This window comes from Durio zibethinus, chromosome 17 (assembly GCF_047325235.1).
Source record: "Durio zibethinus cultivar Kanyao isolate XHJ-2024 chromosome 17, ASM4732523v1, whole genome shotgun sequence".
NCBI classification, from domain to species: Eukaryota; Viridiplantae; Streptophyta; class Magnoliopsida; order Malvales; family Malvaceae; genus Durio; species Durio zibethinus.
Window position 1 is genome coordinate 8,481,746 of NC_143178.1, and position 144,179 is coordinate 8,625,924.

General features: G+C 30.8%; 1 protein-coding gene and 2 pseudogenes across 1 annotated transcript; 2 read left to right on the plus strand and 1 right to left on the minus strand.

Annotated features, from left to right (window-relative positions):
* Positions 1 to 9,448: 9,448 nt before the first annotated feature.
* On the minus strand, positions 9,449 to 10,834 carry LOC111288281 (ethylene-responsive transcription factor ERF027 pseudogene; annotated as a pseudogene).
* A 4,939-nt stretch (positions 10,835 to 15,773) lies between these two features.
* Positions 15,774 to 110,510, plus strand: LOC111274422 (uncharacterized; annotated as a pseudogene).
* A 2,574-nt stretch (positions 110,511 to 113,084) lies between these two features.
* LOC111274429 (uncharacterized) lies at positions 113,085 to 118,956 on the plus strand. Its single transcript, XM_089745738.1, has 9 exons — positions 113,085 to 113,184; positions 114,694 to 114,843; positions 115,095 to 115,502; positions 115,714 to 115,790; positions 116,848 to 117,885; positions 118,024 to 118,176; positions 118,285 to 118,386; positions 118,580 to 118,678; positions 118,900 to 118,956. The coding sequence occupies exons 1-9, from the start codon at positions 113,085 to 113,087 to the stop codon at positions 118,954 to 118,956; spliced, it is 2,184 nt and encodes a 727-aa protein (XP_089601864.1).
* The last annotated feature ends 25,223 nt before the right edge of the window (positions 118,957 to 144,179 follow it).

Below are 144,179 nucleotides of genomic sequence, written 5' to 3' on the forward strand. Positions count from 1 at the left end.
TTGATATTGAGATTTGTGATCGAAAGTGAATAATCCCATAGTTTTCTTTGTCTGTCTTAAACGACAGGTGGAAGTTTTATTGATTATATGAAATCAAGTAGAGTTGTAGACTCAGGTTTGATACTATGAATATTTGAACTATCAACTGTACAATATTGATATATAAATGATGAAAGACATATGCTCCTCAGGAAAAAGAGAGTAATACCATAGAATGTGTTTCATACTACATATGTATTGTTCAACCAACTAAGGTAACAGAAGAATAGATCTATGCTTTTTGTTGTGTGAGACCCTTGAGATTAAAAGATCTCATATTTAGTACCCTTAAATACTTTTAACTATTTCTTCAAGTTTTAGTTCAATGTTAGCTATTTTGGGTTGTTGTCAATGATCATGAATGATTCGATCTAATAGGATATATTTTGATAACAATTGAATTGAAATGGAGAGATTCTAGAAAAAGAAAATATCATTTTGGTGTCATTTTTGGTTGTATTCACAAGTGGACCAATTATGTTTGAAATATCAAATATAATTGTGAATACACAAGTATATCATGCAATATGATAAAAGAGAGATCGTGAGAAATTTGAAATGTGGCTAAATGGGTTTAGGGTACTGCATACTTACTCTACTTGTATTTGAAAGTTAATATATATACCTAATAGTTATATAAGTAACTAGATATGATTATGAGCTGCTATATGCACCTAATAGTTGTATAGCAATTGAGCTCTTGAAGTATGCTGGTTGCATTGCTTATTTATTTGTATGAACCTAATACAAAGAATAAAAAAAACATTCTGAAGATCATGAAAGTTTGACACCCATTATATGTGAGTGGAAGATGAAGGAAATTAGAGATACACCCATAATGGGTAACTGTCATTAGGTAGTTTATTTCTCTGAATGAAAAATTGCCCTAGGCTTAAATATTAAAGTTTAACTATTAAAAGCTTAAATGTAAAAGAATTTACAAAGGTTTAAATGTAAAAGAAATTGTTGGCCATATCTCCCATATAAAAAGGCATTTGGCCATTTAACAAAAAAAAAAAAAAAAGAAAAATGTTTCTCAAAAGAAATAAAAATAAAAGGAGAGAGAACAATTAGATAGGTATTGTATAACTCTTAAGATGAATTCTTGTTTTAGTGTTGAAGGACTTATGCTGTGAATACGAACAATTACTATATTGTGATTTTATTCAATGACCAGTAATTCAATTTAGGCTTTCATTTCTACTTTTACTTAATAAGTAAGTATATATGATTATGTTCGTATATATATCTTGCATGTACTTGTTCTTACAGTACCCTTATTACGGAATAAAATTTTTAAGAAAAAACTCATTTGAGACTGTTATTTTATTTATTTTTTTAATGTTACAGTGTATGGACCACATGGCCTAAATCCCCTTTCCCCCACTCCACCTCTAACTCTTCTATGCTAAGGAGAAAAAGTCTCACATAAAGTTTTATAAATGAAGTTGGTGAAGTTTTTTATTAAAAATGAGTAAATAAATATTAAAATTAAAAATTAAAAATGATAAATTAAAAGATTTTATTATATAGATCAACTATACAAAATTTTTAAAAATATGAAAAGTTTTTAATATATTTATTAAATAGATATTTTCTAGAGAAAAAAACTTACATGAAGTTTTATAAATGAAATTAGTGAATTTTTTTTATTAAAAATGAGTAAATAAAAATTAAAATTAAAAATCAAAACTAATAAATTAAAAGATTTCATCACATAAATTAAGTGTATAAAATTTTATTAAATAGACATTATTATTAAAAATATTAATAGAATTTTTATTGTTAAATAAGTTTCAATAAAATTTGAATTATAAATAATATTTTTAATAATTTTTTTATATATTATTGATCTTTATATTAAATTTTATCAATTTATCAATTTAAAATTTTTATTAAAATTTTATTTACTCATTTTAATAAGAAACTCTGGGGTGCTTCTCATAATATGACGCTTTTTCTTCCAATTGGGTCCGTTTCCCACTTGCTTTACTTGTAATTGCTGGATAATTAGGGAAGTTCAAGAATAAGCTCCTTTTTCCCATAAGCTTATGACCGGCTACAGAGTTAACCAATTTTTATTTTATATAAATTATTTGTATAAATAAAGTTTTAATAATAATCAAAATATATAAAATCATTTAATTAAATCAAACAAATAAATTAATATATAATTAGATAAATTTATCAAAAAATTGGATAAATCAACATATTATAAATGAATATAAGAATAATAAATAATATTGCTACTTTTTATTACAAAAAATAATAAATAAAATAATTTTGAAATAGATAAATATATAAGGTAACAAAATAATAGTATTTTTATATTACACAAACTAACAAGTTAAATAATTTGATCATATACAATTGTAAATGTAACTAAATAATAATACTATTATTAGATAACAAAATTGTGCCTTCCTTAAGAAGACTGGTACATGAATAACAGAAAAGGATAAAAAAAATTTCTCCCAACCGTTTATCCGGTTTTATCAAAACCGTATGGAAAGTGTTCCCCTTGGATAATCCATGGAATTATCAAGTCGTGAAATTCCGTACGTCGAGAGGGAGTGGTGAATTCTTTTTCTTAGTTTTTCTAAGTCACTCGTTTGTTGCCTTTCCTTAGCAGGTTTTTTTTCGTGCCAATGAAACGTACCCCCCCCCCCCCCCCCCCACCAAGTGGCTGGCTGGCTGGCTTTCCGCTGGAGACCAACTGAGGTTGAGTCAAGTAGGAACACCAGCCTGGATTTTGTTTTTATAATATTTATAAAATTAGAAACAAGAGCTTTGAACCTGGAAATGACATTTACCTTATTTGAGAGTAGAGATGCTTTTTTCGGATAGGTGGGGTCTTGCTTGATGGTGAAAAGGGAAAGGTCCTGGATGATGACCTGGGACAGATTGGGCTTCCTTATTAATTCCAGACTTGGTCAAAGTTTTTGTCTGATTCAATAAATTCATTGAAATCTTCATTCTGTTTATGCAATTTTTTAGTTTGAAAAAATGAGTTGAACTACAAGTGTTCTGTCAGTCGAGCCTTGAAGAAATTGCATAGACTTTTTTTTTTGAAATAAGAAATTGCATAGACTTATTTACAAACAGGACGGTTTACTCTTAAATGATTAAAATTCATGCGTTCCCAAAAACTTCTAATTTAATTTAAACCAGACCCAAACTCTGAAAGATCCTTTCCAGTCGGTGGTTCAGAAAGGACTGGGCTTATGGTCTTTCTATGTGCCACTGCCCACTGGGTCCATAAGTGTTTCTCTGCTTAAGTAAGGTTATCCAATAGCAGATAAGCCCACATAGTATGCGGGCAAATTATGAACAACTATCAAGCCTGATAAATTTTATTTTATTATAGCATTTGTAAACTATAATATTTTAATATAAAAATCATAGTAATGCATAAATATCGGGACTAGTGGGTAGGGGTGATGTGGTTCCTGTGCATCTTTTCTTCTTTCATTAGTTTTTTTTTTCAATTGCTATATATATATATATTGTTATAGTTTAGTAATCACATCAATACAATTATGACTATCACATCTTCAATGTTCATATATTGTTTTAAGACAGACAACCATTTATTCAATTAATCACGTCATCATTTATAAGGATAAAACCAAACAATGATTAAAAAAAAAAATCAAATAGTAAATTGAATTAGGAAAGGGAGGTCGAATATATTTTAAGGGTTCATGATCCTTGCCTACCTCTCATAGCTTCACCTCTAATAATCTATGAGGTATAAAAGGGAGAATTACATTAGATATAAAATATTCTGAACTCTCAACATTGCCCCTATTCAATCTACTCTCTCTTCTGCTTTCTTTTATCTCTTAAAAAATTTGATTAACTTAAATAGTGAACATGTTTCGAAATATTATCTCTAGCATTCTCTAATCTTTTCTTTGTGATAGGTTTGACACGTTCTTCAACTTAAATTTAACATGCTCCAATCTCATCAGACAAAAATTACATCAATATATATAGGTAAGACAAAAGCAAGCTTTGAATTTAAAGATATTGACTTGTTGGGTTGATTAGGTTGATTTACAATTTATTGAAAAAGTGACATAATTTGTTACCCTAATCAACTATTAATTATATGTACTTAGCAGAGAATTACTACTAACTCCATCGTAATAATCATATGGAACATATGTTAATTAAGTAGCTTGGTTTAACCTTGTGGATAGTTACATTTATTCTCTTAAATACATATAGCAAGGAAGATGAGAAAATCTTAGCTTTTGCGGGGGCCGTGGAAAAAAGCCTGAGAAAAGTGAGAAGGGAATGGGTGGGCATAAGAGGGGTCAGAGATAGACCATGTTTCATTCCCACAAGACAAATTATTTCTACTTCTAGTAAAAAAAAAGGGTAAAACCAATGATTTCCATCCTCTAGAAAGGAAACCACATTTCCTAATATGTGGCATTATCATTTCTATATTTGCTTTCTTCCAACTCCAATTTCTATTTGTAGGCCGGTTTTTGTATAGGCATCCCTCCCCCATCAAGTTGATCATGGCCTGATATCTACACCACATCAATTAAATAATTACATCTTTTAAAAATGTTTTTATTTTGGTTGAGGACCGACATTATTATTATTGTAATCTTTTATGACTATCATTCATCCACTTTTACAAAGACTTGAATTCATCTTTTCTTCCTAAAAAGAATGTATAAACAAATTGAAAAAGAGGGTTAAAATTTTTGAGGTTCACCCATTCCATTATGAAGGCTCCACCATTTTGATCTCTTGATGAAAAGCGACAAATTGAAGATACAAATTTAAAACATGGGGAGCAAAAGAACTTAAAAGTGAGTGGCCGAATCTTAGATGATTTTGTATTTTGACTTGAATTCTTGGCTTGGCTTGTTTTTTTGAAAATTTCAACCCAGAGCTCACTTTCTTTAAGTAAACCCTATGGTGCTGCTTCTCGTTAATTTTCTCATTTGCTCAGATAATTTCATTCTTAGTAGGGCCTGCATTGACTTGGTCTATGAGACTACTTGGCACTAGCTTGCACCAAAGAAAAATTATGAAATCTTAACAATCGTATTATTATGAGATTAAAAAAATAAAATTATTATACTATCTATCAATATTAAATTTTATTATTTTATTTTGATTTTCATTAAATTTTGTTATTACACCTTTTCGACATAAAAATAATAAAATTGATGAAAATTTATCATTTATGCTAATACAATATACCATGAAATTTTTAATATCAATTTTTTGTCCAAAAATTAACAAAATCGACAGTGACAAAATATGTCATTTTCATTAATATAATATCCTATTATATATTTCAATTTTATTATTTTTATTCATAAAATCAATAAAATCAAAGCGTAGTGATGAAATTCAATATTAAATCATAATATATGTAGCAAATTTCATCTTATATAATCCCTATTATTATCATTATTATTATTAGAATTGTTTTTATATAACTATTCTAATAAGAATATATATCCTTAATGTGCTTGCATGTCTTTAATCTAGTCTTTATCAAATTGACAATAAGAATTGGTGGGTCTAGAATCCTTAACTTCCTTTCAGCTAGCTTGCCGACATTGCAACGTAGACTTTGATATTAAGCAAAAATATTGGTCCTGTGTACTTTGAAAGCTCCTTTTCACACGGACGCCGTAGAAGAGGAAAGAAAATCAGAAAGATTGATCTGCCATGCCATATTTTTCTAAATTTATGTTGACTTTTCTAAGATATTTTCCTTCAAATAACACTTCTTAAAAGAGCCCAAAAGGTGTAAAAACTCTGAGCTGTTTGTGGTTTTTTTTTTGGGCTAGTTGGCCAACAAGACCGGACCTGCAATTTGAGCTATAATTTGGACTCTTCCCTTTATTTTATTGCATGGTGGTATGTCTGTGGCTGGATAATCAGAGATTACTACTCTTGGTTCATTAGATTTTTAGGGCAACACTGTTGAAAGCTTTAGAAACACACGAGAGCTAGAAACAGTCGATAAACAACAGGCAACGAAGAAAAACAAAATAAAACAGTACTAGTCCTAGTACAATGTTGTTCAGTCACTTTTCGACCTAAATTTACCTGAACTCGAAAATGTGAAAAATTCATGCCATCAATGATAGATTGGCCCATCTATCAGTTTGTTTAATGTTACAGGATTGCATGTCCCACCCGATTAGTAAAACAACATCAAAGAGGCAAAATCTTTCGACATATAACTAAATGGTATGATTAGGTTTAACGCGACAACTTCATCGGAAAACTTGCTGATTAAGTTAAGATTCTTTTTTCTGATTGAGATATATTTTAATTGATAATCACATCTTTCAATAATAAAGGATTTTTAGTATATTTATTACTTTTTGTTAATTACAATAATCGTTGACTGGCTGCTTTATACCAATTTCTATAACCGTGGTTTTTGAATGAAAGTTGCAAAAAGATTTCTTTTTTTTTTTTTCCTTTAAATTCATGAGGTAATCGATTCTCAAAATTTAGTGATTCTTTGTTCAGTTGATGTTGAAGAACCAAATCTAACTTTTGGGACATTGTAGTCTTGTAGAGTCATTGTCTTATGAAATCTGATATTACCAGGCCGGGATAATGTTGTCGGTTGTTTTTCTCCTATCATATGTCTTAATTATTTCAACCTTTTACGTGATGAAGAGACATTCCTACAGCTTGTACGATCTGCAGTACTAAATCGATTTGGATCAAACTTTGTATATAAAATTTTGAATCAGATTCAATTGGGATTGAAATATTAAATTATTAACAAAAGATATTTTTTAAATATTAAAACGTTAATATATATTTTTAAAAATTTTGTATCCAATGGAACAAGCCTTGAATAGAACATTTTAAAAAAAAAGTCAAGTTCATGAACATCTCAATCGACGAGTCTTTTTCTGCTATAAGTTTACCTTTTTTTGTTCGACTTTCTAGCTTTTTTCACATTTAGGAGGCAAGCGCAGTTTGACCTACGCAGCAAATTTCATTGCCGACTTACGTTCAAACAAAATCTATATTTCTTTTTAACTTCATGAGTTGTAGAAAAATCCTCTTCCCTTTAATTTGTTATAATAGTGTTAGCTGAAGAAAATAAATGGGATGAGGTTGGGCTAAACGAAAATGGCATAAGATCAATGGAAGCTTTTTTTTGTTGATGGATAGATCGGTTGAAGCTATTGATTATATTATTTATATATTGATTAATGCAAGTTTTCTTTTTTTTTTTTTTTGTACAAAGTGAACCTTAGCTTAGGTTAAAGAAAAATGCTGTAAATGTTGAAATTTCAATATCAAATTTATTAAATATCATTTTTAAAAAATATTTATATGAATCAGTTAAATTAAAATTTGAATTTATGTTTTCTTATATGTAAAAAGAGTTAATTACTATTTCCTCATGCTTATAAAATGTTTTAATTACTAATGCATTATTTTTATGAGACTTGCAAAATTGGGACCCAAGGATGAAGTAATTTATATATATCTTGATTAGTGATAGTCTCCTCTATAAGCAATAAGTTCATTCAAACGGCAAACGACCCATGTGATCCCATGGAAGGAAATACCTCCAAAAGCATTACAAATTTATCTCTTTCGGGGTTAAACATTTGTGATCGAGACTTCTTTCCATGACTTTCGCCACAAATTTTGCCTTTTTCTCTAGGTAAAGAATGGTTATGATTGGTCATATTACTCACAAAATGTAATAGACAGAGGTTTTAGTGATACCGCTAGCAGTATGATGATGACTAATGAGCGGGTTAAGATTAATTAATTATGAGAATTTTATCAAATAAATTCAGTGATCAAAATGTCTTAAAAACATGAAACTTTTTTTTTTCTCCCACTTTATTTACATTATCATAACATTCGTTAGCTACTTATGACAGTCATATAAATCGGAAGATATATACTGTAATAAGCAAACATCGTCAGGTATGCAAGCCTGGTTGGATTTCAAAAGTGTAACTGGCGTCGATAGCAAAAATGCCCGCACCGTATATATACTCCCACGACTTTTTTTTTTTTTTTGTTCTAAGCCAAAATGCATTAAAGCAACCATGAGGGAGGGTACAAAACTAGTCAAGACTACCAAAGATAAAATTCAAAGCAATAGTATCAATACAAATCCATTTGAGTATAAAAAATCACCTAAATGTAAATAAAAAAATAAAGCACTCTACCAACTAGCAAGAATACTCCCACGACTCGTTAATGGTGTATAAGATTGCTTTGTGTAAGCAAATCACTACTTACCTAGTATCCATGGATTGAATTAGAATTGGATCTAGACATGCATTGTATCAAGATTTTACATGTTTGCTGAAGTTTGATTCGATGTAATAATTTAAATCTCAAATTTTGTTTAAAACCATCTAGATTAATCAATGGTGCTGTTAAATTAGGCCAAATTAAAAAAAAAATGATTTTTTTATTTAAAATTTAGTATTTTACTTATTAAATTTTTAAACATAGATAACTTAAAATAATTTTTAATATATACACTATAATATTATATATTTATCTTTTATATAATATAAATTATAATATATATATAAATAATATATTTTAAATAATTTAAAACCAAATCAGCCTTAAATATGGTTGGAGTCAAAACTTGACCTATTTTTAAACATGTCTCGTAAATAAAGAGTATATATTGTTGATCTATCTATCTATCTATCTATATATATATATATATATATATATTAGTTAGTAATTAGGCCTCACCCGTAATTAACAAACATTTTACCAACTGTACTAACGCTGCATTATACCAACAAAACAAGAAGCCTGGGTTGAAGTTGCAAAATAACGGAGCTTGCTTATCTTACATCTACCATATCATTATGAAAACATTCAGAAGAAAAAAAAATGTGTGTTTGTAAAACAGTTTATACCGTTAACAGGATAAAGCATCTTATTTCCAACCTTGGGTCCTTTTTCTTACCGAAAGTTGTAGGGCTTCCAGCTTCAAAATCCGTGTCTCATGACAAGTTTTCAGCAGTAGCTTAAGTATTAAGAAATACTAGTATATATCAAGTTTAGATCGCTGATATTAAGTATGTATATCCTAGTTTAGTTTCTTCATGCAAAGCACTAAGGTGATCGAAATTAATACTTAAAAATTTGCCAAATTAATAGGTCTGTAAAAGGAGCAATAGGTGAAAGAAAATCAGAGAAAAGGTGAAACTCTAATTCTGAGGATGAGAAGCTGTCGTACGAGAAAATTGATTCCACCTGGGGAGCGAGCTGATCAGAACACTTGCATTATTGGAAACTACTGGGGAAAAACAAAAGAATAACAAGGACTGTTGGTTTAATTACCCCAAGCAGGCTTAAGAGCAGCGACAGCTCTGAAATATATAACCCACAAGATAGCAACAGATAAAAGCACTAAACTCTTTTATGGCTAGATTTAAAACAGATAAAAGCACTTAACACTTTTATGGCTAGTTTTAAACGTTCTCACAGCAAATTGATTCCAAGCCAAACTAATCAGCTGCAAAACACCTGCAGCCATGGGGCATCTAACCCCTCAAAGAGATCAAAAACAGAAGGGTAGGAGAAAAGAGAAGGAGAAGAAAGAAAAAAGACTGTCTCCTGTCTTCATATTACTGATCATAATCTAGTTTTCAATCGCATGCTTATACATTTCTTTGTACCTTGTAATATCACTTTAATAGTAAAATTTGAGTCTCATTTGTAAGTCCATAGGCTTTCTACATCTGAATTCTCGGGTGAATCATCAGAGGGTGGTGAGTTTATCCAGCTGGGAGGGCTTACAAGCATTCCTCCTGCCATATCCACCATCAAATTGGGAAAGTTTAGAAGCTCTTCCTCATCTATAAATTCCTGACCGGAACCAGACTCCATGCAAGTACTTGACGGGGTACCCTCATTTTCAGGCTTCGCCTGGTCCTCTTTTGAGTTTTTTGAAGATCCTGTATCAGGCTTGGGTAGCCTGGAAGCGGCCGCACTAGCAGCTGCAGCCCGAATATCGCTTGCGGAGGTAGAAGCCACTTTTGGATACGAAAGAATCATATCCGGAAAGTTTAGATCCGTGTCGGGACCTTTTAGGGCAATAGCGGCCACATCATACGCGGTAGCTGCCATTTCAGGGGTCGGATACGTTCCAAGCCATATACGCGTCGTTTTACGCGGCTCGCGTATTTCAGATACCCATTTGCCGCTCCTGCTTCGTATTCCCCGATAAGGCGGATGCCTTCCGGAGCCAGGGAGAACCGACGATGAATACTTTCCAGGAGATTGAACATGCCTTGGTTTTGGCGTCGGCGTCGGGATGCCTGGCACGCTGCTAGGTTTTGGAGATTTTGGCGATTGGTCTTGTGGCTGATGGCTCAAAGTCATCCTGGCTGGAGATTGAACAGGTTTCGCTAATGGGTCTTGTGGGTTGGCAGAGGCAGATGAAGGTTTTGGCGACAGGTCTTGCTGTTGCTGCACGAGAGAGACTGAAGGGTCAGGGATTTGGACAGTTGGGGTGGGTGATGGCTGATCCTTTGGGGGAAAATTCGTTGAATGATTGGCCATATTTGTCTATATATATGAAAGCAATCACGCATATGCGCTAGAAGGGTTTAAGACTAAATTGTTTTGGATGCTATTGGGTTCGATTTATAAGGAGAAATAAACCAATACTGAAAGGCGTGGGGAATTCGCGGAACCCTTTTGACAAAACCAAACACTTTTCTATGACAATACCATTGGTGATGTGGTGGTAAGATACAGGCTACACAGCGCACACGTATTGGACTCAAAAACTTAAAACTGGATTAGCTGTAACTTACCTGTTTCTGCACGCCCTCTCTTTCTATATCTAATATCCATTATCCAATATGCTCCTACTCCTATACCATCTATCTTTCTATGTCTTTCAATTCTTTCAATTAGAACTTTCTTTTCACAACTCTCATGGTTGGTGATCATAAATTTAGGTCATGCTTACCACTCACTGAATTGTATGCCTTTTCCCCCTTCATTTATTTTTTAAAGGTTAGGTTGTGCCTTTCAGTAAAAGATCCCAGCGAGTGCGACTTATATGATCATCATATATATACACATACATCTCTCATGATATTAATTAACAATCATTGCTTTTCTTTTGTCTAATGTCCACATCATTATTTCTCTTTCATTTCGCTACTCATCTACAGAAGCTCTATTTACCCTTTCTTAAGAAATATAAGTAGAGATAAAACTTCTAATTTGTTTTTATCAATTGGCTTTCTCAACTTCCCCTTGTCAGTCTATCTCATGACTTAAAAAATTTTAACTATCTATTTTGGGCCATATTTATTGTCCAGCAAAATATATAAATTTAAGATTTAAATTCAATATATGTAATTTTTTTTCATTATTTTTAAATTACAATCTTTTTTATATAAAAAAAAATACAATCTAAATATGAAGTTTGCATTGAAAATGGATATTCCGAATAAAAATTGCTTAAATATTTTAATTAATAACCCATTTAAGTAATTAATAATATTATTTACTAATCACGTTGTCAAAAGAGGTAGTCATACCTACATGTGCCTTCCATTTTGAGCATGTACTTGATGAGTCTGGTATGATAGCATTGCTTGACTTAATTATTATTGTCGCCCATATTTTTTATGCTTTAATTTTTGAAAGTTGGGTACTATTATTATCGACATACCAAAACTCAGACGAGGGATATATAGCTCCTTTTTCACCACTTTAAACACAGAAAGGCCGGATCAAATAGAGTTAGTTTTATTTTCCCTCTCCCATGTTCTTTGCTGCGACAAAATCATATGCCACTACCTCTATCATTTCTGGTTGAATTTAAAATTTTGAACTACTCCTTTGTGCCTTTGACCCCAAGGTTTACTCATCCCTCTCCTCCCCCAATTTTTCTAGACATGCTAATAACCTTACAGTTGTGGGTTTTCAGGGTTGATTGGTCCCTGCCTCTCAGTCTTTTTTCTTTTATTATTATTGAAAAAAGACATCCATCAAACTTTTGCTAGAATTAAAGGCAAAGATAGTCCATCTCCCACGAAAAACTGCAGCTATCAATAAATCTCAGTGCAATTATAGCTTTAGGTTAAAGCTCTGCAATCTGGAGACGATTATATCGATAAGATTGTCCCATTTTTATGTATTATTATATATACTATCAAAGTTGGCCCATCAGTAGTTATTAACCATTGCTTCTTCCATTGTCCATTAAAATCTAAGGTCTCATTATTCAACCCATTGGTAAAGGCAATATCACCAGGTTTTATGCATGCAAAACTTCCGCTTGGTCTATGTAATGATAGTTACTTAAATTTCATAATAAATTTTAATTGAGATTTTTTTAAAAATTAATTAGATATTATTTGATAAAAAAATTTGCAAAATAAAAATTTTAAGAGAAATTTTTTTTTGGATAGATAAGCTATATGTTCATAAGTATTAGAGGTTTTTATGGAATATGGTATGAAAGAAAGATGTAAATGTAGACACCCACTTTTGGATTTGTTTTCCGTGGGTTTTAGATAAAGTTAATGTAATTAAAAATAAATAAATAAATAAAAGTGAAATTTTAGTCTTGGTAAAACTCTAGGATTAAGAGTTTAAAATTTGAAAACAGGATCAGAAAAAGGATTTGATTTTTTTGAACAGGGATAAATAGATTAGAAAATAGGGATTTTGATTTTTAAAATCCTTGTTCCTCGGCCCTATATATACCCTCTAGCAATCAGAGAAGAGGGGGGAGAGAAAATGAGAGTAATTAGAATCAAATTTTTTAGTTGAAGGTTCTTGGGGAAATTCGTAATTTTAAGTGAATTTTTGAAAAATTTTCTAAGTTTTTTGAAAACTTTTTAGAAATTTTCAAAATCCGATGAATTTTTTCATGAAAATTCAAATTTTTCGATGACTTTTTAGTGAAAAATTCAGTTTTCGACGATAAAACCCAAAAAACCAATGATTTTTTTGACGATACTCAACGAAAAATGATGATCGAAAATTGCCTAGAGTGTGAAACAAAAGAGAAGAGAGAGAGAGAGAGAGAGAGAGAGAGGGAGGGAGTAGCATCTGAAGGAAAAAGGTTAAAAGCAAGGTAGGATCTGCATGTTTTCTTTGGTTCGACTCGACCCGCAACACCTTTACCTGTTAACCCGATTCACTTAGCCCTATTTGAGCTGTTGAGCCAGGCCACACACCAAGCCGCTCTAGCCGCACCTATCTCTTGAGTCACATTCCATTTCAGTCGAGTCGAGCCGTGTTAAGGTTGATTTTTTTTCTTTTTTTTATCTATTTATTTATTATTACTATTATTTTTTTGAGCTTATTTATTTATTGATTAAATTGGAATTATTTATTTATTTAAGTAAGCATTCTTTAATTTTTCAGTGATTCTCTTAAAATAAAAATTTAAAAAAATATATTTTTGAGAAAAAGTTGAAAGCATTAATTTTTTTAAAAATAAAGATTCCAAAAAATGTATTTTCGAGAAAAAGTTGAAAGTATTAATTTTTTTTTAAAATAAAAAATTTAGAAAAAGTATTTTTGAGGAAAAATAAAAAGTATCAATTTTTCTTGAAAATAAAATTTTTTTAAAAAAGAAGATTTCAAAAAAGTATTTTTTAGGAAAAGTTGAAAGTATCAATTATCTTTGAAAATAAAATTAAAAAGAAAACATTTTTAAGGAAAAGTTAAAAATATCAATTTTTCTTGAAATAAAATTTTCAAAAAAATATTTTTGAAAAAATGTTGAAAGTATCAATTTTTCTTGAAAATAAAAATTTCAAAATGGTTTTAAAGAAAGGTTGAAAGCATCAATTTTCCTTGTATAAAAGTATGAATTTTTTTAAATAAAATAAAACAAAATAATGAAAGAGATCTCTATCAAAGGTTGAAGCATTATTTTTTTTTGTTTTTCTCTTTTCCTTTCTTGAAATTTTTTTAATATTAAATAATTTGATGACAGAGACTCTGCAAGAAAAATAGTAGTTTTCTTGTATACTCTTAAGGTGAAATTTTTTTTTAATTTTTTACCAAAAGTATTAGAGTCAATTAAGAGTAATTTTTAATAATTAATCATTTAGTAAAATTTTTGAGGTAAATGGATAACACTAAATCGAGCTGGTACCATCTTTTGATAGGCGTTGTGGGGGTGCTATAACCTTCTTTACACGTAATCGTACTCTCGAACCTAGTTTTAATTTTACAAATATTAAATCTACTTTTTAAAAATACCTAAAACAAGCTTAAGGTTTCTCTTAAAAAGAGACAGATTAAGTTAAGTGGCCAATTGTACCTAAATAAAAAAGATTAGTGGTTACTCTTCAAGTCAATATCTAGTGATAGATCTACAGATCTAAATGTTATGATAGTTTGGCGACTCCACTGGGGATATGCCGAGAGTCAAGCCAGCAAATAAATTTGTATTATCCAAAAGCCTAATAAAATTAATTTTTTTTTAAAAAAAATTTTGTTTAGTTATTTATTTATTATGTCATTCATATGCATGTGCATAACATAAGCTTTATACCTGAGCTCTATAGCTTTAGGAGAGAGTGAAATACCTATACTTTCGTGAGGTTTTAATGCCTCCGTAGTAGCTAGCAAAATATTTTCACTCAAATTGAATCTTTTCTGCTTGTAGCCTGTAATGGGCGAGGATTGGGATGCCTTACTAGTCTGTGATGGATAATGATGTAAGGAGCAATTTGAAAACCTTTAGATTATCAACCTTGAACTACATATAGTGAGTATAAGGAACCTAACATGTAGTTAGGGCCTTACCTTCCCTTTTCGTAGAAAAATCCAATAGCTAAGTTACATTTTTACAATGATTGATTTTTCTTGAGGGGAAATTAACTGTTGTTGTCATGTTGTATAAATTGTAATGATAAGATGCATGTTAGTTGAATTTTTTTTCTTAAAATAGGATAACATTAGGCTGTATATATTTTTGGCATTCATTTCACATGTGTTAACTTGAAATCATATTAAGATTATTTGTTTTTCATGACATGAGCATGTAGTAATGTAAATATCTTAATTTGTGGTAATCAAAGGTTCAAGAATAGCTCGACCGTCGACAGATTCAAGCCAACGTGCACGTCACTCGTATAATACTCGATCGTAAACAAGGTAAATGGAATAGAAACAAAGTACCCATATGATAGGATTGAAAAAGCTCAAAGAGGAGTTAAAATGGAAGTTAGCAAAAATGATGAAGATGCTAGAGAAATTAGATAAAGGTAAAATAGTAAAAAAAACCCTAAATTCAAATAAGAAATAAGATATTATGGATCCTCTACACTCTTCGGGGTTTGGCCCAAATAAGGCCAATCTCTTCAAAATACGCAAGCCCTATGGATGTTATTTTTTGGGGCATATCCTGAAATGCCATTTCATAACTACACTAATCTTACCTTTAGGGCAAAGGCATGTGATCTAATTAAGGTCCCTGATTTTGATGATCTTAAAAAGAAACAGAGATTGAAGATGAAAACTTTTAAGGTGATGGAAAACCAAGCATTCAATAAATGAACATTTTAGAAGAGAAGGTGTGAGCTATCAAAGGAATGGATTATTTTGGCTCTATAGATACAACTGAACTATGCTTAGTTTCAAATGTGGTCATCTTACCAAAATTTGAAGTCTTTGAATTTAAAAAATATAATGGGACAAAATGCCCGGTAACTCATGTTATCATGTATTGTTATAAAATGGCTGCTTATGTTTATGATGAGAAACTACTGATACATGTGTTTCAAGATAGTCTCACCGGCTCAGCCGCGAGGTGGTATGTCCAGCTAGACTAAACCTGTATCTAGTCTTGAAATAATTTGGCAAAGGCATTCATCGTCCAATATCGACACATTATATACTTAACTCCAGATTGTCTATCTCTATAAAGTATGAAAAAGAAACCTTCTGAAAGTTTTAAAAAGTATGCACAGAGGTGGAGAGATGTAATTGCTTAAGTTTAACCACCTCTTACTGAAAAAAATGACTATTTTATTTATGAGTACTTTGAAGCCTTCATATTATGAAAAAATGATTGAGAATGCCACCAAGAATTTTACCGATATGGTAATCTCTGGGAAAATGATAAAGAATGCCATTAAAAGTGGCAAGCTTGAAGAAAGAGAGACCTCTAGTACAAAGAAAGGTGGGATGTCTAAAAGAAAAGAAGATGAAGCTTAAGTTGTGAGTTTTAAAAGACAGCAATTCAAAAGTTATACCCCATACCTATAGCCAATTTATCCTATTTATTATCTAGCTATTAATCATGTTGCACTAGTCTTTTACCATCCTATTCCACACCCAGTCTTTTGACCAATTTTTTAAACACCCACGTATAGGTCTAGTCCTATTACTACCCTAGATTTAACGCCTAATAACCAAGTAGGTGGTCTAAGGAGATTCTAAAATAATAAAGAAAAGGCACACATTAACCTTATCCCCATGACTTACATTAAGTTATTCCCTGAATTGGTTAAAAAAAACTTAGTATTTTCTGTTATTCTAGAATTATTAAAGCCATCCTATCCCCAATGGTATGATGCTAATGCCATGTGTGATTACCATAATAGGAATGTGGGTCATTCTATCAAAACTTACCCTGCTTTTCAAGCACAAGGTGTAAAGTTTGATCCGAAAGGGCTTGGTAAGGTTCGATGAATCAGAAAAATCAAATGATAGCAAAAACCCTTCACTTGATCACACAAAGGCATAGTCTTGGGGAAGGATAAGGATGTTGATACTGGCTGAAAGTTGCTTGGATTTCTTTTAGAGTAATGCCAAGATTTTTTTTATGTAATAAGATTTCATTCTTTATTATTTTAATGAAAGACAGGTTGATGCATTTCATTATAGTTTTTTTTCATTATTTTTTATTACTTTCCATATTCATTTTATTCCCATTCCCAAATTCTAAATGGTGTCTGTTTGGATAATTATAAACAATAATTCTAAGATTTAATTTTGAAAACTCATTCATATTGATCTGTGAAGATTATTTGAGCAAAGAAGGTAATCTATGAGCATATATAATTCATGAAAAATATACATGTCTTAAAGACATCTAATCAGTTTGTCTTTATTCAAAATATGATCTTCAAAAAAGGCATTCACATTTGAGATGAAAAAAATGATCGTCTTTCATTTATCGTTTATAAAAATGAAATCATCTATTGTTACCTCTTTTGAATCTGTTATGATTTTTTTTCAAAAAAATCCTAACCAAGGATCACCATCTACATCAGGGGGTAAATTTTAGAAAAAAAACTTGGAAAAGAAAAAACAAAAGATCGCAAAATGTCTCAAAGATAGGGAGTGAAAAGAAAAAGGACCCCTTATACAAAAAAAATAAAAAATGAATGCCATAAATGATTTGGGGTAAAATAGTGAGAACCCTATTATGAGAAATAAGATGAACGAAAAAGGAAAAGGTAGTGAAATGATGTAGAATGGGGCAAATGCCAAGTTGCATCACATGATGAGAAATTATCCTTTGGTTTGAACCCTTTAAACATTTGTTTTGAGCCTATTTTGTCCATTACTTTCATGACCCTTCACCATAGCCTACATTATAACCTTTAAAAGTCCATTTTGATCAAATGTGAATGCTTAAATTGAATGATCATATATTAGGCTAAGACATGCTTATGATAAAACAATGGAATCATGTTATGTATTTTAGAGATTAATGTGTGAGAAATATCAACAATGGATGAAAAAATGAAAAAAAAAATGAAAATGAAAAGAAAAAGGAAAAAAAAAAGACAAGGAAAAGGAAAAAAAAGTGAAAAAAATTTGAGCTGAAAACTAAAAGGAGGGTTCAATATATGGAAGGTCAATGTCTTCTAAAGATCCTCTAAAACTGGGGCAAAGTGTGAAAGCTCAAAATAATTTTGAAAGTCAATGGAATAAGTTTTTGAAAAAAATCTTAGATTAATGTTAAAATTGTGTGAATATTCATTGTTTAGATATTGTTATACCATTCAAACACTTACCCTAGTGACATGCTTTGAATTTGTTCCTTGATCCATTTATTTTTGTACCAAACCTATTCTTATACTGATTCCCTTTTCTTTCAATTCACCTTACCCTCATTTTTGCATCCCTATAATAAATAAAAATATATATAATTGCATTGTACTTGTCATAAATTGAAATGATAATCAATGAATGATAATATTCATAAAAGATTCATGCATTCTTTTGAAAAGAAATCCAAGATGACAGGGGTAAAAAAATGAAAAAAATGAAAAAAGATCAAGAAGTTGATTTGAAAAGGTAAATGCAGTACCCAAGTGGTGAATATGGTACTGGATTAACTAATATAATATGTGAGTTGTGACCAAATGCTGAAAATAACATGGATTAGTTAACGAAATTGGTGAATTGATTCTGAACATGTTAATGCTGAGAAGTTAAAAAGAAAATGTGAGATTATAAAGTCTTGAGAACCTTATTACCACAATCAATTAGAATGTCATGATGTTGATTTTGGTGACATTTGCATTACATTTGCATCATGGTTTAGTCACGCATTTGCATCATGTAATGAATATGTGAATCATGGTTTAGAGTATGACATCTGCATTATTGTGAGAATCTAGGTTGTTGCATTTGCATCATTGAAAAAGCATTCGCATCATTATCATACAAAATTTCGACTTTGGTAGGAAAAGGAAAATTTTTGATGATGAGATTTTTGACAAGGAAAACATTCCAAATTTTAAAATTGTGAAAACCTTTTGAAGAAATATTTTCGATGATGAGGATGATTTGTAAAACCTCCAAGAATAATCTGTAATAATTCAAATGAGAATCTTTGAATTTTAAAATTTTTTTGATGTGAATATCCAGAGTTTTTGAATTAGAATCTTGAAAATTTTGGATAAAATTCTAAAATTTTTGAATGAGAACCTTTGAAACTCTAGCTATGAATCTCTATAAGCTTTTTTTAAATGTGAATCTGAAAATTTTGTGAATCTCTAATATAAAAATCTCACGAATCTCTAATTCTTACAAATTTGAATGTCTTGCGAATCTTCAATTCTTACGAATCTGAAAATCTTACGAATCTTCGATTCTTGCGAATCTAAAAATCTTATGAATTTTTAATTCTAGCGAATCTAAAAATCTCATGAATCTTTAATTCTTGTGAATTTTTGAATTTTGCGAATCTTTGAATTGCAAACCTTTGAATTCCAAATTTGTGATTTTTTTTAACTCAAATGTGAATATTTGAGTTTCAACTTGCATTGAAAATTTTTTATTATGGAATTTTTGAATGCTTCAAATCATGAACCTTTGAAGTTTTGAAATTTCGTAATTGTTGTAAAGTCAAACTTTGGTTCAATCCAGGTCATCTTGTTTTCGGATTTCGGCTTGTGTCAGATCCTTTTTTGGCTCAATCCAGGTTATTCATTTTAGACTTAAGTTCAATCCAGGTCATTTTATTTTCAAATTTTAACTTATGTTAAATCCTTCTTTGGCTCAATCCAAGGTATTAATTTTAGGCTTTGGTTCAATCTAAGCATTTTGTTTTTGGATTTTGACTTATGTCAAATCCTTCTTTGGCTTAGTCTAGGTTATTCATTTTAGACTTTGGTTCAATCCAGGTCATTTTGTCTTCGGATTTGACTTATGTCAAATATTTCTTCAACTCAGTCTAAGTTATTCATTTTAGATTATAGTTCAGTCTAAGTTATTTTATGTTGAATTTTGACTTATGTCAGATCCATTTTCAGGTCATTTCATTTCGGACTCGATCTAATCTATGTTAAAGTGTTGTCTTTCTTAAATAAGGTCATAATAGGTGTCTACATCCTTGCATAATCTTTGTTTCACAAAAAATATGCAAAGAGGGGTAACTGTAGACACCCACTTTTGGATTTGTTTTCCCAGTGGGTTTAGATAAGGTTAGTATAATTTAAAAAAAAAATAAAAGTGAAATTTTAGTCCTGGTAAAACTTTAGGATTGAAAGTTTAAATTTTGAAAACAGATAAAAAAAAATTAGGTTTTTTAAACGGGGATAAACAGATTGAAAGATAGGGATTTTGATTTTCAAAACCCTTGCTCCCTAACTCTATATATACCCTTTAGCAATCAGAGAAGATGAGGGAGAAAAAATGAGAGTAATCAAAATCATATTTTTTAGTAGAAGGTTCTTGGAGAAATTTATAGTTTTAAGTGGATTTTTGGAAAATTTTCTAAGTTTTCTGAAAATTTTTTAGAAATTTCCAGAATCCAATGAAATTTTTAGTGAAAATTTAAATTTTTCGATGATTTTTTGACAAAAAATCTAGTTTTCGACGATAAAACCCAGAGACTAATGATTTTTTTGACGATACTCAACGAAAAACGATGATCGAAAATCACCTAGAGTGAGAAACAGAAGAGAAGAGAGAGAAAAATTGAGCATCTGAGGGAAAAGGGAAATCAATGCCTTTTATAGTGCCTAGAAACGATACCATTTTGGGTTACAAGCAAGGTAGGATCTATGTGTTTTCTTTGGTCCAACTTGACCCACAACATCTTTACCTGTTAACTCATTTCACTTAGCCCCATTTAAGCTGCTGAGCTGAGTCGCACACCAAGCTGCTATAGTCGTACCTATTTTTGGAGCCGCATTCCATTTTAGCCGAGCCGAGCCTTGTCAAGGTTGATTTTTTTTTCTTTTTTTATCTATTTATTTATTATTATTTTTTGAGCTTATTTGTTTATTGATTAAATTTGAATTATTTATTTATTTAAGTAAACATTCTTTAATTTTTCGATGATTTTCTTAAAATAAAAATTTCAAAAAAAAAATATTTTTGAGGAAAAGTTGAAATTATCAATTTTTCTTAAAAATAAAGATTCTAAAAAAGGTATTTTCGAGGAAAAGTTGAAAGTATCAATTTTTGTTGAAAATAAAAAATTTTGAAAATGTATTTTTGAGAAAAAGTTGAAAGTATCAATTTTTCTTGAAAATAAAATTTAAAGAAAAGAATATTTCAAAAAACTATTTTTGACGAAAATTTGAAAGTATCAATTATCTTTGAAAGTAAAATTTTCAAAAAAAAATATTTTTAAGGAAAAGTTAAAAGTGTCAATTTTTCTTGAAAATAAAAATTTCAAAAACATTTTTAAGGAAAAGTTGAAAGTATCAATTTTTTTTGTATAAATGTATGAATTTTTTTAAATAAAATAAAACAAAATAATGGAAGAGATCCCTATCAAAGGTTGAAGCATTATTCTTTTTTTTTTGTTTTTCTCTTTTCCTTTCTTGAAAGATTTTTAATATTAAATAATCCGATGACGAAGCCTCTATAAGGAAAACAATAGTTTTCTTGTATACTCTTGAGGTGAGAAAATTTTTTTAATTTTTTGTCAAAAGTATTGGAGTTAATTAAGAGTAATTTTCAATAATGAATTATTTGGTAAAATTTTTAAGGCTAAATGGATAACACGAAATTAAGCTAGTACTATCTTTCGATGAGCGTTGTTGGGGTGCTATAACTTTCTTCATACATAATCGTACTTTCAAACCTAGTTCTGGTTTTGCAGACATTGAATCAACCTTTTAAGAATACCTAAGTCAAGCTTAAGATTTCTCTTAAAAAGACACAAATTCAGTCAGGTGGCTAATCACATCTAAATAAAAAAGATTTGTGGTGACTCCTCAAGTCAATGTCAGCGATAGGTCTGCGGATTTAGACATTATGACAGTAAAAAAATTATAAAGTTTTATTGGGTAGATATTCCATAAGATTAGAACAGATTGAAAGGATATTTATAAGTGTATATGTTCAACTGGATTAAAATAGAATGAAAAGGTCTACATATATATGGTGAATCACATAGGTATATGTTTATTTAGGTTGAGAATGCTTCATAAAACTAAAAGATAATAAAAAGATTTATAGGTATTAATATGTTTGTGATTGATTGTTGATAATCTGATATTTTGTAGTTCATTATAATAGTGGATCTTTTTTTTTTCCATCTATGGACTAAATTGATTGGGCTAAATCATGTTACATTATTGTTTTTAATGTGGTTGATTAATTATTTGATTATACTTCCACTGACTTGATTGTTGAATTGGATTGAGGTTTTTTAACTTAACAACTAAAATCATAGCTGTCGTGATATTAATAATTGGTATTAAAGCCATATTCAAAATTTTATGGATGATATTCCTAATAATTTATATCAAAGCAAAGGTTCTAGATACGAGAAGAGACAAATTTAAAAGAGCTCAATTTAATAAAGGAGTTCGAGTTTGTGATTGAGAGATTGGCTTACATAAAACATGAAGACACACAAAAAAGATTATTACGAGACTTCGATTAAAAGTAGAGTCAAATATGTCTAGTATAAAAATGATTTGATAAAATTTGAGTTAATATAGATATTTTTGAAATAATGACTCAAACCTCATAAAAGATTTAATTAAGATTTTTTTAAAAAATTTAACTAGATATTACTTGAGAAAGAAGAAAATTTGTAAAAGAAAATTTTTTAAAAAAAAGAGATATTATTAATAGACAAGTTAATAGGTTTATAAATATTGAGAGTTTTTACAAGGTTAAGTATGAAAGAAAAATATAAAAAAATTATAAGATTTTATTAGATAGACATGAGATTGAGAAAATTCTTATGGCTATTTATATTTAAATGAACTAAAAGAATATGAGAAGGTTCACATATGTAGGGTGAGCCACATGGGTATATGATTATTTGAGTTTAGCATATTCAATAAGATTAAAAGAGAATAAAATGATTCATAATTATTGATTTGTTTGGAATTGATTGTTGATAATTTAATTTATTTGTAATTTTTTATAATTAATGAATTTCTTTCATTTGTGAATATGGTCAATTAAATTGAATTATATTAAATTATTAAATTTTATATAATTAATTGATTGTTTAATTATAATTTCACTGATTTAATTATTTAATTGAATTAATACTTTTTAATTTAACAACTAAAATTAAATTTGTCTTAATCCTAACATTCAGTGCCAACCCTCGTAATAATTTGATTAATTGTTCATTCATGCAAACGATGCCTTTTTATCTTCCTAAAGAGAAGGAAAAAAAAAAATGTTTGCAGTACATTCGAGCTACTTTTCTGTTTTTAAGATTTTAGGGAAAGATAATCATCATCCATACACGTGGAAAGGTAAATTCGTTTCCAAATGGGATAGGAGGTGGTAAGTGACATGGCATTGAAATTGTGTTGCTACAATTGTCTTCCGGTCTGGTCAGAGTTGGACCCAAGGTTTAAAATTGGGTGTTTATTAATATTTTAAAGATTAAAAAATTAACAGCATTAATGAATTCATTAACAGTTTTTATTCAATAATTATTAGGTTATATATATTTAACAATATTAACATTGATAAAATTATATTTTTATATATAAAAATTTATCACAAATAATTTTAATAATATAAAAATATATTACTTCAAGTTTTTTAATTTTTCTATATATTATAAATGTAAATAAAAATTTCTAGATCCGACGGTTGCTAGTTATTTATGAGTGGGGACAATTCCCTCTCAATCTCCAATCTGCAGCAGTTTACAGAATCTTCTAACATAGATAGATATATCAGGACTTTTTCTCTGCGTCTCCTGGAAAAGGACCCACATTGCCATATTATTATGAATATGAAAATAAAATTCATTCAAATTTCCAACCATTAAAAAGGAACAAAAAAAGAAAGCAGACTAATACATGTGAAAACCTGAAGTCGTAAGATAATTATCGATTTTCTGAAGTTTTGCATGGAGGAGAGGAGAAACGTTGGAAATACCCTGTTTATTTTAGGATTTCTTTTTTCCGGGCCCCCGCAATATTTACATCAATCATTACAAAATTATACTACTACTAGTGGGTATGTGGTTACTATAAAAGAAAAGAAAAGAACTAATCCTAAAACTAGAATAGGGGTTAGGGCAAATTAAGAATGTTGGGCTGTCCTCAATATAATATTGTGGGAAGCAATCTTTGCAAGATTCTATTCAAGGTACATTTAAATTCTTGTAAGAAAATGTTTCAAGAACCAAAACAATTGGATCTTTCAACAGCATACTTGACTTATAAATCAACTTGTTCTTTCGGGTTTTGGAAGAGGGGAAGTGGGCTTTAATGCCTTCTAATATTATAGTCATAATAGAAGCTAGCTAACTATATATAGTGTTAGAAAATACTAAGCTAGCTAGCTATATATAGTGTTAGAAAATGCTAACTCTTATATTTAATATATTAATATTGATTAGCTCAGCTGTAATTTTCTTAAAGATTTTAATTATAAAAAGGAAAATATTCTCATTTTTCTCCAAAGAAAAATAAAATTTCTGATTAAAAATATTATTTATTGATAAAAGAAGTATTATCTGTAAAATAAAATTGATATATGAGATCCATACTTATTAACTCAATTCAATTTAAACACATAGATGGTATAGCATTAATATAAAAAGATAAATATAATATAAAAAGCTATACGAAAAATTTTGAATATAATTAACAGTATTTATTTATATTATTTACAAAGTCTTATGTTAAATTTAAAATTACGAATAAAATAACATCAATTTTGTTTAAAAAATAAAAAATAAATAAAATCACAATATCAAATAATAAAATAATGATGTTCATGCCTTTATATATATATATATATTAAATTACTAATTTCATCTTTAAAAACCATCTATTTTCTTCTCTTCCAAAACATTTTTCACATTTTTTTTTCACCCACAAAATGAGTGTACATATTTATTTTTTTATTTGTTATTTTCTTTATGTGTAACTAAGTAACCTTTAAGTCCAACCCTCAATAATTAATTAATTATCAAAAGACTCTTTTCTTTTTTTTTTTTTTAAAAAAAAAGAAATAATCCTCTTTCTTCTACTAAATGAAAGACTCTGTCCAAAGAAAAAGTAAAGTAAGAAACATGTAGCCGTTAAAGGTGTGAATCTTGTTCTTATCCAAACCAGGAACACAAACACCAACAACCAAGTTTTTGAGCTTTTAACTAACAAACTCACTTTGCTGCTTTCATTCTTTTTAGTTATTTTTCTCCCGTCCGAGGATTCAGTTCTCAAATCAAGCTTTCCAATCTTCTATGCAAACCCAAAATTCCTTACTAGAAAACCTGTTAAAGCCTTCAAGGTCTCCATCAAACCGCCACCACCAGACTTCGACTTCAGGGCAGATATTTTAACAGAAACAACTGCCAGAATCGGACAAACTCACCCTCAGTTATTGGACTTGGCAGAGAATGGGACATTAGTGTTGGTTGAGAAGCGGTAGTTCGGTCCTGTTCCTGCCTGGAGGACCGAGTTTGTGGAACCAGAGGCGATATGCAGGTGGGTGCTGCTCATATTTTCCCGGAATCAGCTGCTGACGTGGAGCGTGTTGTGAGGGCTGTCAGGCCTGACAATATGGTGGTCGAACTCTGCAGAAGCAGTCAAGTCATTTAAAGTTGGTTTTTTTTTTTTTTTGTAGGATTACTTTTCTGTGGGATTCGGTTGAATGCCTTTAGGAGGACGTAGAAGATTGAAAGCAACAAGAATTGATTTCATGAAATCCTCATTTTGATCTTATTTGTCTGCGAATTTATTAATTCATGACTAATTATACCTAGTGGAGTTATTATAAACAGGTAATTGGATAAACCTGTATGAATCTTTCCTAAAATTGTCAAACATTTGAAATTCTACTTCCGGAAACTTGATGATTTTTGTGAATTTTGGGAATGAGTCAGCCACTGCCTGAGTCCTGATGGATTACTGAATAAAGAAATAGGGTGTCAGCAAATTTTCATTCCACATCTTAACTTTAATTATTGCAGAGATCATTTTCAGAGCTGGGATCATGTACACATCCAATGATGTTGACAATGGCCAGCAATTACGGTCAAATATGTTTTCTTTGAGTGGGACTGGGTTTTATGGTGCCGTTGGTCGTAGCAAAAACTTGGGTAAGCCTTAATGTCTTGTGCACATTTTTGTTGTGTGCTAGTGAAAGGGCTTAGTTTTTTTGTTGCTCATGTAAATGGCAGGGGGGTCAAACTGCTCTAGCATATTGCGTCTACTTTTGGCACATTTCTCTTCGAAAGTATCCTCTGATTGCAAACGTCCTTTTGGAGACGAGGTAGTCAAATTCACATAAACTAATCATTAGATTTGCTTCTTGTTCCAAAAAATTAGAAATGCGAACCCCAACTTTTGAGAAATTTCATTGATTTGCAGTTTCGAGATGCTTGAAAATCATCTGACGAAGTTGGTGCTTAAATAGTTTTGGGGGATCGTCCAATTGAAATAACTGTATGTGTATTTTAGTTCCCCCACATATGATCCAGGGATACTGATTTTTATTTTAATAAGCTTTATTTCGAAAACCTGGACCTGATTTTGTAACGGTACTATTGTACCAATTGTCCTTTCTCATGATTCATGATTGATAAGGCTACGTTGTTTTCTTTTGTGATGCAAAAATTAAAAGAAATTATCACTTCCGGATCTGTTTTTACAGCTTGAAAGGGCTCGGAATTCTCTGAAATGGAGTGAGAAATTTAGTCTAGGACTCTCAATCATTCGTCGGTGTTGTAACCTATTGATTCGAAAATTTGGTTGTTAGATATAAAAATATTTTATAAATTATGAAACATATGAAAAGTCGTAATTAATTTTTTGTGGGATGTGATTGATCACATAAAAATTTTATTTTTTTAATAAAATAATAAAATGAATTTAAAATTTTATTAAAAAAATGATTTTGGTTTGCGTAAATAAGATTGTGTTCAAAAGTCGATCACGTATGAAAAGGATTAGCATCCCATAACGCCCATAAAATTAGTATAAATTAATTATGCGTTATTTTTTATATTGGATAAAATAGTTTCGATTTGAAATTTAATAATAATTCTTTTTAATATTTTTTTTGAAAAAAAAAAAGAAAGTAATTTTAGTAAAGTTCTTTGTTTAAGAATATCAAAGAAATCTTTAAATTAAAGAATTACTTTCAAATTCTTCAACATCTATACAGAATTTGAAATAACTTTTTTCGCTTAAGATTTATCACAACATTTTTTCAAAATAATAAAATAACATTTTTTTGTAAATGTTAATCATTGATGACTCTCTAATATTTATATAGAGTACCAATCAATCATATTTCTCATAATGTTATTTTAATTTTATTTGCTCAAAAATTAAAAAAAAAGATTTTAAGAAAATTTTTTATGTAGTAAAAAAATGAAAAATAATATAATTAATATTAAAAATAAACAAACATATATATATATATATATGCATTATAAATAAGTACATTAATTTAAAAAAATGAAATATATGTAAATGATGATCAAATGTGAATTTAAAAATCATGTCTTCAAATATAAAGAAATCACTTGAACTTTTCAACATTTAGATAGAGTTTAGATGTGATTTTTTATATTTAAAAATCTCGTTCGATTATTTTTATTATTTTATATTTTTATATTTGTTATTTTAATAAAATGAATTTATTTTGAGTTTGTAGAAATGTATGAAAATTCTTAATGAAATAAAATTTCTTAAATACCCCAACATCTAGACAGCATTTAGAAACAGATTACTTCAAAAAAGGTTTTCATGCAACTTCTTAAAAATTTAAAACAAATTTGGGGTTTTGGGTAAGTTTAAAAACTTATGAACTTCTTTAAAAATCTCCAATATTTAGACAAATTTTTGAAGCAAGCTCGTTTTTATAATTCTTTAAAAAAAAAAATTTATTATTACAATATAAGCTCATTTTTCACAATCTCTAAAAATTAATTTTCCTTTATCTTCTTTTTTCATGAAAATTTTTATTACTATTATTATTTATTATTATTATTATTTATCTTATTATTTAATAATTCCTCAACAGCTAGGTGAAATTTTTTTTTTACCCAAAAAATTCTCTTTTATTCCCTCAATACTTAGGCAGGGATTTTAAAATTTTTTATTTATACTTTTTAACTTTTCATAGACATTTATATTATCTTACTTATTTCAATGATTATTATTATTTTTAAGCCTAGTAATCAAGCTTATTATAACAATCACATGCCCATAAATATGTAAGGCCAAACCCAACCTCACCATTTCCAAAAGACTTTTTTATATTTATCATATCCCTATCCTATCTAACACTAGAAACATAAAAGGACAATTGGACCTAAAAGATACATATGCCTAATCCAAAACAAGACATAAATAGAAAGGTATTAAACATTTATATTTCTTCCAAACCATGGCATGCAAAGGAAGAATAAAAAATAGTAAATAAATAAAACATGAAGCAAAATATACTAAACCATAAAGTGGGAATAATGAACAGTAACACATGAGTCCCAACTATTCCTTGTTTCATTCTTTTGTTCTTATGAAAATGGCATATGATAGAATATAGAAAACATGATTTTGAATCAAAAGTATTAAACCAAAAAACTGACCCATATCCCAATGGATGTGAGAACAAAGTTAAAAAAACTCTTCTTTTGTTTTTGTAAGAGGCATTTTATAAGTTGGCCTTCATTTTAGGTTTTCCTAAATAAGGCTATCATGTTATTTTTATGCAAATCACTGAGGAAGAGTTGTGAACTTTTTTGTTTTTTTATAAGCTTTAATTATTGCATAGAAAAGAAAACTATGCGCAAGTAAAAAAAACTATAGAGTAAAAGGAAGTAAACTTTACACTTCTATGGAAAGGAAAAAAAATGACAAAAAGTTGCAAAATGGTACCTTTATTTTTCTTCAAATTTGTTGCCAAATGCTTCACGTTCCAACTTCTTTTTTTTTTCCTTTTTTTCTAATATTTCGTTTGCTCTTTTACTATTTTCTTGCTACTTTTGGTTTTATAGTTCTACTCATTTCTACTTACTATCTCCCATTTTATTTGCTACGCTGAATGCCTCCATTCACTTCACCCTTCACCTTTCATCTTCTCTTATCTTTTTTGGTTTAGCTTTTCCATCTTCTACTACATGTCTATGTCCTTTCTATTTGCTACATAATTTTTTTTTTTTTTTGCATTTTGTTTTGCTTTAGTTTGATGCTGGTTTTAGGATTTTCTTTCCTTTTAACCCTTAACGCATATAAGCATTTTTTGGCTACCTTCATCCTTCCCTTTTTTAGCTTTCGACTTCTCTTCTTAAACTCCAAAAAAACTCTTTTCTGTTTTCATTAGCCCTTTTTTTATCCTCTTTAAACCTGTCCTCCCCAAGTCTCAATACTCTTTTATCTCCTTCCTATTTTTTTGTTACACTTGCATCTCTTTTTTTTTTTTGGCCACAACCCCTAGTCTATCTTTATTATAGAAAGCAACAACCTAGCCTTTTTCTCACTGGATGTTCCCCTCATATGTTTATGTCCATACACTTACATGAAGGACATAAGATGGTCCCCTCTCCTCTTATTGTTTCTTTTTTTTTCTCTCTTTTTTTTTCATTATTTTACTTTCAACCTTTCCTTTCTTTTTTTATTTTTTTGTTTAGGTGTAACTTTTAGCCATTGGATCAAGATTCCATAGGAGATCTGATGGTCCACATTATTCACTACAAATGTTAGATTATCTAAACCCATGGAAAGACCATTTTACCTTTAGTACAAAGTTTTCGGTATTTAGGTTATTTTCTTATAAATCAATGTTCTCATGCTCATTTTTGGGATTTTAAAGTTCCAAAAATCATGAAAATATTATGAAATTGAGATTTGAAAAGTTTCGTGAAAATTCGAGCTCAGAAAAGCCAAATTACAAAAATACCCTTATAGGGGTATTTTAGTAATTTGACACATCGTAGGGTACTGCTGTAATTTCAAATACACCAAAAATCATGAAATATTATGAAATTGAGATCTGAAAAGTTTTGTAAAAATTTGAGCTCTAGAAGGCCAAATTATGAAAATACCTCTATAAGGGTATTTTGGTAATTTTACACTTTTCGGGGTACTGTTGTGATTTCAAATGCATCAAAAATCATGAAATATTATAAAATTGAGATCTAAAAAGTTTTATGAAAATCTAAACTCGAGAAAGTCAAATTATGAAAATATCCCTTAAAGGGTATTTTAGTAATTTTATACTTTCCCAACTGCAATAAAAATTTTTAGTGTTTTAAAAATCTTAAATTTAATTTTCAACCACATTGATTCTAATTAGGTAGTGAATTTTAAGAATTAAACTGAGCTTTATCCATTTTGACCAAGTTTTATGTAATTTTGACTTTGTTTGATCGGATTTGATCTGAGTTGATTTTGGGTCCCTAAATAGGCTAATTTGTGGGCTTGTTATGGGTAGTAAATGGTCTTTCTAAATGGTTCCATCCCATGTTTACAAATGAGCCCTAGGTCAATCATGTTGAAAAATATTCTGGATAAAATTTGGTGTCTATAGCTGTCCTTCTTTGTATATTTCTGTGAATCAGAAATAATGCAAAGACATAGACGGTAAATTTGTTTGGATGATGCTTTCGAGTGAGAGAGAGAACCTTTGTTCCCTTCATTCCCTCATTTTTTTTTATCTTTTGTCTTTTTTTTTCATTCTTGTTTTGTTTTGTTGCTTTTTTGTTCGGACAACATCATAGGTTAGAAGAAAATAAAGAAGACCGAGATTGGGACTATATCACAAGTCAAAAAATAAAGAACGACTAGGACGATACTGCAAGTCAAAAAATAAAAAATGACTAGGATGATATTGCAAGTTGAAAAATAAGAAAATGACAAGGACAACACCACAAGTCAAAAAATAAAGAACAACTAAGACAACACCGTAAGTCAAAAAATAAAGAATGACCATGACGACACTACAAGTTGAAAAATAAAGAACAACTAAGACAACATCACAACTTGAAAAATAAGAAAATGATTGGGACAACACCACAAGTCAAAAAATAACAAATGACTGGGATGATATCTCAAGTCAAAAAATAAAGAATGACTGAGATGATACTGCAAGTCAAAAAATAAGAAAATGACCATGGCAACATCATAAGTTAGAAAATAAGAAAACAATTGGGCTAACACCACAAGTCAAAAAATAAAAAACAACTACGATGACACTATAAGTTGAAAAATAAAGAACAATTGCGACAACACCGCAAGTGAAAAAATAAAGCGTGACCAAGATGACACCGTAAGTTGAAAAACAAAAAATGATCAAGATAACAATGCAAGTCGAATAAAGTGATCACTAATCTAAGTTTCGTGCTATCTGATCTTAGGCTTATGTACCAACTAAATTAGGTTTAAAATTTCATTAGAGGCAAGCTAAATTGGGCTTAAAATTAGGTGCTAGACAAACTAGGCTTAAAATCTTTCTTTTGTCCCAAATAAACTGGGTTTAAAATCTCATTAAGGGGCTTGATAAACTAGGCTTAAAAATTTCCTTGGGGGTTAGATAAACTGGGCTTAAAAATAGGTACCAAGTAAATTAGGCTTAAAATTTTACTAGGGACCTACTAAACTGGGCTTAAATTTGCACTAAATGCCAGATAAATTAGATTTAAATTTTTATGGTACCTGTTAAATTGGGCTTAAACTTTCCCTAGTGCCAGATAAACTGAGCTTAAAAAGGGTGTCAACTAAATTGGGCTTAAAATTTTACTTAGAGTCTGCTAAATTGGGTTTAAAATTTCCTTGGGAGCTAGATAAACTGGGCTTAAAATTAGATGCTAGCTAAACTGGCCTCAAAATTTTATTGAGGGCTAGCTAAATTAGGCTTAAATTAGCACTAAATGCTAGATAAATTAGGCTTAAAATTTTATCAAGAACTAGATAAACCTGGCTTAAAAATAGGTGCCAACTAAACTGGACTCAAAATTTTCATCAGGTGCTAGATAAACTGTGCTTAAACTTTCATTACGGGCCAAATAAACTAGGCTTAAAATATTTCTTTGGTGTTAAATAAACTAGGCTTAAAAATGGGTGCCAGCTAAATTATGATTAAAATTGGGTGTCAGATAAATTGGATTTAAAATTGGGTGCTAGCTAATCTAGGTTTAAAAATTCTTTTCATTGCGTGCTAGATCAACTGGGCTTAAATTTTCATTGGGAGCTAGCTAAGCTGGGCTTTAAAATCTTCATTGGGTGTTAGGTAAATTGGGCTTAAAATCTTTCTTTGATGCCAAATAAGCTGAGCTTAAAATTTTATTAGGTGCCAATTGAGTTGGGCTTAAAACTTCATTAGTGCCAGATAAAATCGAGCTTAACTTTTTGTGTATACTTAAATTTTTTTGAGAAACTGACAATTCCTATTAGAAATGAAAGAAGTGAACAATCTCTTTCTCAATCGATTGGATGATTGTGCACCCAAAGATACCTGTTGATTCGAAAAGACTTTACCACTTAAAGGAGATAAAAGGGGTGTATACATTTTAGCTAATCTGGGCTTATGTGCCAACTAATCTAGGCTTATGTGCTAGCTAAACTAGGCTTATATTTCAGCTAATCTGGGCTTAAGACTTATTTAGTGCCAGATAATATGGGCTTACAATTTGACACTAGCTAAACTGGGCTTGAGACTTCTTTAGTGCCAGATAATTTGGGCTTGTGTGCCAGCTATAATGGGCTTATGACTTTATTAGTGCCAAATAATATAGGTTTAAGACTTGGGGGCCAACTAAACTGGGCTTGAATTTTTTAGAATTTGGCAATCCTTATCAGAAATAAAAGAGTTGAGAATTTTTTTTTCAAATAGTTTGAATGGTTCTGTAAACAAAGATTTTTGTTTATTCAAAAGGGTTTCAACAATTGAAGGGAATAAAAGAGGCATATAATTTTTCATGCAAACTCATAGATGAAACATAAGCTTTTCTAAAAACATGAATTCCTTAAAAACCAAACATATTTAACATTTTCCTTAGTTTCCAAATGCTACGTTTTGATATATATTAAGATTAGTTGGGTTTGAGATCTTGAAAGGTTATTTGGAAATAGACAAAATTTGAGATTTTCAAAATCAACTTATCTTAGACTTCTGTGATGTTGATATTTTAGATCTTTAAATAAGGTTTGGCTTATCTTTGTTCAGCATTTACCACATTTAGAAATAGGAATGGCCTTCAAGATTTGTTATAGACTACCTTTTTGAAGGTTTTCACCCTAGAGCCATTTTTATTTCTATTTTTTTATTTTTTTTACACATCATGCACTTAAAAAACTTAAACATAATCTGAAAGAGAAAAAGAATTTGTCTGAAAGGGGTTAATGGTTCAAACAAAAAATTTAATAAAGGGGGACCCAAATGATTCATGGTCATTTTTTCAATAGAAACTCTTTAATTTTAAGCCTTCATGCATGATTCAATATAGACTTTTCAAAGATTGTAACATAGGTTAAGGTTTGGGGTTGTAAAAAAAAAAGGATAGAAAGACCCAAAACAAGTATTTAAGGGTATTTAAAACCAATGATCATTTTTTCGTTCAAAGGATACACTCTGAGGTCCATTCTTTTTTGCTTTCCACCTATTCATTTCTTTTTTTTTCCTTATTTTATTCTTTTTTTTCCTTTCATTTTTTTTTTTTTTTGCATTATTTCATTGAGTGGATTTAAAACTTATTGTGAACTTTTATATTGAGCCTTTGCCTCAACATATAAGATTTCATTCAGACATCCACATTCTTAACCCTTAAATGTGTTCTTTTTTGCCCCTCAGTGTAAAGGGTGATCCTTAGGTTTATTTTGAAAAGAATTCAATCAGGCTCAAAAGGGTAACAATGGATAAATTTTTACATTTGTGAAAGGATAATAAGAGATGGCCATTTGTCATTTCAAGTATAAACACTTAAATTGAAGAGTAATTCCTTTTAGAAAATGATCTTGAAGAAAGATTTTCATTTCAATAGTTTTTTTTTTGCATTTTCCATTTTGGACTTTTTTCCTTGTCCTTTTTCCAAAACTTTGAATTTGTTAGGACTTTATTGAAATTTGTTCAAATTTCCTAGGTGCATAATGTCATAACCATTTTTCTTTTCTTTTCATTTCTCTCTTTTTCTCTTTTTTTTTTTTGACATGCCTCTTATAACTCATACCTAGATTCATTTTACCAATAATGCATTTCATAAAAGATACCACATTTTAACAAACCACCTTTAATGAAAGTTGTTAGAAGAAAAGGGTCACGTGAATGAATGAGAAAGAACATGAGCCAGGCCAATTTTGGGATAAAAAGCTAAAAAGATTGATAAATCTGAGGTCTTTTTATAGGACTTAGGTTGGTTTTGATTTCAAAAATTTTGGAACTATAGCGTAATATTGACACATCAAATTACCACATATGAATTCTTAAAAAAAATGTCATATTTACCTGATCTTCTAGGAATCCAAAATTTTTTCTTCCTTTTTTAATTAGGTGTTTCATTGTTCATTGCCTTGGAAAAGAATATTATCTTTTGATATCATAACGTTATCAGGTGAAAGAAAGGTTCACGAATTCAACTTTATAGCTTTTAAGAGATCATGGTTGTTGAATGAAATCAATTGAAAGGCTTAAGAGAGAAAGTTTAGGTAAGTGACAAATCCCTAATAGTGATCGCCAACTCATACGAGACTCAAAATTTTTTTTTCTTCATTTTTTTATCTTTTGTCTTTTTTTTTTTCACTTTTTTCAAAGTACTTTGTTTTATAACTTTGAAATATAACTATGTAACGCTTTATTCAAATCTAACATTTTCTCCTTTTTTACCAATTACAAGTTCAAAATTTAACAAAAATTGAAAATATTAAATGATGATATAAATTCATGGAACACTCCTGATGCACAAGATCTATTCATGCAATGCAAATGTGCAAACGCTCAAACATGACCCCAAAATTCACATTCCCAATAATATTCTCGAAATGACACTTAAACTTACAAATAAAGGTTTCCCATTTAATGATTCAAATTTAGCATTATTGACCCGCAACTTTCCCACTATCAAAAATCACTAATCAATTTTTTAAATTTTATGAGATCTGCATCAACTAAAGCTTGAACTGTATCCTTAAAGGCAGTACAGTCTTCTATGGAATATTTTTAACCCTATCGTTAAACTCACATTTAACATTTAGATTATACCACTTCAGGTACGGGGGCTTTCTAGGTCTTACAGGAATAACATAGATCATATGATTCTTGACCGATAAGGTGAATAGCTCATCGTAAGATATTGGAAGTGAATGATACATCTTGACTTTCTTTCTTTTACGACTTTGTGAATGGCTTGGGTTGATCTTTTGTTCTGTAAATATTTGTGGTGAAAGAATTGGAGAACACAGATAAAGTGGTTGAGAAAAATTTTTGACCTAAAATGTTAGTTGGGAACAATATGGTGGCCATTGAATATGAGCGTTTACCTGGTCTTTTTGTATCATGTGAAGGCTTCCTTGGCTTTGCCCTTCAATAATTGTTTCTTATGCTTGTTCAGCAAAAACTTCTCCCCTCCTTTCATCACTAGCATTTATAATTCTTTCCCTTTTTATCCCATTCTCAATTATGTCCATAGCAAACAACAAATTTGCAAACTCTGATAAAGTATTACTATAGACACCCATCTGTGTTGAGGGCCAACTAGGGTTGATTTTTGTTCTTGTATTATTATTATTATTATTATTATTATTATTATTATTATTATTTATTATTATTATTATTATTATTATTACTAGTATTATTATAGTGTAGTGTAGCATATTATAGTATAGTATTATTATTATAGTTGTTTTTATTTTTATTACTCTATAATATAATATATTATTATATCATTACTATTATTACTATTATTACTATTATTATTATTGTTGTTGTTTTAGTTGTTATTTTATTATGTTATTATTTTATTATTTTATGTTCTTTCTTTTTGTTTATAATTGACGATTGATTAGGGAAATAGAAATCTGGACTTGATTCAATTTGTCCAATCAAAGGGTCTTAATTTAGAACAAAATCAAAGGATTCTGTAATCAACCCAAACAAATTAGTAAGGGTTTAGGCTTAAAATCAGGATTGGGTAGAATCTAATCTCAAGATTCAAGCCTGGATTAGTTCTGTCCGCTCCGTAAGATTTTTATTGATGAGGCCTATAAATTGGACACAAATTGACAAAATGAAACATGAAAAAATCTAGAAAAAAATTTGGGGTTCAAGTTACTGAAAGATTAGGTTTCTGAAATTTTGGAGTTAGGTTTCTAGGTTTGTTTTGGGGGTTCTGGGTTAGATTTGAATTGCTGAGAAAGGTGGTTTTTGAGGTTTCTTGATTAGGTTTTGAATCGTTGAGAGAGGTTGAAGTTCTAGGATTTGATTGAATTTTTGGAGATTTCTGAGGAATTTTTGGAAATTTGGGTTTTTGCTTGAATATTTGAATTTTTCGATGAATTTTTTGGTAGATTTTGAATTTTTTTGGTAGGATTCCAGTGACTTTTCCAAAAATTGGTGATATTTTTCAATTTTGATCGAATTTTAGGGTTTTTCTAGAGAAAAGTCAGAGGATTTATTTGGCTAAAAAGAGAGAAAGAGCAAAGGGATATTAAGGAAAGTGCAAGGAACTTGGCTTTTATACTGACTTAACACAACGTTGTTTTTGCATACTTAGGATTCGCTTGAACCCAAATAAGATTCGCTTGCCGATCCGTGCTTCAACCTAACTTGATTGCAAGTTTTTTTTTTATTTTTTATTTTTTGATTTTGTTTTTATTTATTTATATTTTATATTTATTTTACTAACTTTTATTATTTATTTATTTTTAGTAAGTGATTTATTATCTATTAAATATTTTTATTTAAAAAATATTAAAAAAATCTTTTCAAATAAATTCATGAATCCTACCAAATTATTGGAGAATTTTAATGGATTTAATTTTAAATAGAATCCACAAAACTATTGGAAAATTTCATAAATAAATTTTAAAAAATAAAAAATAATTTTTATCATCTAAACTATTAGAGGGTTGCTTCCTAAATTAAGTCTTACCAAACTATTGGAAGACTCAATGAACTTTTTTCGAAAGAATATATTTTTATAAATATTTTCAAATAAAATCTTACTAAATTATTGGGAGATCTGTCTTAAAGTAAATCCTACCAAACTATTGGAAGACCTTACAAATTTTTTAAAATAAAATATATTAATAAATTCGATAATGTAGCTTTTTTAGAGTGGGACACTAGTCTCTATGAATACTCCTGAGATGAGAGAATTATCTTAAATAGCTACCAAACTATTGAGGCAATGTTAAGGTTAATTCTCAATATTAGATATTTTGGTAAAAATGTAAATAGTTTTAAGGCTTGGATAATTTGAAATCAAATTGGTACTATCTTTTAATGGGTGTTGTGAGGGTGCTATAACCTTCCTCACACATAACCATACTCCTATACCTAAAATCTGATTTCGTAAATTAAAATCTACTATTTAAAGATACATAAGTCAACTTTGGGACTTATCTTTAAATGGGACATATTTGATTAGATGGCCAATCACACCTGAACAAAAAAAGATTGGTCATGACTCCTTTAATCCACATCTAGCAGTAGGTCCACGGATCTATACATTTTGACAGTTTGGCAACTTTTCTAGGGACATGAAGAGTCAAACCAACAAATGATTCCTTATTATCTAAGCCTTGCTTAATAAATTTGAGATTATTTTCTCACTTTCTTATTTACTTCTTCTCATTGCTTATAATTGCTTAGTTATTAATTTATTATTTGTATATATCTATCACTCATTTACATATGAATAACATAAAACTCTCCACTCGAGCTCCACCCTTAGAAGGGAGTGACGTAACTATGCCCTTGTGAGATGTCATGTCTCCACATGGACCTGCGAAACACTCCTACTCAAATTGAACCCTTTTCACTTGTAACCTCTAATGGGCGAGGATCAGGGTGCATTACTAATTTGTAATGGACAATGATGTAAGGAATAATTTAGGGACCTTTAAAAAGTAATCCAAACTATATATAATTAACTTTGAGAACCTAACCATAGGTAGAGCCATGTCATTCCACCCTTTATAGTTAACCTAAAATTTAGGGTCATATTGTTATTTTACTTGCTTTATAGTGTTTATTCTGTATTTTCTATTGGGATGACTAACTGATGTCTTGTCTTCTTTTATTTCTTTTCTTTTTGTGTATATTCATGAACATACATGTAGACCACATAATATTTTTACCCTAATAATACTTTCAACAAAAGCTTTCATGGACCCCAAAGAATGTCAAGTTTACGCTTCATCTATACTTTTCAAATGTGCTCACCCATAGATGTGAAGATAGAGTCAAAAAATAGGCAACAAAAAAAAAGAGATTGTTTACCGCCTGGTTATATCTCTATATTATCAAAAAAAGTTCATTTGTTCCTTAAATAAAATGATTTGAAAGCCTATCAGATACATGGAATGGCATGCCTCCTTTGAAATAGTTGGCTTTTTGTTAGAAGTTTGGGCATATTGCATATATTCTGTCAATAAAAGTTGATAACTCATTCATTAAGGCAATGATATAGTTTTAGGATCCATCCTATTGTTGTTTCATCTTCAATAAGGTTGACTTGGTGCCAACAATAGAAGAATATTTGACTTTAGTGGGTATGTATCTTTGGTCTCTAGATAGAATGTATGTGAAGAAGCATAAATCAGGGAATCATAAAAAGCTGGTTCATATTTTAGGAGTAGGAAAAGAGTTTATAGATTCATACATTCGAGAAAAAGAAGAGCATAAGGGTATTCCACGAGAGATTTTTTGAGATTTCATTATCAAACATCCAAATGATGATCAGAGAATTAGGGTATTTGCTCTAGCCATATATGGGATGGTTATTTTCCTTAAGGTCTTAGGCTACATCGAGGTAGAAATGATGGATTTATTTGAGCAAATTGAAAAAAAGCTATAATCTATCATCAGCTATATTGGCAAAAATCATTAGATCTTTAAAATTTTTAGACAAAATGGCAAAACACATTTTATGGGTTGCATACCACTATTGCATTTGTGGATAAAAAGCCATTTAAAATGCAAGAAGAGTGCTTTCTCCTAGCTTTATTTTAATAGTCAAATTCCAGTTAAGGAATTCTATCAGAGTAATTGGCCAGAAGCAAATACCCAGAAAGAATGGAAGTGTCTACTACAAAAGCTCACAGCTTGTCAAGTGAAATGGTTAGCTTTATGGATAAACCAAGAACCTATGTTGTATCAATGTGGAGATGAGATAGCGGTTCCACTTTTAGGTTTATGGGGATCAACAAGCTATGCACCGTTGATAGTAAGGAGATAGCATGGAGTTGAACAATTTATTCCTATGACATACAAGCTTAGCCAGTTTGACTGTTCATATGGGGAACTTGAAACTTTTCAAAGGATTGATAGCATAATTAAGGCCTGAAAGAAGCCTAAAAAGGTGAGCTCTGGACCATTTACTGATGAAGCCACTGAGGGATATTTGACTTGGAAAGCTAGAAGGAGCCAAGAGATTGCATCTATGATCGAAGACCATTGCTAGAAAGTGAACTGAGAGATAGGTAAAACACCTTTAAAGTCAGAACTTACAAAGAAAGAACATGAAGTAAAGAAAGAGAAATTGAAGCAAGAAATTCTAAAACTTCAAGAAAAAAAGGAACAATGGAAAGACAAAGTGAAAAAATATTAAAAGTTTGAGTCCACAAGATTTCCAAGGAATGTAACAAAACTCAAAAAGTTTTAGAGAACAGGATGATGCCCTTAAGGAGTTGATGGAGTTGCAGCAAGAATATAAGAGGTTACATATACAGGAGTAAGCTCAAGAAATAAAAAACATAAATTTGGCTTGTAAGAATGAAAAGCTGAAAAAAAGTGTTCCCAAATGGAGGATGATTGTGTTAAAACTCAGCATAAACATAAAGTATTCAGATAATACATCCAAACACTAAAATAAAAGTCGAATGAGTAAAAACATCACATCATGACACTTATAAAAAAATACAAGAAACTATCTTATCAGGTGTGGTTCGATAAAAGAGAGGGGCTGGGAAGACAAAGGTACATAAAATATCTTACAGCTTGGATAGGCAAGGTAATGGATAAGTCAGGAGAAATGGCGAAGGAGGCTAAGACATTGAGAGCTTTGATCATACTAGCAGGGGAGTATGGATAGCGACTGTTAAACTTCATTAAAGAAGCTAAGGATCGATATGAGCAAGTTCGGTGCTTTTATAAAAAGAAAGTATTAGATTTGATGTAAAATAGACTTTTATGGAATAAATGAGAATTTACTTTTGTTGAAATCTTTAAAGGGCAAATATTTTCTTATTCTTTCTTTTTTGTCCATGAATTGCATTGCATTGCATTCATTATCATATCATGATCACTGATTTTAAATTGTGGTACTAAGGTACAAAAATAGCTACACATTCGTATAACACCCAAGCTAAAACTAAAAAGATGGACTAGGATAATGCAAACCATTTTGAAAAGTTAGAAAAGGTCCAAGAGATAATTGAAGGAAAATTGAGTAAGATTTTGAAAGCCTTAAAAAAGTACATAAACGGAAAGTAGTTAAGGAGGATGAAGTTATTGAGTCTTTATATCTTCCAAGTTTTGGTCCACATCAGACCCAGACTACTCCAAATTTTCAACCACAACAGGCCATGTTCTTGAATTACAATTACCTAGGGATGCTTTATGCGTCCAATCAAGGGAATGTACAGAGTTGTAATAAACTTATCTTTGTCGAAAAGGCAGTTGAACCCATCCAAATCCCTAATCTAGATGAGACAAAGGAAAAAGAGAAGTTACAGATAGTTATGTCCTTTAAAGACTCTAAGACTGGTCAAACTATGAGATGATTGAGGAAAAGCTGCGAGTTACGAAAGGTATAGATTTTTATAGATCCATGGATGCTGTAACGCTTTGTTTGGTACCAAATGTGATGATCCCACCTAAGTTTAAAGTGTTGGAATTTGAGAAATGCGATGGTACAAAGTGCCCTATTACACATGTCATAATGTGCTATTGTAAGATGGTAGCACATGCTAGCAATAAGAAGCTGCTCATACATGTTTTTCAGGATAGCTTAACCTAATCTACTACAAGGTGGTATGTTCAGTTGGATAGGACTTGCATAAGGTCATGGAAGGATCTAACTTGATCTTTTATTAATCAGTATTGCCACATTATGGATATGGCTCTTGATTGCATTTCATTGCAAGGAATGGAGAGAAAAGCATCCGAGTCCTTTAAGGAATATGCCTAAAGGTGGTAGGATGTTGCTGCTCAGGTGCAATCTCTCATAATAGAAAAAAATAATAGTATTGTTTGTAAGCATTTTAAATTCATCATACTACAAAAAGATAATAGGGAACATGACTAAAAATTTTATCGATATAGTGATTTTTGGAGAGATAATTGAAAATGCCATTAAAAATGGCAAACTTGAAGGGGGTGAATTCTCTGTTGCTAAAAAAGTGCCTAAGAAAAAAGAATGTGAGGCTCAAGTTATGAGTCCTAAAGGGTAAAAATTTTGAAATTATCCTCGGCCAACCTATCTTGCATATCATCACATTATAAATCATGTTTTTGCTTCACCTTCTCAACCAACTACATGACATTCTTAACCAACCACAACAAGATCCGCTGCTCACTCGGCCAACCTATCCTGCATATCATCACATTATAAATCATGTTTTTGCTTCACCTTCTCAACCAATTACATGACATTCTTAACCAACCACAACAAGATCTACTGCTTACTCGGCCAACACAACTAGTGGTATTCGAGAATCACAGACTCAAGAAAGATCGACATTTGATCCTATTCCTATAAGCTACACTAAACTATATCAAGTGTTTTACAGAATCACTTGATTACCCCTATTCTTACTAAATAGCTTGAACTTCTTTATCCCAAATGGTATGATTTCACTACCTATTATGACTACCATTATGGAGTGGATGGCCATTATGCTGAGAATTACTTTTTAAAGCATAAGGTGCAAAATTTAATTAAAGAAGGGTTGACAAACTTCGATACCAGTGGGAACTCAGCACCTAATGTCAACGAGAATTCACTGCATAATCATGCAGTTAATGCTTTGAATAAAGATAAAAGGCATATAAAAAAAAGAGTGGAGGAGATCAACATGTCATTTGCACAGTTATATAATGCTTTATATGAGGCTAGACTGATAGAACTAGTAGCCCTATGTACTTATTGTAAGAGATGTGTCCCGAACCAAAGATACAAGTATCATAGTGGGGCTTTGGGGCATTCCATTTAGAATTGCTAGTATTTTCATAATGAGGTACAAAAATTAATGAATTCCTACTAGATAAATTTGTATCAGGAATCAGAGGCATTGAAAAATATTGAAGTGGCTATGACAGATAAATGGGTACTGAAACCCATACCATCTACTGTAATGAAAGGTTGAAATCAGTTGGAAATAAGTTTGTGCCCAAACAAGTAACCTTCAAAGTCCCAAGACTGTTCTTCTACAAAGATAAGAAGGATGTACCATGGAAATATAGTTGTGAGGTAATAGTCCAAAGGTAAAAAAAAGTTATGCCAAAATCTAAGACTACCAATATATCAAGTGTAGAAGGCATAATCAGATGTGGAACATGTTATACTCCAGAGACTTTAGAGAAAGTAAAAAGAGTGACAAAAAAATAGATTGAGCTGAAATTGATCTTAGAGAAAGACAACCAAAAGCCTGTGCTAAAAAAAAAGGCTTGCGAGTTTTTGAAGCTGGTAAAGCATAGTGAATACTCTATAGTGGAGCAATTGAACAAGATGCCAGCTAAAATCTCTTTGTTGTCACTTCTACTAAACTTAGAACCATATCACAATGCCTTGCTAAAGGTATTGAATTAGGCTTATATGGCACACGTGTCCATAAAGTATGTAAATCACTTGGCAAGGAATTTAGTGGTACCACATCACATCTCTTTCAGTGATAATGAGATTTCACCGAAAGGTAGAGGAAGCACTAAGGCTTTGAACATCACAGTTAAATGTAAAAGCCATATAATAGCTAAAGTTCTTATTAATAATGGATCAGCTATTAATGTTATGCCTATGTCTACCTTTACTAGATTGCCTTTTAATAGGTCTTACATCCAAAACAATCATATAGTGGTTTGAGCATTTGATGGGACCAGATGTGAAGTCCTAGGAGATATTGAGTTATCCATATAGATTGGGCCATGTGTTTTTAACATAAAGTTTCAGTTCATGGATATCTCTTCATCTTACAGTTGATTATTAAGAAGATCATGGATTTACATGGAAAATGTTGTTCTTTCCTTATTACATCAAAAGATCAAATTTAATATAAAAGGTTAATTGGTGATTGTAGCTAGAAAAAAAGATTTGCTAGTAACTTAGCTTATAAATGCCTCATATGTAGAAGCTACAAAAAAGTCATTGGAATGCTCTTATCGATCTTTTAAACTTGCCAATGTAGTAGGTGAAGGGCTTAAGTTCGACTAAATTATGATCAATCAAATGATTAATAAGGGTTAGAGTATTGGGTTCAGTTTAGGCAAAAGCCTACAAGGGATAAAAAAGCCACAAAAAATTAAAGATAATAGCAAAAGACTAGGTCTGGATTATGAGATGGAAGAAATGCAAGACAACTACAGAAAGGCAAAGAATGGGTCAATGGTTAACCCTCACTTGAATGAAACATTTACTCCTAAAGGATATATGTATCTAGGATCTGAAGAGGATACCAGAGAAGAACCAAGGTGGGAATAAGCTTTCATTGAATTGTCCATTCATATGATAGGTGAAAATAGCCAGAAGGAGGAAATGTTAATTTACTCATGCCTACCAAATTATGAGCTAAAAAATTAAAGTGTCATCCAAATGCCTATTGTTTCTGATCTTTTCCCAATGTAATTACAAATCTTAATTGCTTATGCCCAAAAGCATTACGATGATCTTTTATGTTTGGGCTTTTTATTTTTCACTATTTTAATAAAAGATAAGTGCATGCATTTTATCCATTTCTTCTATTCCATCCATTCTTCCATCAAAGCATCTCACCAATATTTCTTATTTCATCGATTTTTAAGTCTCCAAATGAATATGAAGGTAATCATGACAATGATCAAGGGTTTAATTTAAACAATTCAATTAATACTGATGAACTCAACACTGGAGAGGACTCTGAAGAACACACTTTGCCTTCAGATTTATTGAGACTAATTGATTAGGAAAATAAATCTATCAAGTGTGGACACCCTATTTGGTCTGGGCCTAAATCAATTAGGCTTGGCTTCATAGGGTCCAATCTATTAAGCCTAATTATTTATTTATTTATTTGTTTATTTATTTTGGGTTTTATCTTTTTGCTGGTTATCCATTTTATTTGTTTCTTATTTCAATTGATTTATCTTTGAATGTTTTCATTTGATTTATCATTAGTCTTTTTGTATTATCAAAATTAGGTGGTGATAGATATAATAGTCATTAAAAAAAAGAAGGGGTTAGAACAACTATTCTACCGAGAATGAGGTTGGTAGAAGTATGTATGGATTCAATCTGTAAGGGATAAATGTTATTGGATAATATGAAAATTTGGTCAAAAAGTGAATCACAATCAAGTAGAAACTCTTTTGATTGTCCATATAAATATAGCCCTAATCCGAACACACAATAAGAGAAAAAAATATAGAAACATTGATTAGACATATCACAGATTACAGAAACACAAATGTAGATAGAAAGGCAGAGAAATGCACATGAAAGTAGCCAAAAAATTTTAGGGGAATTTTTAAGAAAATTTTATAGTTTTTTGTTTGTTTGGAAATTTTCTAGATTTCGGCCAATTTTTCAATCAAATTCATCTTTTTTGGTGGAATTTTCTAGTTTTTGGCATGTTTTCCCTAGTTTTTGATGAGGTTTGAAATTATGGGTTTGTAGAGAGAAAAACGAGAGAAAAAAAGGAAGAGAGGGAGAGAGAAAGGAAATCTGAAGAAAAAAAATGAATTTTGGCTTTTACATCGGCTATAAAATGTCACCATTTTCGCCTTAAGAAGACCCCAAGATCCGCATGTTTTTATTCGAGTGACCCAACCCGAGCATAACTCGCTTCACTAACCCACGCCCAACCATACACCTTCAACCGAGCCAAGTTGAGCTAAGCTTTTGAGTCGAGTCATTGGGCTGTTTTCTATGCTTGGAGCTGAGCCACGCCGAACCCTTCAGCCGAGCCAATTTTTTTTTTTTAGTTTTATTTTATTTTATTATTTAGTTGTTTATTTATGTGTTTAATTATCTTTAAGGGTATTTTTGCATGATTAAGTTTAGGAAAAATAATTAAAAAATAAAATTTTTAGAATTAAATATTAATTATCTAATGATGAAATTTTTAGATATTTCAAATGATAAATTTTTATAAAATTCCTAGATGAGAAATTTTTTTCTAAATTTGCCTCAAATTGTGGAATAATTTAGATAAAATTTTAATAACAATAATAAATGTTTATTATCAAAAAAATAAAAAATAAAAAATTTTTTTGGTTGAAAATATTTGATAATTGTCCAATGATGAGATTTTTAGAAATTTCAAATGGTAAATTTTTAAAAAATATCTGAGTGAGAAATTTCTTTAAATTTATCTCAATTGGTGAAAAAATTTAAATCAAATTTTAATAAAAATAATTGTCATATTATTTTCTTTTCGAAGATAAAAAATAAAAAAAAAGAGAAGAAAATTAAAAAAGAGAATTTCTAAATTGACCTAAGTGGTGAAAAATTTAAAAATAAAAAAATAAAAGGGAGATATTTGTAAATTGATCCAAATTGTGGAAAATTTAGAAATAAAAAAATAAAAAATTTATAAAATTTCTAAATTGGCCTAAATGGTGGAAAATTCAATAATTGAAAAGAAAAATATTTTACTAATTTGGCCCAAATGGTAGAATAGTTAGATATATTTTCATAAAAAACCCAAATAAAAAATAAAAAAATAAAAATAATCGAAAAGAAAAATAATTAAACATTTTTTTTATGATGAAGTCTCTTCAAGAAAACAAATTGAATTCTTGAATACTCTTGAAGTGAGAAAATATTTTTAAGAGTTCTACCAGATTAATGGAAGAATCTTAAGAATTATTTCCAATATTTAACATTAAAACTTAAAACATTAGAATAAAAACTTTAGGATAAATTTAAAATTAAATGGTACAATCATTTGAAGGGGCATGTGGGGGTACTATAACTTTCCTCATATGTAACCGAACTTTCAAACCCTGTTCTGGTTGGTAGACCTGAAGTTATTATTTTGGGAACCCTTAGTCAAGCTTAGGAGCTCCTTAAAAGGATAGATTCATTAAGTGACCAATCATACCTTAGGTGGCCAATCATACCTAATTAAAAAAGAGTGGTGTTGACTCCATTTGTTAAGTCTAGCTATAGATTTACGGATCTATATGTTATGACAGTTTGGTGACTCCATTAGGGACACTATAGAGAGTCAGGCCATAACATTTTAAATATATCCTATCCTTTGATCTAATGGTTTTAAATTGTAATTATTTGTTTACTAACATTTTTCCTTTTTTGTTTTCTAGTTGATTTATGGAGTTGATAGTTATATGTTCCTTCACACATACTATCACTTGCACTTGCATTACATGAGCTCTATACCCAGGCTCGATCCCTCTTAAAAAGGAGTAAATTACCTATGCTCTCGTGATATGATAATCTTCATAATGGCTAGCAAAATACTCCAACTCAAATTGAATCCTTTCTATTAACCTTGAATTCATTAACAAATATATTCATAAAACATTTCTTCTCCCTTTTGTTTATGGTCTTTATACCAAATGTTTAAACTCCTATATCAATTACAATAAGCATACAAGAAAAAATATCTCTAAACGCTTTCCGCTGGTAGGCTGTGATGGGTAAAGACTGAACTGCCTTACTAGTCTATGGTGGATAATGATGTGAGGAGCAATTTGGGAACCTTTAGTGGTCAAAATCTCTTAACCCTGCATATAATCTACACTTAAGAAGCCAACCTTAGGATAAAGCCCTTCCTACCTATTGATAGATGTAACTTGAAGTTAGGACACAAAAAGGAATGGTTTGTTATTTAACCATTTTGTTTGACTTTGTGCATTTGCATTATCATGTCATGCATCATTTTCATTGTCACATGTAACATTGTGCATCTACATCATTTTTATGTTAGACTTTATCCATAAAAATGAACATTTCATTTATGCATCAACATACCAAACACAAAGCATGTCATTTCTAATAATAATATATAATTATGGTATTCAAGGTTCAAAGATAGCTCTATCAACTAAGAATCCCACACAATCAATTCATCAATATAATATAAGAGTTCAAGCTAGACAAATGGAATGAAAAAATTTCAATCATCTCAAAAGGATAGAGAAAGCTTAAGAGAAGCTAAAAGGCAAGTTGAGTAAAATCTTGGATGCTTTGAATAAGTTAAAAAAAAGGAAAAAGAATAGAAGAAAACACTAGCCAGCAAGACCATCCATCATATGGGATGGATGACCCTCTGTACCCTCTTGATTTTGGGCAATAACAAGCCCAATTAACACAAGACCCATCACCATAGCAATTCATATTTCCAGTAGGATATACATACCCTGAAATGCTATCAACTTCAAATCTAGGGCAATACTAGAGTTGTGTAAATCCTATCTTTACTGGGAAGGTTGTGGAACTAGTACCAATCCCCAACTTAGATGATCTAGAAGAGAAGAAAAAATCGAGGCTTAAGGGGAATGAGACTTTAAAAGTCTCAAAAGCTGAACAAAAGATGAACTTGTTAGAGGAAAGGTTACGAGCCATAGAGGGCATTAGTTTTTATGGTTCAATAGATGTTGCTGGGCTCTATTTAGTCTCAGATGTGATTATTCCTCCAAAGTTCAAGGTTTTGGAGTTTAAAAAATATGATGGTGTAATATACCTAAAGACCCACATTGCCATGTAGTGTCAAAAGTTGGCTGCCCATACTCATAATGACAAGCTATTAATGCATGCTTTTCAAGATAACCTTACAGGCTTGGTTACTAGGTGGTATGTCCAGCTAGACAGAACTCATATTCAATCCTGGAGTGGTATAGTCCGTGACTTCATTAGTCAGTATCGACATATCATGGACTTAGCCCCTAATCCCCTCTCTTTGTAGAATATGGAAAATAAGGTGATTAAATCCTTTAAAGAGCACACCCAAAGGTGAAGGGACATAGCTACTCAGTTGCAGCCTCATTTGACTGAGAAAAAGACCATAATTTTGTTTGTCAACATTTTAAAATCTCTCTATTATGGAAAGATGATAGGGAATGTGACAAAAATTTTTGCTGACAAGGTGATCTTAGACGAAATTATTGAGAATGCCATTAAAAATGGCAAGTTGGAAGGAGGGAAAACCAAGAAGATGCTAAGAAAGAAGAGACTAAAGCTCAAGCCATGAGCTTTGATAGACAGTTCAGGGGATCTCAATCCTATCGATCATAAAGTTATTCCCTATACTATCTTGTTATGAACATTATCTCACCCAACCCATAATAGCCTTCTTTACAGCCATCTTACCCATTAGCATACCAGCCCATTTTCAACTTCCAAGCTCCTATATACAGCTTTAACATTTAACCTCCAGCAAAACCCCAGATTCGTTCTACTAACTCAACAAGTGATTCACGAGAGCAACGAACTACTCGAAAAAAATTCGTATTTAACCTAATCCCCATGACTTATATGAAGTTATACTGAGTGCTTTATGGCAACCACTTGATTGTCCCCAGTCATCTGGAGTCGCTCAAGCTACCCTATCCTAAGTGGTATGATCTTATAGCTCACTATAACTACCATTATGGAATTATTGGTCATTCCATTGAGAATTGTACTACCTTGAAGCATAAAGTGCAACGATTAATCAATAATGAAATGATAAATTTTGATATAAAGGGAATAACAACACCTAATATTAGTGGCAACCCATTGCCCAATCACAATGTCAATGTTTCTAGTGAAGATCAATGATGAGTGTGATCTATAAAGACTTAGAGAGCTATAATGAATTAAAGGGGCCAGATGTCAAGAAAAAATCTTTCATTTAGAGGCATAATTTTGGAAAAGAAAAAGATGTTAAGGTTGGATGTTTTTTGTCATTCTGGGTTTTCTTTCAAAGTAATGTTAGGAATTTTTTTTTACAATAAGACTTCATTTTTTTTATCATTTAGGCTAGGATAATGCATTTCATTACATTTTCTTTTTCATCCTAACCATTATTTTGTGCTTTGTTATTTACCATATCTTTTTATTCCCATTCTCAATTATGAATGTTTAGACAATGACAATAATAATTTTAAGATTTAATTTTGAGAACTCATTCACATTGATTTAAAAGGACTGTTTGAGCAAAAACAGCCAGCTACTAGCAAAGGTAAAATTAATATATCTTAAAGATGTGCAGTCTTTTATAAAGATCCATGAGCTTCTTTTTGTTCAATAGATGATCTTCGAAGAAAGCATTCATGTTTGAGATGAAAAATGATTGTTTTTCTTTTACCATTTGAAAAATCATTCATTGCTACCCTTTTGAGCCTATTATGATTTTTTTTCTAAAAAACCCCGACAAAGGATCATCCTCTACACTAGGGGATAATTTTTGAGGCAAAAGATCACATAAAGTTTCAAAGATAGAAATAAAAAAAAAAAAGAGAGAGAAAAGAAAAATGAATGCCATAAATGAGTTGGGGCAAAGTAATGAGAGTCCTTTTGTAGGAATAAGGTGAATGAAAAAGAAAAAAAAGTGAAATGATGTGGAATGGGGCAAAATGCCAAGTTGCATCAAATGATGAGATATGATCTTTTGGTTTTAAATCGTTTAAACACATATTTTGAGTCTATTTTATCCATTTCTTTTATGACCCCTCACCACAGCCTACGTTGCAACCTTTAAAAGTCTATTTTGATCAAGTGTGAATGCTCAAATTGAATGATTATATGTTGGGCTAAGGCATGCTTATGATAGAGCAATGGAATTGTGCTATGTTTTTGTGTTTTAGAGATTGGTGGGAGATATTAATAATGAAAAAAATAAAAAAATGAAAAAAGAAAGAAAATAAAAAAAATGAAAAAAATGAAAAAAATGAAAAAAAATGTAAAATGAGAGAAAATGAATACTCAAATTAAAAACCCGAAAAGGCAATTTAGGTAAAAAAATATTTGAGCTAGAGTTGGATAGATAGACAAATATATGAAAGATCATAGACATCTAAAGGTCTCTTAAAGCTGAGACAAAGTTCAAAGAGCTCAAAATTGATTTTGAAAGTCAATGGAATGAGTTTTTGAAAAAGAATTCTAAACTAATGTTAGGAATTGTCTAAGTATTCATTATTTGGACATTGTTACACCATTCAATGCCATTTATTCTAATGACATACGTTGAACTTTTTCCCTTGCCCATTTGTTTTTATACCAAACTCGTTCCTCATTAATTACCTTTCTCCTAATTCACCTTATTTTTTTTTATTGTTGCATCCCCAGAATAAATTGAGAAAATATATGATTGCATTATATTTGTCATGATTTGAAATGATAATGAATTAATGATAATGTGCATAAAAGTTTCTTATACTCTTTTGAAAAGAATTCTAGGATGATAGGGACAAAAAAAGTGAAAAGATAGTAAAAACCTGAAAAGATGATTTGAGATGACACATAGTGTGACTAAGTAATGAATATGATGATGGATTGGTCGACATAATTTGTGAGATATGGTCAAATGATGAAAACAATGTGGATCAATGGACGAAATTCATTCTAGAATGGCTAGTGCTGAAAAGCCTGTGAATGGTGATCAAGTGATGAACATAATGTGGATCAATTGACAGAATTTATTCTGAAATTGCTAGTGTTGAGAAGCCTATGAGTTATGATTAAATGATATGGGGTAATAGATGAAACTTGTTCTAGAATTGTTAGTGCTGAGAAGCCTATAAATAGCAATCAAGTGATGAAAATAATGAGTATCAGTTGACCAAACTTGTTCTAAAGTGCTGAAAAGCTATAAAAAGGAAAAATGTGAGATGGTGGGGTCTAGAAATCCATGTTACCACATTTAATTAGAATTTCATGACACTAACATCTACATTACATGTATTGCATTTGCATTACTGTTTGAAGAATATTTAAAACTTTGGTTTGGCTATGCACTTGCATTATGCAGTAAACATTTGAATCATGGTTATGAATATGACATTTGTAGTATTGTTAGAATCTAGATCGTTACATTTGCATTAGTAAGAAAGCATTTGCATCATTGATCATTACATTCATTACATACAAAATTTTGACTTTGATAAAAGTTTGAAAGTCATTTAGAAAGGAAGTTTTGAATATTTTGATGAAGTCTTTTAAGATAAGATTATGAATCCTCAAATGAGAATCTTTGCATTTTTTAGTTTTCAAATGAGAATCTTTGAATTTCAAATGAGAATCTTTGAGATGTGAAGCTTTAAGATTTATCGAATACGAATCTTTGAACTTAACTTTTGGATGTGAATCTCTAAATTTTTTAATGAAAACCTTTGAACTTAGAGGTGAAATACTAAAATTTATTGAATGTGAATCTTTGAATTCAAATGAGGAGTTTTGAAAATTTGGGATGAAATCCTGAAGTTTTTAAGTGAGAAATTTCTGAATCAAAATCTTTGACATTTGGGAAGTGAATCCTTGAAATTTTTAACTTTTGAAATGTGAATCTCCAAAATTCGAATGTGAATCTCCAAAATTTAAATCTTTAAATATTGGATGTGAGCCTTGTAATTTGCATACAAATCCCAGAATTAAAATTTTGCATGTGAATTTCACAAATGCCAATCTTGAAATCTTGTATATCTGAAATTTTACAAATCACATTATTATGAAACTCAAATTTTGGTAAATTCTTGCAAAGCTGAAAAGTTCTTATGAATTTGAAAATTCTTATGAATCATTGAATTGCTAACCTTTGAATTTCGAGCTTAAATTGTGAATCTTTGAGTTTCCATTATAAATTTCATTAGACCTGATCATGACTCCTCTAAACATGATTGTCGAGGAGCTTTATTTATTTTTCCAAAGTCCTTGAGCCTTTGTTTAGAGGAACCCTATTTATTTTCCTAAAGTTATTGAGCCTCTATTTAGAGGAGCCCTATTTATTTTCTCAAAGTTATTAAGCCTCTGTTTAGATGAGCTTTATTTATTTTTTCAAAGTTGTTGAGCCTCTAATTAGAAAAGCTTTATTTATTTTTCTAAAATGGTTGAGCCTCTGTTTAGAGGAGCTTTATTTATTTTTTCAAAGTCGTTGAGCCTTTGATTATAGGAGTTTTATTTATTTTTTCAAAGTTGTTGAGCATCTGTTTAGAGGAGCCATATTTATTTTTCTAAAAGTTGTAAGCCTTTACTTAGGGGAGTTTTGTGTCATTCAACCAATTTGAGTATTTGATTAAAAAAATAAAAAAAAACAAAAAAATGAACATGTTGGGATGATTATTTGGACATGAAAGGTGTCTACGTTTTTGTACAATTCCTATTTCACAGGAAATGTGCAAAAAGGGGTAGCTAAAGTCACCTAGCTCCATAGGGTCCAACCTATTCAGCCCAATTATTTATTTATTTATTTTTAGGTTTTATCTTTTTGTTGGTTATCCATTTATTTGTTTCTTATTTTGGTTGATTTATCTTTGATTTTTTTTCGATTTGATTTATCATTAGTTTTTTTGTATTATCAAAATTAGTGGTGATAGATATAATAGTCATAAAAAAAAGAATAAAAGAAGGGGTTAGAAACAAATATTCTGCCATGAATGAGGTTGGCAGAAGTACACATAGATTAAATCTATAAGGGATAAACATTATGGGATAATATGAAAATTTGGTCAAAAAGTGAATAACAATCAAATAGAAACTCTTTTGATTGTCCCTATAAATATAGCCCTAATCAAAACACACAACAAGAGAGAAAAATACAAAAACATTGATCAAATAGATTACAAATTACAGAAACACAAATGTAGATAGAAAGGTAGAGAAAAGCACACAAAAGTAGCCAAAACTTTTTAGGGGAATTTTTAAGAAAATTTTATAATTTTTTTTTTTGGAAATTTTTTATAAACTTACCAGATTTCAGCCAAATTTTTGACGAAATTCATTTATTTCGATGAAATTTTCCAGTTTTTGACGTGTTTTTCCTAGTTTTCGATAAAGCTTCAATCAGAATCTTAGATTTATAAAGAGAGAATGAGAGAAAAAAGAAGGAAGAGAGAAAGGAGAAAGGGAAGGGAAATCTAAAAAAAAAAAATGAATTTTGTCTTTTATATCGGCCACAAAACGATGCCATTTTTGCCTTAAGAAGACCCTAGGATCTACATATTTTTATTCGGGTGACCTGACCCGAGCATGACCCGTTTTACCAACGCATGCCAAACCAAACCCCTTCAGCGAAGCTGAGTCGAGCCGAGCTTCTAAGTCGAGTCACCAATCCACTTTTTATGACTAAAGTCGAGTCATGCCGAACCTTTGAACAGAGCCGTTTCATTTTTTTTGGTATTTTTTACTTATCTTTAGGGGTGCTTTTGCATGATTAAGTTTAGAAAAAATAATAAAAAAATAAAATTTTTAGAATTAAATATTAATTATCTAATGAAGGAATTTTTAGAGATCTCAAATAAAAATTTTCTATAAAATTCCTATGTAAGAAATTTTTTCTAAATTTACCTTAAATGGTGAAATAATTTAAATAAAATTTCAATAACAATAATTAATATTTATTGTTAAACAAAAAAATATAAAATATAAAAAAAATTTTGGTTGAAAATATTTGATAATTGTTTAATGATGAGATTTTTAAAAATTTCAAATGATAAATTTTTAAAAAATCTCTAGGTGAGAAATTTCTTTAAATTTGTCCCAAATGATGGAAGAATTTAAATGAAATTTCAATAAAAATTGTCATATTATTTTTTTCTGAAGATAAAAATAAAAAAAAGAGAAGAAAATTAAAAAAGAGAATTTCTAAATTGACCAAAATGGTGAAAATTTAGAAATAAAAAAATAAAAAAGAAATAAAATTTCTAAATTGGCACAAATGGTGGAAATTTTGAAAATTCAAGAGAGAAAATATTTTTAATTTAGCCTAAATGGTGGAATAATTAGATATATTTTCAAAAAAAAAATTAAAATAAAAGATAAAAAAATAAAAATAATCGAGAATAAAAATAATTAAATTTTTTTTTTATGATTGAGCCTCTTCAAGAAGACAAATGGAATTATTGAATACTCTTGATGTGAGAAAATATTTTTAAGAGTTCTACTAAATTGATGGAAGAATCCTAAGAATTATTTCTAATATTTAACATTAAAAGTTAAAACCATTAGACTCAAAACTTTAGGATAAATTTAAAATTAAATGGTACCATCCTTTGGATGGGCATGTGGGGGTACTATAACCTTCCCCATATGTAACTAAGCTTTCAAATCCTATTTTGGCTAGTAAACTCAAACCTATTCTTTTAGGGACCCTTAGTCAAGCTAAGGAGTTCTTTAAAAGGATAGATTCATTAGGTGGCCAATCACACCTAGTTTAAAAAGATTGGTGGCAACTCTATTTATTAAGTCTAGTTATAGATTTTTGGATCTATATGTTATGACATCGAGCCTCATCAAGAAGTTATTGAAATGGTCAATTATGGTGATGTTGAGAATAAAAAAAAAGTCAAGGTTAGTGCCTCACTCTCGACAGTTGATCAACAACAATTAAAGAATTTGCTTCAAGAATTTATAGATGTGTTCGCTTGGTCTTACCAAGACATGCTTAGGCTAAGCACTAAAATAATGGAGCATTGGCTACCCATAAAGCGTGAGTGTAAGTTGGTCCAACAAAAGTTGAAAAGAATGAAACCAAAAATGTTACTGAAAATTAAAGAAGAGGTAAAAAAACAATTTGATGCGTGCTTTTTGCAAATGGCCAAGTATCCTGAATGGGTAGCCAATATAGTTCTCGTCCCTAAAAAGGATGAAAAAGTACAAATGTATGCAGATTATCAAGATCTGAACAGAGCAAGCCTAAGAGATAATTTTTTTTGCCTCATATCGATACATTAGTGGATAATATGGCCCGACATTCAGTGTTCTCTTTTATGGATGGATTTTTTTACTATAATTAGATAAAAATGGCTCAAGATGATATGAAAAAGACCACATTCATCACTATATGAAGAACTTTTTGTTACAAGGTCATACCCTTTAGACTAAAAAATACTGGGGCAACCTATCAAAGGGCTATGGTGACACTTCTTTATGATATGATGCACAAAGAGATTGAGGTATATGTGGATGACATGATTACAAAATCTCAAAAAAAAAAGACCATGCAGCTAACCTAAAAAATTGTTTGAGAGGTTAACGGAGTTTCAGTTTAAGTTGAATCCGTCCAAATGCACGTTTAGAGCTAAATCAGGAAATTACTAGGATTTATAGTTAGTGAAAGAGGGATAGAAGTCGACTCGAATAAAATCTGCGCCATTCAAAATTTAGTTCCTCTCAACACAACAAAAAAGATTTAAGGTTTCTTAGGTAGATTGAACTATATTTCTCGATTCATCTCACTATTTACTCTCAAGTGTGATTCTTAAGCTCTTTCGAAAGAACAAACCCAATGAATGGAATGATAAATGTCAAAAAGCTTTTGATAAGGTTAAACAATACTTGTTAAACCCTCTAATTTTAGCACCACCTGTTTCGGAAAGGCCATTGATCTTATATATAGTGATGCATGAAAAATTGATGGGATGTATGCTGGGATAGTAAGACGAATTTGGCTAGAAAGAAAGAGCTATCTACTACTTGAGTATTCATTACTAAGTATTCATTACTAAAAAAGATGTATTGTGCTTTAGCTTGAATAGTTAAAAGGCTTAGGCAATATATGCTTTACCAAACGACTTGGCTTATAGCCAAATCAGACCCAATTAAATACATATTCGAGAAGCCATCATTATCAGGTAGAATTGCAAGATGGCAAGTGATGCTTTTAGAGTATGACATAGTCTATATGAGCCAAAAGACAATCAAAGTAAGTGTCATTGCTGAATTTCTTACGGATCAGGCCGTTGAAGATTATGAGCCCATGAAACTTGATTTTTTAGATGAAGAATTAATGGCCATCTCAGGGATAGAAGAGGGTAATGATAAGGAAAAAACATGGAAAATATATTTCGATGGGACTCCAACGCTATAAGGCATGGGATTAGAGTAGTTTTAATATTTTCAATAGAATATTGTTACCCTGTTATAGCAAGATTGAACTTCATCTGCGCCAACAATCTGGTTAAATACGAGGCTTGTGTCATGGGATAGCATGCTGCTTTGGACAAAAAAATTAAGGCATTAAAGGTGTTTGGGGATTCAATTTTGGTCATTTATCAACTAAAAGGTAAATGGAAGACAAGGGATTCAAAATCCATCCTTTATCATAAATACATCTTAGAGTTATGCAAACAATTCAAGACAATCCAGTTTGAACACTTGCCTCATGAAAAAAATCAGATTGCAGATACCTTGGCCACATTGGCTGCAATGGTACAGATTGGTAATATTGCTAAAATATAGCCCATCAATTTAGATGTCAAGGAAATATCGATGCATTATGTTAATTTAGAGGAATAAAATGATGGAAATCTCTAGTATTATGATATTATACGATATCTAAACGATCAATAGTACCCAGATCAAGCAATAGAGAATGATAAGAGAGTCCTAAAAAGATTGGTTATGGAATTCTTTTTAGATAAGGAAGTTTTGTATAAGACAAGTAGAGATTAAGTATTATTGTGTTATGTAGGTACTTTTGAGGCCAAGAAGATCACTAATGAGGTGCATGATGGCGTATGTGATATGCATACAAATGGACATATGATGGCAAGATAGATTATGCGAGTCGAATATTATTGGTTGACAATGGAGAGAGATTGAATCGATTATGCTAAAAAATGTCATAAATGCTAGATCTATGCCGATAAGATTCATACTTCACCTACTGCTTTACATGTTATGGCACCACTTTGGCCATATTTTATGTGGGGAATGGATGTCATTAGTCTAATCACCCTAAAAGCATCAAATGGGAATATAGTCATTTTTGTGATGATTGACTACTTCACTAAATGGTCAAAATAGCTTTTTTCCCAACTATAACTCGATTAGTAATCGTAAGTTTATCAAGAGAGAAATAATCTATAGATACGAACTCTAAAAAAAAATCATCTTAGATAATGCAAAGAACTTAAATGGTAAGATGATGCAGGAAGTATGTGCTCAATTCAAGATCAAGCACCATAATTTGGCTCCTTATCGCTCAAAAATTAATGGGGCAGTAGAGATTGTAAATAAGAATGTCAAAAAGATTCTAGAAAAGATGACTAAGACATATAAAGATTGACATAAGAAATTAACTTTTGCTCTACATGCTTATCGAACATCTGTACGTACCTTCACTAGGGCAACTCCATTTTTTTTGGTTTATGGAATAAAAGCTGTATTGCTAGTGAAAGTAAAAATCTCATCTTTGAGAGTCCTAAGAGAAGTGGAGTTCGACGAAGCTAAATGGGTTTAAGAGCACTATGAATAATTAAACTTCATTGAAGAAAAAAGATTAGCAGTGCTTTGTTATGGTTAGTTGTACCAAAAAAGAATGATGAGAGCTCATGACAAAAGGGTTCAACCTCATCAATTTCGAGAGGGAGAATTAGTGTTAAAAAGAATTCTCTTAAGTCAACATGATGACAGTGGGAAGTGGACTCCAAATTGGGAAGGACCATGTGTAGTAGAAAAGGTTTTTTTTTTAAAAAAGAGCCTTAATTTTGTTAGAGATGGATAGAGATGATCTTTCTAATCTCATAAATTCTGATGCCATGAAAAAATACTTTGCTTGAGCAAACAAAAAAAAAATCAAAAACAAAAAAAAGAGAGAGTTCAAGGTGAAAACCCAAAAGGGCAGCTTGAACTAAGTGGGGGTTATGTAAGTTAAAAACTTACGAAGGTGACTTGGATAAGGAAGATATGGTATCACTTGAGAGACGTATCAAAACCAGTGAATTTTGAGGAACTTTGAAGCACTGGGGCATTGTATAGCTGAGATTTTGAAAGAATTCTAAGATTTGTTGTCATGATTATCTAATTGTTCATTTTGAGGCACCATTACCCCAAAAAGCCATTCTTATACAACTTTATCTTGTTTTTTTTCCATCATTTGTAATTTGCTTCTTTTTTAAGTAAATGATATACATTTAATCTTATTTATGTTCCACTTTCAATAGCTGCCTTTTTTTTTATATATATGCCTTGTCATAAATAGAAAAAATGCATAATTTGCCTTTTATATTTTGAAATTGAGATAATGATTAATAATTGAGTAATGCCATAAGAGATTGTGTATTACTTAGAGAGAATGGAAAGGGACGAAGGTCAAGGTTGAAATCCTTAAAGTAAGATAAAGTCTCTAATTTTAAAAGTTTCCTTTAGGACAAAGATAAATGCTTATCCTGAGCAACGAAGGATGGTTTGTAATCTCCTTACAAGAAATATGTAGAATATAGAATAAAGTTATCTGAGCCTTAGTACCAAGATTAATGCTACATTGGCATCCTAGATAAGATATGCATTTACATCATTGCATTATCACTTATCACTCATTTTCGATCTTAACTCAATCTAGATCATTTTCCTGACTTGTGGCTCTATCTTGGTCATTCGATCTTAGCTCAGTTCAGATCATTTTTTTGATCAGGCATTCAATTTCAGTTGTTTGATCTCGATTTCATCTAGGTCGTTCGATATCGATTTTATCTAGATTGTTATCCAGACTTATGGTTTAATCCTAGTCATTTAACCTTGACTCAGTCTAGGTCAGTTTTTTAGACCAGTGGTTTAATCTCGATCGTTCAATCTTAGTTTCGTCTAGATCGTTATCTAGATTTACATTTCAATCTTGGTCATTCGATCTCAACTCAGTCTAAATTATTTTTCTGACCAATAGTTTAATCCTAATCGTTTGATCTTGATTCCATCCAGATCATTATCTAGACTTGCAGTTTAATCTCAGTCATTTGATCTTGACTCAGTCTAGGTCAATTTTTTTAACCAATGATTCAATCCTGGTCATTCGATCTCAGTTCCATTTAGATCATTATCCAGATTTATGGTTCAATCCCAGTTATTGGAGCTTAACTTGGTCTAGGTCAGTTTTGCATACTTATGGTTCAATCTTGGTTGTTCGATCTTGATTCCATCTAGATTGTTATCTAAACATGCAATTCAATCCCAATCATTCGATCTTGACACGGTTTAGGTTAGTTTTCTAGATTTATGGTTCAATCTCAGTCATCTAGTCCTAGCTCAATTCAAATCGTCTTTCTAAACTTACAGTTCAATCTCGATCGTTCGATCTCGACTCGATCCAGATCACCCTTTTGTCTCGTAGTCATTTTCACTTACTGGTTTAACTTTTATTTTTGTACCAAAATAGAATGGATTTCTAGGTCTTTGCATCATCCCTATCTAATAAGGATATGCAAAGAGGGGTAGCTATAGACACTCATTTGCATTTAGGGCCAATTAGGATTGATTTTTGTTTTTGTATTATTATTATTATTATTTATTATTATTATTACTAGTATTATTATAGTGTATTATAGCATATTATAATATAGTATTATTATTATATTATATTATTATTATAGTTGTTTATGTTTTTATTACTTTATAATATAATATATTATTATATCATTACTATTATTACTATTATTATTGTTGTTGTTGTTGTTATTGTTATTTTATTATTTTATTATTTTATGTTTTTTTCTTTTGTTCATAATTGACAATTGATTAAGGAAACGAAAATCTAGAATTAATTCAATTTGTCCAATCAAAGGGTCTTAATTCAGAACCAAATCAAAGGATTCCATAATCAACCCAGACAAATCAGAAAGGGTTTAGGCTTAAAATCAGGGCTGGGTAGAATCCAATCTTAGGATTCAAGCCTAGATTGGTTTTGTTTGCTTCTTAAGATTTCTGCTAATGAGGCCTATAAATTGGACACAATTTGACAAATGAAACATGGAAAAATTTGGAAAAAAATTTTGGGTTCAAGTTGTTGAAATATTAGGTTTATGAAAATTTGGAGTTAGGTTTCTGGGTTTGTTTTAAGGGTTTTGGGTTAGGTTTGAATCATTGAGAAAGGTGGATTTTGAGGTTTCTGGTTTAGGTTTGAATCGTTGAGGGAGGTTGAAGTTTTAGGATTTAATTGAATTTTTTGGAGATTTCTAGGGAATTTCTGAAAAGTTTATGGAAATTTGCATTTGTTTCTTGAATATTTGAATTTTTTGGTGAATTTTTTTATGGACTTTGAATTTTTCATTGGGATTTCGGTGACTTTTCCAAAAATTGACGGTATTTTCAGTTTTTGATTGAATTTCAGGGTTTCTCTAGAAAGAAGTTAGAGAGTTTGTTCGACTAAAGAAAGAAAGAGCAAAGGGCTTTTGAGGAAAATGTAGAGGACTTGGCTTTTACACTAACTCAACACGATGCCGTTTTTGCATACCCAAGATCTGTGTGAACCCAAATAAGATCCGCATGCTGACTTACGCTTCAAGTTGACTCGATTGTAGGTTTTTCTTTTTTTATTTTTATTTTTATTTTTTGATTTTATTTTTATTTATTTATATTTTAAATTTATTTGTTTTATTTATTTTAGTTATTTTATTTATTTTACTTACTTTTATTATTTATTTATTTTTAGTAAGTGATTTATTATCTATTAAATATTTTTTTTTTAAAAAAATATTAAAAAATCTTTTCAAATAAATTTATGAATCCTACCAAACTATTAGAGAATTTTCATGGATTTAATTTAAAATGGAATACACCAAAATATTAAGAAATTCCATAAATAAATTTCAAAAAATAAAAAAAATAATTTGTATCCTCCAAACTATTAGAGGATTGCTTTCTAAATTAAGTCTTACCAAACTATTGGAAGACTGAATGAACTTTTTCAAAAGAATAGATTTCTATAAATATTTTCAAATAAAATTTCGCTAAACTATTAAGAAATCTGCCTCAAAGGAAATCTTATCAAACTATTGGAATACCTTACTAATTTTTTTTGAATAAAATATATTTCATTAATTCGACGATGAAGCTTCTTCAGAGTGAAACACTAGTCTCCATGAATACTCTTGAGGTGAGAGACCTATCTTAAACTGTTACTAAACTATTAGGGTAATGTTAAGGTTAATTCTCAATATTAAATATTTTGGTAAAAACATAAACAGTTTTAAGGCTTGGATAATTTGGAATCAAACTGGTACTATTTTTTATTGGGAGCTGTGAGAATGTTATAACCTTCCTCACGCGTAACCGTACTCTTGAACCTCAAATTTGGTTTCGTAGGTCAAAATCGACTACTTGAAGATACCTAAGTCAACCTTATGACTTATCTTTAAATTGGATAGATTCGATTAGGTGGCCCATCACACCTAAACAAAAAAAGATTGGTGGTGACTCCTCTAATTCACATCTAATGGTAGGTCTATGGATCTATACGTTATGATAATTGCTAATCAACTTATCATAATAGGAAGAAAAAAATGTATCCACAAACAAGGAATTTAGTTCCCTATTGGTAAAAGGTGGTCATACTTGCGACGTCATCTCTTTCCATCTAATAGCATATTCTTTATAGCTCTTATTAGGGCTCTTTCTCATATTTTAAAGGGTTAATCGGTCTGTAACCAACTCAAACATATACAGGTATTGCTTCAAGAAGGCTCGTGATAAATCCCTTCAAGTATGAATTTGACTACTTTCAAAACTATAATACTAATTGGCTACTGCTTTAATCAAACTTTTTTGAAAAATATGAATAAGTAACTTTTCATCACTAGCATACCCAACCATTTTGTAACAGTATTGGGACAAATGTGTCTTCAGACATCTAGTTCCATTATACTTTTCAAATCTCAAAACCTTGAACTTGGATGGAATAACCACATCTGAAACTAGTTGATATTTCTTTGCATCAAAAGATTCTTTCTTACGTTCAACAGCTTAAACTCTTTTTTCCAAAAAATTATACCTTCTTTGTTCATTTAGATTCTTCAACTCTTCCCTTATAGGTCCTAAGCTAGATCCTTTAGGTTGATCATTTCTTTGAATACAAAGTCTCTCGATAATCTTTTCTATCTCTCATTTCAAGTCAAATATTTTCCTGACCCTTAGAAGAAATCGTAGGAATTATTTCAAATCTGTCACCATAGCCTAATACAAAGAAACTTGAAAAGAAAATTAAAGAACTAGAATAATTGAAAATAGAAGAAAAGAATGGGATGTGAAGACTGTTTGAACCAAGAACTAGCCTCTATATTTATAGTGAAGGGTTCTGCCATAGGGTGAATACAAGACTTTACAAGTTTAGTCTTATCAAAATACTGAGGATAGAAATTATCTTGATCTTTAAAGAGTCATGGCCAAATAGGATTCTTCAAGTTGAATGATTTTGGCTGATCATGCCTTTTACTCTTTCATCTTAGACATTGGATCAGAAAATGCTTATCTTGATCTTGAATTCTTGATAGATTTGTTGAAGGCTTGCAATTGACTAGGTATTTGTCTCTCATCCAATCTCTTGATAATTATCATGCACAATCCTTTTTAAATCACAACTCTTTGATTGATTGATTGATCAAAAGAGTCATTCTTACATCAAATATCTCTTGGTTGAATGTCTTGGCTAGAGTCATTTGCTTAAATAAAACTCTTTAATTATCACACTTGTGCATGAAATCCTATTAGAATTGATATAGCCAAATGCTTGTAGGTATTTTCATGGCATCATAACTCCTACTTCAAGTCAAATTTAGCAGTTTTACTCTAAGTCTAAGTCAATTCTATCCTTACATGCATGGCCAAGATTACGAGGATAATGCTTGCCTTGATCTTGTATAGTTTCTTGCATGAAAATGATAGAAATCTTACTCCAAGTATAAAACCTAAAAATCAAGAAAACAAACATTAAATGCATTGAATTCAATCAAACTTAAAATTTTCCAACCAAATTGAACTTGTAAAACAATATATTTATAAGTGTTATCACATACCTTAGAGAAGGTTCTTTCACAAATGTTTCTATGGATCACCATTAGAGGCTGAACACTTTGGTAGCTTTTTGGCTGGAGAAACTATTTGAAAGGTCACCAACTTAAACCAAAAAGATTTTGACATATAATACCAATTGGTTGCTGCTTTAATCAAACTTTCTTGAAAAATATGAATAAGCAGCTTTTCATCACTAGTATACCTAACCATTTTGTGATAGTATTGAGACAAATGTGTCTTAAGACATCTAGTTCCATTATACTTTTCAAATGTTAGAACCTTAAACTTGGACAGAATAACCACATTTGAATCTAAGTGATATTCTTTTGCATCAAAAGATTCTTCCTTACCTTTAATAGCTTAAACTCTTTCTTTTAAGAAATTATACCTTCTTTGTTCATTTAGATTCTTCAACTCTTCCCTTATGGGTCCTAAGCTAGGTCCGTTAGGTTGATCATTTTCGTGAACACAAAGTCTTTCAATAATATTCTCCATCTTTCCTTTCAAATCAAATATTTTCCTAACCTTTAGGAGAAATCGTAAGAATTATTTTTGAAAAAATTCCCAATTTTGGAGCACACATGAATTGCATTATATAGATACATATATGGATGAATGGATGAATGAATGAATGAATAAATGCACAAATGACAAAGCTCTTTAGTGAAAAGTATGAAAATTGGCGAAGGAGTGAAAATGAAAGATAAACCATAATTCATATATCTAAGTTCAATAGAAAACATCATATCAACATAAAAACATTTTTCAAATAGAAAAAATTCATAAACCTATCACTTGAAGACCCTATTTAAACAAAAGTTCCATTAATATTCATCATCTTGCCATCTTTTTCTCATTATTCCTAGATCTTTTAATCCCTTACTGTAGTTGGATCGAACCATTTCACATTTATGAGTGACTACATCTTATGTTTGAAACCCTTACAATTCTTAATGGATTGCCTCGTATTCCTACCGTGGTATTTGTATCTTGAATGTGGGTTAAAATATTTTGGGTATGGGAGCTTTAAAGGCTTTGAAGGCATAGGGACAATAAAATGTCTCTCAAATAGATATAAAAAATTTTTTTTCATGTGAAATGGGGAAAGAATCTAACTGTTTCTTTTTCTTAGGTAATTTTTAGGTAATAGGTTAACTAGGAGTCCTAGGATTTGATAGTGGTGCAAAGGTTCAGACTTGAGCAATTAGCTAAACAGGTGGTTGGGGAATGAAAAGTAGAAGATTTTGGTTTAGATATGGACTTTTCAGAAATTGTATGAAGTTTTAGGGCATGAACATAGATGCTTGGAAAAGAGGCTAAAACAGTCATGAGAAGAATTTGAATGCAAGTTTGAGCTTGAAACAATTAGTGAAGGCTACATGGAACTTGGTAACCTCATCTTGGAAATCAAATTCTGGAGCTTAGACACTTGAATGGTTAGATCACTCATCATTTTCATGATCTTGTCTAGACCTTTATTATTGCTCAAACCATTGAATGCTTTAGTATGCTCGAAAAATGTATTGAGCTCAGCAGGAATCTATTGATCATGACTCCATGAATCCATATGACTCACTTGGGCTAAAATTGGTAAAGATTTTTAAGAAGGCATCAAAATAAATTTTTTGAGTCTATCCATGGTCTTCGCAACTCATTGAGCTACTTTGTCACCTCTCGATGTCATGATCAAACTCATCTTGATTTCATTCTAACACACTAATTCGGGCCTTCAATTGATCTTTTATATTTTCAACTTCTAATACCCACTTACAAAAATATTATCTCAAAGGTTTAATACCAATAATGCTTATGCTATTATTCTTACTAAATGAAAGATACAATTCCTAATTTGCATGCGACATGTTTATGAATGCTTGAATATGATAATGATGCAAAGATATATACAAAAATGGAATAATGCAAAAATATACAAACAAACTTAATGATGAATGGAATGACTAAATTCCAAAAAGAAAACAAAATTCTTACCAATCCTAATTTTTTTTGCTCTTTTTTTTGCCTCATTTTTATCCTAACTTTATTTACACTATTATTACTCTTAAACACAAACTGTATCAAAGTGCCATACATATCCTAATTTGAGTAATTTTTATGAAAGAAAAAAAATGGAATGACTTTGGACTTTTGAATAATTTTTACAAAAAGTCAACACCGCTAATGGCTCCATGAGAACTCTTTTTTTCTTTCTTTTTCTTTTTTTTCTTCCTTTTTTTTATGTGTTGTCGATGATTGACCTAAAATAAATACCCTATCTTCAAATATAATCCTTATATAATGTAAGTAAGAAAATCAAAGAATATATAAAAAAATAAAATGACTCAATAATTCAAAACAAATAAGTAATAGAAACAATATAGCAACTATACAACAAAATAATAGAATGTATATAGTATCCTAACTTTTGGTAATTTTCTAAAAGATGGCATGGCTCTACCCTAGGCAGGTTTCCTATGGCTTTCAATATGCCAGGTTGGGATTTATTTATGTAAGGTTCCTAGACTATTCCTCATATCATCATCCGTTATAAACTAGTAAAGCTCTCCAATCCACATCCATTATAGGCTACTAACGAAAATGGTTCAATTTGAGTAGAAGTGTTTCACTAGGAAGTGCAAAAGTCATTACCTCATGAGAGCGTAGCTGCTTCACTTTCTCCTAATAAGGACGGAGCTCGGGTCTAGAGCTCGTGCATGTAAATGCATATGTAGAATGTGCAAAGTGACATATTAATCAAAATATCATAAATAAATCCTAAGTACAAAATCAAAACAAAATAATAACTAACATAAAATTTATTTTATTTATTAACTTGTATATATATTTTTTGGAAAAATTAAAATCTGGGAATTAAATTAAATATCAAATAAAACCAATTAAATTCAACAATTATAATAGCATATAATTAAAATTTTTGGTCTGACTCTCAAAATTCCTCAGTGGGGTTGCCAAGCTATTGTAATGTATCGATTCGAAAACTCAATCGCTAAACGTAAAAATAGTTTAAAAATTATAAAAAACAAAAGGAGTCGCCATTAATCTTTTTTAGGGTGTAATTGGCTACTCAAAAATTTTATGTTTTTAATAAAACAATAAGTGGGTTTAAAGCTTTATTAAAAAGATGATTTTGGTTTGTGAAAACAAGATCGGGTTCGAGAGTTGGTTACGTATGGGGAAGGATTAGTACCCCCACAACACCTATAGAATTGGTATAATTAATTATGCGTTATTTTTTTTCTTGTTGGATAAAATGGTTTCGATTTGAAATTTAATAATAATTCCTTTTATTATTTTTTTTTGAAAAAAAGAAAGCAATTTTAGTAAAGTTTTTTATTTAGGAATATCAAAGAAATCTTTAAATTAAAGAATTACTTCCAAATTCTTCAACATTTAGGCAGAATTTGAAATAACTCTTTTTGCTTAAGATTTATCACAACATTCTTTCTAAAATAATAAACTAACACTTTTTGTAAATGTTAATCATTTATGAATTTCTAACATCTAAGTAGAATACTAATCAATCATATTTCTTGGAATGTTATTTTAATTTCATTTGTTCAAAACTAAAAAAAAAAAAAAATCTTTTTAAGAAAACTTTTTATGCAATAACAAAATAAAAAATAATATAATTAATATTAAACATCAACAAACATATATATATATGCATTATAAATAAGTACATTAATTTTAAAAAAATGAAACATATGTAAGTGATAATTGTAGATACCCAATTTGGTCTAGGACCGGATCAATTGGGCCTAGTCCAAATGGGTAGGCCCATTGTTTTTTATTTTATTTTTTGTATTTTATATTTCTATATTTTTATTTTTATTTTATATTTTTTTCTCTTCTTTTTCTTTTATGTATCTTATGTATTATTTATATATTTATTTTTTATTATTACTATTTATTATTATTATTTATTTATTTATTTTTATTTTATTTATCTATTATTATATATATGTATTTATTAGTATTTATCATTTATATATTATAATTTATCTATTATTTATTTTCATTTATCTGTTATCTGGTTATTTTCCTTTTAATTATCTATTAATATATTTTTTTTCTTTTTCGGCTAGAGATTGGAACAATTTTGAAGAATCCTACCGTGAATGGGGATTCAATCAGAGTCCATATTAGATTCAATGATTGAATCTCAATCCAAGGAGGAGTTGGGATTGATTAGAAACTCTTCTGATCAATCCCTATAAATAGACCCACGGATCAAAGGAAGAACAGACAGAAAAAGAGTTACTGGCTGAGAGAAAAGGTAGACACAGAGAAGATTTAAAAGCTAAAAAGGTTTTGGTGCATTTAGAATAGCTCTAGGAATCGGTAGGAATTTTTGGAGAATTTGTTTTTGAATTTTTTTTGGAAATTTTTGGAAATTTTCCAGATTCTAGTTGAATTTTTCGACGAAGATTGAATTTTTCGGTGACTATTCCGGCTGAGTTTGAATTTTTTGACAAACTTCTCAGTTTTCGACAATAATTTCCAGAAACTGATTAGTTTTTCGATGAACTTCCGACGAAAAACCCAGATTCCAATGAAAATTTCCAGAATCTGATGGACATTCAACCGGAGTTCTTTGAGTTTTCTGAGGGAGAGAAGAGGAAGGAAGAGAGAGAGAGAGAAAAAGAGGGGTCTGTTAAAAAAATAAAGGAATTAGACTTATATACCCTCTCAAAACGACATCGTTTCTACATTAAGTAACCCAGAGGATCTGCGTGTTTTGCCAAGATCCGACCCGACCCGAGCGTCGACCAGCATCTCGGGGCCGTTAGTCGAGCCGAACCGACACCCCTGAGCCACGCCTCTGAGTCGTTTTTCTTCCTCAAGCTGAGTCGAGCCGAGCCATTAGCCGAGCCGTTCCCAAGTTTTTTTTTCATTTATTTATTTATTTATTTATTTTATTTTATTTATTATTATTATTATTATCATTAGAATTGTTTAATATTTTTATTTTTATTATTATTTTATTTATATATATATTTTATTTTATTTAATTATTTTATTTTATTTAAATAAAATTCAAAAAAAATATTTTTGGGGAAGAGTTGAAAGTATCAATTTTCCTTAAAAGTAAATTTTCAAAAAAGGTTTTGAGGGAAAGTTAAAAGTATCAATTTTTCTCAAAATTAAAGTGTCCAAAAAAAATATTTTTGGGAAAAAGTTGAAAGTATCAATTTTTCTTAAAAATAAATTAAAAAAAAAGAGGTTTTGAGGAAAAGTTAAAAGTAACAATTTTTCTCGAAATTAAAGTTTCCAAAAAAATATTTTTGGAAAAAAGTTGAAAGTATCAATTTTTCTTAAAAATAAATTTTCAAAAAAGGTTTTTTTTTTAGGAGAAGTTGAAAGTATCAATTTTCCTTAAAAATAAGTTTTCAAAAATGGATTTTTGAGAAAAAGTTGAAAGTATCAATTTTCCTCGAAATTAAAATTTCTAAAAAATATTTTGAGGAAAAGTTGAAAGTATCAATTTTTTCTACACAAAAGCGATCATTTTTCTTTCCCCTTTTATTTCTTTAGATTTTTTTTAATGTCAAATAATCCGACAATGGAGCCTCTACAAGTGAAACAGTAGTTTTCTTGCATACTCTTGAGATAAGGGAATTTTTTTAATTTTTTGCTAAAAGTATTAATTTTCCCTGTACAAAAACGATGGAGCCTCTGCAAGTGAAACAATAGTTTTCTTGCATACTCTTGAGATGAGAGAATTTTTTCAATTTTCTGCTAAAAGTATTAGAGTGAATTGAGAATAATTTTTAATAGTTAATTACTTGGTAAATTTTAAAGGCTTATTGGATAACACAAAATTAAGCTGGTACTATCTTTCGATGGGCATTGTAAGGGTGCTCTAATCTTCCTCACGTGTAACCGAACTCCCAAACCCTATTCTTGTTAGTAGACCTGAACCTATTCTTTTAGGGACCCTTAAACTTAGGTGTTCCTTGCAAGGATAGATTCTTTAGGTGGCCAATAGCACCTAGATAAAAAAGATTGGTGGCGACTCCCTTAGATTAATGTCTAGCGATAGATCCCCAGATCTAGATGTTATGACAGCTTGACGACTCCACTAGGGACTCTGAGAGTCAGGCCAGCAAATAAATTTGTGTTATCCAAAAGCCTAATAAAAGTGAACCTTTTTTTATATATGTGTTATTATTCATTCATGTTTATTTACTTTATTAATTATGTCATTCATATGCATGTGCATAACATGAACTCTATACTCGAGCTCCGTCCCTCTAGGAGGGAGTAAAGTACCTATTGCTTTTGTGAGGTTTAATACCTCCGCAGTGGCTAGCGAAATACTCCCACTCAAATTGAACCTTTTTCATATGCAGCCTATAATGGGTGAGGATTAGGGTGCCTTACTAGTCTGTGATGGACAATGATGTAAGGAGCAATTTAGGAACCTTTAGACTTTAGCCTTGAACTACATATAGGTGAACCTTAGAAGTGCCTAACCCTAAGATAGAGCCCTTTTTACCCAATAATAGATATACCCTAAAACTAGGACACAAAAGGGGTTTATCTAATCATTTTGATTGTCTAACTTTGTGCAACATTTTCATTATCATATGTAACATTATGCATTGGCATCACTTTTAGTTCATTTGTGAAACTAACTATGTTGTTTATATGATTTTGTGCATTTGTATTATTTTCATGATCATGTTTTAACATTATCATTTGCATCCATTTCATATTAGATTTCATCCATGAAAATGTACATTTCATTCATGCATCAACATATCATACACAAAGCATAGCATAGCATTACTAATCATAATTGTGGTGCTAAAGGTTCAAGGATAGCCCCACCAAGCAACCTCACCCATCGATATAACACGAGAGCTAAAGCTAGAAAAATGGAGTAGGAAAACTCTCACAGATTTGAAAAACTAGAAAAAGCTTAGGAAAAGATTGAGAATGAGTTAAGTAAAATTTTGGATGCTCTCGACAAATTAAATAAGGGAAAAGGAATAAAACAGAACACAAGCCAACAAGGCCCTACTTTGCAAGAAGGAACTAACCCCTTATATCCACTTGGTTTTGGTCCACCTCAAGCCTAGTCTACACAAGAGGTTCCACCACAACACTTCACATATCCTACATATCCTGGAATGCCATCAGCTTCTAATCTAGGACATTACCATAGCTATGTGAATCCTGTCTTTTATTGAAAAGGCAGTTGAACCAATTCAAATCCCTGATTTGGATTAACTGAAAGGAAAAGACAAGGAAAAGATAAAAGTGAAAGCTCAAGAAAATTCTAAAATTAGTATGCTAGAACAAAGGCTACGGGCTGTGGAAAGAATTGGTTTCTATGGTTCAGTCGATGCTATTGGGCTTTGCTTAGTCCCTGATGTGGTCATTCCTCATAAGTTCAAAGTACCAAAATTTGAAAAATATGATGGCACAAAGTGCCTAAAACCCACATCACCATGTATTACTGAAAGATGGCAGCCCATGCTCATGATGAAAAACTCTTGATGCATGTCTTTCAGGAAAGCCTTACAGGCTCTATTACAAGGTGGTATGTTCAGTTGGACAAAACCCGCATTCGCTCTTGGAGTGATATGGCTCATGACTTCATCAGTCAATATCGACATATTATTGATTTGACTCCTGATCGTTTGTCTTTACAGAACCTGGAGAAAAAGGCAAATGAGTCTTTCAAAGAATATACCCAGAGATGGAGGGATGTAACTTTTCAAGTACAACCTCCTCTGACCAAGAAAAAGACTACAGTACTATTTGTTAGCACTTTGAAGCCTCTCTATTATAAAAAGATGATAGGGAATACAACTAAAAATTTTGTTGATATGGTAATTTCGAAAGAAATTATCGAGAGTGCCATCAAGAATGGCAAGTTGAAAGGAGCTGAAGCATCCAACAAAAGAGTCCCAAAGAAGAAAGAGATCGAAGCTCAAGTTGTGAGCTTTGATAGACAGCAATTTTGGGGTTATCAACCTTACTCACCACCAGGATACCTGCCATATTACCCTACTGTAAATAACACTTCCTCTTGCCCATACTAACCATTTGTATAGTCACCTTACCCCCAAACATACCAAACCCCTCCTAGGCCTCAAAATACCATATACAGTCCTAACACTCAGCCTATCCTAAGACCTCAAAATCGCCCAACCAACCCCATGGGTGGTTCACGAAAGCAACGAACTACCTGTGAAAAACTTGTATTTGACCCATTTCCAATGACTTATGCAGAACTATATAAAAAGCTTTACAACAGTCATTTGATTGCTCCTAGTAAGTTAGAACCCCTCAAGCCACCTTACCCAAAGTGGTACGATCCCACAACTCATTATGACTACCATTATAGGATTGCTAGTCACTCCACTGAAAATTACAGTGCCCTGAAACACAAAGTGCAACGGTTGATCAAGGATGGAATGATTTGCTTTGATACGAAAGGGGTGACTGCACCGAATGTTAGTGGCAATCCCTTATCGAATCATAATGTGAATGCTATAAGTGAAGAACATGAGCGCCATGTGAAGAAAGAAGTGGCAGATATTAAGACACCTCTTAGTCAGCTGTTTGATATTTTGTGGAAAGTTGACATGATATAACTAGTGAGTCCACACAGTTATCATAGAGTATATGTAGTGGGGCAATAGGCCACTCTATTGAAATCTGTGAGCAATTTCACTAAGAGGTGCAAAAACTCTTGGATTCATACCAGATGAAGGTCTATAAAAGAAAAGAAAACTTAAGAAGTGTTGAGGTATCCATGACTGATAAGCTTGCAAAGCTGTTTCCAAAGCCAGTGATAATTCATTGTAGGAACAAGCCAAAGTATATCATAGACAAACTCATTCCCAAGCTGATAACTTTTAAAGTTTTGACTCTTTTCCCATACAAGGATGATAAAAGCTGTACCCTAGAGATATGGCTATGATACAGTAGTTCAAGGGCAAGAAAGGGATGTCTCCAAAGCTAACGCTTCCAATATAACTGAAGTAAGAGGTATTACCCAAAGTGAAAGATGTTACACTCCAGAAATATTAGAGAAGGCTAGAAGAGAGAAGGCTAAGGAAGGAGAAGGACAGAATAATCTTGAAATAGAACCCGATGAAGATCGCCTGAAGTCGATATCAAAAAAAGAGGTTTATGAATTTCTGAAGTTGGTAAAACATAGTGAGTATTCAGTTATTAAATAGTTGAATAAAATACCAGCTTGAATCTCATTACTATCACTACTACTAAACTCAGAACCACACTAAAATACCTTGTTGAAAGTGTTGAATCAGGCATACGTGACACATAATGTATCTGTTGAATATGTGAATCACCTGACTGAAAATCTAGTCATACCGAATCATATTTCACTCAGCAATGATGAGATTCCCTTGGAGGGAAAAAAATGCCAAGGCTTTGCATATCACGGTCAAGTGTAAGAGCCACATCGTAGCCAATGTCCTTATTGATAATGGCTCTGCTATCAATGTCATGCCTATGTCAACTTTGACGAGGCTACCCATTAACTACTTTCATATGAAAGACAGTCAAATAATCGTGAAAGCTTTTGATGGGACCAGAAGAGAAGTCCTAAGGGATATTGAGATGCCCTTACAAATTGGGCCATGCACTTTTAATGTAAAGTTTCAAGTAATGGATATCTCTCAATTCTATAGCTGTCTATTAGAAAGGCCGTGGATTCACATGGTAGGAGTTATGCCCTCTACCTTGCACCAAAAGATCAAGTTTAATGTAGAAGGTCAATTAGTAGTGGTAGTTAGGGAAGAAGACATGTTAGTGACCCAACCATTGAATACTCTATATGTAGAAGCTGTCTTCTATCGATATTTTAAATTGGTTAATTCTATAGGTGAAGGACTTAAAAATTAACCTTTTTCAAGGATAGTGATGAGCCAAGTCATCAACAAGGGCTGGTATCCAGGACTAGGGCTGGGTAAGAACTTGCAGGGAATAAAAAAACCACCGACAATGATAGACAATAGCGACAGGTTAGGCCTAGGCTATGAGATGGCAAAATAAGAGATCAAGAGAAAGCCAGCGGGAAAGACAGCAAGACTAATGGTTATCCCACACCTGTATGAGACTTTCAGACCTAGAAGATTCATGTACCCAGATACAGGAAAAAGCATGAAAAATGCTTTTGCCCAATTAACCATTGATGCTATTGAAGATAAATGAGAGATTAATCAAGAGGGGTAGGTTCGCCTTTGTCCGCCAGATTATGAGCTGAATAATTGGAGTGCCATCGAGGTGCCTGTGACTTTTGAAGCTAATACAATGTAATTATAACATCCCAATAGCTATTAGCTAAGGCATTGGGGTGATCTTTCTTGTTTGGGCCATTTATCTTTTATTATTTTTAATAAAAATTAGGAAGGATGCATTTTTATTCATTTCTTCTTGTGTCTTCATTATTTTCATATTTCCAAACACATTTTGCCAACATATCCAATTTTAGGTCTTTAAATGAACATGAAGATAATTATGATAATAATCAAGAAGTTAGTTTTGAGAATTTAATTAACACTGATGAACTTGACAATGAAGAGAATTTTGATGAATATGTTATGCCTCCGGACCTAATGAGATTAATTGAATAAGAAAACAAGCCAATTGAGCCTCATTAGGAGATAGTTGACTTAGTGAATCTAGAAAATGAAGAGAATAAAAATGATGTTAGAATTGACACTTTACTTTCATCATAAGATAAACAACATTTGGTAGACCTACTTTAGAAATTCGTAGATGTATTTGCTTGGTCTTACCAGGATATGCCAAGGTTGAGCATGGAGATAGTGGAGCACAGATTGCTCCTAAAGTTAGAATGTAAGCTAGTTCAACAGAAGCTGAGACGAATGAAGCCTGAAATGCTACTAAAGATCAAAGAAGAAGTGAAGAAACAATTTGATGTAAGTTTTCTACAAGTGGTCAAGTATCCAGATTGGGTAGCCAATATAATACCCGTTCTTAAAAAAGATGAAAAGGTATGAATGTGTGTAGACTATCGCGACTTGAATAAGGCTAGTCCAAAGGATAACTTTCTTTTACCTCATATCGACACACTGGTAGATAACATGGCTAGGCATTCAATTTTTTCCTTTATGGATGGTTTCTTAAGGTATAATCAAATAAAAATGGCTATAAATGATATGGAAAAGACCACTTTCGTGACTATGTGGGGAACCTTTTGTTACAAGGTCATGTCTTTGGGTTAAAGAATGCTAGGGCAACATATCAAAGGGCCATGGTAACACTCTTTCATGATATGATGCACAAAGAGATCGAGGTGTATGTAGATGACATGATTGTAAAATCATGTAAGGATAAAGATTATGTCACCAACCTCAGAAAGTTATTTGAGAGGTTGAAAAGATTCAGCTCAAATTAAACTCAGCCAAGTGCACCTTTGAGGTAAAGTCAGGGAAGTTACTAGGCTTTGTGGTCTATGAAAGAGAAATTGAAGTCGATCCAGATAAGATACGAGCCATTCAGAATTTGTCACCTCCTAGCACACCAAAGAAAGTCTGAGATTTTCTGGGGAGATTGAACTACATTTCTCGGTTTATCTCTCAGCTTACTTACAAATATGATCCCATATTTAAGCTTCTCCGTAAGAATAATCCGAGAAAATAGAATAAGAAATGTCAAAAAGCTTTTGATAAAATTAAACAATACTTGTCAAACCCTCCAATGTTGGTACCACCTGTTTCAGGAAAACCTTTAATTCTATACTTGACAATATGTGAAAATTCAATGGGATGTATGTTGGGACAACAAGATGAGTCTAGCCAAAATGAAAGAGTTATTTACTATCTGAGTAAAAAATTCACAAAGTACGAGTTCAAGTATTCTTTATTAGAGAAAATGTATTGTGCATTAGTGTGAACTACTAAAAGACTCAGATAGTATATGCTCTATCATACCACATGGCTCATAGCAAAACTAGATCTAATTAAATATATCTTCGAAAAGCTTTCTTTGTCTGAAAGAATTGCCAGATGGCAAGTAATGCTCTCGGAGTATGATATTATATATGTGAGTTAAAAGGTAATAAAAGGGAGCGCTATAACAAAATTCTTTGCAGATCGTGCTACTGAAGAATATGAACCAATGAAGTTGGAATTCCCTGATGAAGACCTAATGACTATTTCCCAACTGGAGAAAGGGAAGCATGAAGAAAAGTGTTGAAGAATGTATTTTTGATGGAGCTGCCAATGCCTTAGGACATGAAATTGGGGCAATTCTGATCTCTTCAGAAAAACAATACTACCTTATAATAACAAGATTAAATTTTAATTACACAAATAACATCGTTGAATATGAGGCATGTGTCATAGGCTTGTAAGCTGCCATAAATAGAAAAGTGAGAACATTAAAAGTATTCGAAGACTCAGCTCTAGTTATATATCAATTGAAAAAAGAATGGGAGACGAGAGATTTAAAACTCATTTCATATCATAAGTATATTCTAGAGTTGATAAAACAATTTGAATATGTCTAGCTTGATCATTTACCTCGAAAAAAGAATCTGATTGTTGATGCATTGGCTACTCTGGCTATAATGATTCGAATTAATGACAATACTGACATTCAGGCCATCAAGCTAAATGTTAAAGATATGCTAGCTCATTACTCCAATGTAAAAGAGGAGAAAAATGGGAAGCCCTGGTATTATGATATTCTACAGTATATTAAGGATCAACAATACCCAGTTCAAGCAACAAAAAATGATAAAAGGGTCATCCGAAGATTGGCTATAAGCTTTTTCTTGGATGAGGATGTTCTGTACAAAAGAAGTTAGGATCAAGTATTACTAAGGTGTGTAAGTAAAGCTGAAGCAAGAAAAATCATTGAAGAGGTGCATGATAGAATATGTGAGGCACATACCAGTAGACATATGATGGTGAGACAGATCATGAGAGTAGGGTATTATTGGTTGACAATGGAGAGTGATTGCATTGATTATGCTCGTAAATGCCATAAATGCTAGATATATGTTGATAAGATCCATACTCTGCCATCTACTTTACATGTTATGGCACCACTTTGGCCATTCTCAATGTGGGGCATGGATGTATTGGTCCTATCACCCCAAACACTTCTAATGAGCACAAATTCATTTTTGTGATGATAGATTACTTCACAAAATGGGTAGAGGCAGCATCATATGTAAACATAACACAATCTGTGGTTTGTAAGTTCATAAAGAGAGAGATCATCTATAGATATGGACTTTCGAAGAAAATTATTTCAGATAATTCCAAGAATCTAAATAGTAAAATGATGCAAAAAATATGTACTCAATATAAGATCAAACATCATAACTCGACACCATACCGTCCGAAAATGAATAGGGCAGTTAAGGCAGCCAACAAGAACAAAAAAAGATTCTAGAGAAGATGATCGAGACTTATAAAGATTCGCATGAGAAGTTGCCATTTGCACTGCATGCATATCGAACATCAATGCGCACTTCTACTGGGGTAACCTCATTTTTTTTAGTATATGGGATGGAAGCTGTACTACTAGTAGAAGTAGAGATCCCCTCATTGAAGGTTCTAAAAGAAGTTGAGTTAAAAAAAGCTGAATGGATTTGAGAACGCTATGAACAGTTAAATTTCATAGAAAAAAAGAGATTGACTGCACTGTGCCATGGTCAGCTATATCAAAGAAGAATGATGAGGGCTCATGATAAGAAAATTTGACTCCATTACTTTCGAGAAGGAGAGTTGGTCTTGAAAAGAATCCTCTTAATCTAACATGATAGTAGAGAAAAATGAAATCCGAATTGGGAAGGGTCGTATGTGGTGAGATGAGCTTTTTCAAGTGGAGCACTGATACTGACTGAGATGGATGAAAATGATTTACCCTATCCTATAAATTCTGATGCTGTGAAAAAATACTATGCTTGAAATAAAAACTAAAAAGAAAAAAATAAAAATAAAAAAATAAAAAAAAGAAAAAAGAAAAAGTGAATGAAAAAGGAGGACTCAAGGCGAAAACCCTAAAAGGGCGATTTGAGTCATAGGGGGTTTATCTAAGTTGAAAACCTGAAAAGGTAGCTTAGATAAAGAGAATACAGCATCGAATTTGAAAATCTGTTGGCATGGAGACTAGCAAATTTGGAGGAGCTCCAAGTTGTTAAATATATCAGAGGGTTGGGTTTTTAGAAAAACCTTGAGATATGTTATCATGATTATCAGATTGTTCATTTTTGGGCTTTGTCCCCACACTTATCCTTGTAATTCTTTCTTGGCCAAAGTTTGCCAACATTTTGCTAATAAAAGACATTCTATTTCACCCTTGGTGTTTTTTTTTTTTTCTGGTGACTGTTTCTCAACCATTCATATTCTTTTCTTCCTAATACCCTATAATGAAAGAAATGTGCAAATGCATTCTTACTTTTTAAGTTTGAAATAATGATTGATGAATGAATAATGGCATGAAAGATTTTTACATTATATTGAATAAGTTAAGAGTAATAAAGGTAGAATCGAGATGTTCAGTTCCTGATAAGAACATTAAATTTGGAAAGAGATTTCTTATAGAAAGAATGTGAGTATAAGAGACAATTAAGAGCTACACTGGCTCGATCTTAGAAGAGCAGCGTAATTTGGTTTTTAAAGAATCAAAAGGTTTGATGCCCAGGAAAAGAGCTTGAAAAACTTGAGTACCACAATTGAATAGGAGTTAATTAGCCAACATTTGCATAACATGCATTGAATTTCATATGCATTGCATAGCATAAACTACATAAATTCAAGAAGTAGGGGTATTCCAAAATCCCAAATAGAGAAGACAGATGTGAAGACATTTTCAAATTTGAGAAAAGGCCTGTCAGGTAAGTTTCTAATCCTTGAAATAGGATGTCTCTCGGTATCAAGGTTGATTTATAAGACCTTTGGGCATGATCTCTTGAAATTTCTTCAAACACGATTTTCAACTCCTTTGGACATGACTGTCGAGGAGCAATTTATTTTTCAAAGTTGTGATGCCTCTAATTAGAGGAGCCGTTTATTTTTCAAAGTCGTTGAGCCTCTGATTAGAGAAGCCATTTATTTTTCATAGTCATTGAGCCTCTGATTAGAGGAGCCATTTATTTTTCAAAGTCGTTGAGCCTTTGATTAGAGAAGCCATTTATTTTTCATAGTCATTGAACCTTTGATTAGAGGAGCCGTTTATTTTTCAAAGTCATTGAGCCTCTAATTAGAGTAGCTTGGTTTATTTTCCAAAGTCGTTGAGCCTCTGATTAGAGGAGCTTTGTTTATTTTTTAAAGTCGTTGAGCCTTTGATTAGAGGAGCCTTGTTTATTTTTCAAAGTCGTTAAGCCTCTGAGCTTTGTTTATTTTTCAAAGTCGTTAAGCCTCTAATTAGAGGAGCTTTGTTTATCTTTCCAAAGTCGTTAAGCCTCTTATTAGAGGAGCATTTGTTTATATTTTCAAAGTTGTTGAGCCTCTGCTTAGAGGAGTTTTGATCAAATCTTTAACACAAAAAAAATATAAAAAAAGAGGTCGAGTTGAGTTTTGAATGGGTGTCTACGTCTTTGCATAATTTCTGTTTCACAGAAAATGTGCAAAGAGGGGTAGCTGTAGACACCCAATTTAGTCCAGGCCTGGATCAATTAGGCCTGGTCTAAATGGGAAGGCCCATTATTTTTTATTTTATTTTTTGTATTTTATATTTCTATATTTTTATTTTTATTTTATATTTTTTCTCTTCTTTTTCTTCTGTGTATCTTATGTATTATTTATATTTATATTTTTTATTATTACTATTTATTATTATTATTTTATTATTATTTATTATTATTTATTTTTATTTTATTTATCTATTATTATATATATGTATTTATTAGTATTTATCTATTTATATATTATAATTTATCTATTATTTATTTTCATTTATCTGTTATCTGGTTATTTTCCTTTTAATTATCTATTAATATATATTTTTTTCCTTTTCAACTGGAGATTGGAACAATTTTGAAAAATCCTACCATGAATGGGGATTCAATCAGAGTCCATATTGGATTCAATGATTGAATCTCAATCCCAAGAAAAGTTGGGTTGATCAGAAACTCTTCTGATCAATCCCTATAAATAGACCCACGGATCAAAGGAAGAACAGACAGAAAAATAGTTACTGCTGAGAGATAAGGCAGACACAGAGAAGATTTAAAAGCTAAAAAGGTTTTGGTGCATTTAGAACAGCTCTAGGAATCGGTAGGAATTTTTGGAGAATTTTTTTTTGAATTTTTTTTGGAAATTTCTGGAAAATTTCCATATTTCGATTGAATTTTTCGACGAAGATTGAATTTTTCGATGACTATTCCGACCAAGTTTGAATTTTTTGACCAACTTTCCAGTTTTCGGCAACCATTTCCAGAAATCAATCAATTTTTCGATGAACTTTCTGGCGAAAAACCCAGATTCTGGTGAAAATTTCTAGAATCGACCGGTATTCAATCGGAGTTCTTCAGGTTTTCAGAGAGAAGGGAGAGAAGAGAAAGAAAGAGAGAGAGAGAGGAAAAGAGGGTCCTGCTGAAAAAATGAAGGAATCAGCTTTATATACCCTCTCAAAATAACGTTGTTTCTGCGTTAAGTAACCTAGAGGATCCGCGCGTTTTGCCAAGATCCGACCTGACCTGAGCGTCAATCCGCTTTCGACCCGCATCTCTGAGCCATTAGCCGAGCTGAGCCGTGCCTTCGAGCTGTTTTTCTTCCTCAAGTCGAGCCGTTCTCAATTTTTATTTTTTTCATTTTATTTATTTATTTTATTATTATTATTATTATCATTAGAATTGTTTAATTTATTATTATTTTTTATTTATTTTATTTTTATTTTTATTTTATTTTATTATTTTATTTTCTTTAAATAAAATTCAAAAAAAAATATTTTTGAGGAAAAATTGAAAGTATCAATTTTCTTTAAAAATAAATTTTCAAAAAAAGTTTTGAGAAAAAGTTAAAAGTATCAATTTTCCTCGAAATTAAAGTTTCCAAAAAATATTTTTGGGGAAAAGTTGAAAGTATCAATTTTTCTTAAAAGTAAATTTTCAAAAAAGGTTTTGAGGGAAAGTTGAAAGTATCAATTTTCCTTAAAAATAAATTTAAAAAAAAAAGAGGTTTTGAGGAAAAGTTGAAAGTATCAATTTTCCTCGAAATTAAAATTTTTGAAAAATATTTTGGAAAAAAGTTGAAAGTATCAATTTTTCTTGCACAAAAACGATAATTTTTCTTTCCCCTTTTATTTCTTTGGATTTTCTTTAATGTCAAATAATCCGACGATGGAGCCTCTGCAAGTGAAACAGTAGTTTTCTTGCATACTATTGAGGTGAGGGAATTTTCTCAATTTTCTGCTAAAAGTATTAGAGTCAATTGAGAATAATTTCTAATAGTTAATTACTTGATAAATTTTAAAGGCTTATTGGATAACTCAAAATTAAGCTGGTACCATCTTTCGATGGGCGTTGTGAGGGTGCTATAACCTTCCTTACACGTAACCGAACTCCCGTACCATGTTCTGGTTAGTAGACCTGAACCTATTCTTTTAGGGACCCTTAAACTTAGGTGTTCCCTGAAAAAATAGATTCCTTAGGTGGTCAATCGCACCTAGTTAAAAAGATTGGTGGCAACTCCCTTAGATCAATGTCTAGCGATAGATCCCTGGATCTAAACGTTATGACAATGATCAAGTGTGAATTTAAAAATCGAATCTTTAAATAAAAAAAGACCACTTGGACTTTTCAACATCTAGGTAGAGTTTGGGTATGACTTTTTATATTTAAAAATCTCGTTCGATTATTTTTATTATTTTATATTTTTATATTTATATTTTAATAAAACAAATTTATTTTGAGTTTGTAGAAATGTATAAAAATTCTTAATGAAATAAAATTTCCTAAATACCCCAACATCTAGGTGGCATTTAGGAATAGATTACTTCATAAAAGGTTTTCATACAACTCTTTAGAAATTTAAAACAAGTTTAGGGTTTTGGGTAAGTTTAAAAACTTATGAACTTTTCTAAAAATCTCTAACAACTAGATAGACTTTAGGAGTAAGCTCATTTTTATAATTCTTTTAAAAAAGGGAAATTTTTTATTCTTACAATATAAACTCATTTTTCACAACCTCTAAAAATTAATTTTCCATTATTTTTCTTTTCCATTAAAAGTTTTATTACTATTATTATTTATTATTATTATTATTTATCTTATTATTTAATAATTTCCCAATAGCTAAGCGTGATTTTTTTTTACCCAAAAAATTTTCTTTTGTTCCTTCCAACTCTAAGTAGGGATTTTAAAATTTTTTTTTATACCTTTTAACTTTTAATAAACATTTATATTTGTCGTAATGGTTTTTATATTCGCTCGATGAATTTAGAAGTAAAAAGAAGAAAAAATTAAAAACGGAGTCGCTACCAATCTTTTTTGACTAGGTGCAATTGGCCACCTATTAAAACATATCATTTTAATAAAATTTTAAAATTGATTAGAATTTATTAAAAGGATAATTTTGAGGTCTGCAAACCAATCTGGGTCCAAAAATTAGTTATATGTGAGGAAAGATTAGCACATTCACAGTGCCTGTTTAAAACGGTATCAATTAATCACGTATATTATCTATTGATTTCGATAAAAATTGTCTTATTTTCGGTGTTTAAATATAATCTTTTGAATTTGCTTTGTTTATTGAAATATTGGTATTTTCTTTTTTTATACCTTTTATTATTTATTGTTCCATATTCAAAAATAAATTAGAACCTTTTTATTGAAATAATTCTTAAAATGTTCTAGTACATTGGTAATATTAGAAGAATTTTTTCTCACCTAGAGATTTCTTAGGTATCACTTCTTGGAATACCTTAGAATTTCATCCTCGGAGACTCAAATTTGTTTTTCGTAAAATCTATGTAATGCAAAAAATGCTAATATGTTAATGCACACATTTTATTATAGATTTTTATTATCTTTTTATTATTATTTAAGTTTTTGAAGAAAAGAGGAATCTTTATTATATTAAAGATTTTTTATAAAACATTCTAATACACTGGTAATATTTAAAAAAATTTTATCACCTAGGGATTTCTTAAAGCATCTCTACTCAGAATACTCTTAGAATCTTATCATCAAATAAAATTTTCCTTTCCTCATTTTTTATCACCTTATTTTTAGTTTATTAGTTAATTTTATTCTTTATTAATAGAAAAGGAAAATTTTTATTGTATTGAAAACTTTTTATAAATACTCTAATACACTCGTAATATTTAAAAAAATCTTCTCACTTATAAATTTTGTAGGTTTCACCACTCGGAGTACCTTTGAATCTCATTGTCGAATAAAAATTTTCATTTTTTCTTACATTTGTTATTTTTTAAAATTTATTATTTAAAAAAAACAAAAATTATAAAAAAATTTTAATTATGTATTTCATTATTTATTTATATTATTTCAACAAAAAATTACTCTAACAAATTGAAACTTTTTTAATATGCATAAATACTAATAATAAAATTTAAAATAATAAAAATAATATATATAAAAAAACAAAAAAATAAAAAAAATTGAACCGAACATGTCACAGTTCGATCAACATAGTTTTGGTTAGTTCGACAGTTTGGTCCAGTCTGGTCCTGTTCGACATCGGTCTAGTTCGATTATCTGGATCGATCAGAAGTTAAATAAAAAAGCAGGTCGCGGTCAACTGCGTGGACTTTGGGTCGAGTTTTGAGTTGATGCACGAAGCCTGCTAGGGTAAAATGACATCATTTTGGTCTTTATTAAAACGACATCGTTTTGGCTATTGGCAACTTATATAAAAGCCATTTTTTTTATTTCATTTCTCCCCTTCTCTTTGAAAAAAAATCTCTCCCTCTTTTCTTTTAAATAGGCCAAGGGTTGGTGGCTATTAGCCACGATGACCATAATGCTCTTTGCTAGTGAAGAACTCTTACCACCGTGTCGATCAATGAAAAATGCCAAAACTCACCCCTACACTCTTCTCGACCCTTTAAACATAAATTCAACCTCCTTTTTACTGAAAAAGGTCCCAAATGACTTGAATCGACCTTTAAAGTTTCGGCCAAACCTTTTTTTTTGGTATGTTATTTTTTTAAACGGATTTTGTTTTCTTTTTTTACAGGGGCTCTCGGTGTTGGGTTCCCGGTTCTAGGGGACTGTGTTTCTAATTTTTTCTTTGGTAAAATGCTTCTTTTTCCTTTTGAAATTTTTTTCAAGGTATCCCTTATTTTTTCTCCTTTTTTACTAGCTTCATTGCACTATTTATAGAGCAAAAAGAAGTCCCAAATCTAAAAAAATCTAAAATTTTGGTAACCTAAGATTAGCGTGGCCACTGGCTATCAGAATAACTACCAGTGGCTGTCAAAGCTGCGGACAATATAGTTGCAGGTGACTATCAGAGCCACTGCCAGAAAAAGAAAAAAAAAGAAAAAGAGAAAAAGAAGAAAGAAAAATGAAAAAAGAAAGAAAAATAAAATAAATAATAATAATAATAATAAAATAGTGTCTACAGCTGCCCTTCTTTACTTATTTCTGAGAATCAAGAATAAGGCAAAGACAAACAGACAACCATTTCATTCGAAAAGAAGAAACATTGAGCATAAAACTATTTTTAAAAAAAAATTAAAAAGCTCTTCTAATCAGAGGTTCAACAACTTTAAATATTCATCTTGGAAAAAGCTTCTTTAAGCAGAGGTTCAACAACTTTAAAATTCATCTTGAAAAAGGCTCATATAAGCAAAGGCTTAACAACTTTAAAATTTATCTTGAAAAAGGCTCTTCTAAGCAGAAGCTCAATAACTTTAAAATTCATTTTGGAAAAGGCTCCTTTAAGCAAAGGCTCAACAATTTTTAAAAATTCATTTTGAAAAAGGCTCCTCTAAGCAAAGACTCAACAACTTTAAAAATTCATCTTGAAAAAGGCTCCTCTAAGCAGAAGCTCAATAACTTTAAAAATTCATCTTCGAAAAAGCTCTTTTAAGTAGAGGCTTAATAACTTTAAATTGAATTGTCAAAAAATAACTTTGAATGTCACCACCAAAGGAAACTCGGATATCGCCACCAAGAAGATATGAATGACTTCAGATATCGCCACTGAAGAAAACTCGAATATCACTATCAAGAAGATGTAATCAAGCTTTAACACTCAGATATCACCACCGAGAATGTGCAAATGACTTCAGATATTGCCATTGAAGAAAACTCAAATATCACTATCAAGAAAATGCAATTTAATTTTTAACACTCGGATCTCATTATCGAGAATATACAAATGATTTCAGATATTGCCACCAAAGGAAAATTGAATATCACCATCAAGAAAATATATTTCAAGCTTTATCACTTAGATATCACCACTAAAAAGATATAATTCAAACTTTAACACTCAAATATCACCATCGAGAAGATGCAATTCAAACTTTATCACTCAGATATCACCACTGAAAAGATGCAATTCAAACTTTAACACTAAGATATCACTACCGAAGAAAACTTAAATATCACCATCGAGAAAATGAAAACGTAGAGAAAGAGTGCAAATTCAGACTTTAAACTTGGATATCACCACCGAGTGATTTTGAAAATGTCTTGAATATCACCATCAAAAAAATAAAATTCATACCTTAATACTCGAATATCATTGAGAAAAATACAAATGTAGAAAAAAGATGTAAAGTCAAACTTTAAACTCGAATATCACCATCGAGTGATTTTGAAAATGTCTTGATTATCACCATCAAGAAAATGAAATTCATACCTTAATACTCGGATATCATTGAGAAAATGCAAATGTAGAGAAAGAATGTAAAGTCAAACTTTAAACTCAAATATCACCACCGAGTGATTTTGAAAATGTTTTGAATATCACCTTCAAGAAAATGAAATTCATACTTTAATACTTAGATATCACCACCAAAAAGAATGTAAATTCAAACAATATTTTTATTGACTGATGTCGATTTCATTGGGTTAACAACTTTTTTGCCAGCTAGATTGGATTTAACCTCTCATATTGTGCCATCTCATTGAAATTTTCAAAAAATTCTTAATTTTTTAAAATATTTTGTTACTCTTTTCTTTTCTTCTTTAATGTTTCCAAAATTGACGAACACAGCTATGATGTAAATGTCTTCTCTCAAAATGTTGAAAATGAAATGCAAATTTCTTTTCTTAAAATGATGCATATGAAATGCATGTGTCTTTTCTTAAATTGATGAAAATGTCTTTTCTCAAAATGATGCAAATGAAATGCAAATGTTTTTTCTAAAAATACCAATGTAGACATTCCTATCAATGATGGACAAGCTAATGATGAAAATGCAAAGTCAAAAGATTCAAATGATCAAAATTTTCTTTTGTTAAAAAAACCAAAGTCAAGATATGTAACTACCCAAAAGTTTTCTTTTCTTGAAATTTCCAAAGCTTTCTTCTTTCAATCTCGAATCTTTCATCTCATTTCAATTTCAAATCCTTTCCTTGTTGTTCATTTCATCAATTTTGCTTTCTTTCTTCATAATTTGGATTTCTCGACTTTTCTTTCTATTTTTTCATCTTTAAATTAAACATGCATATGATCAACTTGAACTTGATGAAAATAAATAAGCCATCGAATTGTGGTGAAACTTAAATGATTAAAAAAAAATGTTTCCTATAGTGGCATTTATTTTCCTCAAAGTTTTTTTGAAAATTTTATTTACCTTCCGTAAAAACATTTTATTTTAATTCATAAAAGAAAATTACCTTGTCAACCTTATTTAACTCTTAAGTCTCTTAAAAAATGGTGATCATTATTATATACATATCTGAACAGAATAGCAATTTCATATTTTCAAATGGCTTGGATGATTAATTGTCAAAAGGACTTCACAACTTGATATGAAAAATTAAATTTTTATCCAGGTTCTATAACAAATTCTTTTGAAACGTTTTTTTGTGGTTAAATCAGATTGACACTCTTTTTAGTATCATAATGTGGTATTTTAATAGATATCAAAACAAACTATGCTAAATTCAAGATCATATTAGGAAAGGCCAAGATTTTCTATGGTAACCCTTGCACTCATCTTAATCATTGGTTGCAAGGAGTTTTCATGTTGCAATCTCATTCTTACTCTAGACTGCCCATTTTCGAGTTTTCACCCTAGAGCTTCATTCTTCCATTTTTCTTTCTTTTTTTGCTTTTTTTTTTTTACGATTTCATCGTACACTTAAGTGCTCGTGTGAAAGAGAAAATTTTACAAAGAAAATGGACAAAAGCAAAATTGGTCATGAGGACTCTACAAGAAATAAACTCTTCAGTTCAAGTATTTATGTTTGATTGAAATAGACTTTTCAAGATATGTAACATAGGCTAGGGTTTGAGGTTCTGAAGAAATAGATAAATAGGCCTAAAATATGTGTTTGAAGGTGATCAGACCAAGGATCATTTTATATCATGTGAGAGACTTTCTTTTAGGCATTCATCCCTTTTATTTCTTTAGTCAAAACATACAATCATTTCATTCTTCTTTTTTTTTCCTTGTATATTTCAACATTTGCTGGAATATGTTTAAAACTTCTAAAACTTAATTTGCCTGACATTTGCTTCTACAATTTAAGGCATTTTTCCTTTGTTATCAAAGCATGACTTTATCAAATAGATCTTTCTTTGTGTTTTTCCCTTAATGTGGAGGATGATCCTTGATCAAGGTTCATTTAGAAAGAATTCACTAGGCTCAAAAGGGTAACAAATGGATAATTTTTTATTTGTGAAAGGATAAAAAAAAAAGACAGCCATTTGTCATTTTAAGCCTAGTCACTTTGTGCTGAAGAGTGATTCCATGAAAATTAAAATTTTATTTTTCTCACCTCTCATTTTTTTTATCAATTTTTTTGTTTTTTTTTTCACTTTCTCTTTTTAGGATCATTTGAATATCTAGAGTGCATGATGTACCCATTAATATTTTTTCTTTTGCTTTTTCTTTTTTTTTTCTTCTTGTTTTCACAACTCATATGACAACCAATCTTTATCCTATCTTCGTAAGTCAACAAGGTTTATGTGATAATGAGAATCATATTGAAAGGGCTTTATTTAGGTCCTGATTGTGCACATCATCACCAAATTGGATAGTGACATGAACTAGGTAATTTTAGGGCAATTGGAAATCATTCTCTTTTGTCAATATGCCTCTAGAGAAAAAAAGTGCATTTGCGTATTCATGGCTATGACTTTTTGTTTGAAGCATAGTTTTGACACTTATCAACTCACCAACATCTAGAAAAAAAAAGCATATATTTGTCTGATTTTTAATGAACTCAGAAGGTTTTTCCAAATTGGTCATTTCAGTGTTTGTCGCCTTAATAAGAGGTATCACAAAGTTTAAAATTGTATCTTTTGAAGCATTAAAGTTTTTCAAGTGATTTTTAGACATGAAAAGGACACAAGAATATTTTATTTGGATAGATACATAATAATGATCACCAAAATTTTTGAGACTATTTATTATGAAAAAAACTTGAGACAAAAAAAAATTTCTCAATTAGCATTCAGATTCAACTTTTATATAAGTCATGAAATTCGTATGCATGTCTAATATAGAAGTGAAAAAAAAAAAAACAAAAGAGGCACTTTTTTTTTTAATCAATCTTCCTCTTTGCAACACTAAACGAACCATCATTTTCCCAAAAAAACCATAGAACCATTTTTTAATTCCTTAATTGTCCATTGCATCCAAATTATTCATATCACTGCTTTAACACTCTTGGTTCACCTCTTTTCCAATACATCAAGGTAAAAAAGTTTTTAGCGACACAATAATCACTATTAGTTTCAAAATTTATTTTTACAACTTTAATGAGATCTCTAACCTTGTATTTTAGTGTGGGATAGTTCTCAATCGAGTGGCCTTGATTTTCATTATGGTAATCACACTTTGCATTAGGATCATATCATTTTGGGTAAGGGGGTTGAAGGGGTTCTAAATGCACAGGCTCCAAAAGTTGATTCTGAATAAATTGGCGTAACAATTTAGTGTAAGGTATGGGAATAAGGTTAAAAGTGATTTTTTTTAGCATTTCTTAAGGCTTTCGGACTACTACTTAGACTAGGTCTCCATTCTGGTCTGGTAGGTGCAGCAGGATAGGTGGGTGTCCGAAAGGATAGTTGAAAATGAGGTAGATAAGATAGTTATTGTAGTGGTTGATATGGATGAGGGATGGATGTAACATTGTTTATGAAAGGGTAATAGGTTTGGTACACTAGTACAGGGTATGACGTGAAGCCTCCAAACTGTTGCCCTACATAATTCATTGTTTAGGCTTCATTTTCTTTCTTTTGGGTAGTTTCACCTTTCTTTACTTCGCTTGTCTCTCTTGCGTTGAGTTTGCCATTTTTTATAGCATTTTTAATAATCTCACCTGATATCACTATATCTATAAAGTTTTTGGTTGCATTGCCTATTAGTCTCTCATAGTATGGTGCTTTCAGGGTGTTCATAAACAACATAGTTATTTCTTTCTCAGTGAGAGGAGTTTGTACTAGTGCAGCCATATCTCTCCATCTCCGTGCATACTCTTTAAAGCTTTCGATTGCCTTTTTTCTATGTTTTATAAAGATGACGATTTGGAGCTAGATCATGACATATAAGTATTATGTAAGGAATGTCTTTATGAGCTCTTGCTAGGAACGAATATGAGTCATGTCTAGTTGGACATATCATTTGGCTGTAGTTCATGTAAGGCTATCCTAAAATACATGCATCAACAGCTCTTATCATGAGCATGTGCTACTATCTTTCGACAATAAACGGTGATATGGGTCATTGGACATTTTGTGCCATCATATTTTTCAAATTTAAGAGTCATGAATTTAGGTGGAATGACCACGCTTAGGACCAAACAGAGCTCAGTTGCGTCCATGGAGCTATAAAAATCCATTCTCTTTACAGCCCTAAGTCTTTCTTCTAGTAATTTCATTTATTGCTGAGCATTGGTATCTTCTACTTTCTCAGGTGTCTTTGTTCCTAGCTTTTCTCTTTTTTTGGGATCATCCAAATCAGGAACCAAAATTGGCTCAGGTGGTTTTTTCAACATAACAAGATTAGTAAAATTTTGAAATTGTCATAGAGTAAGTGTGGATGTCATTCTTGAATAAGGATAAGCATATCCTCCGGGTTGAGAAGGTTGGGTTGACTGCGACTAAAACCCTGAAAGGTAAATAGGATCCACCATGTTTGGTAATTGCTCTTGAAAGCTAATATTTTTTTTCACCACTTTTCTTTTATCAAGATTCTTGAGCATGTCCATGATCTTATCAATATCTTTTTTTAGTTCTTCTTGAGCCTTCTCTATCCTCTCAAATCGACTAGCATGTTCTTGTTCCATGATTCTTGTTTGAGATTTGGTGTTTATGAATGATGAGTAGTTTGAGTCGAAAATGTTTGTTAGGCAAGCTATTCTTAAACCTTTTTACCATAAATTTCTTTTAAACATAAAATAAAAAAAATCAGAATGGCATGTGTTGAAAATTTTATTTTTCATTTTTAATTTTTTTGAAAAAAAAATGGTGCACGTGATGCATGAATGTATGTGGGAGTTATTTACTCTTGGACAAATTTTAAAACTAAAAATTCTCATTAATTTCATACAACTTTTATTACATGAGATTTGAGTAAATCTATAGTTTTATGAGATCTATGAAAAACTTCTCGAGAAAAAGATGTCCTAGAGCAAATACCTCAATGCAAAACTGTATGATATGATTTATGTAAAAAGAAAACAAATTTGAGTTAGTGTGTGGTTTGAGATTTAAAAATGTTTTTTTTTATTTTGTGTTTTTTTTTATTACACAACTTTTATTCCTACACATTTTCGACTTAGTTATTTTCTAAAACAAAGATGGGCAAAGCCCTACCTAAGGTTGGCATCTTACGGCTCATTACATGCTTGGTTTGGGTTGACATGCATTTAAAGGTTTTCAAATTATTGCTTACTGTCATCCATATTGGACTAGTAAGGCACCCCGATCCTCACCCAATACAAGCTAAGGACGAAAATGGTTCAATTTAAGTAAAAATTTTGCTTGCCATTGGAAAGGTTATCACCTCACAAGGGTGTAGATACTTTACTTCCTCCTATAATGGACAGAGCCAGGGTATAGAGCTCATGCATGAAATGCATCGTGTCATTGTGAGTGCATACGTTTCCTAATTTATTGAGAATAATACATACAGAAAAAAAAGGAAAGTAAAAGAAATGCGTGTGAATTTTTTCATTTCATTTTTTGGTTTGTTTTTTATTTGTTTGGCTATTTTTTTTATTGAAAGTAAAAAGATCTAGGAATTAAAAATTAAATACTAATTAAGACTATTTAAATCAAAATTTGAAGATAACAAGTAGTTAATTTTGGCCTGACTCTCGAAAACAAATGGCATCCCTAATAGAGTCACCAAGCTGTTATAATGGTTGTGTCCGCCTGATGAATTTATAAATGAAAAGAAGAAAAAATGAAAAACGGAGTCACCCCCAATCTTTTTTGGCTAGGTACGATTGGCCACTTATTGAAACATATCCTTTTAATAAAATTTTAAAATTTATTAAAAGGGTAATTTTGAGGTCTACGAACCAATCTGGGTTCGAGAATCGGTTATGTGTGGGGAAAGATTAGTACCCTCATAGTACCCTTTTAAAATGTTACCAATTAATTACTTGTTATCTATTGATTTTGATAAAAAATAGTCTTATTTTTGGTGTTTAAAAATAATCTTCTTAATTTTATTTGTTTATTGAAATTTTGGTTTTTTCTTTTTCATACCTTTTATTATTTATTGTTTCATTTTTATTCAAAAATAAATTAGAACCTTTTTATTGAAAAAATTCTTAAAATATTCCAGTACATTGGTAACATTAGAAGAACTTCTTCTCACTTAGAGATTTCTTAGGCATAACTTTTCGGAATACCTTAGAATCTTATTCTCGGAGATTCAAATTTGTTTATCGTAAAATCTATGTAATGCAAAAAATACTAATATGTTAATGCACACATTTTATTATTGATTTTTATTATCTTTTTATTATTATTTAAGTTTTTAAAGAAAAAAGAAATTTTTATTATATTGAAGATTTTTTATAAATATTTAAATACACTGATAATATTTTAAAAAATCTTCTCATCTAGGGATTTCATAAATCATCTCTACTTGGAATACTTTTAGAATCCCGTCATTGGATAAAATTTTATTTTTCTCAATTTTTATCACTTTATTTTTAGTTTATTAGTTAATTTTATTCTTTATTAATAGAAAAGGAAAATTTTTATTGTATTGAAAATTTTTTATAAATACTCCAATACACTGGTAGTATTTAAAAAATCTCATCTAAAGATTTCGTAGGTATCACCACTTGGAGTATCTTTGAATCTCATCGTTAGATAAAAATTTTTTTTTTCTTGCATTTGTTATTATTTTCAAATTTATTATTTTAAAAAAATAAAAATTATAAAAAATTTTAATTATGTATTTCATTATTTATTTATATTATTTCAACAAAAAATTACTCTAACAAATTTAAACCTTTTTAATATGTATAAATACTAATAATAAATTTTAAAACAATAAAAATAATATATATAAAAAATAATTCAAAAATAAAACTTGAACCAGATCGGTTAGCGGTTCGATGGTTTTGTCTGGTCTGGTCCATTTCAACATCAGTTTGGTTCAATATGTGCCTGTTCATCTAGACCAATCAAAAGTCAAATAAAGAAGCAGGTCGTGGGTGAGCTACGCGAACCTCGGGTCAAGTCTCAGGTTGACATGTGGATCTTGTTAGGCTAAAATGACATTGTTTTCGTCCTTATTGAAAGGTATCATTTTGGCTATTGGCAATTTATATAAAAGTCAAATTTTTTTTACTTCATTTCTCCCCCTCTCCAAAAAAAAAATCTCTCTTATTCTTTTCTTTTAGACAGGTCAGGGGTCGGTGGTTGTCAGCCATGACGATCGTCGTGCTACTTGCCAGCAGCGAACTTTGACTGTCATGTCGATCATCAAAAAATGGCAAAACTCACCCCCAAACTCCTATCGACCCCTTAAACACAGATCCAACCTTTTTTTAACCGAAAAAGATCTGAAATGATCTGAATCAACCTTCAAAGTTTTGGCCAAACCTTTTTTTTTGGTATTCTATTTTTTTAGATTGATTTTCTTTTCTCTTTTTGTAGGGGCTCTCGACGCTTAGTTCCCTGTTTCAAGGGACTGTGTTTTTTATTTTTTCTTTGGCAGAATGCTTCTTTTTAAAAAAATTTTTTTTTGCAAGGCATATCTCTTTCTTCTTCCTTTTTTTATTAGCTTCATTGCTCTATTTATAAAGCAAAAAGAAGATCAAAATCTAAGATTTGATGGCCTAGGATTAGGGCAGCCACTAACTGTCAGAACGGCTGTTGATGGCTGTCAAAGCTACTAACAGCATAGTTGTAGGTGCCTGTCAGAGCCACTACCAAAAAAAGAAAAAGAAAAAAAAAAGAAAAAAAATAATAATAATAAAATGGTGTCTACAACATTATCTTACTTATTTCTATGATTATTATTATTATTTTCAAGCTTAGTAATCAAGCTTATTATAACAATCACATGCCCAAAAATATGTAAGGCCAAACCCAACCTCACCATTTTCAAAAGACTTTTTATATTTATCATATCCTTATCCTATCTAACACTAGAAACTTAAAAAGACGATTGGACCTATAAAATGCATATGCCTAATCCAAAACAAGACATATAAATAGAAAGGTTTTAAACATTTCTATTTCTTCCAAACCATAGCATGCAAAGGAAGAATAAAAATTGTAAATAAATAAAACAATGAAGCAAAATATGCCAAACCATAAAATGGGAATAATGAACAGTAATAAATGAGTCCCAAATATTCTTTGTTTCTTTCTTTTATTCTTATGAAAATGGCATATGATAAAATATAGAAAAACATAATTTTGAATCAAAAGTATTAAACTAGAAAACCAACCTATATCCTAATGGATGTTAGAAGAAAGTTAAAAAAACTCTTGTTTTGTTTTCGTAAGAGGCACTTCGTAAGTTGGCCTTAGTTTTAGGTTTTCCTAAATAAAGCTATCATGTTGTTTTTACGCCAATCATCGAGGAAGAGCTATGAACTTTTTTGTTTTCTTTTTATAAGCTTCAATTATCACATAGAAAAGAAAACTATGCATAAGCAAAAAAAATATGGAGTAAAAGAAGTAAACTTCACATTTCCATGAAAAAGAAAAAAAAAGTTACAGAATGGTACCTTTCATTTTTTTCAAATTTGTTGCCAAATGCTTCATGTTCCAACTTCTTCTTTCTACTCTTTTCCTTTTTTTTTTAGTATTTTGTTTACTTTTTTACTGTTTTCTTGCTACTTTCAATTTTATATTTTTGCCCGTTTCTACTTCTTGTCTCTCTTTTTGTTTGCTATATTGAATGTCTCCTTTCACTTTACCCTTATTCTATCTTTTTTTGTTTACCTTTCCCATCTTCTACTACATGCTTACATCTCTTCTGTTTGCTACAAATTTTTTTTATGTTCTATTTTGCTTTAGTTTACTACTGGTTTTAGGATTTTCTTTTTTTTTCACCCTCAACGCATACAAGCATTTTTTGGTTGCCTTTTTTTTTTTTTTGGCTTTTGGCTTCTTCTCTTAAATTCTAAAAAAATTTTTTTTTTCAAGAGTCCCCTTTTTATCCTCCTCAAACCTATCCTCCCTAAGTCTCAATACTCTTTATCTTTTTTCTTTTTTTCTATTGCACATGTACCTCTTTTTTCTTTTTTGGCCAGCCACTAACCTCTTTCTTGTCTTTCTTTGTTGTAGGTGGTATCGTAATGGTTTTGAGACCGTCAGACGTAAAATGTATTTTAAAAATAAAAAAATTAAAAAGAATCGCCACCAATCTTTGTTATGGTGTGATTGGCCACCTAAAAGTTTATCTTTTTAATAAAACTATAAAAACAGGTTTAAAGTTTATCAAAAAGATAAATTTTGGTCTATGAAAAATCAGGTTGGGTCTGGGAGTCGCTTACGCGTGGGGAAGGATTAGCACCCCTACAACGGCCATAAATTGGTACCATTTAATTACGCGCTATTTTCGGTATTAGATAAAAATGGTTTTAATTTTAAATTTAACATTAATTCCCTTCATTTAGAAAAATAAAATTTTGCTAAAAATTTTTATTTAGAACTATTTAGAAAATCTTTTAGTTAAAGAATTATCTTAAAATTCTCCAATATCTAGGTAGAATCTAAAATAAGTCTCTTTGCTTAAGATTTAATACAATAATCCTTAAAATGAAATAACAATCTTTATAGAAAATAATTGTTAGTGACTCTCCAACATCTAGGCAGAATACCAAGAATTATTTCTTTCGGAATGTTTATTTTATTTTATTTTATAATATCACAAAAATTTTTTTTTTAAAGTATTATTTTTTTTATTATAAAATATTTTATCATCGAACAGTAAATTAAAGAGAGAATAATGCAGACAATTATCAATGATAACATGCTAACATATATATGCTAATGAATGTAATGTAAAACGAAATGCAATTTAAGAGTTGGATTCTTAAGTATAATGAGACCACCTCGACTCTCCAACATCTAGGTAGAGCTTAGGTGCGACTGTTTATATTTAAGATCTCAATTTACTATCATACTTTTTATTTATTAATTTTATTATTACTATGAATTACGAAATCGTGTGAAAATACTTAACGAAGTAAAATTTCCTAAATACCCCATCATCTAGGTGACATTCGGGAACAAATTGCTTCAAATGAAATTTTCACACGTGTCCTTAGGATTTTTAGGAGGTTTTGAGTAAGGGCTTGGGTAGAGGTTTTGAAGGTTTAGAGGGTTTTAAAGCTTGAATTTTAGGATATGAAAGGTTTAGGGTTTTGAGGTTTGGGGCTTTTATTTAAGGGTTTGAATTTTATGGATTTTGGATTTTAGATTTTGGGGTTTGGATTTAAGAGTTTAAAGGTTTGAGATTTTGGATTTTGGGGGGGTTTTGGATTTTAGGGGTTTTAGAAACCTAGGATTTTGAAAATTAAGAATTAGTGTTTAAGGTTTTGTTTTTAAGAAAATGCGAACATCTCTAAAAATCTCCAACATTTAGGTAGATTTTCGAAGCAAGTTTGATTTTAATGATTTTTGAAAATTAATTTAAAATTTTCTTATATTTTTTTAATGAAAATTTATTAATAATAATTCCTTAACATCTAGGTGAAATTATTTTTTAGAAAAATATTTTTTATTCCCTCAAACATCTAGGTATGGAAAATAATAATAATAAATATTTTTTGAACATTTTTAATATATATTTTTAATCGTTTTCATTTTTATTATTATTAAAACAATGAGACATTTATTATAACAAATTTAAAAATTTTTCATGCATAAATATAAAAACTTAAAATAACAAAAATAATAGTATAAAAAAATTAGAAAAAAATTTTTTTTTACTTGAACCAGACCGGTCAATGGTCCGATCAACGCTGGTCTGGGCCAATCTGACCGATTCGATAGTTCAGTCAACGGTTCGGGTGACCAATGGTTCAGATCACTGGCAATTCATTTGAACCAGTTCAAGGCTGGTTGAAGGGGTCGTTGGGTCGGGTTACACGGATCTCGGGTCGGATTCGGGTCAACACACGGATCCTCCTTGGCTTGAAACGACACCGTTTTGGTCCTATGCTTAAAACGATGTCGTTTTGCTTTTAATGTTTTCTATAAAAGTCAGTTTTTTTTAGGGCTCATTTTTGTTTAAGAGGGGGAAAAAAAGGGAAAGAGGGCTCTGGGGAGAGGTCCGGCCGTCTTACCATCCAACCGCCTGAGCACCGCATTGGCCGTTGCCTGCTCCACCGTCGTCGATGCTCGAAAACTTTAAAAATAACTAGAAAGCTGCTTTCGACGTGATCTTTCCAGATCCGATCTCCTCTTCACCGGAAACGACCCCGATCGATGTAGATCGGGGTTCAAAGTGTTCTGTTCTTCTCTTTTTTTTTCTTTTTTTTTATTTTGTTTTGTTGAAACAAGATTAATGTGATTGTTTTTTTTTTTTTTTGCTTTTACAAGTAGCTTTGGCGCTGGGTTCCTCCTTGCGGGAAAGACTATGTGTGTCTTTTTGTTTCTATTTTCTGTTTGTGTTTTTTTTTTTGTTGGTATGAGTTCTGTTTGAGGTTGTTAAAAGAAGAGGTTTGGTTTGGTGTCTATGCTTAAAATGAGAGGGTGCCGAGGGTAGTATGTCTAGAGGTTTTCCAAAGGGGTTCCGAAAGAGAGGCTTCGAAAAGAAGGGTTCAAGAGTTTTTTTAGAGGGGGTCCGAGAGCTTGAAGGGGAAGAAGTTGAGAGTTTTTGAATGGGTTCAAAAGGGGATCTGGGTGGTTGTAGGGTGGCTGTAGATGGCTGTAGGCTGGTGAGCGTAGGTAGACAAGGGGCTGGTCAGAAGGCTGTAAGGTGGCTGGTCGGGGGCGGCAGCAACGCCAGCCACCTTACTTTTTGTTTTTTTATTTTTTTGTTTATTTTTTATATAATTAATAATTATTTTATTTATTATTATTATTAAAATTATTAATATTATACTGAAATGAAAACAGTAGACCCGGATAAAATTGATGTCTACAGCTGTCCTTCTTTACAGATTACTAAGAATCAGAAATAGGGCAAAGACAAAGACAATGATTTTGTCCGAAAGTAAATCATGATTTTTTTTTTAAAACACAAAACGATTGGGATGACATCGTAAGTCAAAAAATATTGAATTGATCGAGATAACATTACGAATCGAATTTATGCTTGGAGGTTTTACAAATCATACCCGGAGGTCTTACAGAATTGATTGAGATAACACCGTAAGTTGAAAAATAAGAAATCGATCGGGATAACAGCGCGAATTGAATTTATGCCCGGAGGTCTTAGACATCCTACCCAGAGGTCGTAGACATCCTACCCGGAGGTCTTACAGAATTGATTGGGAAACACCATAAGTCGAAAGATAAAGAATCGATCGGGATAACACCGCGAATCAAAATTATGCCCAGAGGTCTTAGAAATCATGTCCGGAGGTCTTACAGAATCATGCCCGGAGGTCTTACAGAATTGACCGGGATAACACTGCAAGTCAAAATAAAAAATCGATCGGGATAACACAGTGAATCAAAATTATGCTAGGAGGTCTTAGACATTATATCCGGAGGTCTTACAGAATCGATTAAGATAACACCGTGAGTTAAAAGATAAAGAATCGATCGAGATAATATCACGAATCAAAATTATGCCCGGAGGTCATATAGAATCGATTGGGATAACACCACAAGTCGAAAGATAAAGAATTGATTGGGATAACACCACGAATTGAATTTATGCCCGGAGGTCTTACAAATCTCAAAATCTTTGAATGCTTCTTATAATCAGAGGCAATGAAACTTTAAAAATTTTAAAATCTTTTAATCTTAAAAGTCGTGCGCAGAGGCTTTTAGAGATTATGTCCGGAGGTCTTACAAATCTCAAAATCTTTGAATGCTCTTCATAATCAGAGGCAATGAAACTTCAAAAATTTGAAAATCTTTTAACCTTGAAAGTCATGCGCAGAGGCTTTTAAAGATTATGTCCGGAGGTCTTACAAATCTCAAAATCTTTGAATGCTCCTCATAATCAAAGGCAATGAAACTTTAAAAATTTGAAAATCTTTTAATCTTGAAAGTTGTGCGCAGAGACTTTTAGAGATTATGCCCAGAGGTCTTACAAATCTCAAAATCTTTGAATGCTCCTCATAATCAGAGGCAATGAAACTTTACAAATTTAAAAATCTTTTAAAACATGGCTTTCGCCTGATTAGAGATTTTTGAGACTCTAAAGGTCTTTTCTGAGGAAGGTTCCCTCTAAATAGAGGTTTTGAAATCTTGATTGAAATTGATTCCTCTTAAACAGAGGCTTTGAAATCTTGATTGAGAACGGTTCCTCTTAAATAGAGACTTTAAAACTTTAAAACATGCCCCTTTTTTTTGTTTTTAATACTTACAAAGTTGATAAATGCAAACATGATACAAATGTCTATTCTCATTAAATGATGCTAATGGAAATGTCAATGCCAACGTAAGAATGCAAATGCTTGATACATTTGACTTTTTCACAATGCAAATGACAATGTTCTTTTCATGTAGATGCCCCTACAAATACCTTTTCTTAGAATATAGATGCCATGATGCAAACACAAATTCTTCTTATGGTGTGGATGCAAATGTCTTATACAAATGCCAATGCAAGTGATTCAAATGTGAATGTCTTTCTTGTGATGCAGATGCAAACGATGCAAATGCAATGACTTTTCTTGCCCTTCCTTTTTTTTTAAAAATTTTTTGTTTAAATTTTCATTGTTTCATTTTCACCAAAAAAATGATCTCAGTATTATGTACAAAATGCTTCAATAAAAGTGATCAAAAATTGCCCCACATAAAGTATCTTTGCAATTGAATGAAAAAATTTAAAACTCAAGACTTTTGAATCTTTTGAAAATTGATGATTACTATTTGGGAGGCCCATGGGTGAGGTAATTGACAATTCAATTTTTTTCACTGATGGCATATTTCATGTAAGGCTCGGCGAGGGTTGCAAGGATTTCTCTTGGGCTCACAAAAGAGATAATTTTTTAAAACACTTCTTTTATTGAAAACGTGGTACTCCAATGTGAGTCAAAACTAGCAATTACTTTTCAAACAAGATTTGAAAAGAAGATAAGGCTGGCTTTTTTTTTTTTTGTTTAAAAAGGAAGGTCTTTAATGGGTACTGATCCTTCAAAAGGCGTTGTATCGAGACTTTTTATTTCGGATAAAATCTTGGAATTCTAAAATTCATTATGAGGCCTCAAAAATGACTTTAGCTCTAAACTGCCTTTTTGGGGTTTTCACCTTAAAGCTATATTTTATATCAACGAAAAATTCAACAAGTATATACAAATTCAAAGATATTGCTCTTCAATCCAAGTATCCACATTTGATCAAAATGGGCTTTTTAGGGTATGTAATGTAGGCCAAGGTTAAAGGTTCTGAAAGAATGGATAAATAGGCTTAAAATATGTTATTCAGGGTGATTAGGCCAAAGATCCTGATGAGCATTCTCTGACCTTCTTCTTTTGCCCTCTTTTTTTTTGAAACATTTGGCTTTAATTTAAGCAACTTTACTCACCCTTTTTTTTTTCCTTGAATTTTCATTTTCAAGGTACATATTTTCTCTTTTTTTTATTTGATTTTTTTTTTAATTCTAATTGAAGCTTCAGATTCTTATCTCTAAGGTTTCTTTGTTTTGCCTTAGAAATATTTAACTTCATTTTTGGCTATTCACTTTGTTGAATCTTGAAATTTCAATTGAAGCCTTGTTCACTTTTTACCCCAAACTTTCACCTTCGAGGGGCAGGTTAGACGTTTTCAATATCGGATACTTTTCTTGAAGTTAATCTTGAATGTATCCTAATTTTACCCTTTAATGTAAAAAATGATCCTTGACTAAGGTTTATTTTGGAACAAAAAATTTAATAGGCTCAAATGGGTAGCAAATGGATAATTTTTATGTATGAGAAGGATAGAGAAATATAACCATTCATCATTTCAAACATGATCACTTGGCTAGAAAAGCAAATCATTGAATATGTCCTTTTTGTTTGTTTTTTTCTTTTTTTTTTTACTTTGTTTTTTTTTTGTTTTTTTTGTTTTTATTTTTTTATGCCTCATCTTTTTTTTTTTACTCAAGGTTCTAACAACGATCAAGTCATATAGGATCGATTGTATAGTTCAAAAAGGCTTTTTGGGCTTTAAAAGTTTTTGGCATTTTCTTGATGAAAGGAAGAGAAAAGGTATAAAGGTATGAAATAAATTTTTTTAGGCAGAAAGGGATTCTTTTTTCTTTTTTTCAATGTGCCTTAAGACATGGAACAAATGTTATTTAAGAAAAAGGCTCAAGTGTTTTTGTATCTATGGTCATAGAAAAATTTTAACACACATTGAATTATTAATTAAAAATTTAAAAGAGTATCTAATTTTTGAAATTCAAAACAAACTTTCAAAATTAATCTCTTTTGTTTTTTACCCAAGAAAAGATTATCGGCCCTTTAAGGTCTGAACTCAAACTCACATTCCCTGAAAGGTTATGGTTTATGAGTCCAATCATTTAAGTGATTAGGGACATGAAAGTATTTAAAAAGGTGTGGAGGTATTTGATGAGCTTTTTCCTAATAGTAATCACCATTTCCTTTAAGAATCATTCTATCTTTATTGCAAAATAAAACTTCTTTTTCTCTTATTTTTGTTTTTTTTTTTTTTTTTTTTTTTAAGTTACTTATGTGGGACTTTTATTCAAACAAATGCATAAAGAGAAAATAAAAAAGATCCAAAGCATTCAATTCTTCTAAAATAAGTTAGATAACTTCTAGAGACATAATGCACATGTCATACATATACAGTAAAAAATCAAAAAGAAATCATCCTATCTTGATTTTCAAAACTTGAAACCTCCCTCTTCATCTCAACTTTTCATATTTGACAATTGAATGGAGTCAACAACTTCCATTATTTTATTGCCTCTAGAGTCAGAATACCATTCTTGATAAGATCTTCAACCTTTTCTTTCAACTGCCTGTATTTTTCAATTAAGTGACCAATTGCCCCCATATGGTAATCACATTTATCGTTAGGATTATAACTCCTTGACAATGGATTTGGTGTTGTTTTCAGAGGCACAAGAGTGAGATATCGACCTTCTATTAGCAAGGTAAAAGGTAAGAAATAGGGATGGATAATTTTTCTTGATCATTCCTTGGTCTCTTTTGATTTTTTGTTGGTTGGGTGGTGGATTCAAATGTAGGAACAAGATCATGAATGACCATTTGAGGATGAGAGTTTGCTGAAAAGCTCAAATACTGGCTTAGTTGGCAAAGATATGGGCTTTGAGAGATATGGCTTATGACAGGGTGATGGGGTTGATAAGCAGAGTAAGGATTGTACGGGATAAAGTTATTAGGTAGATGCCCATCCATTATGACTGCTTGTACCTCTTTTTTATTCTGTTTTGATGTACTTTCTTCTTCAACATATGTCATATCTTTTAACTTAATCATGTCACTCTTAATTGCATTTTCTATAATTTCACCAGAAATCATCATGTCCGAAAAGTTTTTAGAGATATTTCCAATCATTTTTTCATAATAGGGAGTGTCCAAAGATTGATAAACAGAGCAGTAATTTCTTTCTCTGACAAGGGTGGTCCTATGTCTCTCTATCTATGTGCATATTCTTTGAATGTTCAGTTGATCTTTTCTTCATGTTCTGCAAGGACAACCTATTTGGCACCATATCTTTAACATGCTTGTATTGTGCTAGAAAGGCCCTAGTCAATTCATTCCAAGAGCAAATCTTACTTTGGTCTAACTGAGCATAACATCTTGTTGCAGGTTCAGTGGGACTATCTTAAAAGTAATGGATCAATAATTTATCATCATAAGTGTAGCCTGTCATCTTTCGACAGTACATGGTGATGTGTGTTAAAGGGCATTTCGTTCCATCGTACTTCTCGAAACTTGAGGCTTTAAATTTTGATGGAATAACTAGATTAGGTACTAGACTAAGTTCACTGACGCCAATATTCTTGTACACATTATGGCTTTCAATTGCTTTCAATCTCTTTTTCAACAAATCATACTTATCTTTCATCACTATATCTTCTAATGGATCTGGTACCCTTTTCAATTTTTTCAATTCTTTATGATCATCCATATTAGGCACAGTAGTGAAGTCGTGAGGAGTATGCCCAAGATTGATATTTGTCTGAACTGATGGTAACTTGGCAAAATGGCCAATATAAGGTTGATGAGTTGTTGGAGGTGTTTGTGATACATGGGGATCTTGAACATATGTGAACCCAGATGGATACAATGGTGTCTCGACAGCTGTTTCTTTTTTTGTCCTGTGTGTCTCAACAACTCATTTTCCTTTTGTCAATTCCACTATCATTTGTTTTAATTCTGCCAGTTGTCTGTTCATGTTTTGTTGCATTCTCGTAACTATTTCACTGATCTCTCATTGGGCCTTTTCTACTCTGTTCATTCGACTGGCATCTTTATTTTTCATGATTTTGGTACTGACTCGAGTGCTATAAGTGTGCAGACTTAGCTGACCTCATTTTCCAGGATAGCTATCCTTGAACCTTTTATTAATCATCAGAAGTAAAAAATGCACAACATGAATTTTATTACCAAAAATCTTTTGGCTTTGAAGGTTTAACAAAAACATATTCACAATCATCATCTTTGGTCTTTAACTAACATGAAAAATAATGAATTCAAACAGATGATGCATGATGTGCAAGCCAAATTTTATTATTATTAAGAATGGGAAAACTCGAGTTCCATCATATATTCTGGCTGGGTTATCTAAAAACATTCTTTCCTCTTCGAAAGTTTGATGAAAGTATATTCACAACTGTTACTCTTTTTCACTGGCTCCAATTATTAAAGGTGGACAGAGGCATCAATTCATAAAAATTCAAGCCAAAAGAAGTTTTCATTTATTCTAAAAGTATCAAGTTTACACATCATAAACCATTTTAAGGCTGGGGCCAAAAAATGCTAGACTTGCTCCCACTTCCCTTTGTCTCACCTATAAAAAATAGTTGACATGATTACTAGGGAGGACAACTCTTTGCTTAAAAAGTTTTTTATTCATCATCTTGACCAATTTTACTATTACCTGCAGCACTGCCTAGCATTTCGACATGGATCAAAGAAGGGTTCTCGTGAATAACTGGCTTTATCTTGGCATCAAAACTCAGATATTCAGCTTTCATAAATCCATGCACCCTATGTTTCAAAGCTGTGCAATCTTCTAGAGAATGGCCCATAACACCAAAATGGTATTCACATTGGGCATTAGGGTTATACCATTTAGAGAAAGGTGGTTTGCGAGGTTCAGCAGGGATAGGGGCAATGAGGTAGTTCCCTAGGAGCAGCGGGTATAACTTTTTGTAAGACATAGGTATTGGATCAATAGGGGCTTTTCCTTTGGCATTACCAGAGTTTTTCTGTCCTATGGTTGGTTTGCTTTGCTAAAAAAATGCTGGTGTAGTTGGTCTCGAGGTGAATTGAGAAACTCTGAGTTGAAGATTGGGTTGATAACGTGGCGATTAGATAGCATGCTGAACAAGCGATTGTGAAATGTGAGGTGGGGGACGTGAATTCAAGTGTGAAATTTTTGAAGGTTGCATGTCACTTGGAGGCTTAATTCTAAGTGCTTGGAAAGGAGGTTGGAAGTAGTCATAAGAAAGATTTAGGTACGGGTTAAGACTTGAGATGGTCGGTGATGGTTGTTTGAAGTCAGGTGACTCCTTATTGGAAATCAAACTTTTGAGCTTAGTCATTTGCATGGCTAGTTCACCCATTCCTCTCTTGAGTTTGCCCAAACTTCGATCACTGTTCAAATCACCCAATGCTTTAGCATACTATGGCAGAGTGTTGGAACTAACGGGAGCCAATTGACCTTGACTAGACGAAAGTGACAACGATCTTTGAGAAGGAATAAACTCAACTCCATCACTACCTCTAACCATTTCTATCAATAGAGCCATCTGTTGTTTCATCTCTCGAAGCTCAAGCCATAATTCCTCTTGATTCAACTCCAAAGCACTAATCCTTGCTTCCAATTGATCTTTCATTTTCGTCACTCTGATTTTCACCAAGATAGACATTTTATTCCAAAACTTAGACCAAAAATTCTAGACTATTACCCTTATTGAATGAATATCACAAAAACAAAGACACACAAAGTATGTTTATGAATACATGAATATGAGAATGTCACGAAATGCATATATACTTATGACAATGGATTTTTATATGTACAAAGACCCAAATAAAAATTTTCATCAACCATGAATGTGTATGCAAAAATTGCAATGTTATGTTGCAAGAATGGTGGGATATGAAATGCAATGTATGTTCCATACGACCCTATTATTCATGAATCTATATGCATGAAATGCGATGACATATTTACATGAATGGCGAGATGTATTCTTATCACTAATGCAGCATACTTGTATGGAATGCATGAACCTATCAAGTGCTGATTATATTTCTATATGAAATGCAATGCTTGTGTTATGTCATCCTAATGAACTGACACTACCTTTAAACATGTAATGAGATGAAATGTGCTCACTACTTATTAAGACGCGTATGGTAGGCATGTATCATTTATCAACAAATGTATAACATGGGATGCATGCACTGTCCATTGATGTGGATGGGATGGAATGCTCATATTATCCTATTATGATGCGCATGGGATGGGATACATGTATTATTTCATCATGATGCATGAAATGCAAAAAATGAAGTAAAATACAAAATTTTTTGTTTTAAGACGGAAAAATGAAATAAATAAGGCTTGAAAATTAGTCTTTATTCGGCCAATAAACAAAGAATTTAAGAAAAAATTCTTAATTTTTGAAAATGTTCTTTTGCCTTTTTTTTTTTTTTAATGATTGACCTAAAATAAATATCACATATTCAAATATAATGCACACAATCAAAGAAAAAATAATAAAATAAAATAAAATGACTCAAGAATTCAAAACAAACAAGTAAGAAAAATAATATAATAACCATACGACAAAATAATATAACGTATAATGTCCTAATTTTTGGTAATTTTTTAAAAAGGTGGCATGGCTCTATCCTAGGCAGGCTTCCTATGGCTCATGATATGTTGGGTTAGGATTTGTATGTCTAAAGGTTCCCAGACTATTCCTCACATCATCGCCTATTATAGAATAGTAAGGTTCTCCGATCCTCGCCCATTATGGGTTATTAACGAAAAAGGTTCAATCTGAGTGAAAGTATTTTGCTAGCAAATGCGAAGGTTATCACCTCACGAGAGTGTAGCTACTGCACTTCTTTCTAAAAAAGATGGAGCCCAGGTATAGAGCTCATGCATGCGAGTGAATATCCAAAGTGTGTGCAAGGTAATGTATTAATCAAAATAACATGAATAAATCAAAATGAAGTAATAACTAACACATAATTTATTTTATTTATTAACATGAATGTTTTCAAAAAATAAAATAAAAGAAATTAAATTAAATATCAAATAAAATCAATTAAATCCAACAATTGTCAATAGTGCATAATTAAAATTTTGGCCTGACTCTTAAATAAGTCCCCAACGGAGTCGCCAAGCTGTCATAACGATTTTGAGACCGCCAGACGTAAAATGTGTTTTAAAAATAAAAAAAAATAAAAAAGAGTCGCCATTAATCTTTGTTAGGGTGTGATTGGTCACCCAAAAGTTTATCTTTTCAATAAAACTATAAAAACGGGTTTAAAGTTTATCAAAAAGATAAATTCTGGTCTACGAAAAATCAGGTTGGGCCCGGAAATCGGTTACGCGTGGGGAAGAATTAGCACCTCCACAACGCCCATATATTGGTACCATTTAATTACGCGCTATTTTCGGTGTTGGATAAAAATGGTTTTAATTTGAAATTTAACACTAATTTTCATCATTTGGAAAAATAAAATTTTGCTAAAAATTTTTATTTAGAACTATTGAGAAAATCTTTAAGTTAAAGAATTATCTTAAAATTCTCCAACATCTAGGCAGAATTTAAAATAATTATTTTTGCTTAAGATTTAACACAATAATCCTTAAAATAAGATAACAATCTTTATAGAAAATAATTGTTAGTAACTCTCCAACATCTAGGTAGAGTACCAAGAATTATTTCTTTCAGAATGTTCTTTTTATTTTTTTTATAATATCACAAAAAAAATTTTTAAAGTATTATTTTTTTTATTATAAAATATTTTATCATCGAACAGTAAATTAAAGAGAAAATAATGCAGACAATTATCGATGATAACATGCTAACATATGCATGTTAACGAATGTCATGTAAAATGAAATGCAATTTAAGAGTTAGATTCTTAAGTATAATGAGACCACCCCTACTCTCCAACATCTAGGCAGAGCTTAAGTGCGACTGTTTATATTTAAGATCCCAATTTACTATCATACTTTTTATTTATTAATTTTATTATTACTACAAATTACGAAATTGTGTGAAAATACTTAACGAAGTAAAATTTCTTAAATATCTCATCATTTAGACGGCATGCGAAAAAAATTGCTTCAAATAAAATTTTCACATGTGTCAATAAGATTTTTAGAAGGCTTTGAGTAAGGGCTTAGGTAGAGGTTTTGAAGGTTTGGTTTTAAGGTTTAGAGGGTTTTAAAGCTTGAATTTTAGGATATGAAAGGTTTAGGATTTTGATTTTAGAGTTTGAAGATTTTAGGGTTTGGGTTTTGAGGTTTGGGGTTTTGATTTAAAGGTTTGGATTTTGGATTTTGGGGTTTGGATTTAAGAGTTTAAAGGTTTGCGATTTCGGATTTTGGGGGGGGGGGGTTTTGGATTTTAGGGGTTTTAGAAACCTAGGATTTTGAAAATTAAGAATTAGTGTTTAAGGTTTCGTTTTTAAGAAAATACGAACATCTCTAAAAATCTCCAACATCTAGGTGAATTTTTGAAGCAAGTTCAATTTTAATGATTTTTGAAAATTAATTTAAAAATTTTTTATAATTTTTTTAATGAAAATTTATTAATAATAATTTCCTAACATCTAGGTGGAATTATTTTTTAGAAAAATATTTTTTATTCCCTCCAACATCTAGGTAGGGAAAATAATAATAATAAATATTTTTTGAACATTTTTAATATATATTTTTAATCGTTTTCATTTTTTTTATTATTAAAAAAATGAGACATTTATTCAAACAAATTTAAAAATTTCTCATGCATAAATATAAAACTTAAAATAACAAAAATAATAGTATAAAAAAATTAGAAAAAAATTTAAAAAAAATTTTTTTTTACCTGAACCGGACCGGTGAACGGTCTGGTCAACGCTGGTCTGGGTCGGTTTGACCGGTTCAACGGTTCGATTAGCAGTTCAGGTGATCCAGCGATTTAGACCGATTCACTGGCGGTTCATCTCAAATCGGTTCAAGGTTGACTGAAGCGGGTCGTCGGGTCGGGTTACTCGGATCTCGGGTCGGATCCGGGTCATCACGCAGATCCTCTTTGGTCTGAAACGGCGTCGTTTTGGCCCTATGCTCAAAATGATGTCATTTTGCTTTTAATGTTTTCTATAAAAGTTAGTTTTTTTTTTTTAGGGCTCATTTCTATTTCAGAAGGAAAAAAAAAAAGGAAATAGGGCTCTAGGGAGAGGTCTGACCATCTCGTCGTCCGGTCGCAGGAGCATCGCACTGACTGTCGCTTGGTCCACCGTCGTCGGTGGCCAAAAACTTTAAAAGTGATCAGGAAGCTGCTTCGACATGATCTTTCCAGATCCGATCTCTTCTTTATCAGAAACGACCCCGATCAATGTAGATCGGGGTTCAAAGTTTTATGTTCTTCTATTTTTTTTCCTTTTTTTTGTTTTGTTTTGTTGAAACAAGACTAACGTGATTATTTTTTTTTTTTGCTTTTGCAGGTAGCTTTGGCCTTGGGTTCCTCCGTACGGGGAGGACTGTGTGTGTCTTTTTGTTTTTGTTTTTCTGTTTGTGTTTGTGTTTTTTTTTTGTTGGTATGAGTTCTGTTTGAGGTTGTTAAAAGGAGAGGTTTGGTTTGGTGTTTGAGCTTAAAACAAAAGGGTGCTGAGGGCAGTATCTCTGAAGGTTTTTCAAAGGGGTTCCGAAGGAGAAGCTTCGAAAAAAGAGATTCAAAAGTTTTTTAAGAGGGGGTCTGAGAGAGCTTGAAGGGGAAGAAGTTGAGAGTTTTTGAATAGGTTCAAAAAGGGATTTGGGTGGCTGTAGGGTGACTGTAAGTGACTATAGGTTGGTGAGCGTAGGTAGACAGGGGGCTGGTCAAAGGGCAATAAGGTGGCTGGTCGGGGGCGACAGCAGCGCCAACCACCTTACTTTCTGTTTTTTTGTTTATTTTTTTTATATAATTAATAATTATTTTATTTATTATTATTATTATTAAAATTATTAATATTATACTGTAATGAAAACAGTAGACCCGCACAAAATCGATGTCTACAGGTGGCAGCAACTTAGCCTTTTTTCTACTGGATGTTCTCTCTGTATGTGTTTGTCCATGCACTCACATGAAGGACATAAGATGGTCCCCTCTCTTTTTACTGTTTCCTTTCTTTTTTCTCTCCTTTTTCATTATTTTACTTTCATTCTTTCTTTTCTTTTTTTGTTTAGGTGTAAATTTTAGCCATTGGATCAAGATTCCATAGGAGATTTGATGGTCTACATTATTTGCTAAAAATGTTGGATTTTCTAAATCCATGGAAAGACCATTTTATTTATAGTGCAAAGTTTTAGGTATTTGGATCATTTTCTTAGAAATTAATATTCTCATACTCATTTTTAGGATTTTAAAGTACCAAAAATCATGAAATATTATGAAATTGAGATTTGAAAAGTTTTATGAAAATCCGAGCTCGAAAAAGATAAATTACAAAATTATCCCTATAAGGGTATTTTAGTAATTTCATACTTTTTGGGGTACTGATGTGATTTCAAATGTACCAAAAATCATGAAATATTTTGAAATTAAGATCTGAAAAGTTTTGTGAAAATCCAAGCTTGGAAGACCAAATTAGAAAAATACTCCTATAATGGTATTTTGGTAATTTCACATTTTTCGGGGTAAGGCTGTGATTTCAAATGCACAAAAAATCAAAAAAATTATAAAATTGAAATCTAAAAGTTTCATGAAAATCCAAACTCAAAAAGGTTAAATTATGAAAATACCCCCTAAAGTATATTTTAGTAATTTTGTACTTCCCCAAGTGCATTAAAAATTTTTAGTGTTTTAAAAATCTCCAAATTTAATTTTAAAACACTTTGATTCCAATTAGGTTGTGAATTTTGAGAATTAACTAAGGGTTTATTTATTTTGATCAAGTTTTGTGTAATTTTAACTTTGTTGATCGGATTTAATCCGAGTTGATTTTGGGTCCCTAAATGAGCTAATTTGTGATCTCTTTATGGGTTGTAAATAGTCTTTTTAAATGATTCTACCTCATGTTCACAAATGAACGTTGGATCAATCATATTGAAAAATATTCTAGACAAAATTCAGTCTTATATATCTAAGAATGATCTCAAGGTTTTATCCTTTCCCATTTATATTTTCATATGGTCCATGTCCCTTGTTTCATTATTTAATTTAGTTTAGTTGTTTGTTCATAGTCAAGGTTAAATACATAATTTACATAAGGCCAAGGTGTATGCAGTCAAGAAAAAAGGAAAAGTAAAAGATACATACTTCGAAAATTTCTACATATTTTCTGCAACTCCCTGTCAAGGAAATGTATGCATGCTTTGAATTAATATTAGTGATAAGCTTTCATTTGACGTAATGTTTGAGTAGAACATACTGCTACATTGGTATGGTTTATATATTTTATTGTCCATCACTAGCACAGTACTGCACAATCCTTGGGTCTATGTATAAACATTGCTCCAAGGGAGAAGAAATTTATTGATAATGGAAACCGTGAGCTGATAAGGATGGAGTACTCTAATACATACGTACATATATATATATATATATTATATCCAAAAGATGATTGGTTTTGATTGGATATCAATGTTAAAAATCTTAAATCTCTTATCTACTATTATATTGCATTGCAGGAACAGAACAACGAAAATGATACATTTCAACTTTATGACCGGTTAAGCTTCTCATACCCATCACTCCTGCAGCCTCTTATACATGAGCGAGACACTGTAAGTATTCATAGTTTGTACAACCAAAACAATTGGAAATTAACTAGAAAATGTCCTCGGATTATATGCCTTAGATCAGCGATTATTAGGTTACTTTAATTTTGTCACCTAAATTTGCTATGATTGATGATCCTCTTACATGGTAACATGCTGCTGCATTTTTTAGTATATTATGTGGTCTTTAAAACGGAGCAAAAATGTGAATAAGTGCAAGACAGTGGTAGGGGTGATCGGAAAGGGGCACATGAGTGGTGTTATATATGCAGGGAAGAATCCATCCGAAGCTGTCTAATGGCTGGGTTGAAGGCCTTTTGAAAAGCTTGGTTAGAGACACCTTGATTGGTATCCTGTTGTGGGCATTATATGAACAGATTAAAGCTGGATTATAGTATTCATACAAACTTATTATTATCTGATCAGATTTTAAAGTTCTAGTTTTTTCCTTTTGCATATCATGTGATTCAAGAATTCATTAGTAATAATATAAAAATTAAAGTTCATTTTTTTCCTTCAATTAGAAAACTACTCACTCATTTTTGTTTATCAATTATAATCTTTTTATTATTTGCACTTATTATGGTAACAAAAATAAAAAGTAAGTGAGAAAAAGATAAAATTGATAGTCAAACACATCTTAATTCGTTTAGATAAACAGCTACCTGGATTTTTATTAGCAGACAAACCAAAACAGTGGAAGGTCAGGCAATGGATTTTTTTTTTTTAACGGAAGTTATAAAGATTTAAAATTTGACCATTAAAATTAAAAATTTAATATTTTATTTATAAATTATTTATTACTCGAATTAAAATAATTTAAATTTTAATTATTAAAGTTAAAATTTTAATATTTTATTAATAAATTACCCGATTAATGATACTGAAGCAATAGATTTATAAAGTATATATTAATTAGTTAATTTCAGTCATTACACATTAATTACTGAGAACAGAGATTACAATTAGAAGCGTTGAGCTCCTCCCTGGGTTAAAAAGTTAATTTTGTCAAAGTAAAGAGATGGAAATCATTTGTTCTAATCGGCCTGGGAAATGGTTTTACAAACAAACTGTGGGCAGAGAACATAGTTTTTATTATGCCTTTTCTCAATTAATTAGTGTTGTTCTGATTTTGTGTGTAATTTGGCATTTTTCTAAATTCATGGGAAAAACAATCTTTGCCTTCCATTTTAAAGAAGGTAACAAATTTTCTTTATTGTTGAATAAGCATTAGAAAAATCCACATTATTTTTGCAATTTTTTTTTTTTTTTTTACTTTATGGAAGGATGAGGTCCAGAAAAAAGCCCTCCTTACTGGCCCAACAAATGGAGTCACACTGTTGCCACGTGCTACCATTTTGTGGGGGTCGTGTGGTTTTTGTATAAGCTTCTGATCACCTCTTTCGACGCCAAATTTTCCCTCTTGATTCTTGATGATGAATATTAAAAAAAAAAGTTAATTTTTTTTTCGCTACATTTATAATGGCTTTTAATTTATTCAAAATCATAAACGCCAAGGAAACATCAAAAACTATTTCTTGTACATTGGAAGACTAGTAAACACATTAGAGTTTAAAGTTCCAAAATAGAAAGACAAAAAAAAAAAAAAAAAGAAAAAGGACAGTAAATAAATTAACAATAAATTTTAAAAAATGACAGTAAAAAAAGATAAATTTGTTGTAAAAAAATGAGATTACAATGTCATTTTATAACAGAAGAACAAGTGAATGAAAAAAATAAATTAACAAGATTTTGAAACCTATACTAGTGGTATTTGAAAAATGTTGAGTGCCGTGAATCCTGTACGGAACTACTTCTTTGACTTTAATTAGTAAGCATTTGTGCTTTTTTGTTTACCAATTTTTTGTTTCTTTCCGTCCAAACAATAATCAGTATACAGTTATTTGGGCCATTTAAATATTTAGTTCTATTTATTTGTTTCTTTTTTACTCTTAATTATAGATTCGCGATATCAAAATAAATAAACACATCAATTATACTATACTAGTACGAAGTTATTTTCATCCTTGTTGGATTGTTTTGACCGGGCGACATTGTTAATTAATTTCTTCAACTAGTGCCTTTGATTAAGAACCCTAGCTACCTGGTTATTATAGTCACTCCTTTGGAATTGACTAAACTTATTACTAACAAATAGTGATTGGGTAGTAATTTTCTTGTTGAGCTCAAATTTAGTTATTAAAAAAGATTGAGGCTCTAACTTCTTCAACCTTTTAATTTACTTAATTATATATATGCACTCTCTTATGTTTCGAAATGTTGGATTTTACAAGGGATTCAACAATCTTTGCTTCACACATGAAAGCTTAAACGTCGACGAGCATATAAACAATAGAATTTATTCCGGTAGACTTGATTTTTAAATTCCTTTTAAATTTACATAAAGTAAATAGATTCTTAAACAAATTCAAAATATGGTTGACACTGTGAAGAGGATCATAAAAATAACTCCAAAAGTGGAAAGATTGTTGAATTTAGGAAGTGACAGACGAAAAAAAGATTGAGAAATCTTCATTAAAAAAAAATTCCTAATAAGAACCTCTTTTTTTGGTAAATTGCATTTAATTTAGATTCTGTTCTGGATTTTTTACATTTATTATTGTAAAAATTCAAGGGGCGAATTCAACCATGTTGTCCTCGCATTTTCAGCTACATGTTTACTCTTAATTTTGATGAGGTAAAAAAAAAAAAAAAAACTAGAAGTTGAAATCAATAAATAAAGAAGGGTTTTTTATTTTTTATTTTTTTATCGGATGTAAGTACCACAGTTTCTGTCCATAAAAACCAATTGGCTGCCATTTGTAGCACCTAATTTGCATCCACGAATTGCTTACTTTATTGGGTAGTCACAGTATAAATATTGTCATTGTTGCTTCAAAATCAATTGAGTTTACCTAAGCAAATTGGTTTCTGAGAGATCAAATACAAAAGAGTTTTCAAACTCTACAATGAACTCATCTCTTTTGAAAATCTCAATCTTGGTAGTGGATGATGATTCCACTTCTCTCGCAATCATCTCTTCCATGTTAAAACAGTGGCGTTATGAAGGTATGATTATTCTGGGAGATCTATCTTGTATTAGGCTTTCTTTTGTTAACTCTGCTGTTTTTGGCTCTCATAGTAATAAATACTATGATTTTATAAAGGTTTTGCATGCATGCTAATTATTTTTTAAGGCTGTATCTTTTTATTTCTATCTGGTACTGTTGGGTTTCACAACATTTTCTTTTTCTATTTTCCTTTATAATTTAGGATATCGGTGATTCCATCACGTTCTTATTAATGGATTTTATCTTTTTTTGTTTTGTTTTTGTAACAATGACTTTTTTTTTTTCACTTTTCTAACTTCATAGAAAGATGCATAAAATGGGTTATCCTTCAATATTTTCCTTTCTCATTTCCTGAAATTGGATGTCATCATTTTGATTATATAAGTGCTAAATATAAATCATGAGCGGTAGCTTTGAAAGCCTATTTTTTCAATTCTTCCATTTTCTATCATTTTTACAAGTAGTGAGATTATACAAGAACGTCATACATATTAGGGTCTTCAAACTTATTATATATGAATAAGCTAAAACTTTTATCATTCTTATATGTGTGTGTCTATATATATATATATATATATATATATATTCTTAATATATATTTTTTTTGCATAATCCTTTCCCTAAATCCTTTTGTGTCTCATTGATTTATCAATGTGATGACAATGGATATATATATATATATATATTCTTTTTTTTTTATGGATGATATTTTCTTCTTTTGTTTTCTAACAAGTTTCCCAATCCCATTTCCTTAGCTTGAGGTTTCTTTTTCAATTTATCTCACATCTGTTATCTTTCTTTTAATATATGTTCAATTCAAATGGATCATTTTTATTAATCATGGTTGGTAAAAAAAAAAAAAAAAAAAGAAAAACGAAATGTATTGAGAAGGAAAAAATTGTTCCTTTCAGAAGAAAAAAAAATTGGAAAAGGTTTTGTCATTCGTTAATAAGACAGAATTCCATGGGATGTGATTAAAAATAAAAAGGTTGGATGAGATTTGACTCCACTTTGATCTATTTATTTATCATCAACCATAATCGAATAAATCTGCGAAAATAGTTTGTTTTTTCAAAGCAAGAAGTAAATATTTGGGTCATGCATGTGTTTCCTTTTACCTTCTCTTTTTTGGACCAAAATACAACCATTTTGTTCTTGTACTATTTTCCCTCTCTCTAATCTCTTTTCTTTAATTAGATCACTAAGTCACAGAATTCTTTATTTTTTTATAATTTTTTCACATATTTTGCCCTAGAATAACTTAGTATTTAGACTCATCTTTCTCAAAGAGGAAAGATTTCAAATTTGAATCTCTATTTCTTTTGAAAGGAAAACAAATTAAAGGAATTAAACTTGTTACAATTTCTCATGTCTACCCTTTGTGATCAAGGAATTACATCATACTTGCTGATGACGTGCTTCATTTTATTTAAAATATCCTAATGAAAGAAACTGAAATTGTGAACCCATAATTTTTTTTTTCTATATTTATGCATAAATATATCAGTTGCAACTGTTAAAACTCCGGTAGATGCTTTGTCCACTCTTCGAGCACACCCAAGCATTGACCTAGTCGTCACTGATCTCCATATGCCTGAAATGAATGGGATTGAGCTTCAAAGGCAGATCAACCAAGAATTTAAAGTGCCCGTCATCAGTAAGTATAGCATTTTCTCTGTATACGCAAAATAATTTAAGTAGTTAACTTTAAGTTGTATTTATCATACCCAATTAGTTCTTTGGGAGGGAGTTTTAACTTCAATATTCTCATAATAATTTATTAAAGAATAGTTAACACATAGAAGAGATTTATTTTTAAATAAAAGATTTAATTCATATATAGGCCAACAATTGAAGAAATATATATATATATTTAACTCCATCTCATTATATATGTTGTGCGTGCAGTAATGTCCTCAGATGACAAAGAAAGCGTCATGTTAAAAAGTTTAGCAGGAGGAGCTGTATTTTTTATAGTTAAACCCGTAAACCCTGATGATCTGAAAAATGTATGGCAATATACAATTGCAGCTAAGAAAGGTAAATCCGTTTTTATTGAGGAAATTGGAAGCATTGAAGGGGAATCGTCCTCAGCTGGAAAATTATCTAAAGGTCAAATAATAATATCTGAGTCCTCGGTGAATGACGAAAAGAATAATACTAAAAGGAGATCCAAAAGAAAGGCATCAAGGAAGGACAAGGATGATCAACAAGAAGAAGAAGAAATTGCATCTTCCCCCAGAAAGGGCAAGGTGGTTTGGACAAATTCACTTCACAACCAGTTTTTGGAAGCCTTAAGATATATTGGCCTGGAAAGTATGGGGATATCTTGCTAATATATATCTATATCTGTATCTATATATATATATACACACACACACACACACACTTATATATTCTATTTTGTTTTTATCCTCCTTACTCTATTTTTGTATAATTATGATTTAAAATTCCTAGCTACCTTCAATTGCTGGTAACTGATGATAATTTTGGTGGTATTTTTTTTCACTGTGTTTAACACAAGCAGAAGCTGTCCCCAAGAAGATTCTTGAGCATATGAACGTGCAAGGCTTAACTAGAGAAAATGTGGCTAGTCATTTACAGGTTTGCTTTTGGCTAATTATCTGGTTACTACCCCTTGATTATCATATTTCTCAAGAACTATGCTTTTACTAAATAGAAAATGAAACATTTATATCATAGGAAAAGCTAAAGAGAGACTGTTACAATTATCAATTATCAATTTAGAAAAAAACATTACTAGTACTTTGATGTTTGTGTTATAATAGCAATTTATATATATATATATACAAGTTTAGACAACTTACATAATAGTAGATATAATGAGGAAATCACCTACCGTACACATATGTTCAAGATATATAGATATTAATTAAAATCTTCGTTTCTAAAACTAGGAAAAATTTTGCATCAACCCAGAAGAATATAAAAGATCGATGTCTAGTCCACTCTTTTTTAAAAAATTGCACCATGTATAAACTTTTCAAATTGCATTTGGTAAAGTAAATTACCACTATATAATGAATCAATATTGGATTTAGTTAATTAATCATGTACTACAAATACTGATGAATGTTTCTAATCATACCAAGTTCAGAGATATTGGTGAAATTATTCTATGACTATTTTTTTTTTTTTGCCCAGTCAAGGACCAGTTATAATGAAGGCGATTAAAACTTAAAAAAAGAAAAATGAAGGGAAAAAAGAGATATTGTACTGATGAATGTGGGAGATGTTAAATCTGAAGCACATTTGGTCAAAGGTACAGAAAAAATATGTTGTCCTCTCTCAGCAGTCAATATGCTCTTAAAAGTAAAAGATTTTTGGATTTATGATCATTTCCTTACATTCTAAATACTTCTTGCACTTTTATTAAAAAAAAAAAAACAAAACTTCTTACACTTTTACATTAACATGCATTAAATAAAGCTGAATTACATCCATGATTAATGCAATGCAAGAAAACTATGCTAAAGAAAGATATTCACGTACATATTGACGATTAAAGGCTTCATTGACCAAAAGAAGGTAAAACGAGTAACTTATACAAGATTAGGACTGGGTGTTTCTGTTTGTTTAGACCAAAAGAAGGATGGTTTGTAATCCTTAATGCATCCATTCGCTCATGTAAATTTTGCAGAAGTATCGAATCTTCTTAAAGCGTGTAGCAGAAAGGAGTTGTTTTTCATCAAAGGCCTTCGTTGAGAGTGTCCTTAAGTCAAGCATTGCATCTGGCCATCCATTGTTGTTAAAAACTGCCCAAGAATATTCGCGATTGCAAGAACTGAAACAAATGAGGGGGTTAACATCCCAAGCAGGATATGGGAGGAGTCCTTCAGCTCATAATGCTGCTAGCCTTGGATCCATACTCTTTCCTAATCAAAATGCTTCAAGCAGCAACTCTGCTCAGCCACAGGGATATGGACAATACTGTTTATTGGGCAATCAAGCTAACAAGCGACAGGTCTCTGGCAAGACGAATCCTCTCTATCAGGGTAATAGCCTGGGATATGCAAATGGATCGAATTTGTCACTAAATGGTGGCTTGTATGGTGGCCTAATCAATGTTCCAAATGGCTCGATGAACGGTGCAAACTCAATGCACACGTACCAACAGCAAATTCAAGCAAGGCCATATTTTTACACTGCTGATTCCTCATCCCAGTTCAGATTTGGCTCACCCGGCCTTCATTCTTCGAGTTCTACTCTGGGCACTGGAAACATAGGAAGTATTAGCACTTCCTACCCTACTCTGAATTCTAGTTGCACCAATAATAATACCTATGCCGGGATTAGATTGACTACTGATGGACAGCTCACTGGAATGGGTCAAACCCGTCTTAATGGTGGCTATGGCTCAATGAATGGAACTTACAATCAGAATATGAACTTTGAAGCCATGGGCAATCAAACTTTTCGTTTTAATTCTCAAGGAGAGTTTTCATCCACAGTAGTAGATGGCGCAAAGCAAGTTTCACCAACCTACACTGCAGCAAACCAACAAGCAAACACTTCGGTGTTGCCAGGTCTTGGCAATCTAGGAGTATCTGATTATAATTCTGATCATCCGATGAATAATGATTCCAATCTTGACAACATAAGTCTTTCTCAACAACCTGGTGACAGTTACCCCTGTGACGTCCTCTCTGAGTCGAACAACTATCAATTCCTTAATGAGGTACTACACTTGTATTCCTGCAATGTTATTAATTTTGTATATTTTGGCTAAGCAAATTGGTTATATTCTTTTCATTCTGTTTGGTACTTGAAAAATCTTCTTGTCAAACAATTGGTTTTGAACTTTTGATTGGTATAGCAACAAGTTGGTGGGGATAGCGTCCAGCAGAAACCTGAATTTGCTAGCAGCTCATTGTTTCCGGAAATCTACCCCACTCTGGACGAAATTGTGGGTTCTGAATTCTTGTCTCTAGAAGAAACCGCTCCTTGGTGTGAGCAAGCTCTTGGACAGGCAAGTCCACTATTTTCCAGATTCCCAAATAAGGATCCCTCATCCCTCTCCATCTTTTCCTCCATTACGCTACCCCCCTCCTTTTCTCACATTCGTTGATCTGCCCAGGTGCAAAGTGGTAATAAAGAGTTGATGAACACCAGCGTTGGTGGCGGTGAATATACTTCGGATGAATCTTATCCAACTAATGTTAATCAAAACACTAATCAGGCAAGTTCAATTTCCACTCTATATCGATCTGCTATAAATGTAATTTCTCACATCGTTTAATAACCAACTCATTTGATTGTGAATGAGTTAATTGGATGAAAACAACAGAAAATTTTTTCCTTGCTATTGTTTTATAAGTTATATATAACACGCTTAGCCACATTCTCATACCCATCTATTTTAATTTGTTTAGCAGCAAAGCGGAGAAGAACATTTGGCTGACTCTGAGCTCAGCTCCGTTTTCCGAGTGGACAATGCTCCTACTTCTGGAGATGACTCATCAGATAATCAGGCACGTCATCATTTGTCAAGCTTTCATTTGTTGAAATAGTACAAAAGAATTATGGCTGATTACATTTAAATCAAACCTAGCTCAATTTTCATTTTATCTTTTTACATAATTGAAGTTATCATGTTCGAATTGAACTCTAATTACTAAAATTGAAAATTTAACCTTATACCAATAAATCATACTACTGTTAATAAGCTTTTATTTTGGCTCTTATATTGCAGAACTGGGGAGATGATTTCGTAGATTCCATGTTCGGCTTCGGCCCTCATTTTGAATGACAGCATCGCTGCTAGCATCCGAATATCCAATGATGAAGAAGCTCCAATAAGTTAGTTAATTGGGGTTTAAATTACATAAATAGTAGCTATGCATGACATCTATATATAGTTTCCTTTGGTTAATAAGAAACTTGTGCATGGGTTTGTAGTTGTTTTATTTTGATTTGGTAATAGTACCCTATATTAATTTTAAAGAGGGTTCATACTGTCAGCAACAAAAGGTTCCTATTTGTACTTGTTATCTTGGCTTGTTCTCTTTTATATATTTCTCAAATATCTCTATTTATCTATATATATATATATATAAGTGCATAAGTTAGTTTTATATAGTAGTTTTATTGGATTTTTTTAAAATTAGATATTTCATTATTCAGATTTCAAGTTTATCGGCTTCAACAAGCATACAAATATTCAAAGGAAAGTCCTCTACCCAATAACTATCCTACCTACTTTCCGGAGCCATTCTTGCAGGCTCATGGGAAAGTTTGTTTGCTTCACGCCCAACATATTGACAACCACCTATTGAATGTATTTAACCCTAGTTGTATTTCCTCGATGATGCTTCCCAACGGACCTAGGTTTTGTTCATTCTGCTTAACTTGATTTATAACATTCAGGGCGTCACCTTCCAGGATAATATTTTGATAACCCATCTCAGCTGCAATTTCCACTGCTGCATTGGCAGCCAAGGCTTCAATCATAGTAGCTTCTTTGCACCCTCTAATCTGCCTGCACCACATCCCCATTGCTTCCCCCAGGCAATTTCGAGCCCTCCAATACGCCCCCGTTCATTAAGAGCCCCATCAAAGTTCAGCTTTATGTTGTTTTCCTCTGGTACTCTCTATACTATCTGATTCCTTTGTACCCCATTCCTTTGCTTCTCTTGTGCCCGTTGGAACCCCTCTATACAGTTGAGAGCAAATTTTATTGTTTGCTGGCGGGACCGCTGGTTACTATTAATTACAGCTTCATTACGGTTAAACCGTATAGCCCATGAGGTGATCAAAGTTTTTTCCAACTCATCAGTATCCGCCCTTGATGCAATAGATTCTAGCTAGTCCATCATGTTCCTCCAAGAAGGATCAGCCATATGTGTATTAAATTGAGCATCCCTCCATATTTCAGATGCACGCACGCACTCCACAATTGCATGAAGAACTGTCTCATCGGCTAGACCGCACCTCAGATAGGTTTCTACATCGATGATCTTTCTCTCCTTCAACTTGGCATAGACAGGAAGAAACTCGTGGCATATATGCCAAGCAAACGCCTTTACCTTATTTGGTAAGTTTGTCTTCCACAGTTCCCTCCACACATCCGTCCTTCCCATAACCTCCCTCTCCCTATTATATGGGTGTTACACTTGGCGTTGGGACCACAAAGAAGTTAGAAGCTTATACTTGCTCTTCACGCTATATTTCCCATTACTATTGAAGTGCCAGACCATCACGTCATTCCCCTTCACCCTACTAACAGGAATGGATTAAATGTCCTCTACTGTTTCTTATGAAAATAGATTTTATAATATTTGCACGTTCCGCTGCATAATTGTTTCATCAAGTAGCTCTCGGACCCACAACTCACGTGGGTTCACACTCTTTTTTGGAAATGGGATAAAACTTCCAGTCCTGGGTAACCACGGGTCAGTCCAGATTCGGACATTCCCCCCCGTGCCTATCCTCTATCTTAAGCCCATTTGGCGTAGCTCGCTTTCGACACAAATAGTTCGCCAAATATATGAGGGAGCGCTGCCCACTTCTGCTCCCATGAACGATGATTTGTGGAAGTAATTTGCTTTGAGTATTTTGAACGCAAGGGATGAGGTATTATGCATCATCCTCCAACCCTATTTTGTTAATAACACCTTATTGAAACAGTCCATCTCCCTAAAACCCATGCCCCCTTTATCCTTACTTCTGCAAAGCTTCTTGCATGCCCACCAGTGGATCCCTCTCCCTTCTTTGTCTCGACTCCACCAGTATTTGCTCACCAGCATGTTCATTTCATGAGTTAGGGTTTTTGGCAAATAGAAGCATGACATTACATGTGAAGAAATGGACTGTAGAATTGCCTTGATGAAAACCTCTTTACCCCCATCAGATATCGGCCTTTGATTCCAGTTCTGTATGCTCTTTTGCAGTCTATCAGCAATCTCTCTGAACGCTTTTTGCTTCCTTTTCTCGATTATCATAGGTAGTCCTAAATATTTTTCAGGACTATGAGTAATCTGAATACCAAACAGGTCTTTCACAACCCCCTGCTGTCTTCTGCTAGTGTTACTGAAAAATAAACCTGACTTATCATAGTTTATCTTCTGGCCTGAACCTTCTTCGTATACCTTTAGAAAGTGTCTCACCATTTCTCCTTCAACTTGATTTGCTTTAATGAACAACAGGCTATCGTCCTCGAAAAAAAGGTGAGTGATCCGGGGTCCAGAAACACTAGCCCTTACACCTCCATCAGTCCATCTCGTTGAACCTTAGCAAAAAGTGCTGATAATCCTTTTGAAAAAATAAAAAACATATAAAGTGACAAATTGTCCCTCTGCTGGAGACTCCTTTCTTGGTAAAAAATCAGTTACATTCCCACTTATCACTACATTGTACTTAACAGATCTTACTCAATGCATCACCAATGATATCCATCTTGGGTTAAAACCTGATTTCCCCATCATTGCCTCAATGAAGCCCCATTCCACCCTGTCATACGCTTTGCTCACAATACAACAAATTTGGCAATTTGTGACACTTTTTCTAAGTGACGCATTGTATTTTATCACACAAACTATGTAAAAGGTGATGAAATATATAAAATATATTTTGTCACCCTTTTGTATTGTTTTGATATTTTATATGATGATATAAAAAATCATCACATAATAACATCACCAAAATCTTGCTGCCAAATTTATTTGGTGGGAAATATTTTTGTGGCATTTTTTTTTAAATTTTAGACAATGTTATAGTTTTGTCACAAAGTTAAAATTTTATCTGTGATAAATTTTTTCTGATAGATTTTAGGTGACGTTATTAATTTTTGTTATAAATTAAATACTTTAGTTAACTATTAATGATATTGCAATTTCGTCATATCAATGTATGGTATTATATGACGATAATATAAATGTCACAAACTTTTATTGCCAAATTTATTTAGTGAAAAATTTTTTTGTTATATTTTTTATTTTAGGTGACGTTTAAATTTTGTCACTGATTGAAAATTTTATCTATAATGAAATTTTTCTAATAGATTCTAGGTGACGTTATCAAATTTTGTCATAAATATAGTACTTTAGTTAACTATTAATGACATTACAATTTCGTCACTTTTATATTATGGTATTATATGACGATAACATAAATATTACAAACTTTTATTGTCAATTTTATGTAGTGAAAAATTTTTTAATGATTTTTTTTTTATTTTAAGTGACATTATAATTGTGTCACTAATTTAAAATTTTATCTATGATGAATTAATAGATTTTAGGTGATGTGATTAATATTTGTCATAAATTGAATACTTTAGTTAACTATTAATGACATTGCAATTTATTCACGTCAATGTATGATGTTATATGACAATAACATAAATGTCATAAACTTTTATCTACAAATTTATTTGATAGGAAATTTTTATGATATTTTTTATTTTATGTGACGTTATAATTTTCTCACCAATTTAAATTTTTATTTGTGACAAATTTTTTCTGATAGATTTTAAGTGACATTATTAATTTTTGTCACAAATTGAATACTTTAGTTAACTATTAATGACATTATAATTTTGTCACATCAATATTTGATGTTATATAACGATAACATAAATATCACAAACTTTTATCGTCAATTTTATTTGGTGAAAAATTCTTTATGACATTTTTTATTTTAGGTGACGTTATAATTTAATCACCAATTTAAAATCTTATCTGTGATGAATTTTTTCTAATAATTTTTGTCACAAATTGAACACTTTAGTTAACTATTAATGACATTATCATCACATCAATGTTTGGTGTAATATAATGATAACATAAATGTGATAAACTTTTATCGCCAAATTAATTTGATGGGAAATTTTTTTGTAACATTTTGGATTCTAGGTGATGTTATTTTTCCGTCACTAATAAGTTTAAATTAATATATTATTTATAAGTGTATTTGACTTAGCTTATATATACCTAGTATTATACCTATTTAAGAATTTTTTTTTATTAAGCATAATGTATTTATGTAATCATATATTAAAATTTTATAATTAAAGAAAATGAATTAAAATTACATATAATAAAAGTTTTAAAATACACATATTGTTTATAATTTTAAAAGAAATTTTAAAAATTTCTAATTTAAAATTTTTGTTAAAAGAAATTTTTTAAATTAAAAAATTATTTTTAAATATATATGTATTAAAAATTTTTCAAAATATTTTTGGAGGCACTACCTTTAAGAATGGATGATACTCTACTCATACATATTTTACCCATTAATATCCCTACTTAGACATTGAAGCTATTGAGATTAAATTTTGTCAATAGACAAGTTCATAATTTTATAATGTATAATTTATTTAGGTAGCATTAACATAAAAAATTTATCACAACTAGAATTTTTAAACTTCAACACACCAATGTATATAAGATGATAATCAACTATTTTATTAGAATTCTTATTGCCACTAGCAAGGTTGTAATAATGGGATTATAGGTTGAATCGATGTAGATTTAATCTATAGATTAATTACCAAGCTAATGTCTTTTTATTATCTTTTGCTTTGAAAATGCGTAATTTTATATAGTCAAATGTGGTCATAATTTGATTACCTTGACTTTTTGTTTGACTAAAAAGAAATCAAATATTTCTTCAAAATCAAATATGACAAATTGTAACTTTTATATAAAAAGTTTTAAGAAATCAAATATTTCCTTGGCATATGACTATTGAACCACAAATTGTGACTTTTATATAAAAAATAATTTTAATTCAAGTTTCCCTTAAACTCCTAAACTACACTATTTTGGATTTTTTATTAGCTTTTTCACACTCCCTCCAAAACCATGCTAACAATCTCGTGGATTGTCTTTTTGCCAAACCTGTCTCTCTTTCAAACTCTTATACTCTCTTTTGCTCTTCTTGGTGGTTAATGATATTGACACATACTTTGTTGGCTAAAGGCCTATCTCCTATGTTTTTTTCAAGCCATTGTCGACCATGGTTAGGTGAAGCAAATTTAGTCATTGCTTATTGACTAGAAGCATGCCTAGGTTTGTCTTCATGTCTTTTACATGTTGATTGAAGTAAATTTTAGTTAATATTTTGTTTTAGGCTTTTTTTTTTAATGTTGTTTCTGATTGGGTTGAAAATAGTGTAAATTTAATGAGGTATACTTCAAACATTTTTTAGAATACTTAAAATAATTAGGAATAATTCTAGTGCTTTTAGAGTAGCGAAAATGATGACAAGGGTTTTGGTTTTAAGATAACCCTTTTCATTGAAGTTTGATTTCTATTTTGTTTGGTCTCTGAAAATGGTAAGAAGTTCTTTTCAAATGTGTGCACTTACAATTTTAAGAAGGTTTTATGGAAATAAAAAAGCATTTAATAATTTCTTGGGATCTTTTCACTTGTCTAAAACGAAAAAGATGACTTTCCATTACCAAGGTTGTTAATATTCAAGCATAGGGCTTCCAAGTATTTTTTGTTTTAAAAAAGAGTGAGATGACAACTTGCATGATAAGGACCCACTTTCGAGGATTATGTATAACTCAATTCTGACCTTGGTATTGAAAAAAATAATCCTTCTATTGAATGAAATGTTATTAGCCCATAAAACAGCCAATCAAGAACCAATTTCAGTAATAAGAACAAAATTCACCTCTATTAGTTTGCTAGCTAGTTATGCTTTCTCCTTGTTCTTATCATTGAAAACTTCAAGGGCTTTTTTTTATTCTCTTTCCTGTGATTATCAAAACTATTGAACTTTAGTGTTGCTATGATATTGACTAGAAAATATTGTAGTAGAAAAAGTAAATTTTCAGTTACGAACCATTGATATGTACATATAAAACTATGCTTTTTTACAACTATGTATTTTGATCAATCAATTAGTTTGTTTAGTCTATTCTTTATTGCCTTTTTGTTGATGAGAATAAATTGATTTATTATTTGCTCTATCTCTATGATCACTCGATGATCTGATTATTTTAAGTGCTTTAGTGTTTGTAAGTTTGTCCTATATGTTTGCTCACCCGTTCCTCTCCCCTAACCTAGCCTGGGCACGGGTTTCTTAGATTAAAACAAAATAGCTTAGCTATTTAACTTGATGTTATTGGAATCACCTATAGGCCATAACCACCAAACCATTTTAAGAGGCCTATACAATATAAATTGTCTCTCCATTTAATTATCAATATAAAATTATGTTCAGGTTTAGTCATCCTTAGAAGGTTGCAAAAAAGCTTGTATCATATGTTCTATTGCCATTCACTAGAGCTTTTTTTAGGTTCCAATTTCATTCCCAAGTTTAGGATCCTATAAATTCATACCCATAAAGAAAAAAACAATATCAGCTCTTAAACATTGCAACTTTTGTCTATCTCTAACTCGTCTTGTATGTAATGGAATGAGGTGTAACCCATCATTTCTATATATTAAGATTAGGATTAGGATTATATGGCATGAAACTTGTCAAGTAATATCAACAAAATTTTGTCTTGTTGTTTAGAACTTGTTTACTGTTTATTACAGTCAACATTGTCTAGTGATTGTCACACTTGGCTACTAAATTTAAAAGATTGACCACAAGCTTGGATTACTATTTTCAACTAAATTTTCTAGATAGCCAAAAGATAAGATTTCTATTCCTAATAAATCATTCTATCACACTAAAGTTGTTAAGTTTGGTATTATGTCAATTGAAGCAAGAAATAAGAGTGATAAAAATTTTGGAGATAGATTATCCACTAAGAACTTATCACCTGATTCAAATCAAACAATTAGAAAGTCCCACCTGAAGCATCTAATTTTTCTCCCTAGATAGACCTGCTAATGAAATTGACTTGAGAAAATATTTTATACAGGCTCAAAAGAAATAGGAAAAAATGTTCTCCATAAATATAGAAGTTTGAACTTTAATCATCTTTTGACATACCATCACTTAAATGTAACCAAAAAGAAAAGAAATAAATACAAAAAGCTTAAAGTTCCCTTAAGTTCAAGCTTTTCAATAGTAATTAAAATGGAACAATGACAAAAGAAACAGTAGGAAGTGAGAGAGAAAAATTTTCTTAACTAACCTCCAAGGAATGATGCTTGTACAGTTCGACCTTACAATGAAAAATAATCACTTGATAGGGCATAGATCTCTTCACATGAATAGGCAAGGTAAAACTCTTTCTCCCCACAGGCAAAGATATATGCAATGATAAATTTACCTATAAGTTTCATAAAAGATTAAAATTTCAATTCAATTCTTTAACAATAAATTAAGTAGTTAAATAAAATCTAACATATGATAAAATATATTTATTACTTTTCAGATTTCTACTATATGGTATCACTTGTTAATTTACTAGAAATATGCTTGAAAAAAGTTACTAGAAATCAATTTAGTTAAAAAGTTTTTAATGGAAGTTGACTTAAGATGTAGGCATTATGTTTGAATAGAATAAACAAAGCACATTCACACCAGAAGTTATTCACAGTAATAGATAACTTATTACAACCGCTTCCCCTCTTAACTTTTGTATCAAAAGCATCCATCTATGTATACATAAGATATAGTATTTGAAATATTTAGAAATGGTTAAATGTTTTTTAATAGTAGTTAGGGCCATAGTAGCCATTTCCTTTCTCAAAGAATAAACTCACTAGTTTTCACTCGATTAGAATACCCAAAGTCCAAGTCCAATTGTTCAATTTATATGTACAGGTATCCAAAATTGAAGTGAGACAATAAACTCTGTTAAGCTACTTGATTTTTTAAAGTTCAAAATATGCCTTCGAATTTCTTCAACTTTTCCCCATTTGTAGTTCAGAGGTTCAATGTAGAGATAGATACCAAAAAATGAAGGTTTAACCTTTAATTTGCTAGATTCATAGTGGTCTCTCATCAGCTCAAACATGCCCTACTTTCTAGCTCCCTTTTGATAGGCAAAAAATGTAAAAAAAATCACCAATTACTTAAGGTCTTTATCATGCAATCCACGTGCCAACCAATAATATACATTACCAAAATATACATATTTTAAATTTCCAAAACATTAATTATATAAATACAATACATATACGTATACATATACATATATATACATATACATGTATATATGTATATGTATTTAAAAATTACAGAGCAAGATAAGGACTTCTTATAAACGCATCACTACAAGTTTTATTTATCATATGTTGAATGGGCTACTAATTTGTTGTAATTTCTATTCTAATGTGCTTTTATATTCTATTTGTTGGCTTGATAAAAAAAAAATCCAAATACTGTGGTCATAGTTCATGTGAGTTGTAGATGCTGGTTATTATTTTTTGAATTGTAATACTTTGCAATTGCTAAGATAATGCACTGATAATCTTGCTAAGATAATCTGTTGACAGTGCATGAACCATTGCATGCTTAAGCATAGAGTTCTTCAGTTAACACTTCCTTATTTGGTTTTGTTTTGAATTGCCTGGGCAAGTTAATTTTAGTAAGAATGTTCTTTGCTCCTTACTTGTCTACCTATGTTGCTTATGCTGCCTTTGTTTCTCAGTTCTACTTCTACCTATACTTTTTTTTGTAATGTTTGATGTTTTGCAACATGTTACTCTATTGTAGAGATTGTAAAAAAAAGTTCTCTCTTTGGCTTGAACCACTTGAAGATTGTCAAAAACAAAAACAAGTAAGGATTTTAATATAGTTTTAAGTTACATTATTTCTTGTTAGTTGCTAACCAAATCCTTGTGTGATGCACTAGCCTTAGGTTTTATCTGAGCAGATATACATATGGAATGAACCTTGATCCCTTTTATGTGCATGTTCATGGAATAGGAATATTTCAATAATGTTTAGGCCACATTATATACATAGTTATACTGATTGAATTATATTATGTTTAGTTTAGATTGAATTATTATGAATGTTTCACATGCTCTGTGTCTAGATTTTTGTGTTGCCCAATTTCATAAAGTAATTTTGTTTGGTGTTCAAATTCTTTAAGAACATATGATTAACATGGATAAAAGTTGGATGATGGAGTCTAAGTATTTTAATAAGTATGTTGTCAGAGTTTCAACTTTTATGAAATTTACTTGTACCAAAATGGGAGCTAAATGTAAAATTCATTATCTTTGTCGAGTACTTAAATGTATTTATTAGAAGTCAAGATAAGGTAGAAGATTATTTGCTTTTGAAAGGTATATTAGAGAGCTATAACAAGTAGATTTATTATGGTGAGCAATCTAATTTCACAATGTCAACTTTTGGTAATCAATCTAATGGGAGTACTAGTTTTTATGAAAGAACAATTGTTTATGATGAACCTTTGCATAATGGTATGAAAGATCTATTAGAAGATGTATTTTCTAGAGTAGTTACAGATGATCATAGTTTTAATTCTAATTTGGGTGAAGAAGATGCCAAAAAATTCAACAAACTTTTAAATGGGGCACAATATAGACTATAGCCAAAATACACCAACATGTCTAGGTTAGAGTTTATTGTAAAATTATTCCACATAAAGGTTTATTATCAAATGAGCAATAAGGCAATAAGTATAATATTGGGACTATTGAGCGAGGCTTTTTCTACTAGTACAATTCTTTCATCATACTATGAGGCAACGAGAACTTTGAGATACCTAGGAATTAATTATATGCCAATTCATGTATGCAAAGATGATTATGCTCTATTTTAGGGGAGTTTGAAGATAAACAAAGTTATCCTGCTTGTGGAACGATAAGGTGAAAAGTTATTGACAAACAAATTCCTTGAAAAGTCTTGTGTTTATTTTTCCATGAAACCAAGACTCCAAAAATTGTTTATGTCTAAGAAAACAGTAAAGGATATGCGATGGCATGAGGAGAAGTGTATTGATGATGATACACTAAGACATCCAGCAAATGGAGATGCTTAGAAAGAATTTAACAAAGAGAATGACTGGTTTGCACATAATGCACGAAATGTTAGACTTGGCTGGACAGCATCCAAACAAAAAGAATAGAAAGAAAACTCCTAGAAAAATGAATTGGACTAAAAAAAGTATTTTCTTTAAATTACCTTATTGGCAAACACTAAAGCTATGATAGAATCTTAATGTCATGCACATTGAGAAAAATATTTGTGTAATATTGAAGGAAAGACAAAGCATACAATAAGTGCTATGCTAGATTTATAGGATATGAAAAAAAACAAAAAACTAAACTTGAAAAAGCTTTCAAATGGTTTTAACTTGATGCCTCATGCATATTACACTTTAACAAAAAATGATGCCTCATGCATATTACACTTTAACAAACATCTCACGATGTGCCAATGTAAATGATGGTAAGATTTTAGGATTGAAGGGCCATAATTGTCATATTCTTTTACAAAGACTACTTCTAGTTGCTATTATAAAGTTTGTACTAAAAAATGTCTTTGAAGCACTAGATGATCTTAGTAATTTTTTTTTAAGATTGTGTTGTAAGACATTGAAAAAAAAAATGTGGAAGATTTACAAGTAGACATTGTCCTCATTTTTTGTAAGTTGGAAAAATTTTTTCTCCAACATTTTTTGATGTAAGGTTGCATTTGGCTGTACACTTGCCACACGAGATGATGCTTAGAGGACCTGTGCATTATTGCTGGATGTATCCCATTGAAAGGTAGACAAAAGTTTTACAAATTTAAATTTCAAAGTATTTAAAGTGATAATAAAATCTAATAAAGTTTTTATTTTCTTACTAATAGGTTCTTAGGTAAACTCAAGATGTATACACGAAATAAAGCTAGTCCAGAAAGATGTATAATTGAGGCATATACTTCTAGTGAATGCTTAACATTTTGTTTTATATATATTTTTAGGATTGAGACAAAATTTAATCGAGAAGAGAGAAACTATGATAGAGATAATCAGGTGAATGAGAATGGGCTAGTTGATTTTGCAAGAAGTGTTCACCCTTTTGGAGCATTAAAATATAAGGTCTTGTCACAATAAGAGTTTGAAAAGATTCAATGGTATAGATTGAACAATTATGATGAAATTAAACCATATTTGGAGTACGTCTGTTGTCTTCGATATCTAATTATTCAAGTAAGTTAAACTTTTACTTCAATAAGCTAACTTCCATCTTAATTATTTTTGTTGTGTTATAAAAAACATAAAATAGAGCTTGAAATGCAAAGTAGCTTATCTATCAAAGAAAAAAATAAAGAGCAATTTCCCTTATGGTTTAAAAGACTCGTACGTAAATTATATTTATTGAATAACAATACACATTGTAAAATACTTTTAATAATATTTATGTTGACTTGTGTTCTTTAAATGATAAGTTACAAGGTTGCAAGATCAAAGTTCTAAAGAAATTTTGATGAATTACTTTCATTAGCTTATGGTCCTTATAGATGTGTTTGAAAGTATACATGTTGCATTGTTAATGAGGTTAGGTATCACATGAAAGGACATAATTTTCATTTGAAAAGTCAAAATAATGGTGTGATGGTTGAAGGCATTCATAAAGATAAACAAATTGACTTTTATGATATTTTTATTGATATAATTCAATTAGATTATATAAAAGATTGTCAAGTTATTTTGTTTAGGTGTGAGTGGCTTGACCTTGTTAGAAGAAAAAAAAAGAATTCATAAAAATGGTCATTTAGTAAGTCTTAATGTTAATAAATGTTGGTATGAGAATGACCTATTTATTTTATCAATTCAAGCAAAGCAAGTGTTTTACTTGGATGATACCAAGTTAGGGAAAAATGAGAGAGTAGTGCAAAAGTTTTATCATAGGCACTTGTATGATGTTCTAGAGATGCAACATGATGAAGTTGGTGAAATGTTTGATGTGGAAGAAGATCAAATAGATTAAGCGAATGAATTGTTTGACAATGATAAGATTATACAAATTGATGAAAACAAAAGACCACTGGATAGGGATAATATTGCTCCTAATGTCATTAAGTCTGATTTTATGAAAAAAAAATAAACGAAATACTTAATGATGTGTCCATGAAAGAATCTGATCAAGATGGTGAAGAAGGTTTTGAAGATTGTAGTGAAAGAGAGGAATTTGATTATGATGAATATGACAGTGATATAAATCATATATTGTAACTATTTATGTTTTCTCTTATATTATGATAAATACTACACTGATATTATTTTTTTTTCTAACATTAATAGTTGTTTTATATATTGCTTGTTATTTTATCTAGATAACTACTTTTTAAATAATGTTTACCAAATTTGTTTAAATCTTTGGCCTATAACTATTATTGTTACAACTAATTTAAGGTAATTAGCATATTAATTATTGTGTTCTATTTTTTTTTTAATTTTATTATACTACAGATAGATGATTATTTACAATTTTTTTCTATACTTTAAAACAGCACCTGTAAAAGAGGTAAGAAAAGGCTATTGGACAACGAGTTCAGTCAACTAATGCAATAGCTATGCAACGTCCTTCGTTGGAATCACTACATCAAGTTTGATTAGATAATGACTCAATGGAATCACCAGAGCAAGTCTAATCAACTCATGAGACAATGAAATCACCACAAGAAGCTAATCAAGATTCATCTATTGAAAAATTTGGTATGAAATCATTTCATGCAATGTATATGCATTTTTGGTTTGCTAAAGGCATAAAGAATGCCATATGCATCAAGGGGTTTTGCTAAATAATATGATTTTTAATGAATGTATTATGTATTATTTCTTGAAACAACATAGTGTTAGTTCTAAATTTGATTACCTTGCAGACATAAAGGCCATTCCAAAGAAAGTAGCCTTAACAGCTTGCTCGTAATTTATGGGCAAGTAGTTAATGTAAGTTATAGGTGCTTGTAATTTTTTTGAGGTTTTGCATTGGTTCATGATAGTTGTTTTAAGCTTTAGGTTAGATTCATAGCTTGCGAAGCTATGTTGTTTCATGATGGGGTTGTGGATTATATTAATAAAAGCTTCAATTCACCATGCTAGTTTAATATAGTGATTTGTAGATGTAGCTTTTATACTATCTAAAAAGGTACGAGGCCCAACTCGAGGGATGGGACTCGCAAAACTTATCAAAGGGAAAAACATGCTAGTAATAAACATACCAACAACTAAGGGTAGACCTATTTGTAAAGTTCAATTAGCTAAATTATCTTTTGAAATTAAAGTCATTACTCAACAATTCATCCCGATCCCAACAAAATGGAAAGCTATGAAGGATACAAATAAGTTGCATGCCTTTGAGAGACTTAATGTAAATGCAAAATATTATTACAAGGTTATTATTGGTTAGTTTTGAAATTATATTCTTTGAATATATCAATTAATTCATTTTCTGTTTTAGACAAAGTTTCAGATTAAATTAGATTATGACTATGTTAAGACATCTATCTTGTCAATTTTATCAAAATTACCAAGAAATCAACAATACAAGATCCACTTGCACTTTAAAAAGTTTCCAACTGTTAAAGTGGCATGCCAAAACAACCCATCAAAGAATAACTTGACTCAAGAAAATTGAGAAGAGCTTTGTGATTTGTTTAGTGATCCTGAATACCAAGTTATTTCTTATCCACATTTATGTTTAATTGACATTTTCTTATTATTTTCTTAAGTTTTCATACTTAACATCAATATATAAGAATTATTCAAATGAAGCAACAACCTAATGAAAGCTTGCTTTTTCTTATTATTTTCTTAAGTTTTCATGTCTTGATATTAGATTAGCAATTATGTTTAACTATTTAAGGCAATTATATAACAATTATTAATTTTGCTCAAATATTAAACATCAATATATTGATATTATTTCTTTTTTTTTTAAATGAAAAGGAGGTGTGAGACAAATGCAAGAGTTAGAAAAAATGTCAAGTTAACTTATAACTAAGGATCGAGGGCTTTTATGGCTAGTTGTTATTCCATGATAAATTTTTAAGTTACAAAAATTGTTCAACACCATTGTTTTCCATTTGAATACTTTTTTTGTCACAAACACTTTTATTAAATGTACAATTTTACAGTGCAAGGATGATGAAGAACTAATAGGATGAAATTTTTTAAGACGACTCATTACTCAGAGAATAAAGGATGGTCAACACTTGAAGCTTAAACAGCCTATGTAAGAAATTTCAAATTAAGAGTTATAATTTTATTGTTGTAGTATGGTTCTTTGAGTTAACCAAGATTTCACTTTAATGCTAAGAGAAAATGGTGGAGCTAAAATCAGTTTCTATTGAAGTAGGAACAAAACCTAAAACTATTGATGCTATAGTAGATGAAGTGCTTGGTACTAGGTTGGGATACATTAAAAGACTTGGAGACAAGCCTAAACCTAATACTAAAACCTCATTTGTAAGTGCTGTAAACTTAGAAAAAAGTCTTAAAAAGACACAAGAAAGAACTTCAGCAATATAAGTAAAATTTTGGGTTTTTTTAAGCTCAAATTGAAGCTATGACAAATTTTTTAGCAGCTGCTAGAATCCAAGTGCTTATCCCCAAATTTTCAAGTATATACTTGATTATATTGTGGTTGTGATGTTACAAGCACTATATATCTAGCCGGTGGTGCCTTTTGGTACATTGATTCTGTTGTGGTTGTGATGTTGCAAGCATTATATATTTAGGCTTTCTTTGATACCTAATTCAAAAGTGAGAATTGGTACTTTTTTTTATCCCTCAATTTTTAAAAATCAATTATTTTTTTTTATTTGCTAAGTCTTTATGAAGTTTACTTGTCAATTTCAAAGTTACAAAAACTCCCACAGTCCTACTACTACAAATTTTACCTTATAGCAAGTTACAACTATATATGTAAAAAGAAAGCTTCATCTTCAAATTTTCTATCAAAGGGCCTTTGCCCGATTCTTGTGATTCTTGATTTGATGTGGCTACCTATGATGTGTCTGTGTCTTTTTGCTTTATTTGTTTGCATGTTTATATCTTAGTTTAAGTAATTATTACAACTTCTACCTTTCTGTCTTGATTTGGATGATAAAATGTCATTCTTGCAATGCAAGATATATCAAAACATGACAATAACTTTGAAAGCATGTGCAATTGTAATTTTCCCATAATTTATCTGATATGATTTAAAAATAGGCTTAAAGCAATGGTGATTTTTCGTTTAAACATAAACCACCCATCTTTTGTCTATTTCCTATGATTAGTATCAATATTGTAGATTGAAAAATTTACTTGTCAATTTCTTGATAAGACCTATTCTTTAATATAGGGTAAGGCCTTATTTAAAAATTTCATATGCATAAAATGGATTAGTTTTTTTTTTATATTAGTTTTGATCTTATTGTGTGTATTGTGGTTTGTTTTAATATTTGCTATTATTTATTTATTGCAGCTTCAAGTAACACAAACTCACCATCAACACAATCACCCACGACATAAAATTTGGATTGAGAGCTTGAAGATAAGATTTCGATAACTACCTTTTCATAGTTATGAATCTTTGTTTTTTAAACAATATTATTTCTATATGATTTTAAGGTAGACTTTAAAGAATATACTACATTTAAAAACCAATTAAAATATTTGGTGGAATTACTAGAACACTATATTAGATTATTTCACAAAAATGTTTTTATATATAGGATTAAATAATGTTAATTATGTCACTAATACTGTGACGATTTATCTTTCATCATTAATATATAGGATTTAATCATTTATTTTGTGACGATTATAGCCTTTAATGACATTTTTTCATAAATAGCTAATGAAAACTAATGTCACAAAGAAAAAAAAGCATAATGTGGTGTTTGATTCTATTCTCACATTTGACGTTACCTTACAACTGTCATAACGTATAAATCTGTGGACCTACCACTAGACATAGGTGAGAAGAGTAGCCACAAATCTTTTTTGTTCAAGTGTGATTGACCACGTAAAGCATATTTTGATCTACGAAACCAGATTTCAAGTTCATGAGTATAGTTATGTATGATGAAGGTTATAGCACCCCCACAGCACCTATCTAATGGATGGTACCAGCTTGATTTCAAATTATCCAAGCCTTGATCATATTTGTAATTTACCAAATTATTTAATATTGAAAATATATCTTTAAATTGTCCCAATAGTTTGGTAGCAATTTAAGATAATTTTTTTACCTCAAAAGTATTCATGGAGACTAGTATCTCACCCTGAAGAGGCTTCGTCATCAAATTTATTAAGTTATTTTACTCTAAAAAATTGTAAAGTCTCCCAATAGTTTGGTAAGACATACTTTGAAGTAGATCTCCTAATAGTTTTATGCAATTTTATTGCAAAAAGATTTTATGAAAAATTTTCGAGAATTTCATTAAATCTTCCAATAGTTTAGTATAACTTAATTTGAATCAATCATCCAATAGTTTAGAGAATAAAAATAATTTTTTCATTTCGATATTTTTTTTTTTTGAAAATTGATTTATGATATTTTTTATTTGAAAAGATTTTTTTATTTTTATTTATTCTCATTGTTATTATTATTATTTATTTTTTAAAAAAATAGCCATAAAATTTTATAAAATAGTCAATAAAAATACACAAGTAAAAATAATCAATAAAACAGATAAAAGAGATTAAAAATAAAATAAAATGAAATCAATTAAAAATATAACATAAATAAAAAGAAAAAAAGAAAAAGAAAATGGAAAAGGAAAACCTGTGGAATGAATCGGGTATGTTCGCAGATCTTCACGCAGGTTGTCGAGTCAATGCACGGATCTGAGGTGTTTAAAATGACATCGTTCTGGGTTAGTATATAAGCCAAGCTCAGCATTTCAACCTCAGAAGCTCAATCCCCTCTCTTTCTCTAGCTTTAAGATTATTTGCCTTCTCTCTAAAACCCAGCTGAAAACCCCACCGAAAACTGGAATTAGTCATCGGTTTTTGGAAATTTTGTCGGAATATGGCCAAAAACTTCAACCTTTGCTGGAAAGATAACCAAAAAATTCAAACATTCATAAAAAAATTCATCCTAACCTAGAAAAACCCAAAAAACCTCCAAATTTTTCCAAAAATCTCCCAAAATTTCACCCTTAGCTCCAAAAACCTAAATATCAACCCAAAATTCCAAAAACCTTTTCAAAATCGAAACTCAGAACCTTACTACCAAAGATTTCATAAACAACTATCACTAGCAATTTGCTACCCTCTTTTTCACTGTGTCCTGTCTTTTTTATTGTGAGCCCAATTTATAGGCAACCTTAGAACTAGTTTTAGGAAACTGATAGAATCAATCCCAAGCTTGAATCCTGGGATTGAGTTCTGTTTAAGCATGAATTTAGTTCCCATAATTTTAGCAATCATACGGATCCAATCTTGCATTAAAACCTTGACCACGTTGGTGGGATTCTAATCCTAATTTCTTATCCGGATTTCCTTATTCATGTGCAGATTGGGGCAAAAGGAAGAAAAAATAATAATAATAATAATCATAATAGTAATATGGTATAATAGAATAATGATAAATATAATAATAGTAATAATAATTTACTATATAATATATTATACTATATGATATAATAATACTAATAGTAATAGTATATTACCATAATATGTATAAGAAAATTTAATCTTGATTAGCCCTGGACACAAATGGGTATCTACAGCTATCCTTCTTTATACATCGTTGTTAGACAAAGATGATGCAAAGACCTAAACAACCACTTTGTTCAAGTCAAATCAGTGAGTGAAACTAACCGAAATTGAATGTGAGTCAAGAAGATGATCTAGGCTAAATCGAGATCGACTAGGATGATGTTGCGAGTCAAAAAATGACCAAGATCATGTCGAGATAATAGTTGAATGACCGAGATGATACTACGAGTTTGAAAATGATCTGGCCTAAATCAAGAGTAAATAACCTGGATGATGCCATGAGTTTAAAAATGATCTGGCCTGAATCGAGATTAGATGACTGAGATGATGCCATGAGTCTAGAAATGACCAAGATCGAGTCAAAATTGTAAATGAATGATCGAGATGATATCATGAATTTGAAAATAATTTGGTTTGAGCTAAGATCGGATGACTGGGACAATGTCGTGAGTCTAAAAGTGACCTAGACTGAGTCAATGTCATAAATGAATGATCAAGATGATACTGCGAGTCTTGAAATGATATAGTCTGAGCTGAGATCAGATGACTAGGACAATGCCACAAGTCTAAAAGTGACCAGGATCGAGTCGAGGTCATAGATTAATAACCAGAACAATGCCACAAATCAAGGAATGATTTAGCTTGAATCAAGATCGATTGACTAAGACAATGTTGTGAATTTGAAAGTGACCTAGATCGAGTCAAGGTCATAGATGAATGATGGGGATGACGTTATGAGTTTTGAAATGATTTGGCCTGAGCCAAAATTGAATAATTGGGATGATGTCGTGAGTTTGAAAGTTACCTAGACTAAGTCAAGGTCATAGATGAATGACTGATACGATACTGTGAGTCTTGAAATGATCTAGTTTAAGTCAAGATTAGATAATTGGAATGATACCAAGAGTCTGAAAGTGACCAAGATCGAGTCAAGCTCATAGATGAATGATCGAGATGATACCATGAATCAAGGTATGATCTAGCCTGAATCAAGATCAGATAATTGAGATGAAGTCATGAGTCTGAGAGTGACCAAGACCGAGTTGAGGTCATAGATGAATGACTGAGACAATGCCGTAAGTCTAAACTAATCTGGCTTGAGACGAGATCAGAACCTGTGATGAATGATCATGCAATGATATGAATGTATGTCTTATTTAAGATGCAAATGGAGTATCCATTGTGGTAATAAGGCCTTCATGGCTTTTGTTTGCATTTTCACTTTTGTTCACCTCTAGTAAAGAAACTATCTTTTATTACCCTGAATAAGTATTTATCTTCACCCCAAGGAAAGCTTTTGAAATCTGTAATTTTCTTTTATTTGAAGGAGCTCACCCTTGTCTTTTTTCAATTTTCTCAAAGTAACACACAATTTTTTATGACTTTGTTCAATTATTAATCATTATCTTAATTTCAAAATATGAGATGCAAGTTATGCACCTCTTCTATTCATGACAGGGCATAAATAAAAAGGGAAAATATGTATTAAAAGTGTAGAATAGGACAAATATCATTTATTTGGATAAGTAATAAATTACAAATGATGGCTAGGAACTAGATGAAGGTGTATAGGGATGGCTTTTTAAGATAGAAAAGCCCTAAGATAAATGATCAGATAATCATGACAACAAACATTGGATTTCTTCAAAAACTCAACCAAACTATGATGCCTTGATACTTCAGAGTTTTTCGAAATTCATTAACTTTGGTATGCCTTTCATGTGATGCCATATCTATATCATCTTCATTTAATTCAAGCCACCCTTTTGAGTTTTCAAATTGAACTCCTCTTCTCTCTTTTTATTTTTTTGTTTTTGTTTGTTTTTTCTTTTTGTTTCAAGCCGCTCTTTTGGGTTTTCAACTTGAGCTCTTTTCTTTTTTTTTGTTTTTATTTTTTTTCAAGCAAAATACTTTTTTACAACGTCAAAATTAATAGGGTTAGAAAGCTCATCTTCATCCATTTCTGACAAGATTAAAGCTTTTTCTGAAAAAACTTTTTTTACAGCATATGGTCCTTCCCAATTTGGAGTCCATTTTCCCCTATCGTCATGTTGGCTTGGAAGAATTCTTTTCAATACCAACTCTCCCTCTTAAAATTGCTGAGATCGGAGCTTTTTTTCATGAGCTCTCATCATTCTCTTTTGTTATAACTAGTCGTGACAAAGCATTGCTAATATTTTTTTTTAATGAAATTTAATTGTTCATAGTGTTCTTGGACCCATTCAACCTCTTCTAATCCCACTTCCCTTAGGACTCTTAGAGATAGGATTTCTAGTTCTACTAGCAGTACAACTTTCATTCCATAAACCAAGGAAAAAATAGTTGCCCTGGTAGAGGTGCGCATAGAGGTTCGATAAGCATTAAAGCAAATGATAATTTCTCATGTCAATCTTTGTATGTTTCGATCATCCTTTCTAAAATCTTTTTGATGTTTTTATTTACAGCTTCCACTGCCTTATTCATTTTTAGGTTATATGAAGCTAAATTATGGTGCTTAATCTTGAACTGAGCATATATTTCTTGCATCTTTTTGCTATTCAAGTTCTTTGCATTTCTGAGATGATCCTCTCCAAAAGCCTATATCTATAGACTACTCTTTTTTTATGAACTTACAAAGCACTGATCTAGTCACAGTTATGAAGGAAGCAGCTTCAACCTATTTAGTGAAGTAATCAATCATCATAAAATTAATTTATTTCCATTTGAGGCCTTTAGGATAATAAGACCATTGACATCCATTCTCTATATAAAAGATGGCCAATGTGGTGCCATAACATGTAGAGGGCAGGTAAGGCATGAATTTTGTCATATAAATCTGACATTTGTGACATTTTCAAACATAATTAATGCAATCTTTTTCCATTGTCAACCAATAATATCCAGCTCATATAATTTATCTAGCCATCATGTGTCCATTAACATGTGCACCACATACACCATCATAGACTTCCCTGATAATCTTTTTGGCCTCAGAGGCACTTACACAACGTAGTAACACTCGATCTCTTTTTTTCTTATACAAAATTTGCCCATCCAAAAAGAATCTTATAGCCAATCTCCTTAAGACCTTTTTGTCATTTTTGGTTGCTTGATTTGGGTACTGTTGATGCCTTAGATATCGTATAATGTTGTGATACTAGGGATTGCCATCTTTTTCCTCCTCTCAGGTGGCAAAATGCATTGGCATATTTCTCACATCTTATTTGATGGGTTAAATTTTAGCAATATTGCCAATTGCACCATCATAACTAAAGTTGCCAAAGCATTTGCTATCTAATTATCTTCATGAGACAAATGTTCAAACTGGATATTTTTGAATTGCTTACACAACTCTAAGATGTATTTGTGGTAAGGGATGAGTTTTGAATCCCTTGTTTCACATTCACCCTTTAATTGATAGATAACCAAGGCTAAATCTCTGAACACTTTTAATGTCTCAACTTTTCTATCTAAAGTAGCATGTAATCCCACAAGCTTCATATTCAGCCACATTATTGGTGTAGTTGAAGTTTAATCTTACCGTTATGGGATAGTAATATTTTATTTGAGATATTAATACTGCTCTAATCCTATGCCCCAAGGTGTTGGCAGCCTCATTGAAATACATCCTCCATGTTTTTTTTTCATCATTGCTTTCTTCTACTCCTGATATGGCCATTAATTTTTCATTTGAAAAATCAAGTTTCATAGGTTTATACTCATCAACAGCCCTATCTACAAAGAATTCAGCAATGACACTTTCCTTGATTACCTTTTGGCTCACATAGACTATGTCATATTCTGAAAGCATCACTTGCCATCTTACAATTTTTCCTGATAGCAACGGCTTCTCAAAGATATATTTGATTGGGTCCAGTTTGGCTATAAGCCAAGTTGTATGATAGAAAATGTACTGCCTGAGTCTTTTAGCTGTCTAAGCCAAAACATTACATATCTTCTCGAGCAATGAATACCTAGACTCATATTCTATAAATTTCTTACTTAAGTAGTAAATAGCTTTTTCTTTCTTACTGGATTCATCTTGTTACCCTAGTACATATTCCATTGACTTCTTGTCTACCACTACATATAGAATTAATGGCTTTCTTGAAACGAGTGGCGCTAATATCAGAGGATTTGATAACTACTACTTGACCTTGTCAAAAGCTTTTTGGCATTCTTCATTTCATTCACCAGGATCATTCTTTTGGAGGAGCTTAAAAATAGGATCACATTTAAGGGTGAGTTGGGAAATGAATCAAAAAATATAGTTCAATTTTTCTAAAAATCCTCAAACCTCCTTTTCTGTGCTTGGAGGGGATAAATTCTGAATGGCCCAAATTTTGTCTGGGTCAACTTTTATCCTTCTTTCACTAACTATAAATTCCAACAATTTCCCTGACTTGGCTCTGAATATACATTTGGTCGAATTCAACTTGAGCTGAAACTTTTTTAACCTTTCAAACAATTTTTTTAGATTAGCTATATGATCCTCTTCTTTTTGAGATTTTGTAATCATGTCATCCACATATATCTCAATCTCCTTATGCATCATATCATGAAAAGAGTGTTACCATAGCCCTTTGGTAGGTTGCCTCGACATTTTTTAATCCAAAGGGCATGACTTTGTAATAGAAAGTTTCCCATATAGTGATGAAGTTGGTATTTTCCATATCCTCTTGGGCCATTCTTATCTTGTTATAATCAGAGAATCCATCCATAAAAGAGAGTACTGAATGTCAAGCCATATTATCCACCAAAGTATCAATATAAGGTAGAGGAAAATTATTTTTAAGGCTAGCTCTATTTAAATCACAGTAATTATAGACACCCCGATCTGTTCGGGGTTTGTTTATTTTTATTAATTAAAAATAAAAATGTAAAAACAAAAAATTAGGAAAATTTCTAGGTGGTTGGATTTCATTTTGGATTGTTTCTGTGAGGTTATCAAAGTTGGGATAAACTCATAATTGAAAATTGAACGGATCGAAACTCCTTTTCAGTTTAGGGTTCTAAGAACTTGAACCCTATAAATACAAAGGTGCATCAGGCCTCAACACAGGGTGGAAAAAAAGAGAAAAATAGAAACAAAGATCAGAGAAATATAAAGGAGCATGTAAAGGGAAGTTAAAAGATGGTTAGAAAATTTTGGAAAATTTTTAGATAAAAAAAAATGATATCTTTTAAAAATTTTTTGAAAAATTTCTAGTCTTTTGGTGAATTTTTCAATGCCAGTTGAATTTTTGGATGAATGTTTTTATGTCAGTTGAATTTTTTGGTGAGATTTCCAGATTTCAACAAGTTTCCTAGTTTTTGGCAACTGATTTCTAGAAATCGACTAACCTTCGATGAACTTTTGGTGAACTTACCCAGATTTCGACGAAAATTTTTAGAATCCAATGAATGTCAATCGATGTTCTTGGGTTTGTAGACAAAGAGGGAGAGAAAAGGGAAGTAAAGAAAGAAGGAAAATAGGAGGTCTGACAAAAAAGTCAAAACTTAGGGCTTTTATACCCTCAGGAAACGGCATCATTTTGGAGCGTAACAAACCCCAAGATCTATGTGTTTTCTAATGGGTGACCCGACCCCCATGTCAACCCGTTTCTTTGACCTGTGTACCATCCGAGCCTTCTAGCTGAGCCAAGCCATATGTCAAGCCTCCAAGCCGTCTTTTAAACCTGAAGCCAAGCCGCGCCAAAGTCACTAAAGCCGAGCCAATCCTGTTTTGGTATTTTTTATTTTACTTTATTTATTTACTTTTAAAGTTTTTTTTTTTGCATGATTAAAATTTGGAATAAAATATAAAAAATATAAAACAAAATAAAATATTTTTTTGGAATAAATATTAATTATCCAATGATGGAATTTATAGAAATTTCAAATGCAAATTTCTATAAAATTCCTAGGTGAGAAATTTTCTCTAAATTTGTCCCAAATGATGAAATAATTTAGATAAAGTTTCAATAACCATAATTAGTATTTATTTTCAAACAAAAAAAGAAAATAATAAAAAATAATTTAATAAAATTTTGGAATTAAATACAAATTACCCAATGATGAAATTCTTAGAAATTTCAAATGGTAAATTTTGTAAGAAATATTTAAGTGACTTTCATTAGTTATACCCAACAACTTCTTAAAAAATCCTACTATCACATTAGATATTTGTGAAAGTGTTTCCAAACTATTCCCCTTTGCTGTCATACAACAACTTTATGGTGTTTCTTCTTTGACTTGTGCCACTATTTTATGAAAAAAACTAGTATTTTGATATCTTTCTTGTAGCCATTTAATCTTGGATTTTTGCCTTATCATGCTCTTATTAGCTTGAAATAATTATTTAAGTTTCAGTGCGATTTTTTTCTCCCTTTCCAAGTCTTTCCTTTTAGTCTTTACTTTTTGTACTAGATTCCCAAATTGAAAAAAATTAAACTTTCTAAATACCTACTTTAATCTTTTAAGCTTTAGGTGCAATCTGACCATAGGCTTACCACTCATTCACTGTTGCCATGATTCTTCTACCAGCCTATAAATTTAGGATGTTTTGTCTAGAAATTCAAGAACTTAAAAAGCCTAGTTGGAAACTATCATAGGATATTCATCCTAAATAAAATAGGGCTTGATCTGAGACTTTAAGAGAAAAAAGCTCCACAATAGAATCCGTTATTTGAGTTATCTATCTATCATTAATAAACACCTTGTCAAGTTTCTTGAAGAGTGTATTATGATTTCTTGTAGTCTTCTAATTCTCTATCTACTTCCTTCTATTTCAAAAGTTCATTAAGTCCTTTGACATTTTATATGAGGATATTCACAAAAGTATAGCATAGGAAAACTGACCTCCTAAGGTAGAGTGATTCATCTTATGGATTGATTAGAAGTGTCACAGGCATTAATGGATGCCCAAACTTTTACAAGGTGCAATGACCAATACGAGTCCTAATCGCACAAAATCAACTACCTCTTAAGAACAAATGAGAGAAAACTGTGGAGAGTACTAAACCCAATTAATTTCAAAGAGGATGATGAAAATTTCAAAAATAAATTAATGTTCCATTCATAATTTGAATAAAGTACCCCCAAACATTTGATTCAATAATCATGCATGCTTTTCATTGTTTTAAAAAATTAAGTTCTAATTTTCACTTATTATAAAAAAATAATAAATAATTTGAATGCAAAGATACACGCATTCAAATAACTATATCTTAAAACTAGAAATTAACTCAGTTAGTTTATGAAGTTACTTTTAAAATATGAATGAAGCCCAACAAATCTAAAGTTTAAATCTTAACACTAGCAATCTCTTTTCATATTCTCACACACAGTCTTCTTTGTACCAAAAAATAATAAGTACATGTTAGATTCAAGATTGTTAGTATCATATCGGACACTATTTTCATTTTCTTTAAAAAATGGTATATGTTAGTACCATTTGTTTAGGTATGTTATTTCAAAAT

Coding starts and splice junctions, on each gene's coding strand:
- LOC111274429 (XM_089745738.1), top strand. CDS start 113,085: ATGAACTCATCTCTTTTGAAAATCTCAATCTTGGTAGTGGATGATGAT. Junction 114,844..115,094: donor ATTTAAAGTGCCCGTCATCA/GTAAGTATAGCA, acceptor TTGTGCGTGCAG/TAATGTCCTCAGATGACAAA. Junction 118,679..118,899: donor ATGACTCATCAGATAATCAG/GCACGTCATCAT, acceptor CTTATATTGCAG/AACTGGGGAGATGATTTCGT.